This window comes from Quercus lobata, chromosome 5 (assembly GCF_001633185.2).
Source record: "Quercus lobata isolate SW786 chromosome 5, ValleyOak3.0 Primary Assembly, whole genome shotgun sequence".
NCBI lineage: Eukaryota > Viridiplantae > Streptophyta > Magnoliopsida > Fagales > Fagaceae > Quercus > Quercus lobata.
The window spans coordinates 24,246,284-24,390,462 of record NC_044908.1 but is presented as its reverse complement, the minus strand read 5'-3'; the positions used below and the strand labels follow the sequence as shown (position 1 = coordinate 24,390,462).

Sequence of the window (144,179 nt, the reverse complement as noted above, 5' to 3'; positions counted from 1 at the left end):
ATATCAAATAGTGCTTTTTTAAATATTTTTCATAAAAAGTTCAAATATAAGAAAATAAGAAATATTCGAATTTATTTCCACCGTTCATATTTCCTTAAACTCTCTTTATATTGAATAAGGCAAGACTTAGGCTTCGTTTGGGAGTTCATAAGGGAATGAAATGGAATGGAATGAAACAGAATGGAATGAAATGATCATAAAAGAATGGTAAGGAATGGAATGGAATGTATTTAAGTAAAGGAAAGTGAAAGTTTTTAGACCCCTTAAAACCACAATCAGATTAACCTAGATAATTAGCCAAGTGATTACTTAGTCAAATTAACAAATTTAGGTTAACACAAATATATCATATCAATGTATAGCAGTGGAATATAAAAAATACAATGATATGATAACCCAGGAAAATCAAACCAGTAAAAAACCTGGGGAAAATTTAACCTAACTATCCTTAAGGTAAAAAGCAAATCCACTAGAAAGAATCGAAATTTTACAATAGCGACTTAGACCACTAACATCCTATTGCTACCCACCAGTAGAAACTTACTAACACGATCGCGTGCAAGCTCTGAGACCATGGGCTCCTTCTTTCTTTGGCCTTTGCAAAACACAAACACCCACGTTTGTGACTTTGAGATCCCACTCAAAGGTTTAGCAACACAAACTCTCCTGTTTGTGACTCCAAGACTACCCTTGAAAGTTTAGATCATCAGCACCTTTGATGACTAGAGAAGGCAGCAACTTCTACAATATCGGATCTTGAGATTCTTCAAGTAATAACACCGGTAAAAAATATGAGAGAACTTTTTAGAAACAAAACCCTAAATACAAAAGAGGCACACTCTTTTCTCTCTAAAAAGCCTTATAAAAACGTACTTAGGGTTTTCTTTATATATTGAGAGAAGTAGATTAGAAACCCTAATCCTTAATGGGCTTGAACTGCTATTTGGGTTTAATTAAAATTCTGAAGATATGACTTTCAATTGATTGAGCCTGTCTTTCGATTGATTGAACCAAACAAATTATGAAATCTTCTTCCTGCAGCTTGTATGTTCTTGAATCTTGACTTGAATCACCTTGAGCATTATCTAATAACACCTATAAACTCTAAAATCTATATCTAGACAAGTTTGTGTTCACGATTTGCCAATTGTTTTAAACTTCTAGAACCTAACAGAAATGAATGGAATAGAATGGAATTAAGTAACCTTAATTGTATGTTCTTGAATCTTGACTTGAATCACCTTGAGCATTATCTAATAACACCTATAGACTCTAAAATCTATATCTAGACAAGTTTGTATTCACGATTTGCCAATTGTTCTAAACTTTTAGAACCAAACAGAAATGAATGTAATAGAATGGAATTAAGTAACCTTAATTAGATGTTTTTAAATAAATGAATGGAAATTAATGAAAATAAATGGAATGTAAGTAATCTTGTTTAAGAGTAATAGAAAGGGAATGGAATGGAATCATTTTATGAAAATATTACTATTAGACCACTATTTTAAAATAAAGGGTTGAATATATAGGGATATTTTGGGAGTTTTAGTAAAAAAATTCATTAAATCTAATTTCATTCTCTCTCATTCCTCCCAATTTCGGTGGGAATGAAAATTTGAGATTTTAAGGGAATGGAGAGGAATGAGTGTTCCCTCCTACTCATTCTATTCTCTCCCACTTAAACTCTCAAATAAGGGAATGGACTTTCCATTCCCTCTATTAAAACTCCCAAATAAGGGAAAAGAAGAATATTTTAAAATTATTCTTTTATTTCCTTTCCATTCCATTCTATTCTCTACTTCCAAACTAGGGCTTAGATACAGTACTTAGGTGTATTTCCTTAGGTTTTCCTCTTAAGATTCTGCCATGTGGATTTTTCATCATAGGATGAAAGTGTATTTTTTAGTTAAGTAGTCACATGGCTCAATCTTAAGTAAAGAATCTAAGGAACAGTACCTAAAGTGTTGTACTTAAATTTTATCCTATTGAATATTATTAGTTTAGAAAAGAACATGCTATTTGATATATCTTGTACATCAAGAAAGAGAATTTGACTCAATGTAATAGGTTGACAATAAGAATTTATACATGCATGCATGCATACATAAATACATACATATATATATATGGGGGGGGGGGGGGGGTGGGACGAGGATTCAAATGGCCGACAAAGTTCATGTAGAGGTGAACCTTGGGAAACTTAGGTGGGTTGTCCTCAAAAAGTGTACACTTAACTCAGGCTTAGGCTGAACAATTATAATTGGCAAGGGTGCCAAGGATATCTCTCTAACCTCAGAAAGACGAGGGATAAAGTCAAAAGGAGCATGGCGCAATCCGAGGGGAGACAAAGGCAACTTGGTTTTGAACAAGAAAGAAAAGAAAAAGGAAGGACAAAGTGGTCATCCCCTCTGCATTAAATGCACTGCAACCACTTAGCTGGCTGCATTAATGGGGAAATGACACTAAATAGTGTTTCCACAGCTAATACCCTAGTGTAAAAAACCTTTTAGCAAGATCTTGATGGGATAAGTATCAAGAAAGTCTGAGCATGACCCTCCAAATATAAGATCCAGATGCATCTTTGTTAAGTTATAAAAAGCCAAGAAGCATCTGGATCAGTAGAAGGTCCAGATTGGAAGAGAAAAAAAAAAGAGAGAAAAATCATCCAATTGTACCATCATCCTTGAATTGAACCTGAGGACAAACACTTAACCACTTTTTAAGCTATTTCCAATTGAATGTTAATTAACCACTTTTTAAGCTATTTCCAATTGAATGTTAATCACTTCGTATATAGTTTTGATCTAACTTTCATCTCCTATTTTATAATGGGTATTTAAAAGTTGACCTTGCATCCCATTTCTAGAAATTAATTGTGTGAGCGAATAGTAACTAGATTAAAATCAACCATATTTATCTAAGCCACTTTTCGCCCGCCACAATATATATATATATATATATAGTTTATATTTTTATCCCTAAAATTTTAGGTTATTTCCATTGTGGTCTCCTAAATTTGAGATTTTTTTTTTTTTTTTTTAATTTTGGTCCATCAAATTTGATTCTATTTTCAAAATTATCATTTTGTCCATATTTGGGACTAACATGGCCATTAAGAGAATTTACAGTGAGCTCTACAAAGTTCTAGCAAATTTTTTGCTAGAAACCCCATTTAATATTTTAGCCACCTATATTTCTTTTCCTTTTTTTTATATATATTTATCGATAGTTTTGGAAGAAGGAAATTTGAACTTTAAATATTTCTGTTAGAAATACCAGGAGGTGTCAATTAAGTCATAAAGTTTTTGGTAGCTACCTACGTATCTAAATACTCTCTCTGACAAACTTGCCTTTTTTCACCCACCTTTTTTTTTTCTTTTTTCTTTTTTTGAGGGGACCTTTTGGTTTTTTCCTATTCCATTTAAATATTCAAGCTTTATTCTTCATTATTGTAACCCAACACCAATTTCTTCTTCATTGGACTTTGGCACTAGTTTCACCCAAACCCATACAGTCAGCCCCTCAATCAAATTTAATTACCAAATCTACCACAAATAATCAAGTCTTCTTCAACACTCGATATCAAACTTTAAAAGGTAGAGCATGAGGTCTTAATCCAATGCAGCAACGGTAAGTCCAGTGCATCAATCTATCAGAGTCGGAGCATGATCCTGCAGGGGTGAACTCAGGTGGGGGGCCAAGGGGGTCCGGGCCCCCCTGGATCCAAATTTTTTTTTTTTTTTTTTTTTTTTTTTAGTTGACCCTCCTTCCAAAATTTTAAGTCTCTCTTCTTTTCACAATCTAATATAATATGCGACCTTCAATCAGTCGACTTAAGTGCTCGATCAATTGAATAGGTGTTGAAAATTGTTAAAATTACAGTAACTTGACGGTAAAAAGGAGATGGTGATAGCTAAAAATAAAGTACTAAAACAACTTACAAGACATGTTTTTTTCATGGATTTCCAATACAAATAAAACCTAATTTATATATATTTAGAAAAAGTTTAGCTACAAAATTAGTTGTAGCCTTAAACTATAACCTTACTCAAGATCTTTTTATTGGAAGTGAATTTTAACAAATCTACCATTCGTCTACATTTTCATCTTATATTCTCCATACTTGCAAAATTTCTAGAAAATTAAAAATCAATAACTATGTCATCAATAAATTGTTTAAATTACAAGTTTTATAATTTAAAATTACGCATAAAATATAAGCTTATAAATCATATAGTGAATAATATGCAATTGAACACAAAATTTAAAATATGTATTAAGAATGTAAAGAACATACAATTTAACAGTTAGATTTTCAGAATATGTAATAATATTTATTTTATTGAGTAAAGATGTAACCTCAGGCTACAACCAATTTTGTAGCTAAATTTGTCTATATATATATATATATATATATATATATATAAGAGAATTCTCTTCTTTCAACTAGACTTTTATATGGTTCAAAAATACCATCATTAATGAATAATATCTTCATTTAGAAATATGGTCATAAATGTCAAATAACAAATTTCATTTTGAATTCAAAGAGAAAATTCTTAAAAATTATGATTTTTTTCCATTCAAAAAAGAAATTACAGTTATTGCTTATCTCTAAACTTTATCCTTTTTAGTTGTTTGAAAAATAAAATATATATATATATATATATATATATATTTCTAAATTATAATAGATGCAAATTATTAATGTAAGGACTCAATTTGTATCGACCCCAAAATGATATTGGGTTCGCACGTAAAAAAGCCTAAACAATGTAATTTGTAAAGCGTGGGTTTGAAAGGCTAGGCCTTGATCACCGAACGGTAGTTAGTCGTGGTGTTTATACGGAAATAAACTATGTTTGATCAAGAAGTCTATCTCTTTGATACGGTCTGGGAGGCTCTGGTTCTAGGCCTTTTTCCCAGCCCCTTTTTTCCGGATTGCTTGCTTGTCCTTTTATATTAGCCTGTATCCCTTATCCTACGTCCACGTGTAGGTTCGACTTTCCGGGACTGACACTTGTCCCATCAACCCATACCCAAAGTGGTTGGGGGTGGTTGTAAAAATTGAAAAGCATGGTTCTGTCAGGTGCTTGTAGAGCGTGGGTTTGAAAGACTAGGCCTTGATCACCGAACGGTAGTTAGTCGTGGTGTTTATACGGAAATAAACTATGTTTGCTCAAGAAGTCTATCTCCTTGATACGGTCTGGGAGGCTCTGGTTCTAGGCCTTTTTTCCCAGCCCCTTTTTTTCCGGATTGCTTGCTTCTCCTTTTATATTAGCCTGTATCCCTTATCCTACGTCCACGTGTAGGTTCGACTTTCCAGGACTGATACTTGTCCCATCAACCCATACCCAAAGTGGTTGGGGGTGGTTGTAAAAACTGAAAAGTATGGTTCTGTCAGGTGCAGAGTATTCAATGGCAGTAATGGCAGCTTTCCCTTCGTCCGTTGTCGTCATACTGTCCAGGGGTCTTTTTTCTATCAACGCAGATAATTTAGGTTTTTCCCAAAACTGTTCCCATACTGTTCTTGCCCTTTCTTTCAGGAGGGCCTCGGGGACACCGAGGACAGAGTCATCCTCGGCTATGTCTCAAGGTTCCTTGGACTTTTATTTTATGTCCTCGGCTATATCCCACCTCGGCTCGGGCCTTGGGCCCTAAGGTAAATTGGGCCAAGGGTCACAATTTCTATGGTCCCACAATAGCTCCTTAAAATCCTACTGCCCGACATCTTGGTCGGGAAGGAAGGTTTTGATGATGTCGGGCCTGTATCATGGCTTGCCCAGCTTTGTCCCGCATTAATATCGGTGTCTCTTCATCTGCCTAGAAAATGCGTCGGGTTACGAGACATTCTTTTAGATTTACTCACGATGCGCTCCTGCCGTTTCCGTGTACGAGACGCGTCTTTAATAACTTTCCTTTACGAGGTCAATCAAATCCGACGGTTATAGATGACGTTAGGGAGTTGAATGGACACTATCTTGTTTGTAGCTCTTCTTGAAAATCTGTACGGATCAAATGCCACTGAACTTACCTTCCATATAAGAAGCAAGACAAGAGGGTACTTCCTTTGCATAGAGACCCTTTAACCTTTCTAAAGCCTTAAACCTCAAGCTGCGCTCAAAGTTTTCCTTATCAGCACAATCAAACCTTAGAGTGTGATATGTCTGAGGTAAAAGCGGGGGTGAAGGAACCACACCCTCTCCAGAAGCACCATGTCCCTCCGAAACTTAAGATGGCTCGGTCAGGGCAGGGTAAGCAGAGACTCAAGATATTTCTCATCTTCCTTCAGCCAAAATCCGAAGCAGGTGTTAATCGCATCAAGCTTTTGGTGCAACTGAACTGGGGTTGCTCGTCATCAGTACCATCCGCTCTCCTTCGAGCATAGCTAATATGACACCAACGTGTTAGGAGTCAGGGATGACGCAAGGACTAAGTATTCCCGCTTCTTCCTCTCTTCCTTCACTGATGCCTACTTTCGCCTCCTCTTCTTCTTCTTTCCCATCACCGGATCCATCCTGGTGCTTTTACTTCTTCCTCTTCTTCTCCTCATCCATCAAAGGGGGTCACCCTCTCATACACGATCGCTTCTGGAGCAAAGTTTAGAAAGATTTGTCGTTTTATTGTATTTACATTTTTTTTTTTTTTTTTTTTTTTGCTTTTGTAATTAGCTTCCTGTATAGGCTTGTTTAAGCCCTTCAGTGTACGCTGTACTACTTCTTTATATTAATAAAAGTTGACATTATTTCATTCTATATATTCTTTCTTTTCTGTAATAGTTATGCTGTGAATAGATGTGCTACCATATGACCCATTTTTTCTTTTATATTCTGAACGATACTTAGGGCCGAACCCCTGTTAAGAAAAAGATATCTTTACAAGCTTACTGAAACTATTCGGTATAATAATGCTAACCTGAAAAAACGATACTTAGGGCCGAAGCCCTTGTTAAGAAAAATATATTATTCCAAGCTTATTGAAACTACTCGGCACAATAATGCCGACCTAAAAAAGATTACGTACCTAAGACTAACCAAGATAGCAGCTGAATGCTCGACACTGTGTAGGGGGTAATCATCCGAGGAGGGGTAACCCAAAATGAGCTGCCCATGCGGGTCGCCAAGTATTAGGGTGATTTGTCACCTTCTTACTATCCTTCATAGCCTTAGCCATTTTGGGCATCCGGTCCGAGGATTGAAGCACGATCGTCCCGAACTTAAACGCTCGTTTGCATCAGTTCCCTTAGAATTGAGGATCCGAGAACAAGTCGGGACCTTCATTCCGTCTAGGACGTAATCCAACTTTTAGTATATAATCATCCTGTAGGACTGAGCAATTTAGAATTCTCCTTAAGTGGTTGGTTTTTCCATAGGTTTGAGTCCGAGGACCATGCGATACCTTGGTTCTGTCCAAAACTTAATTTTTTAAGTAGTTGGTTTCCCCATAGGCTTGAGTCCAAGAACCATGCAATACCTTGGTTCTGTTCAAAACTTAATTTTTTAAGTAGTTGGTTTCCCAATAGGTTTGAGTCCGAGGACCATGCAATACCTTGGTTCTATCCAAAACTTAGCTTTCTTAAGTAGTTGGTTTCCCCATAGGTTTGAGTCCGAGGACCATGCAATACCTTGGTTCTATCCAAAACTTAATTTTTTAAGTAGTTGGTTTCCCCATAGGTTTGAGTCCGAGGACCATGCAATACCTTGGTTCTGTCCAAAACTTAATTTTTTAAGTAGTTGGTTTCCCCATAGGTTTGAGTCTGAGGACCATGCAATACCTTGGTTCTGTCCAAAACTTAGATTTTTTAAGTAGTTGGTTTCCCCATAGGTTTGGGTCCGAGGACCATGCAATACCTTGGTTTTGTCCAAAACTTAGCATTTTTAAGTAGTTGGTTTCCCCATAGGTTTGAGTCCGAGGACCATGCAATACCTTGGTTCTGTCCAAAACTTAGTTTTTTTAAGTAGTTGGTTTCCCCATAGGTTTAAGTCTGAGGACCATGCAATACCTTGGTTCTGTCCAAAACTTAATTTTTTAAGTAGTTGCTTTCCCCATAGGTTTGGGTCCGAAGACCATGCAATACCTTGGTTTTGTCCAAAACTTAGCTTTTTTAAGTAGTTGGTTTCCCCATAGGTTTGAGTCCGAGGACCATGCAATACCTTAATTCTGTCCAAAACTTAGCTTTTTTAAGTAGTTGGTTTCCCCATAGGTTTGAGTCTGAGGACCATGCAATACCTTGATTCTGTCCAAAACTTAATTTTTTAAGTAGTTGGTTTCCCCATAGGCTTGAGTCCGAGGACCATGCAATACCTTGGTTCTGTCCAAAACTTAATTTTTTAAATAGTTGGTTTCCCCATAGGTTTGAGTCCGAGGACCATGCATTACCTTGGTTCTGTCCAAAACTTAGTTTTTTTAAGTAGTTGGTTTCCCCATAGGTTTAAGTTCAAGGACCATACAATACCTTGGTTCTGCCCAAAATTTAGATTTTAAAGTAGTTGGTTTCCTCATAGGTTTGAGTCCGAGGACCATGCAATACCTTGGTTCTGTCCAAAACTTAATTTTCTAAGTAATTGGGGGGATTAGCCCCTCGGCTAAGGCGTGGGACATTGGTTTGGGGCGATTAGCCCCTCGGCCAAGCCCCTAGAACCATCCGCGTTACTGACGCTTCGAAGCATAGCCCCTAATGGAAAAACGTAGCCCATAATGGAATTTTATGTTAGGACACTACAACGGGCTGTTGGAAGTGATGGGGGGACTTTCTCGACCCACCACCTGTGCCAACACACAAGCCTCCTCACAGACGGCGCCAATTGTAAGGACTCAATTTGTAGCGACCCCAAAATGATATTGGGTTCGCACGTAAAAAGGCCCAAACAATATAATTTGTAGAGCGTGGGTTTGAAAGGTTAAGCCTTGATCACTGAATGGTGGTTAGTCGTGGTGTTCATATGGAAATAAACTATGTTTGCTCGAGAAGTCTATCTCCTTGATACGGTCTGGGAGGCTCTGGTTCTAGGCCTTTTTTCCCAGCCCCTTTTTTCCGGATTGCTTGCTTCTCCTTTTATATTAGCCTGTATCCCTTATCCTACGTCCACGTGTAGGTTTGACTTTCTAGGACTGATACTTGTCCCATCAGCCCATACCCAAAGTGGTTGGGGGTAGTAGTAAAAACTGAAAAGCATGGTTCTGCCAGGTGCAGAGTATTCGATGGCAGTAATGGCAGCTTTCCCTTCGTCCGTTGTTGCCATACTGTCCAGGGGTCCTTTTTCTATCAACGCAGATATTTTAGGTTTTTCCCAAAACTGTTCCTATACCGTTCTTGCCCTTTCTTTCAGGAGGGTCTCGGGGACGCCGAGGACAGAGTCATCCTCAGTTATGTCTCAAGGTTACTTGGACTTTTATTTTATGTCCTCGGCTATATCCCACCTCGGCTCGGGCCTTGGGCCCTAAGGTAAATTGGGCCAGGGTCACAATTTCTATGGTCCCACAATTAACATTTACCCAAATAAATAGAAAAGCCTCTAAGCATGCGCGTGAGCGTGTGCTCAGAGGCTAGTATATATATAAGAGGATTCCCCTCTTTGGACTGAATTTTTTTATGATTCAAAAATACCCCTAAACTTTACGTATAAAAATAAATAAATAAATAAATAAAACTTGAAGATAAATAGATAAAAATATATCTCTAACTCCACTTAAAATACCTACAAAATAAGACACTCTCCTACTAATCCATGTCTTCAAAATAAATTTATCCAAAATTTTAAAAATAAAAAGAAAATTATGACACTAAAACAAAAACAAAAGCCTCGTCACATGCGCTTTGCACGTGTGATAAGGCTGGTATATATATATATATATATATATACCAAATAATAATAATAAATAAAGCAAATAACAACCTTGTATGATTAAACGAGGAAAAAAAATGATAAACTAAATTAAACATGATCTCTTCTCTTCCACCAAACACAACCCCTAGCAGCACTCTTCTACAAAATAAAAAACAAAATCCGTCATACACACAAGAGAGAGAGCTGTCCAATGGCCAACCTATCATCAAACTCAAATCAACAACACATCACAATTACCACTCATGATGATGACTAACCCATCATCAAGCTCAAATCACCCATACAGTAGAAATCCCCAAATCTCTACCATCACTCGGATCACATCATTCAAAGCAATGATCTTCAAATCGAAGCTGAAACAACAAAGTCAAGTTTTGTACGTGGTTCAAAGTGCAACGAACTAAAGGATGTGAGAGAGTTTGAGAAAGACTAAGTTAAGATCAGCCGACTTGCTGAGAATATGAAGAAAAAATTAGCCTAGGAACAAAGTTCTGTGGAGGACAAGAGATGAAAGATCATGGTCTCGATGCGACGTGAGTCAAGGCTGAGTATAACAACGAATTGCGCTTACTGAAACTAAGTCAACTCAAGTTTATTTGTGCATGTTATGGTTTAGTTTCCACACCCCTATTTGCTTCCTTTTTTTTCTTTTTCTTTTTTTATTTTTTTTATGGGAGTGAGAACTTTTGAAATATATAAAGAGTAATACTACAAACACAAACTATTTTACAATATTTTTATAAACTGTTGATGTGACTTAGCATTTAGCCATTTACCAAATAATTATTGGTAAATAAAAATGTAATATTAATGATGACCCAGATTAAAACTAGCAAGAATTTGCCACATCAATAGTTTATAAAAATATTGTAAAATAGTTTGTGTCTATAACATTACTCATATATAAAATATCCCCCTAATATCCCAAAATGACTAAAATATAATTTAATAATTCTAAAATAACAATAATACTCTTGAAACTTCTTAAATAATTAAAACACCCTCCCAAATGTCAAAAATTACTAAAATGCCCTCGAAAGATCCCAAAAAAAAAAAAAACCATTGAAATTCCCAAAATATGACTGAAGATTCCAAAATAACCAAAATGCCCTTGGAACCTCCAAAATGACCTAATTACCCCTAAAAATCTAAAATGACCAATATGTCTCTAAAATCTTTGAAATTACCCAATGCCCTTAAAATCTCCCAAATGATCAAAATATCCTCAAACCATCAAACTGGCAAAAATACCCTTAAAACGTTCAAATTGACCAAATGCCATTGAAAAAAAAAAAAAAAAAAACCACTAGAATAACCAAAATTTCTTTAAAATATCCAAATAACAAAAATACCCTTAGAACCCCCAAAATAATCAAAATACTCTTGAAATCATTTTGTCCATTTTGGAGGTCCAATGGTAGTTTGGTCAATTTGAAAGTTTTGGGAGTATTTTTGACAATTCAAGGCTATTTTAATTAAGTTGGTGGATCCAAGGGTATATTAACATTTATTAACCTTTCGAGATTATTTTGGTCAGGTTTTTTGGGGGTTTTCATATAAAAGAATAAAAAAATTTCTCTTATATCATGCCAAACACTGGAATAATTTTTCGGAATATTTTTAGGAATACAACCGAACACTGAAAAGAAGAAAATGTTTCTGTCCTAAAACATTCTATACCGAAACAAACCCAGCCAATGTGGGGGATAGAAGCCGAGGAAAAAGATCAAAAGAGGGGATCCAAATGCCAACTGATTTGCTGTCCTTTGCTACTTGCTGGCCATTTGAATTCAGTCAAAGTAAGAGTCTCTTTGGAATACCCTTGCATTTCAAACACTTTTTTCTCTAGCTAGTTCGAAAGTCCTATTAAAGTTAAAGGCGAACTAGAGAGCTCAAAATATCTTTATATAAAAAAATATATATATTTTTCTTCTTTCTTCTTCTTTTCTATCATATCATCAAGAAGAATAAATTCCCTGTCACCACATAGACGTAGATAGTTGATGAGTTGAAACCAATTAAGTACCCCAAAAGTGCCCAATATGATTCTATAATTCAAATTTCAATTAAATTCTCAGTCAGTGATGGCACTCCATGTGTACGTGTCAAATCTTGTTGACACAAACAACAAGCATATTGTCCTTTAATCAGAGGGAGGAGGGATGGTTCAAAAGAGAGAATTTCTGATTCAAACATGTCCATCAATCGTGCATATGGGCACCACCTATCACATATGTTTCTATTTACAAATGATGGTTGCCCTTCCAGACCAATTATGGGCAGAAATCGAATGCTTATACAGGCCGCCGCGTATGGGACTCACTGTTTTGCCCTAGCCCTAGGTTATAGCCTTTTTCGTTTTTTTGGTTAAAAAGAAAAGAATCTACAACAATCAAGCATAAGTTCAAATGGGAAGTCAAAATTATTCTCTTTCCCCCCATGAAAATTCAGTGGCTATTGATGTTAACGTAGCAAAAACGCGAATTACAGCCATGTTTCAATTGGATGGAACTAGTAGTGGTTGATGACATTGTTTTTACTGTAGAAGACGCATCCTAGAACAATCAACAGGCTGAAACTTTTGACCTTATTAGATTTTGCACTAGAGGAGGATCCCAAGTTTGGATTAGCCAAATACTATGCTATGGTAGTTTTTAGGTTAATGTTTTCTAGTGGATAAGTCATTACCTTTACTTGGTAGCTTATGTTTGAACTGTTACTCATCACTAGCTACATGTCATGCCAAGCTAAAACTCATAAAGCAAACAGCAAGTAGTGCAATTAAAAACTACAAACGAGCTACACATGTGAGAAAACCATAATAGACTCAATTAGTGATAGAGGACAGCCACTCCAAATCTTGTAGTTCAATAATGCAAGTGGGTTTTTTCAGTCATTCTATACAATAATAACAAAAGGAAATAAGAATAAGAATAATTATATAAGATAATGTGTTTAAGAAAACGAAAGAAAATACTCGAAGAAAGATTGTGTGTTGTAAATTATTGACCAAACCAACACGCTTTTTAGTTCCTTATTGTGCTACTATATCAAATTGAGCCTACAAAAATGGGGAAAAAAACACGGTGTGAGCCTATCTTTCTTGTTTTATGCCAATGAATTTCTTCGATATACACTTTGTAGTAACTTTCTCTAAAGACATTAGAGTATTATAATGATGCAATTTGGCAAGTTCTTAATAAAAGGGATACCTAAGCTATCGAAATCAGTGATTGAATTATTTGGCAGGATTGTGATATCAATGTTTAGATTTCCTTTTTGGACCAAGTTGTTTACATGGGGCCTATCCATTGGTGTGCCTACATTTCCGGCATGATCGTATATCCTTCTAAATTAATATCAACTGTGATCGTATCAAAAAAAAATATCAGCTGTGATATGCTCCTAAACAAACCTAACTCCAACACAGTGCCATTAACTTCGAGGATTACTTTAAAAACTAATTTTATAGGTACAGCTTATCGTACAATTGAACAAAGAAACTGATATATCCAAGTTGATAGTAGGTCTAAATTTAAATCAATGTGGGTCAAAAAGTGAGGAACTCTTTATTGATGAGTCCAATCTGACGAAGCAACCACTACTCTAGGGTTCATTAGTTATTTTCTACCTGTCTAATTTAGTTGTAGATGGATGGAAAATTTTTTACTCGAGTCTACAGCTTGACTCAAGCTTGACGGAGAATGTGTTTTTGATGTTGCATTCGAGGATGACGGGTAGGATATTGTCTTTACTAGGAGGACTTGAGCTAAATTGTCCTACTGTAATCATAGTTACACATCTTTCAAAAATGATTACATTAACCATTTGGTTCCTCTCCATTTTACTTTGAGGTGAACTGTGTTCATTTAAAGGTCATACATAATTCAAAGTGAAATAAATTTAGGATCAAAATTATGTCAACTTATTCAAAAACTTATTATCCTAGTTTAGTTTAACCATAATTAATTTTTTACTAATAGGTCAAGTTATCAGTTTTTAAATAATTAAGTTAGCATAATTAAGACTTCGCTTTGAATCGTTGCCTCTAAATAGATACTCTTCGTTTCACTTTTAAATGAAGATGATTCAAATCCTGAAGATAGTAAAGCACAATATTAAATCGAACATAAAATTAAAGTGCTGGACATGAACTTACTTTAATTAACGTGTTGAAAAAGTACAATCAAGGATAAACATAAACTAAAATGTAGATTATAAGAATAAACAATTGGAACTTTAGTGTGTGCTGTTTGTTGGAGGTCCCTTTCTATCAAGTGAAAGCCCTATACATGTGGCCTGGCATTTGTTGTAAGTTACCATAAAACAAGTATCACATTTCCACCCATCTAGAGGGATAGACATCATGTTTCGTTGTTGATTTTTTCTTGTTTTTGGAAACAAGATCCTCTTCATTTCACTTGAATTAGAAAGAGTTCTGTAAGAACCAAGTATGGGACCTATGGGCCTTGGATTACTTTGGACTCACAATCTATTTGTAGTGGGCTTGAAGATTTCCTACTATGGGTCGTTCTCGGCAGAGAGACTCAAAGCAACGCCCCAGTTGATACTCACTCCTTTTCTCTCTTCCCTCTAATTTTCTGACCCCTTTCTTCTCCCAACTTTCCTCTATTTATAGCCAAGGTTAGTGGGGAGATTGTGATTACAGCCACCGTTAGTGCTACTGAAGGTCCAATACTTTCTGATTAAAGTGGATGTTCAGGTGGGAGGACGGTGCGGCATTTATGATCTTGGAACTTGGTTCCATCGTGCCTGATCATGCTCGGCAATACAGCTTCCTGTGCAAGTCGCACCTTCCCGGTAAAGGTTTATATACATGACCGGGAACTTTTGACCGACCACCACTTGGACCTCAATACCTTACACTTGTTTGTTTATCAAGGAAGCTTCAGGAAGGGCACAGGAGAATTGGACCTTTCTAATGGGCCTGTGTCTAAGGCCAGCATAGGACTGGGCCTGGGGCCTGCATGGGCCTGTGCCCAAGGACGGCATGAGGCTGGGCTCCGGGCCTGTATGGGCCCGGGATCCAGGTGCCGTACAATAGCCCCCCCTTGATTCATACTCAGTAGCCGAGAAGAATCAAGGAGCTGTCTGGGCCCTTTGACCTCGGGAATCTTCTAGCCTGGGACTTCCGACTGTCACTTCTCATTAATATCCATCTCAAAAGACACGCCGTTTCGCGGCGCCAGGCGCAGTCGTCATCATTGCTTGACGGTTCGTGAACCGAAGCGGCGTGCGAATCTATTACGCTTGGCATTCGCTGGGTTGCTCGTACACTGTGCCCATTTATTGCTTGATTAGGCGTTTCTTCTTCCCTCATCTCTTTCTGGCTCTATAAATAGTTCCCCACTGAATACTATTCCATTTTTCCCTTGCCTCTGATCTTTTAGTGCTTACTCTCTGTCGACCACATTTCTGTGCGCTTGCTTGCTCAGTGTTCTTTTCCTCCTTAGGACCCAAAGTAAGTTTCTCTTCCCTTTCCTGTTCCTTCAGCTTTGTTTCTTTGAGTTCACTTTCGTAGTTTTTAGGCATTAGGTATGGGTTACTCTTACCTCTTAGAATCCCCTTCTGCTTTGGCCACTTTTAGGAGTAAATTTAATATTCCTAATGACGTGGATATGGCTTACTGTCACGAGAGTGATATTGAATTCCACCGAGGACAGGGTACAGCCTTCTTTCCTTTGATGTCCATTTTAGAAGGTGGGGTCAGGTTTCCCGTAGATCCCCTCCTGATAAACGCGCTTACTTACTATGGGCTATGCCCCGACCAACTTCCCCCCAATTTTTACCGGGTAGTTAGTTGTGTCAGTAAACTGAACCACACCTTTAATTTACAGTTAGACCACCACGATATTAACCAAATGTATAGGCTCTGTGGGAGCAAGGCAACCAATTATTACTTAAAGACAAGAGATGCTCGGGTACGGCTGATATCATGCCTACCTGATTCGAACAGGAACTCCGCCGGGGAGTTCGTTAGGGTGCGCGGCAATTGGTTTGCCGGGGAGATCCCCTGCCCCCTTACAAAGCGTGAAGTGGGTTCGTACCATCCCCTTCGTACAATTGCTTTCCTTCCCCCGTACAATCTTTATTATAAGAGACTAATGTCATGTGTTCTTTTGCAGACGGCAAAGTGTTTGTGCAGGACCTCAGACCCGTCCACGCCAAGGATTTAAACTTCGTCCTCCATTCCGAGATCTACGTGCACTGGGACGGGCAACTACGGGCCTCTCACTTAATCCTTGGAGTGAAGCCGGTCTATTCCACCTGGCAGCCTTTCAAGCAGGCACTGTTAGTTGACAGCCGCCTTCTATCGTACATAGACGTCCGGTACGTGAACTTTTTGCCGCCGAAGCTCACGACCGGGGAAGCGAGAGAATTTGGCCCGCGGTATACTTGCGCGGACGAGCAAGCCCCCTTGCGAGACGAATCTGCAGAGCAAGCATCCCGGCGCCTCAGGGAGTTAGCCCACGTACCCATACAGCAGGAAGAACAAGCGCAAGAGCAGCCCGTTCCCGAGAACCCAGCCGCCGTGCCTCAACAGCAAGCGATTGAAGCGGCTGCCCTGCTAACTGAAGCTGTTCGGTCTAGCGGAGAGATGGTATCGAGAAAGGTGATGTCAATAGACCGGTTCGTGCCCGGTGCTCGGCAAACCAATCAGCCCCCGCCTTCTCAGGGCCGGGGTCAATTGCCTCAGCCCCCATCCCCCTCGCAGGCTAGTCGTGCCAAAAAGAAACAGAAAGTTACCGACCAACCTTCCAATTTCCCGGGGGACGCCGTTGCTCACACTCCTCCCCGGCCAGCAGGTTCAATTGTTATCCGCGAGCCCCAAACCGACGCGGGCACGGGGGGCGCGTCCTCCTCCCGAGTGGCTCCAGCGTGGGAGCCAAAGATCCTTCTGGACGGCAAGCCCTTGCCCTCAACCGCCTGTATTCGGATGTGGGATAAGGGCGAGGGTGGCCGTATTGCCCAAGCTTTGGCTGAAGCTCTCCAACTTCCCGAGGACGTGCATGCTTTTGAGGACGGGTCCGAGGAGTCTGTGGGGCGCCGGTTAGAGTGGCATGCCGTTGCGGTAATTCTTTCGTCTATCTACTCCTTCGTATATATTTCCTTCTGCTTCTTTTCTAACCTTTGTGCTTGCTAGGCTGCTCAAATGGCTCACATTGTGGCTGCCCGCGCACGGGAGCTTGCCGAGGAAAATGAGCGCGAAAGGGGGGCGCGGGAGTCAGCTGTGAAATCGGCTAAGGAAAAACTGAAGGCTACTGAATCTGCCGAGAAGAAGGCTGCTGCTGCAGAGAAGAACCGGGCGTCAGCTGAGAAGAGGTACGCGGAGCTCTTAACTAAGCAGAATGAGACGGAGCTCAAGCTAGCCGAAGCCATCAGCCTTAACACCTCCAACGCCGAGGAGATTGCCGACCTCAGGGCAGGCTTGGCGGCAGCGGAGCAAAAATGGTATGATGTCGGTTTTGCTGATGCCGAAAATTCCGCAGAGCCGGTGGTGGCTTGTGCTCGGAATATGGGTTTTGAGGCTGGGTGGTTTGCTGCTCTCCAAGCATTGGGAGTTCCCGAAGATTCCCATTTGAGAGACCCCGGCCAGATTCCATTCCCGAGCCCTGCACCTGCCGCCAAGGAAGCCCCGGTTACTATTGATGAGGAGGAGACGGCTAGTATGAGGGAGTTGGTTGAACAAATCGATGCTCACGCCGAGCCCGAAGAGATGGAAGTCACCAGTATCCCGACTGTGCAAGAGCTTCTCGGTGAGGCCCCGCCCTTTTCTCTGACCGTCCAGCAGGACGTGACTCCGCCAACTCAACCTCCCAGCTGATTTTACTTTCATTTGCTTGCTTATTTTTATTTTATTAGTTTTATTTGCTTATGTCACCGAGATGTGGTGACCGAACAATTGCTTTGTTGGTTTTATTTGCCCATTTCACCGGGATGTGGTGATTGCACAATTGCTTTCTTTAATTAGCGGTCCGTTTTCTTTTTCCGCCTCAATTTGTCGAATGAGTTTACATTTATTTATGTGTTTTGCTTGGATCACGTCAATGCTATGGCTGCTCAATTGAATGTACCCCCGAGAACCTATTGTGCGGCGCTTTGTGTAATTTGAGAGCGCTATTTGACTTAGTATTTGTAAAAAGGGTTAGGTTTTCATCAGGCTTCGGTGAACCGGGAATCGAGCTTTCGTATTAAGATTATTTGCTTGTTAGGTTGAGTTTAACCGAGAGCCAGGTTTCTGTCCTTAGAGATTTGTGTAAGGTTTCCACCTGCTCGGCGATATTGACCGAACCGAGGGTCAGGTTTCTGTCCTTAGAGATTTATGTGTAAGGTTTCCACCTGCTCGGCGATATTGATCGAACCGAGGGTCAGGTTTCTTTAAGGTTTCCACCTGCTCGGCGATATTGATCGAGCCGAGGGTCAGTTTTCTGTCCTTAGAGATTTGTGTAAGGTTTCCACCTGCTCGGCGATATTGATCGAACCGTGGGTCAGGTTTCTGTCCTTAGAGATTTGTGTAAGGTTTCCACCTGCTCGGCGATATTGATCGAACCGAGGGTCAGGTTTCTGTCCTTAGAGATTCATTTGTAGGTTTCCACCTGCTCGGCGATATTGATCGAGCCGAGGGTCAGGTTTCTGTCCTTAGAGATTTATGTATAAGGTTTCCACCTGCTCGGCGATATTGATCGAGCCGAGGGTCAGGTTTCTGTCCTTAGAGATTTTTGTAATTTTCTTAGTGCGCGGTTAAGGTGTCAAAAACAGCATATACAAAAAGTTCATCATGCTCTTAATTTTAATGGAGTACAAGTTCTGGCATACACCGATGATTATGCGTAGAATTTCTTCAAGTTGTTGGCGTTCCATGGTCGGGGGAGCGGCCTCTCGTCAAGGTCTTCCAAGTAGTAGGCCCCTGCACCCGCAATGGCCGTGACTCTATATGGTCCTTCCCAACTCTGAGCGAGCTTCCCTGCAGCCAAGTCCCGTATGTTCCCTACTACCCGTCTTAAAACTAGTTCCCCGGCACTAAATTCCCTGCTTTTCACGTTTCGGTTGTACCTTTGGGCTAGCTTCTGCTGATACTCGGCAAGGCGTACGGTCGCAGCGTCCCTGCATTCTTCTAGCCAGTCCAAGTGTTCCATCATCAGGTTGGCGTTCTGTATAGGGTCAAACCCGGCCACTCGTGCACTACATAAGCTCACCTCGGTCGGTATCACTGCTTCTGAGCCGTACGTCAGGGAAAACGGGGTTTCACCCGTGGATCTCCTGGGGGTCGTACGGTAGGCCCACAATACACTGGGTAGCTCTTCCGCCCATCTTCCCTTTGCTCCGTCCAACCTTTTCTTGAGCCCATTCAAAATAGTCTTGTTTACCGCTTCAGCTTGGCCGTTGCTTTGTGGGTACGCCGGGGTTGAATACTTGTTCTTGATGCCAAGCTTGCTACAAAAGCTCCGGAAGGCATTGCTGTCGAACTACAGCCCATTGTCCGACACTAGCGAATTCGGCACCCCAAACCGTGTAACTATGTTTTTCCATACAAACTTTTTCACGTCGGAATCCCGGATATTAGCCAAGGCCTCAGCTTCAGCCCACTTTGTGAAGTAATCTACAGCCACCAATACAAAACGGCGGTTCCCCGTTGCCCGGGGGAAAGGCCCAAGGATGTCCAGCCCCCATTGTGCAAATGGCCACGGGCTGCTGACAGGATTTAGCTGTCCTGCAGGCTGATGGATTATTGGGGCGTGCTTTTGACACTGTTCGCAACTTCGTACGTATTCGGCGGCATCCTTCTGCATCTGTGGCCACCAAAACCCCTGTGTCATTGCTCGATGTGCCAAAGATCGTCCCCCGGCATGCCCGCCGCACACTCCCTCATGCAGCTCGGTCAGAAGCTCTTTGACTCTGTCTAGATGTAGGCATAAGAGGTAAGGGCCTGCGAAGGATCTTCGGTACAATTTTCGGTCTGAAGACAGCCAGTATCTGGGAGCCATTCGCCGAATCTTGTTGGCCTCGGCCTCATTCTCCGGAACTTTATCCTCGGCAAGGAAGTCTATGATCGGGCTCATCCAACTTGGACCAGCCACTGCCACCTGCGCAATCTCTACTCCGGTTTGGTCGGGAACATCCTTCACATGGATGCTTGGCTCCTTTACAAGTTCTACCGTGATGAGCCTCGGCGTATCCTCGGTAGCCGATGAGGCTAACGTGGCAAGAGAGTCAGCGTGCTTGTTTTGTGACCGGGCTACCTGGGATATCTTTACCGTTCCAAACTGACCGATAATCTGCTTTGCCGCGCCGAGATAAGCTTTCATTCTGGGGTCCCGAGCTTCGAAGTCCCCAGTGATCTGATAAACCACCAGTCGAGAATCAGAGTAGATCTCTATGTCCTTTGCGCCCAGATGTAATACTGCCCTTAACCCGGCCAGCATGGCTTCGTATTCGGCTTCGTTGTTCGAGGCTTTAAACCCCAGTCTGAGGGAGTGTTCTAGTCGTATACCCTCAGGGGTGACAATGACAATACCAGCCCCGGCCCCCATAGCATTCGATGCACCGTCCACAAATAACCTCCATGGGCGAATCTCCGTACTACAGATTATCTTGCCTTCATCCTTGGGTGTAAACTCTGCGATGAAGTCAGCCAGAACCTGTCCCTTCACCGAGCTTCTAGGCCGGTATCTTATGTCAAACGATCCCAACCGAGTCCCCCATTTGGCAATCCGCCCTGTGAAGTCTGATCTCTTCAATAGGGACTGCAACGGATGCTCGGTGAGGACAAACACTGTGTGTGCCTGGAAGTAATGTGGCAACTTTCTCGTGGCGTGCACCAGGGCCAAAACTAACTTCTCGAGAGGCAGGTACCTTGTCTCGGCATCGACCAAGGTTTTACTCACGTAATACACCGGCATCTGCACTCCCCGGTCTCTTAGCAACACAGCGCTTACTGCATGGTCTGTGACAGCGAGATACATAAACAGATCCTCCCCTGGCTCCGGGGCCGTCAACCTCGGCGCCTTTGCCAAATACTCTTTTAGCTCCCGAAAGGCTTCGTCGCAGCTCTCGTCCCATCGAAACCCCTTCCACTTTTTCAGAAGCTGATAAAAAGGCCGGCAACGGTCGGCAGACTTGGAGATGAACCTGTTCAGGGCCGCTAGCATTCCAGTGAGCACTTGCACCTCTTTGGGATTGCTTGGTGGTTTGAGGCGGTTCACGGCTTCTATCTGGTCGGGGTTAGCTTCTATTCCCCGAGTAGAGATCAGATATCCCAGGAACTTACCAGCCCGCACTCCGAAAGTGCACTTCTCGGCATTCAAGCGCAATTTGTGCCGACGTAGAATTTCAAACACTCCCCGGAGGTCTTCGGTGTGCTGCGACTCAATTCTGCTTTTCACCACCATATCATCGATATAAACTTCAACCGTGCATCCAATTTTTTCTCGGAACATTCTCGTCATCATTCGCTGATACGTGGCCCCGGCGTTCTTTAATCCGAACGGCATGACTTCGTAGTGATAATTTGCATTCGGGGAGATGAATGCTGTCTTTTCTCGGTCTTCGGGCGCCAAGGCAATCTGATGGTAGCCCTGGAAGGCATCTAGGAAGCTCATCCTCGGGTGCCCGTACGTCACATCTACTAGCTGGTCGATCTTGGGCATCGGGAATGGGTCCTTGGGACATGCCTTGTTCAAGTCTGTGAAATCCACACAAACTCTCCATTTTCCGTTCTTCTTCTTCACCACGACAGTGTTCGCCAACCACTTCGGAAAGAATAACTCCTTTATGGCTCTGGCATCCTTCAGCCGCTGTACCTCCTGGTTTACTGCATCGATGTGTTCCCTCGATGCTCTTCTCGGTTTCTGCTTCTTTGGGGGGAATAAAGGATCCACGTTGAGTCTGTGGACAATGAACTCGGGATCTACGCCGGGCACTTCATACGGGCTCCATGCAAAAACATCCACGTTCTGCAATAGGAACAGCAACATATCTACCCTTTCCCGGTCGTTCATGCTTGTACCCACCTGGAAATACTTGTTAGTATCTGGGAGAATTCTTACCTTCAGCACCTCCTCGGCAACGTCCGCCCCAGCTTCCCCCTGGGGTTTCTGTAATTACTATGAACTTTCTTTCTCGTTCTCCTCAGTTCGACCGAGTTATTCCTTCTCCCACCGGACCGCGGCGACAAGGCACTGCCTCGCCACCTGTTGATTCCCCCTTACCACGGCAACTCCATTCTCAGTAGGAAATTTCACTTTCACGTGAAGGGTGGACGGGACAGCCCCCATGGCATGAATCCACGGCCTTCCCAGGATTGCGGTGTACGGTGCGAATGATCGGACTACTATAAACGTAACTATAACTGCCTTGCCTTCCATGTCCACTGGGAGAGAGATCTGTCCCTCGGGAATTACAACCCTCCCATCAAACGAGACCAACGGCGTGTCATACTTTGCCAAATCCTGGGTCTTTAACCCTAGCCCTTCAAAGAGATCCGGGTACATGACGTCGGCTCCGCTTCCTTGATCAATCATTACCCTCTTCACCAGGAACCCGCCTATCCGGGCTGTCACCACCAAAGCATCGTCGTGGGGTTGGACCGTCCCCTCGAAATCGTCTTCTCCGAACGAGATGGTCAGCCGTCCGCCTTTCTTTTTCTTCTTGGATGATTCCCCTTCCATGCAGGCCACTGTCAGTATCCTTTTTGCCGATGCTGCCCTTCTTGGTGCGGCATGGATGACTTCGATTACTCCCAGGGGTGGTGGAAGGGGATTCCTTTTCTCTTTGGCTCCCTGTCCGGTTTCTCGGTCAACGGAATCTGCTACAAACTCTTTCAAGTACCCGGCCCTTGCTAGCTGTCCGAGGTGATCTTTTAATACCCGGCACTGTTCGGTCGTGTGCCCCTTGTCTCTGTGATAGGTGCAGTATAGGGTTTGGTTCCTCCGAGATGGGTCGCCCCCCATTTTGTTTGGCCACCTAAAGAATGGCTCGTTTTTGATCCGTTCCAGTATCTTGTGCACTGGTTCTTTGAACACCACATTGACCCCGTCGATCTGCACCTCTGGCCCCTGCATTCTGAAGTCCCGTTTCGGTTTTGCCGGAAAAACGCTTTGTCGGGGTCTCCCCACTAAAGGAGCTTTCCCCCTGCTTTGCAGCCGGTCATCTTCCAGGCGTTTGTACTCCTCAATGCGTCTCATCAGTTGCCTCATATCCTCGGGGGGTCTTCTCGTCAGTGACTCCCGTAATTCGGAATCCTCAGGGAGCCCCATTCTGAAGGTGCTTGCCGCAATCTTCTCGTTTCCTCCACCAATCTCGTTGTAGAGTTCCCAGTATCGGCTGGCATAACTCCGAAGGGTTTCTCCGACCCTCATCTTCATGGAAAGCAATGCGTCGACCGGCTGTTGCACCCGGCTACATGTCACGAACCTGCTGCCGAATTCTTGAATAAGCTCGGCAAAGCTGTGTATGGAACCCTTCCTCAACCCATTGAACCATCTTAGTGCCGTGGAACCGAGACTAGAGGGGAAAACTTTACACATCAATGCGTCGTTGTGTGCATGCAGAGACATCATGTGGATGTAATGGCTAACATGCTCCACGGGGTCTGTCCTGCCCTCATACGAATTGAATGGTGGTCGTGTGAATCTGCTCGGCATCGGGGCCCGTTCAATATCATCGAAGAATGGTGACCGGGCCGCCATCCGCAAAGCCCGGCTCATTGCGTCCATGGAGGCATTGTGGTGCAGTCGTTCCTCTGGTGATTCTGATCCTGGGTGATCATAACCATGCGACCGTGAACGATTCCGCTGATGGCGTGGTTCCCGTGATTGCCGGTGCGACTCTCGGGAGCGTGACCGGTCTCGGGATCGATGCGTATTAGATCGGCTGGAGGCCTCACCCTGGTTTCTCCTTTGCTGGTAGTTGCGATTCCTTCTATCTCGCCGACCCCTTGCTTCCAGCTCTAAGTCCATTACCAGTCTGCATAACCGTTCCAGCTCTCGGTCCCTTTCGTCGTGCTGCCGGTGCGCCGAGATGTCCGAAACCGTCCGGTGTGTCTGAGCCGACCCTTCTCCTTGTCCGGACCCTTCCTCCCTTTTTGAGTGCTCCCTATCTTCCCGCCGTTTTTGCCTTCTCTCCCTCCATGTTGACCCCCGAGAAGATCCCATGGAACCGCTTGGTGCATGCTCTCCTGAACGCTCCTCAGCCATCCTCGTCGTTTGAGTCTCAGTTGAACCACAGCTTTGTAGGAGTGCCCCACGGTGGGCGCCAATTGTAAGAACCAAGTATGGGACCTATGGGCCTTGGATTAGTTTGGACTCACAATCTATTTGTAGTGGGCTTGAAGATTTCCTACTATGGGTCGTTCTCGGCAGAGAAACTCAAAGCAACGCCCCAGTTGATACTCACTCCTTTTCTCTCTTCCCTCTAATTTTCTGACCCCTTTCTTCTCCCAACTTTCCTCTATTTATAGCCAAGGTTAGTGGGGAGATTGTGATTACAGCCACCGTTAGTGCTACTGAAGGTCCAATACTTTCTGATTAAAGTGGATGTTCAGGTGGGAGGACGGTGCGGCATTTATGATCTTGGAACTTGGTTCCATCGTGCCTGATCATGCTCGGCAATACAGCTTCCTGTGCAAGTCGCACCTTCCCGGTAAAGGTTTATATACATGACCGGGAACTTTTGACCGACCACCACTTGGACCTCAATACCTTACACTTGTTTGTTTATCAAGGAAGCTTCAGGAAGGGCGTAGGAGAATTGGACCTTTCTAATGGGCCTGTGTCTAAGGCCAGCATAGGATTGGGCCTGGGGCCTGCATGGGCCTGTGCCCAAGGACGGCATGAGGCTGGGCTCCGGGCCTGTATGGGCCCGGGATCTAGGTGCCGTACAAGTTCATTTTATGGTTAAGATTTTATATTTTAAATCTAACAATTTCTAGATTATCGTGTCATTTAAAATTTAAAAAACATGACAATTTGTACACCTTTAAATTTTTGTAATATTTAATTTGAACTAAGAAAGGAATCCATTTTCAAATTGAGAAAATCTTTGATTATTGGGGGTGATTTCCTAATCAAGTTCTAACCTTTTTTCTTTTAATTTCCATATTTATTTGTAACTACTCCTTCAGCCAATGTCGAGCTGCCACATGCTACACATATGTTTTAACTTTTAGGCTGGTTTAAACTATTGGACGAGAGTTTACACCACCCACCCCCCTTCCCCCAAAGAAAAAAATAAAAATAAACTATTGGTCATATGAAGATACCTCATGCATCAGATATATAAATCATCAATAAAGATATGGTAATTACAAAAACTCAACAATTTCTCAACATCCCCCAATTTGCTATCACTTCACATTTAAGCCCACCATACTATGCAATTAAAATTATTTTTTTTAATGACTTGTGTGTAAACTACTAAAGTGATAGACAAATTTGATAGTGTTGTGAATTTTTTTTATGACCATAGCTTTACTCATCATCATCCTCTCTCAGTGTGGATCCCACACAACTATGGAACCTACATGAGATGAAGAATGTATATATCTGATTTTTTTTTTTAGGTAAGTATTGGTTGGACACATGGCTTATGTGTATGATTAGTCCCTCTCACCTCCTTGTGTTACTTAGCAATTAACAAGAAATAAACTTTATTTAAACCCATAATTTATGGGACATCAACCTGTAATGCGGGGCACAAGATTCTTTCCATTTCAAATCCTATCACTTTTGTCCAATTTATTGTTCAGGTTGTTTTTTTTTTTTTTTTTTTTAACTAACAGCGTATAGATTATCACATAATTTAAAAATTTTAAATAATAATAATCCATACACCTTTATATTTGTAAAATAAAATATGAAACAGGAAATAGACAAATCTTGAAATGAAAATGATCCTTTTTTGTAATGCGGAAAAAGCAAGCACTTGCAGCAATCAAACAGCTTCACAATTTTCGTTTTTATATAAAATTTCCTACCATTTTTACCAAAGTGAAAAGATAGATCATGGATATAACATATCATTAAAATGTACTCACTCATTCTTCAAATTCATTAAATTAGAAAGGCACATTTTTCTTGGGTCCGAATTTGCTACATAATATTCTTACACTTACACGTGCTTTTTTCATAAAAAGATCCAACAAAAAAATTATGCTGATATGTTTAGTGTGTGTGTGTGTATATATATATATATATATATATATTTTTTTTTTTTCAAATGAAAAAGTGCCACCCTCTCTTTGTGCTACAATCAATATTTGCACTTTACATTGCAGCCACGTAACTTGGAGAACTTATTGATGGCATATTGATATATTGCACCCCTTCTACAAAAGACAGTAACATAAAAAATAAATTAATAATGATATTCTCTTTTATGAGATAGTATATTGTGTTTCAGCTCCATGCAACGAGCCTTTCGCAATGCGTGGGCCTCTACTCATGTAAGAATATACTTTCGCGAAAGTATATTCCTTTCACGCCTCTTTTATAGTTATCGAAATATTCCTTTCACGCCTTGAAAAAGATTTGAAATACTACCTTACTTGACTGTGAGGCCTCATTGACTAATTAAATTATGTTAATCCACAAAGTATACGTTGTAAGAAAGAAAATGCAATCTTAATTATTTTATATAATCTTTTTAACTCTCTAACAACTATGAGACATCGTTGTCTGAAAAATATATGAGATCACATTAAGATTTGAAAACCAATAGATCTTATTTACTTCTTCTAAGGTTTTTGTCTTTTTACAGTGGGTTGAGCTTTAGACCTCCTCTTTAATAGGAGGAGAAAATGTACTACTATAGTATGGTGTACTATGTCAATTAGCTCAATGCTGATTGGCCAATCAAGTTATGTAAGATTTTCCCATAAAAAAAGTGTTCGGTAAGATTTAGTGGGAGGGTGTGGAAATTAAAATGTATAAAATACAGATACCACTTTATCTAAAAAATTAAATTTATCAATTTGAACATAATTATATATTATAATAATCTTACTATTGGTACAAATATGCTAGGTAAAACTTCAGCACTTAACTAACTACGTTACGCTTTCTCCAAAAAAAAAAAAAACTAACTACGTCACTCATACGTAAATATTCTAATACAAAATAAACAAAGGATTCTGCATGTAAGTGGTCAGTTTCAAAAGGGACGGTTTCGTTTTTTTTCACTTTTTGACCTTGTCTTACAAGGTCATGATACTCTCTGCATTATAATCTTTTCACAGATTAAAAAATAAGAAAAGCCAGACTCGATCATTCAGCAACCAAGAAAAATAAAAAATAAAAATAAATAAAAAATATAAAAAGTTGGAATCTTTCAGTGAGTAAAGGGTGTCAAAATTTTGGCGGTACTAATAGAATTCCGTTCCGTTCAAGAAGAGTCAGGATTCAAGGATGGAACATTTACGAGTCACAACAGCCCTCTAAGCAAAACGGAAATCATTAAGCCATGATAAAATGTATTTAGGTTCACCAAAGTTTATTACAGTCGAAAGTCCATTGGATAAAACATAAATAAATCGATTTGCTTTAGTAGTATAATTATAACATATGAATCGTTAGGTCAGTTTCTGATGGCTGAATAAAAGATGTAGATTTCAATTCCTATCTATACCAAAAATTAATTGGTATCTTGGTTTGATGATAAAAAACATCATCAGAAGCAGATGTCATAGATTGAAACTCTCTCCAAAAAAAAATTTTAATTTTATGTTAATTTTAGCATATTATATTATATAGGCTAAAAGTTATCATGGCAGTGTTAGAACCTTATATATGTGTGTGTAAGAGATTTATTATTATTATTTTTTGAGTAATATATGGGAGATTTTATACAATTTTTAATTAATATAAGAGAGAGAGAGAGAGAGAGAGAGATTTTATGATTTTGTTTTTTTGGGTAATATATGGGAGATTTTATACTCTCTCTTCTTCTTCTTCTTCTTCTTTTTTCTTTTTTCTTTTTTTAAGTCTGGTTACACTCAGTGTCATATCATAATAAAGAGGGTTTTTTTTTTTTTTTTTTTGAGAAGCCTAATAAAGAGGGTTTAACTGTATGTGGAAGATTTTTTATTTTATAATATATATTTTCGGGTAAAATGTTAGGACACTCATCATTTTTTTTAAAGTCTAGTGACACTCCTATAGCTAGGATATTCCTTAAACCCGAATAGTGCAGTTAACAATTATTAATTAACATGAACGGAATGATTATAATTAATCCAATCAAAAAGTATAGGGATATGATTAAAATGATTGTATATTGAGTGTGTGATTACTGATTAGCAAAGAATTATAATTGTTGGAGAGTTTATTTGCTTATTTGTTTAAACTTTTAATATATGTGTATATATAGGTATACCTAAAAAATGTAAGATCTTAAAATATTTTTTTTTAAAAAAAAAAAACTATACTAAAACAAATAAGTTAAATAAATTTACGTTTAACAAACAACCAACAATGACCAAAGCCAAACCAGAATTAATGTAATTGGATAGGTATTCGTGCAATTTACACTTTTAGATTTGAACTCTTTTATGTCATTTGCCATTTGTTGATCACAATCAATAATTACCTTTAAAAAAATGTATTTCTAATTGATAAAAAAATAATAAATAAATAAAAAGGAGAAATAAATGAATGAAAATCTTATCACTTTGATTATTACTGTCCTGCCGCCAATGTTAGGCAATGCCTGCCAGACGTACCTGTAATATAAGATGGAATGGAGTTCAGCTTTTGCACTGCATGAAATAACATAGATTATTAATTATTATTATTATTATTATTTTGCTTAAATTCTTTTTAGATGCCTTCCTCTCATAAGTCATAGCATCTCCTTCACAGACAAAAACATGGGGGCAGTTTTAGGCAAGCATGTCTACTTTGTAAATTTTTTTTTTCTTTTTTTTTAAATGTAACATATTATTTGTACATTTTTCTAAATTATTGAGAAATTCAACCAGAACATTTGGTTTGAAAGTGAAACCACAAAAAGTATGATTTAGTGGCTTCAACTTACTTAATTTTAATAATTATGGAGTAAATAGATAACACAGGTGTATAACAAGAAATTCTTAGAGAAAGAGGAAGCTACGATTAAAGGAATATCAAAATATGACCCTCTTTATCTTCAACCAAAATATGACCCTCTTTACTTTTAGGAGTCAATTTTAAATAGAGATGATTCTTTTCTAAGATTGGAGGTACTCAAATTACCCCTGGTTTTCACTCAAAAAAGTTACCAAATTATTTTGTCTTAGAATGCAAAATTTAGGTAGAGTACTCTTAGGTTTCCGAATCAAATCCAATCACTTAGTTGCATTGACTAATGCAACACAAATAGTATAATCTTCTTATGTCAACATGTAAATTCGGAAAAATATATATATATGTAAATTTGGAAATATAACTTATTACTTATTAGTCAATACAATCACACAATTAAATTTAATTTGAAAATCTAAAGTACAGTAGCATCTAAAGAAGTGCATCTATATCTTGTCCTATCTCAAATGCATCTTCTAGAGTAGTCTTGAAACGTGGGTTCACAGCAGATTTTGCTGGCTCTCTGTTAAAGACGAATCTGAAACAACTCACCCTTTGCCCCCCTTTATTCCAATCACAATCTTGAAATCAGTTTTTACAGTGTACATAAAAATGAAATAGTAAATTAATACCAAAAGTCCCTATCTTTTCAATTTCTTTTTGGATACACATACAATGCATGTGATCTTTTTTTTTTTTTTTTTTTCTTTTTTTTTCTTTTTTTTTTGAGAAACCAATGCATGTGATCTTAAGTTGAGTGTTTTCAAAATTCCTTTCATTGCATATATATATATATATATATAAATTATATCTTCTATGAGACTTGGATCTATCAGAGATAATGAACGTGGAGGAGATCCTGATTGGAAGAGACAAGGGGTTTTTTCTTCTTTCGTTTTTTATTGACAATACTCAACAACCTGTTTGGCAATAGGGCAGGATATAAAAGAAAGCAGTGTAAACAGGAAGTCCGTGTAGGATTTTTACAATTGATTATTCTCCATAAAACGTGATGGCCCCACAGATATTCCAAGTTCCACCTTGCAAACATTGCCCACACAACTACTATAGCTCGAGTAACCAGAATCCACAAGGAGTGTTGTCATTTTGGACCTACCACGTACAGTGTTGTGCACTTTGTTTTGTTTTGTTTTGTTTTTTTGAGGGGAATGTTGTGCACTTTGTTGTGCTGACACTTTACCCCCAGATACTCCTTTTTCTCCATTATTTCTTACCTTTTATTTCCTTTTAGTAAAACCCATCTTTTTTTAAAAATAAATAAATAAATAATCTTGTAAAAAACAAAGACGAAGAAGAAAGATATTTCCTCTCATGACTATCTTAAAATATAGGGGAAATTTTACATTAAAAAAATAGCCTAGATTTATACCGATTTTAATTAGCTTACATATTAGGTTTTTAATTTTTTCAATTGAAGTCCCAAACTTATGAAACTACTCCAATTTGTCTGGTGTTCATTTATGTTAGGGGCAGAGAAATAAGAAAATTTGTTGATAAAATTTTGTGTTTCTCCTAGGTAATGACAATCAACTTCACACTCTAAGAGAAACTTTTTTCTTTTTACCTTTCTCTTTAATAGTTACCAAACTGATTTATGAACAAGTCATAGGTGAAACGTAAAATTTAATTAATGATTTCCTGCTTCTTCTTTTTTTCTTTTTTGCTTCATTGCTGCCAAAATAATGAAAATGAATTGATATGTTAATTTTCTTTTTTAATTAAATGGGTAATTAATGAGAGACAATCAGTCATAACAATCTTACTTGAGTATGACCATAATAACTCTCTACCCACTAAAGAAATGATTCCTTGAAGGACTAGATGGGTCCACAAGGCATAAGATCCAAATGAGGGATCCATAGCCTTTTCCTCAAGTGGATTAAACTATAACCTATCCTCAATTCTAGTCTAGAAACTAGTGATTTCTAGATATACAAAGCTTTTTTAAAGTAAAAGTTTACCTACTTTAATGTAGAAAGTTGTTGGTTAAAATACAAATAAGATCTTTAAAATAAAGAGTATTCTAAAAATATTTTAATATTTTACATTTTAATTAATAAATTTTATTTTTTGATTTTTTATATATTGCAGAAAAATTGAAATAGAGTATCTCATTAGGGGGGGAAATTCTCTGAACCATTTAAAAGGCATCTTTGAAAATAATATAGGTTAGAAGAAGGCTTTGTTCCCTTTTTTTTTATTAATTCAAATGTTACAAGGGTAAAAACAAAAACAAAACAAACAAACCAAAACAAAAGAGAAATACCGATGACATGCATGTATAGGATTTTTGACCAAGTCCACATTCTTGTGTTTGCCCGAATTGAATGGAAAGATATTTTTATCTCTTATGAGATACTCGGGTGTTGGGCTTATTGGTTTGGCGCATGCGAATCCAAAAATCCCAAATTCAATTCACCACACTATTTGTCTATTGGAATAGCATAGCTAAAGACAAGGATACCATTTTCTTATATCCAAAAAAAAAAAAAGTTATGAGTTATATTATGAGTAAAATTACTTTAATGCTCTTTACATATCTCATTTATTACTTTTTTTTGTCAAATATTGAGTACTCAAAATTATTCATCCTTATAATTTATATCTTATCTAAATGTGTAAATTGCATTCAACCAACTTGAAGTTAAAAAAAAAAAAAACTCACATCCCAAAATGCAAACTATTTACACTTTCCTCCCCATTTTTTTGAGAAAGAGTTTCAACCTATGGCATCCGCTTCTGATAATAGTTTTTTATCATCAAACCAAGACGTATCAATTAGTTTCTAGTATATGCAAGAATTGAACCCCAAATCTCTTATTCCTCCCTTGAATGACTTAAAATACGCTTTAAAAAATCCCTAATTTCCTATTGGAAGAGGTATGGTTAACAGTTTAAGTGGAGGATGAAATAGAAATTTCAAGATTTTTTAAAGCCATGTTTGTTAGGTTTTAAGACTTTAAGAACTAAATGTATTAGAACTTCACTTTGTATATGTTGGCAAACCATGATCAAAATAATGAGTCTAGGTTTAGGCTTACTCAAAGTTTATTTCTTATAGTTTGAATCGAGTTGAACGCAGCTGTGCAAAATTACAAAGCTCGATCGATTGAAGTAAGGCTCAATCGATCGAGAATCCTATCTGCAGAATTTGAATTAAGCCCAAACAACAGTTCAAGCCCATTAAAGATTAGGGTTTCAGATCTACTTCTCCTAGTATATAAAAAAAAACCATAAGTACGTTTTTATAAGGGCTTTGGAGAGAGAGATTAGAGTGCATCTTGTGCCGCTTTTGTAGATCTAGGGTTTTGTTCTCTAAAGTCTTTTGATGGTTGTGTGTTGAATCCTTTGTGAGATCTAGAGGTGTTTACCTTCATACACACACTTAGGGTTATCAAGATCAAGATTCATGTCAAGAGCTTGATGATATTTTCAATTGTTGTTTAAAGAACATAAAGAAGATCTGAAACCTTTAAGTGGAGTCTCAAAGTCGCAAGTAGGAGAACTTGTGGTTGCAGTGGATCAAAGAAAAAAGTAATTCGTGGACTTGGAGCTGTCACATGGTCATGGTAGTAAGTTTTCTACACGAGATAGTAATAGGATGTTAGTGGTTTAAGTCTTATTGTACAAACTTCAATTATTTCATAGTAGATCTGTTTTACCTTGAGGAGAGCTAGATTAAATTCTCCCCGGGTTTTTTACCGGTTAGGTTTTCCTAGATTATCATATCGTTGTGTTCTTTATATTTCTACATTATTTATATGATATGATTCTATTGTGTTAGCCTAGATCTGAATAATTTATCTAAGTAATCACTTGACTAAATACTAGGTTAAACAATTTGTGTTAAGGGGTCTAACAACGTACAATGTTTTTAAGTCATCCAATGAAGGTTAATTTAAATCGTTTCTATTTTAAAGGAAGTTGGTGTCTTATTCCAAACTAGAGAGGTGATAATTGTAATAAATAAAAAACTTAGGGGAGATCAATGGGATTTTTCATATCTAAACAAAATTAGCTATTTTTTCACTTGGTCCCACTCTGTTTGTTTCAGCGATAATATTTTCTAGAAAAATGAGTCATTTTCTAAAATGTATTTTCTATAAAACTATCTTATTTTTCTATATTTGGTAACAAGCTTAAATGAGTTGAAAAATAATCACATAACTTCCCTTATTTAACTTGATGTGAGATAGTGTTATTTTCCAAAAACATTTAATGGAAAAAAAATTCTAAAAATAAGTCATACTTTTTCTATTGACCAAACTTTTCTTGGACTCATTTTTTCTAATACTACTAAATACTAGAAAATACGGAAAACTATCTTTACATAAGATTTTTCATCAAAACAAATAGAGTAAGATTGGAGACATTTAAGTCTAAGAACAAATATTTCCAACCTTGGAAGATATGATATTTATTATTAAAAAAAAAAAAAAAAAGGAAATCACATGAAAAGAATACAGTCATATGGAAACCTTCAAAATGAGTCAAAACAATACTCTCTCTCCCAAAAATATATATATATTAGATGAAAAAGGATGATTACAAAAGTGACGTGTACAATATATGTCTATAATCATCTTCTTTCTCATGTCATAACCAATATCTGATTCTCAAAAAAAAAAAAAAAAAAAAAAAAAAATCTAACACATCCATCTTATCAGTATTGTAAGATGTTATTCTAGATTGTCGTTAGAACCTAGACTGTCTATATGCTTCATGGTGACAAAAATGGAGCTCCCTAATGTCAAAAATTTGCCTAACTTCAACTTCAACGGGATAACAAGAGATATGGGTTTTGAAGCAGAAACAGGTATATGGGTATCATAAACAAATGAAATCAAAATATATATATATATAAATATATATATATATATATATATATGTTTATTTATTTATTTATTTATTATATGACATATAGTTCAATCAATATAGAAGTGCATCATTTCACTTCCCTTCTCTCATTTTCTCTTTCCTTGCTCTTTTCCTTTCTCTTCCTTCCTATTAGGTTCAACCAAACATAGCATAATTATATAGGGATAGCATCATGGAAATGAGTTAGCATAATTATATTCGCTGTAAAATACTTTACAGAAAATATTTTCAGCATTTCACCATATTTGTTTCATTGTAAAATTTGATCAAACTTGAAAATATTTTTCATTGACCGTAAAATCCTTTTTAAAATGTTATAAAACACTTTGCTTAAAAAACTTGGTAAAACATTGTGCAAAAATATACAATAGTTCTCCTCCCCTCCCCCGCCGTCTAGTGGCTAGATCACCAATCTAATGGTCCAGGCTATCAGCCAAGTCACCAAAGCCGCTGGTCCGGTTGTCAAAGCCGGTGGTCTAACAACTGGAACCAACGGTCTGGTAGCCAGTGCCCAACGCTGGCAATTCGATTGCCAAACCACCAACTCTGGCCGCTATACTAGCGGCTTCAATGGCTATGTTACCAATTTTAGTGGTTTGTACTTAAAAATAAAAATAAAAATAAAAATAAAAAAACTTGCTACACTAATCACCTGAAAAGTATTTTACTAAAAATATTTTCAAATGTAAAATGTTTTCATTGAAAATATTTTATAACAAAACAAATAGAGCATAAAAATTAACTTTGAGCCAAAAAAAAGTTAACTAAAATGTAAGGAGTGTGAGTATTTTTAAGACGTTAAGTAAAAAGTCACCTACGTTTTTTTTTTTAACCAAGTTCTCCTAAGTTTTATTATTATTATCATTATCATTATTATTATTATTATTATTATTACAGGTCTCCTTTTTTTTTTTCTATCTTTTTGAAAGGAAAGTCTCCTAAGTTTACTTCTTTCTTTTTTTTAAAATGGAAGGTCTCCTAATTTTTTCTTTTCTTTTTTTCTATAAGAAACACACACAAAAACAAAAGGTCTCCTAAGTTAAAGTAATAAAAGTGATCATTTCTAATAGGTTTGATAAAGACACGCTGAAGATTATGTCATAGATTGACACCTGTAGTTGTAAATTTTTTTTTGGGTAAACTATATATTTGATCCCTATCATTTACACCATATTTCAATTTGGTCCATAACCTTTCAATTGTGTTAATTTGAACTCTAACTTTTCAATCTCGTATCAATTTAGTCCCTACTGTTATATCTTGTATGAAAATTGATGACATGGAAAATGACCAAAATAAAATTTTAGTTTATTCTCACATCAACGGAAGCTATTTTTTATTTTGGTCATTAGACATGTCATCAATTTTCATCCAAAAGATAACAACATGGATTAAATTGACACGGTATTAAAAAGGTAAGGACCAAATTAACACAATTGAAATGTTAAGGATCAAATTGAAATGTGATGTATAAGATAAGGACTAAAAATGAAGTTTACCCCTTTTTTTTTTTTTTTAATTAAGAGGTTTGATTATATATTTCAAATCCAACTAAATGACCAAGGTACCCCGATCAAGCAAAAGGCAAACTGCTGAATAACTACCATCTTTCGTCGCACTTGCTCTCTCTCTCTCTCTCTCTCCCCTCCTTGCTTCTGCTATAAAACCATCATACCATCTTCCTTTTTTTTTTACCAAAACATTCTGGGTATTTCTTTTTCAGTGTTTCATAGTGTAATACTCAATAGTGTTTTCTTAAACTTTTTCTTCAACATCTTGGTGGTACACTGGTACTTCTTGTACTTCTTCTTTTTTTGGCATAGAAATGGGTGTTAACTCTAACAGAGTGGAACACGTTTCATGTTTAGAAACCACTGTGACAATCTCATCAGCAGAAGCAGGAGTAATGCCTCCACCAATGCAAATTCACAAGGTTTGCTTGCCACCAAAGCTGACCACTTTGCAGAAACTCAAGCACAGGCTCACTGAGATCTTCTTCCCCGATGACCCACTTTATAGATGCAAGAATCAAACATGGTTCAAGAAGTTGATCATCTGTCTACAGTTTTTCTTTCCTATATTCCAATGGGGCTCTGAGTACAATGTTTCTCTTCTGAAGTCTGATGTCATCGCTGGTCTTACCATTGCTAGCCTGGCTATCCCACAGGTGAGACTAGTTACCATAATGCATTGAAGATTGAAAAGCTTTTGTGTGTGAGTTTGTTTTTGTTTGTGTTTGTCATTTCATGAAAAAAGATTGGTGGACAAAAAGCACTCAGGAAATTATTAGATAGTTCAAAAGCAGTGCTCCGGGCTCTCACATGAGGTGTCCCATGTGTGGGGCCCACCCTTCCCTGTGAGAGCCCGGAGCAGTATCTAATAAATTACCCAAAGTAATCTTGTGCTCTGCAGTCTGCACATACTCCATCTCTGTCGGGAATGATGGTCGTTTTTACTTTAGTCGAGGAGTGGACTGCATGAATTGGGTTCTTTTAAGTGGATTTGTTTTTATTGATATAATCAATATTGTATAAAATTATAACATGGCTTTGAACATGAACTTCTTCTTTAACCATCATCAAATATATTTTTAATGTCCTTCCATATATTACAAATTTTACTACTTATGTCTTACAAATTAACATCTCACCAATCACAAAAAATAATTTCAAACATATATTCATTATATTGTTTAAGTAACACTAATCACATTTTTACCACATCAGTTTGTAAAATTTGTAGTAATTATGACTATGAATTGGTTATTTTTGTTTATTTATTTTAATACTATGAAATATATTCATATTTTCTTGCAATTGTTTATTTATTTTGTTATTATTATTTATTAATTTTTTTAGATTAATTTTACTTTTAATATTGTTTTTTAATTTTGCCCCTTCTAGACTAAAATTCTAGCTCCGCCACTACTTGAGACCTCTCATTTTGTGTTGAAAACCCGACGTGTAAGACCCAAGTGGTTACAATCATAAGGAGTATGTTACTAGCACATTTTATTTGTACCATAATAGAAATATACTTCTATCAAAAAAACAATAATAGAAATATTCTTTGAAACTAATTAATTGCACTTTGATAATTCGGAACTTCTTCTGTAAGCAACCAAAAAGAATTTTTTTTTTTTTTTTTTAAAGCAAGAATTTCTTGTTGTTTTTCTGGTAATCTAAATTAGTTTGTAATGTTGCAGGGAATCAGCTATGCAAAGCTTGCCAATTTGCCACCAATAGTCGGACTATGTTAGTATCAATACCACTCCTTTTACTTCATATTTTAACTTATTGATTAATAAACAAGGAAATCAATTATTTTTTTTAAATGATAAGTTAATTCAAGTTTAACTGTGTTTCATGCAGACTCGAGCTTTGTGCCCCCATTGATATACTCAATCCTTGGAAGTTCTAGACATCTTGCTGTTGGCCCTGTCTCAATAGCATCTTTGGTCATGGGGTCCATGTTAAGTGAGGCAGTTTCTCCTACTGAAGATCAAATTCTCTATCTTAGATTGGCCTTCACTGCCACCTTCTTTGCTGGCTTATTTCAGGCTTCTCTAGGTCTTCTAAGGTATCAAATTGTGCCCATCCTAGACTGTCTTTGTTGTTTGATTACAAAGGAAAATTTTATCGTATAGTATATCTACCTAATCTTGACCGTTGACATAGAATTAAAAAATAGAAAAAAAATAAAAAAGTCGTGCGTAAATCTCCCACTTTTGTAGGGTTAGGAGAAGTGATTGATATGCGTCATACCCTTTTTATGAGAAATTTGATTTCCAAAATTATTAACATATGATAGTAGATAAACAGTTAAGATTAAGTAAACATGGCACATTAAAAAAAGAAAAGTTCTTATAAGTAACACATTCATTAACAACCTTAAAAGAATGTTTCACCTTCGTATATTTTTTTCTGTTGCAAAATAAAAGAATTTGTGCACGGATATTAATAAAGAGAACATAATCAATTTTCTCTATTCCTGACTTTATGAAATTGATTTTGTCTTGTGACTCACAGGCTAGGCTTTATAATTGATTTCCTCTCAAAGGCAACTCTAGTTGGGTTTATGGCTGGCGCAGCAGTTATCGTGTCATTGCAACAGCTTAAAGGATTGCTCGGGATTGCTCACTTCACCAGCAAAATGCAAATTATTCCTGTTGTTTCCTCTGTTATAAGCACCAGAGATGAGGTATGAGGCATCTCTAAAGAGAAAGCACCTTAATTAAAACTATTGTAGGACTAGCGGTAGGAAATTGAAGAATGTGAACTCATGAACTATTGGGTTTTTTTTCTTAACAAAGAAAAAGTGATGTCCTTTTTTTTATGTCAAAAAAAATAATAATAAAAGTAAGGTATTGACTATTGAGTAGGTACAATTTGATCTTCAAAAATAAAAAAAGAGTAGGTATCATTTGGGAATTAGTTCTGATTTTTTTTAAGCAAAGATATCTTTGTATTTTTTACACAAAAGTAGCTTTTAGAAATGTCTTTGTAAAGGCAACTAAACTATAGGAGAAAGTTATGCTTTCTTTAAATAAATCCAAATAACCCAACCTTAGTTAATTATTAGAAAGACACAGTGGCCGGTGCCTATGTTCTCCACGGAGAATGATTATGTCTTTTTTAAGACAAATTGTAGCTGTCCACGCTAAGTTACATGGTCATTTTCTTTTCTAAGGAGGAAGGGGAGATTCAATTATAGGGGGATAATTTTCAATGTTCAATTATTCAACCTAAATTTTAAATCATTGCAATCAACATCCCAAATCAATATTAGTTTGCGATGTACACCCTAATATTAGTAGGAGGATGATAGTGTACATTAATATGTCCAGATTAACATAATAGTGCTCATTAACTTAAAATTTCAAACTTAAGTAGCCCACTAATTTGTTAATTTTAACAATAATTTTGGATAATATGAAATACATTGCAAATTAATCTCAAATTAGGGCTTTGATTGGAATTTTGTAGTTTATGGTGGACATTGCAAATAAGTTCATAGTTTAGATTGGATTTATTTTAAATATATTCAACAATTCCCACCCCAAAAAAATATATATAAATATATATATTGTTTCTTTGTGACAAATTTTTACTGTCTACAATTTTTGTAGATATTATAAGGGTTATTTTTTTCAAAATTGAAAGAGATGGAACCCTATGATGTCAGACAAATTGCTAAAAAAAATGATGTAATATACTGGTATTACACAATTGCAATCATCAATAATATTTTCACTAATTTTGTTACAATTGATGTTTGCAGTGGTCTTGGCAAACCATTGTTATGGGTTTTGGTTTCCTCTTCTTTCTGTTGACTGCAAGGCATATTGTAAGTGTTTCTTTGTTGCTGAAAATCATATTTCACTTATTACTCAATCATCAAAATATTATGTTCTTTTGATTGTAACTTTGTTATCAAACAACACAGAGCAATAGGAATCCAAAGCTTTTTTGGGTCTCAGCAGCTGCCCCATTAACATCAGTTATCCTCTCAACCCTTATAGTTTTCCTCCTCAAGTCCAAGGTTCATGGAATTCCAATTGTAAGTGCTAGAATTCTCTTTGGTACTTTTACATAAAAAATTATTAACAGGTTTTATGATTTTTTTTCCTACTACTTACTACTATATTGTTCTCTCTTTTTTTATGTGGAACAGATTGGTCACTTACCAAAGGGCCTTAATCCCCCTTCACTAAACATGCTATACCTCAGTGGCCCTCATCTAGCTGTAGCTATCAAAACTGGCATTGTAACTGGAATCTTATCTCTCACTGTAAGTTGTCCAACACAAGCCTGTTATTTCTTCTGAGTAGATTATCCATCTGTGGTTTTTTGAAGTAGTACTTAATAGACAATGGCTTTCCTACCATGTTACCACTGACTTTCCTCATTATGGACACCATAGAACCACTTAACCATATGTACTTAGTGGACACTTTAGCCCAAGCTTCCCCACGCATCGCGTGGGTCTGCAACTAATTAATTATAATTAAGATTTATATGCTATATTAATGTTACCTCTTTCTAAATTTTGGCCTTTTTGTATGGTTATAGGAAGGAATTGCTGTGGGTAGGACATTTGCTGCTCTTAAAAATTACCAAGTGGATGGAAACAAAGAAATGATGGCAATTGGTGTTATGAACATAGCTGGTACATGCTCTTCATGCTATGTTACTACAGGTAATTATGATACCTTCTCATTTGGCCCTTTTTACAACTTATGCTGCAATGTAATAATCACGACAGTTTCTAACAACACAAATATTTGTAATTAATCTTTCAGGATCATTTTCTCGATCTGCTGTAAGCTACAACGCTGGAGCACAAACAGCAGTGTCAAATATAGTCATGGCTTCAGCTGTGCTTGTGACACTGCTGTTTCTCATGCCACTGTTTTATTACACTCCCAATGTCATCTTAGCAGCCATAATCATAACAGCAGTGATTGGCCTAATAGATTATCAGGCAGCGCTCAAATTGTGGAAAGTTGACAAACTTGATTTCATGGCTTGTTTCTGCTCCTTCTTCGGTGTTCTTTTCATTTCAGTGCCACTAGGTCTCGCGATTGCGGTAAGCTGAAGTCTTCTTTATTATTCGTTATTTTTCAAAGTATTAGAAACACAGAGAGCAAAAAAGAATGAAGGAAAGAAAAGACTAGAGCTTTTCTTGTTCTCTTTTATGCATAAATAATTTCATCACATGGTGGATATATTTAACACCTTAATTGCAATTTTCAGGTTGCAGTTTCAGTTTTCAAGATTCTCTTACATGTCACCAGGCCAAACACTCTAATCTTAGGAAATATCCGGGGCACTCAAATTTACCAAAACCTCAGCCGGTATAGAGAAGCTTCAAGGATCCCCTCATTTCTCATTCTTGCTGTTGAGTCTCCCATCTACTTTGCAAACTCAACTTACTTGCAAGAAAGGTCAGTTCCATTATGTTATCTAAATTACAGCATAGCATTAGGCAACTGTAATGATACTTTTAAGCATCTCCTAGACTTATAGATCTCTTACTGGGTAAAAATTCTTGGTGCAGGATATTAAGATGGGTTCGAGAGGAGGAAGAGTGGGTAAAAGAAAATAATGAGAGTGCACTGAAATGTGTAATTTTAGACATGACAGGTACTTTCAGTTATCCAACTTGAGCACAAACTTGAAGTTATGAAGTATCATTAAACTTGCAAGTTGCTAGTGTTCTGGTACATTTTGGCTTACAATTTTATTATTTTCTCAGCTGTGACAGCAATAGACACAAGTGGCATTGACACACTATATGAAATCAAAAAGATGTTGGAGAAAAGATCAATTAAGGTAAAAATAGTGATAATAGCAAGTTAAAAAATCTGTGATTGAGGAAAGCATATTGCTAAATTGTTCATTATCTGCTTGTTATGTAGCTTGTGTTGGCAAATCCTGTCGGAAGTGTGACGGAAAAGCTAGATCAATCAGAAATCACAGAGTCCTTTGGGCCACACGGTATCTATCTCTCTGTTGGAGAAGCTGTGGCTCACACTTCATCTTTGTGGAGAGCTCAACCATGATTTACAAAATGAGCTTCTGCAGAACAATGGAAAGACATGAAGAGATGACTTAACGCTTGAAGACCGTGGCAGTCTAGGAAGAGTTCTAAAGTCAGGACTCGAGAGGAATTTCTATTGTTTTTCCTTATAGAAGAGTTTTTAAGGCTATGAGATTTTTCTCCTTTTTGTTTTTTTTTTTTTCCATTTTTCAGTGGACAAGATGAAATTTATGCTCTTCTAAGAAGAGATTTTGAAGTTTAAATTAGTGCAGCTCACCAGGTTGAGGATCCTGGTAGTTAAATTTCATCCTAACCGCTGATTTTCATATATGTATTTTATTGTTTATTTTTAGAGAATGACATTTCTCATTAATGAAATTACAATCTTCCGGACAAAAAAAATTCTTATATATATTGATAATTTGATACTTGGGGTGGGGGATTTAACCATTGAATGTCTAGTGGGAGGTCCAAATGGTTGAGTTACAAAGCTCTTGACCCAACAAAAATTAATGTTACTACAATTTGGAAGATCAATCCTATTGGCATATCAAATTGTTATTGTATCCTGTAGTCCAAGATCTACTGGATTTCAATTAGCTCAACCAATAAAGTATTTTATTTTCGAATAAAGAATCTCAATTCAAATCTCGTCTACAAAAAAGAAATCCATTGATGTTTTGGCATGAAGGCAAGGAAGAATCCTCATATAATTGACATCATAGGTTTCAAATTCTCTCATACCTAAAAGATAAAAGTAAGTGACTAATGCAAGTTCAATGAACAAATTTATTATATTGGCATGCTTAAGGATAGGCTTGAATTACATGTAGTGGCAATGATCATGTTCATATTGGATGGAAATTTTTCTATGAAGAGTCTAAGATCCATCCTTTCACAAAATTTGCACTGTGGTTTTATCTTCTTCGATTGTTCCTTCACCAAGCTAAATATTCTGGTCCAATGGATGATACATTTTGCATATTCATGAGTCTTAACAATAGCCAGAAGAAATTACTCAAAATAGTGATATATAATAATATTGTGGTCTAATGGATGAGGCATTAGACCTGATTAAGTAATCAGCATATTTTTCATATATTATATGCAATATATAACCTCTAAAGATACATAATATGTACTCAAAATAGTAATATATTTGTCTATTAGCTAAAATGGACAGTACAATTACACAAAATTTATTAATTCAAATTTTACACAAGTTATTTCATTTTTCTCAAATTATATAGTAAATTTGAAAACAGTTATTAGTGAACAATATGATAAAAATCTAGTCTTAAAAAATTCAAACATATCATTTTATATGATACTCTTGTCCTTTATAAAAATAATAATAACCACGATAGCTAAAATTAAATTCAATAAATGGTTCAATCAAAATATATCCAAAAAATAGAGACGAAAAGGCACATGAATAGTAAATTATCTTTGTTCATATCTTTTTAACATGTAAACAAAATACAGTATAATTTATGTAATATACAACACCTTACGAAAGTGTTTGTAATATAATAAATCACTGTTCCTATCATTTCCTTCAAGATCAAGCTCTTAATTTTAATGATTCATATTTTTTTAGCAAACAGTTATTAGGCATGCTTTTTGCTTCTTGCAAAAGTAACAAGAAAGCGTGCTTAAGAGTTAAGACATGCTTCATTAAGCAAGCTTTGCTTTGGCCAAGGACTTAGAACTTTAAGGCTTTGAGCTTTGAGCTTTGAGCTTTAAAAACACCTAAATGTACTTTTAACAACACTGATTCAAGAAGTTTGCAATGCACAACCTCACCCTTCGTATCATTCTCAATAATCTAACTTTTTTTATTAGTAGAGTATCCCAGAGATAAAAACCCATAGATATTAATTTGAAGACGTCCTACCTTAAAATATGACTTGGAATTGACAATATTCACTGCTATGCATTAAAATGAAGAAATCATATAATATTTTACATATCATAATACCTGTCAAGTAGAATAAGACCAACAACGATGCATCAATAAACCTAAAACTTGGTCAGTTTTTCCTTGTTTTTCTTTTTTCTTTCTATTTCCTTCTTTAGCTCAGTCATCTTAAACATCTTATCCACACACTTCTGTTTCTTAGCTTGACAGTAGATTAAAAGGAGACAAGATAGATCCAAGCTGATACGATAAGAAACAAATGCATGGATGACAAACATGGCCACAACACAATTAGGTGAAGCCTTCTAATCTGCTTTGCTCATAAGCAACAAATATCAAAGTATGCACCATTGAAAAGTTTTTTTAGTTTGGGTTAAAGACATAATGAAAACAAGAGGGAAGCCATGTTGAAAATGCATCAACATAGATAAGAAGACGCAAGTTCAAGCAGATGATCCTTTAGACAGCTGAACAAAAGGAAAGGAATTATATATGCAACCAAAAAAATTCAAAATAAGGACTAAATTGAGTTCACTTAGGAAAGTAAAGTGGATTTCCAAGATGAGGTGATAGCAATATGGTGTTTACTTTTGCATGCATTCAGATCTTGAGTTTGCAAGTATGTACGCATTTGGTGGGTGTGTGTGTGCATGTGAGAGAGAGAGAGCACTAATGATAAGTTTATTAGATAAACCCTCTACTAAGCTTAAGCAAGAACCAAGAAACAAGCTACTCACTCAAGGTAAAACACCTAGGACAGGTAACTAGCCTCCTAGACCAAGCCCAATGTTGCCTAAGATGGATGTGTTCAAAACCAATAATTGGTCCAGCTTTAGATGTAATTTGTGAAGTAGGTGAGAAACATGCATCTTATAAGAAATAAAGATCCACCAATCTAGTGAACTAACCCTAGAAAAACATTTAGGCACAATTTTTTTTTTTTTTTTTTTTTTTTGATAAGTAGTTCAGGCACATTTATCAAAAACTTAACCAATTTCATAGCTGTGATCTGGAAACTCATCCAACTGATCATCTTAAAGAATAAGAACGAAATAACCTAAGCATATTACATTAAACCAGGAATGATATCAGACACACAATAATCATCACATTTTTCCAAAACTACCTAAAAATTATACATTAAACATTTCGTGATGCTATGCATACCTAGTCTCATATTTCTCATTCTTCCCATCATTTCAACGTCATCTCAAATTTCTTTGGTCATCTTCTGTCACAGCCATCAGCAAAAGAAAGAATCCAAAGGTAAAGGTTTTTTTTTTTTTTTTTTTTCTCAGCACAGATTAAATTTGGTACTTCATGAGCTTCATCCAGGAGATCCTCCAAAGTACTGAAGATACAGCCATTACTGAAAATTTGTGCTTGCCTGTCCAGTTTCCCGTATCAGTCAAACATCTGCATGTAAATAGTCTCAAATTAATTCTGCTGATCCTACAGCAAGGGGAAAAAGGACATTCATCCAATTCTTGTAGAAAAATGTAACTTAATCCAGTGAAGAATTCTATTTCAAGCCATGAGTTTTGCAAACACAAGAAAAATTATAAAATAAAATGTAAACCAACCAAACTGACAATGCAGTCAAAATGTAACTTCTATTGCAGTTTGCAAAAACATGATAATGAAAAATAATGATGCCTCAACAGCCAATCCAACAATCATCATTCGGAGGAAAAACAAAAACCAAAAAAAAAAAAAGGTTTCATGATTTGACATTAAAGACTAAAGAGCAACAGAAAACAAAGATTCACATTACAGAACCCAAATATGTCCATCCAAATTGAATCTTATCTAAGGTGTTAAGTTTTTCAAATAGAATCGACTTCCCAAGGTCTTAAGTTTTCAAAGGGAAGTAAAAAAAACTCACCTAGTGAAATGGGCTACGGTTTGTGCTCCTCTTCATTCTGGAGGTTTAGCTATTAGAAGTTTGAGAAGTTTTAATAAAGACTTGTTTGGAAAATGGTCATGGAGATTTGGGAATGAGCAACAAGCCTTGTGGAGGAGAGTGATAGGGGCAAAGTATGGCTGTGAAGGGGGAGGTTGGTGCTCTCTTCCCGTTACTGGCTCTCATGGAGTGAGTATGTGGAAGTCTATTAGCCGTGGTTGGCCATTTTTGTTCGTCACATCCAATTTGAGGTTGGGGCCAGTTTTACTGTTAGATTTTGGTAGGACATTTGGTGTGGGGGACACTTCTTTGTGTGTGTGCTATCCGAGACTTTTTCTTTAAGTTGAAATAAGGAGGCCTATGAGCTAATTTGATGAAGTTCCCAAATGGTGTTCTTTTCTGGGATCTAAATTTTAGAAGATAGAGTGAAGATTGGGAATTGGAATCCTTTTACAATTTAATGTCTAGAATTTATGGAGCTTCTTTGAGAGGAGTTGGGGACAATGATGTGTTGGAAACCTGCTATGGGAAGAGGTTTTGTTGTTCATTCTTATTACCAAGTTCTAACAAAAAGTTTCGATCAGTCTTTCCCTTGGAAGACTGTTTGGAAGCCTAAGGTCCCTTCTAAAGTTGCTTTTTCTATTTGGACTGCAGCTTTAGGGAATATTTTGACTATCAATAAAATCTTAGGAAACGAAAGATTTTGATTTTGGATTGGTATTGCATGTGTAAAAGAAATGGGGAATCAGTAGACCACCACCTTATCCATTGCCCTATTGCTTTTGATTTGTGGTCCATGGACAGTAGTGGAGCTAATGGCTTGTTGGCAAGGAAAGTTTGGGAGGCATCGAAATGCTACTATTTAGATGGCTATGCCCCATTGTTTGATGTGGTGCATTTGGCAGGAGAGGAATAACCAGCATTTTGAGGATTTAGAGAGATCAGTTTCAGATCTTAAACTCTTCTTCCTTAAGACTCTTCTAGATTGGGTTGCAGTGTTAGGCTTTCGTTCTTTTTCTTCGGTCCACAATTTCATGGACTTTTGTACTTAATGCACTTGATCTGTTTTCATCCTTGATGTATACTTCCTGTATGCTCAAGTGACACCCTACTTTTTAATATATTTTTATTACTTATCAAAAAAAAAGTTTTCAAATTAACAATGAAATCTATCTATAAAGCAACAAACCTGTTTTATTTCAATGCGAGTGGATTTGAAATAAATTAACCTGTTTATTTAAGTGTGTAAGGGACCATCTAGAATAATTAGGTACATAAACCACATGAGTGGATTCATTTTTTTTTCCCCCTTTCAAAAGTGAACCATCAGCATCCCCATTAAAACCCACAAAACAACTTCATTTTCAAGGAATCTTATTCATTCATGAGAACTAATTGAAAACTGCTACTTACAAGTTACAACTAATTTGGTTAAATGAAAGTCTGTCTCAAGTTAATTACAGGGGCTTACTCCCAAAATGGTTGATTAATCTGTTTAAGGAATATATATGAGTTTCCGATTTTATTTTTTTTAAAGTGTATTTGAGAATACAAAATATTAATTTTTAGAGGCTTCCAAGGTACAATGGGTTGATAGAAGTCCTATGCATAACACAGGGATGGACTAATGTCTAATGGGAGGTAAATAACCAAAGATTAACTTGCACACAACTCACTCATGGATTCAATCAGATAGAAAAGGTCAAAATTTCTTCATGTCATTAAGTAGATAAATAAACAAATATCAAACAGCAACTTCTTCTGTGCACATGAAGGGATTTAAAAGAATATCACACTATCAAACCATATTATACCATATCAAAATCAGTAATGAAAATGAAAAGCAAGTGAACCATTACATATTCAACAAGTGCTGGAAAGAAATATAACAATGCACCTCAACAATAAATAAAAAATAATAATTTGAAGGCTGCTTGAGATCATGAATACAAGCTATGCTCAACCCACAAGGGGTCAACAATTGAAAATCTCCATAAAAGAGAAGGTTGACCGAAAGGGTTAAGCATCAAGAGAACAGGGGGAGATGTGGAAGATGTTCCATTCCGTCTAACAAGCAATAGTGCCAGTGCTCCTGGATTATGGATTTTTTTTCCCTTTAATTGGTAATTACACACACACCTAGTGGGTCTTGAACAAACGACCTTACCCTTCACCTTGCTCTTATAAGGAGAGGAGGTGTCATTTGAGCTAAAGCTCACTGCAAATGTCTTGGATTATGTCATGATAAATAAAATCAATATAAAGCATTGCTTTCATCATTTTCCAACCCAAAAAAAAAAAAAAAAAAATTCAAAGTGCAAATGCAAACATTTAAGCATAACTGCTATCATAATACACACTGTAATGTGCAATCCCTAACAGAGTTATAAAACAGAATGAGGCATAACATTGCAAAATATGAAGTTGAATACCAGACCAGAGATTCCTCACCAAAAATTAGACAAGCAGCACTGTTTGAAAGGGAACTTTTTCTTTTGGGGGGATAACTACTGTTTGATAGTGAACTATGAAACAGGTACAGATTTAACATAAAATTCTTTCAGCAATATAACATACAGGGGTGAAGAAAATTTATCTTGATAAGAACATGAGGAAAAAAATTTCTTACTTGAACGGAATCGTGTAATGGGAATCTCTCGCAGTTCACGTCTAATGCACAGATATTCACCTAGCAAAGCCATCACTGCAACTCCAGTGCCATTCAGAACCCACCATGTTATTGAAGAAGGCCAACCTCCATATATGATGCATATAAAGAGATGGATGATGTACACTGTGGCAGAAAAGTCTAAGCACTTTTTGGCCCTCTCAATCAAATGAAGCATAATGCCAGCTCTGCATAAACAAGAAACATTTGCTCATTAACAAGAGAAGCCACTTTGATTGACCACCGCCCCCACCCCCCCCCCACCCCACAAAAAAAAAAAAAAAAAAAAGGTAATACATATCTAGAAACCATTATTAGGAATAGCCTCTAGACTTACCATTCATATGAACAGTTACATTTTACAATGGTTCCATTATCTAATTCAAGTTAAAATGATCTCAAGTAATAAACTGCATAAAAGACATGTTGTGGAAACACCAGCATAAATAGAGTTTAAAAGTATGGGGCATCTTCACAAAGCAGAAAAACAAGTCTAACAATCACATAAATACCACCTGTAAAAGCATGCAACAACAGTCAACAGATAGAAAGTGACCTAGACCATACATTCTCTATGTTGGCAATACAAATATAGTCTTCATTTATCCTCATGAATAACCCACTTTTATTAACAACAAGCAACTAGAAACCAGCTAATAGTATGCCCACCAAATTTTGGAGACATTATGAGATCAAAGTGAAAACCAGTACAGCTTCTACCACTGATACAAAAGAAGGGGGGGGGGGTTCAAATAGACTAAAATTGGCCAACATCTTTTGGCCAAGAACAGAAGTAGCCACCATCTTTTCTGAGAAGGGTAGCACAAGTCACATCAACCAAAAGGGAAAATCATTAGGATGTCTTGAACTACACATATAAAGACAAGGAAAAATTACCCATGCTCAAATGTTAGAGTGACTCCATTAAGGAGAGCCCTAGATTATTTTGGAGAAGATGGAAAGGAGATTAGCAGGGTGGAAGAGGTTGTATCTATCTAAGGGGGGTAAGGTAACTCTTATTAAAAGTACTCTTTCCTCCTTACCTACATACTTCCTTTCCCTTCTGCCTTTACCTGGGAAGGTGGCAAATCGTATCGAGAAGTTACAATGAGATTTTTTGTGGAGTGGTATTAATGGTGATTCTAAATTACATTTAGTCAGTTGGGCTCAGGTTTGTAAGCCGCTGCAGGTTGGAGGGTTGGGTATTAGACGATTGAGGAGTTTTAATTCTGCCTTGTTAGGAAAATGGTTATGGAGGTATGGCATGGAGACTAATGCTGTTTGGAGGTGGGTTATCGAGGTGAAATATGGGAATGATTGGGGTGGTTGGTGCACGAAAAAAGTGACCAGTGCTTATGGTGTTAGTTTGTGGAGACATATTAGGAGTGGTTGGATGAGTTTTTCTAAATTACTTCTGTATGATGTGGGGGATGGTACTAGAGTGAAGTTTTGGAAGCATGTGTGGTGTGAAGATCGTACTCTGCAAGAGGCTTTTCCGGAACTTTATTGTATCAGTAGAACAAAGGATTCTTCAGTAGCGAAGGTTATGTGTTGGTCAGGTGGGAGGATTCATTGGGATGCCAAATTTCGTTGTCCTCCACAAGATTGGGAACAAGAATCCTTTGATCTGTTTATGGATATGGTGTACTCTTTGACAGTACGGGGTTTGGGTCCAGATCAGGTGTGTTGGAAGCCAGCAAGAAGTAAAGGTTTTGAGGTTAAGAGGATTCTATCTTTCCTTCTACCCTCCTACCATCTTATCCTTCCCTTGGAAGATGATTTGGAAATCGAAGGTTCCTCTAAGGGTAGCTTTCTTTTCATGGTCTGCTTCCTTAGGTAAGATTTTAACAATAGATAACCTTCGCAAACGACATGTGCTCGTTCTTGATTGGTGCTATATGTGTAAGAATTGTGGGGAGTCAGTGGATCATCTTCTTCTTCATTGCCCCATTGCTTGTGAGTTGTGGTCATTGGTGTTTTGTTTGTTTGGAATTCATTGGGTTATGCCTCAGAAGGTTATTGAGTTGTTTGACTCTTGGCAGGGTAAGTTTGGACGACATAGAAACATAGAGTTGTGGAGAATTGTGCCTCATTGCTTGTTATGGTGTCTTTGGCGCGAAAGGAATGCTAGAAGTTTTGAGGGTTGTGAACGCTCTATGTTAGAGATTAAGTCTTTTTTTTTACACACTCTACTCGATTGGAGTGTGGTTTTTTGTCATTTTTCTTGTTCTTCCCTTCCTGCTTTACTTGATCGTTGTAATCTTGGTTATTGATTTATGCCCCCATAGTACATTCCCAATGTACTCGGGTTGGCTGTTTTTCTTTTTTTAATAAAATTTTCATTACTTAGCAAAAAAAATGGTTTAAGGATGTCCAATATTAAACAAGAGAAGCCCAAATTGGGAACAAGATTACAATGATCACATTGCCATCTTGTCTTAATAATACACAAAAGGAACGTTAATGGCCCAACTTAAAAAGTATGTAATCAATAGTTAAACAGTTGAACTCAAAAGAATGAAGCACAAACGTTAAAGGTCAAAATCAAAGGTTTGAGGGCAAGAAAAACTGATTGTTAAAATGAGATATGAAAAGGAGGAATGGTAAAAACAGCTGACCATGAAAACCCATAGTCACCATACTTGGCATCTCATATGTATCTTGTAAAAATTAAGAGGATATTGCCCAAAGACTTCACAAGTGCAATGTATAAAATTATATATTTGTCATTGGTATACGTGCAGTAGATGAATGCTTAACAATAGACTTTAAATGACAACCACAAACAACCCTATAACCAACCTTTTGCACACTAAAGTAATTGAAAGAAAACAACAAGCCTTAATCCCAAATTTCTGAGTCAGTTATGTATCCTCAACAAATTAATTAGGGTCAGCCACATGTATTCTTTCTTTGATTCTATCCTATTTGAAGTCTTTTTGTTTTGTTTTTTTTTTTTTTTTTTTGATAAGTTATTCTATCTAAAGTCATATTCTATGTTAAAGTAATTGAAAGACATGTTTCATGTTTCTAAAATAAATACACCTACGTGAGGATGTATAACTGGGAGGTTACTGGATACAAGACAAATCAGAAACCAAAAACAAAAAATAAATACTTGGGAAAATACGAGGACAGCTTGGTGCTTAATTAAGAGGAATAACCGAAGTGGAATCATATACTTCATCACAATTAATAAAGGTTTAGTAACAACATCATCGTATCTGTATCATACCATGAATTAAAACTCACACAAACTTGAGTTGGACAGTAAAAGGCAGGAGATAGACCACAGAACCCTACAAATGTTTCTAATTTCTCATAATTCAGAAATGTAGTGCTGAATACAAATATGAACTTAGATTCACATTTAGGCCACATACATCAAAACCAAACAATATAAGAAATGAAATTATAAATAAAAAGTGAAATGGAATTCTCACCCTGCAAGAGAACTCAACAAAAACGAAGCAATGACACACCAACCGGTCACGGTAGAGGTAGTGACAGCAGCATAATCAAAGAAATACACAAGGCTCATCCGAGACACTCGAGTCCCGACTAGAAATGTCAAGAATACTCCTAGAGAGAGATAGTATAAGCATTGAAGGCAAAGAATTTGGGCAACAATAAGCCAAGGATCCCATGCCGCTGTACCATAGAACATGACTACAATAACCTCTTCCCAGACACCCAAAACCACCCTCCAAATCTCCAAAGTCACAAAATTTTGCTCCTTTTAACCCAATTCCTTGAAACCCAATTCTCAAAAACTCAAAATAATCAAAGACATACACTTTAAACTCATAATTCTGAACTCCAAACTACTTTCCAAAGAAAACCCAGTTCTTCAATAACAAAATTCGACACCCAAATCAATCTAATTCCAATAAGGTTCTCAATCTTCCTCCTATACTCAAACCCATGTGTCTTATGGATTCGGATCTGAAACTAGCCTATATAAATCTGAAAACTTTTTCCCAGAAAAAAATATATAATACCAGTTGCTGAAGCATATCCTAGTTTTTCTTACAGATTGTAATGAAAATCAGATTTGAATTACAATCCAATTCCTTAAGACTAAACAAAGAAGAAGAAGTAAAAAGCTGACCGTTTGAGATGCGTTGAGTGAGAGAGAACAAAGAATAGAGCTTTTTGGAGTTTGGAGAGAGAGAGAGAAAGAGTTGTTTCTTTCTCGTTGATGAGTTTCGCTTGTTGTTGGAAAACCATGCGTTGAGCTACAAATTACAGAAGCCCCGTACGCAAACGCACGAGCCCAATAAAAAAAGAAAGGAAAAAATTAAAATAAATTAAAATTTCCTATAATATTTTGGAGGTCTCTTTTTATTATTTTAGATATAGTACAGTTTAAAATTTTAAATCACATTTAAATCTTATCTTATCTTTTAAATTTGATTTCAGATTAAAACTTATTTACTAATTGAGATTGTTTTCTTAGTCTCAAATCAAATCCTGAATCTTTTAGATTATACTATTTTAAATTCTGAAATTTTTAAATTTAACTTGGAGATTGATCTTAAAAAAAAAAAAAAAAATTAACCCCCCTAAAAAAATTAACAATTTAAAAAATGCTAGGGACACACACATTCCCACATCCAAATCCATACAATGCTTATATGTCAACTTTTGATTGGATTTCAACACTTTCACATAGTCCACTACATGTACTTGAAAATGATAAAATTCAATCAAAAGTTGACATACAAGCAAAGTGTGAGAATGAGTGTGTCCTTAATTCCAAACTAAACCAAATTAAAGTTCAATTTCAAACTAAACCAAATTATAGGTTTAATTTGTAACAGTTCCACTTTTAATATATATATAACAATACGAAACTTTAGAATCTAATTGAAAACTTTTGAAATACAAAATATTATATTTAAAATGTAATTTATCTTTTCCCTTTTTTATACCAACCTTTTGACATGCCAAAAGTGTCTTATGTAACTAGTATTTGAGATATTCCTTGGGTGTTTTGCCTTCTAGAGGAGATTTTTAGGTCCCCTTTCCACATGTAATCTCTCATTTTTTATTGAATATACTTACTCAATTAGCATAACAATATGAAACTTTAGAATCTAATTGAAAACTTTTGAAATACAAAATGTTAAATTTAAAATGTAATTTACCTTTTCACTTGTTTACACCAACCTTTTCACATGCCAAAGTTGTCTTATGTAACTAGTATTTGAGATATTCCTTGGGTGTTTTGCCTTCTAGAGGAGATTTTTAGGTCTCCTTTCCACATGTAATCTCTCATTTTTTATTGAATATACTTACTCAATTAGCATTTAGCCATATACATGTGTGTGAGAGAGAAAGGTCCATTTTTGTTCATATATTGAGAGGAATATTACATGCACCTATATATAGGAAAACACTTTTTTTTTATAAGCACATCTTTTCGAGAAAAAACAATCATGTTTTAAAGTTTTAATATAGATCATAGTATGTGAATATGTTCAGAAGATACTAAAAGAAATTATTTAAAAAAATAATGAAAAAAAATAGAACATGTCACTAACCACTTCGTGCACCCAAAAAGAGAAAATAAAAAATTTAAAAGCAATTTGCTATTTCGGTACTAATAGCTAGAAAAAAAAAATTAAGATCTTACAAAAAAAAAAGAAATATTATGTCTATACCATTTTCATTACACTTTCATAATAAATTTTAAATGGCAAATTGTCACTTACTGTTATTGGATATAATACTTCTCTTTAGAAAAAAATAGCATAATTTTGATTTGTAAAGATTTTTATAGGAAGTCTATTAAAATTTTTGCTTGCTATTCAAAAGGTTGTAATTCTCCTACATGTATAGTTACAACTTACAAATGGAAAAAATGTATTTTTAAAGTTAAAAATTAAAAACAAAGTGAATCCTATGAGTGATTTGGTGCATCTATCCTAATCAATGTTGTTAGGACTAAAGTCTAACACAATGAACCTGCCACATGATTGAAAATCTATACTCACGTTTGTTATACTAGATTAATCAGTCAATTTTTGTTATAATTTCCGAAAGCAACATGCCAACATCAAAGAATACATTCTAGTTATCTTCAAATTCAACCGCGTCTATGTCCTTAACACTTTGTTAAACTATCACTTATTTCCGCAATTAAATTTGGTGTACAACCCAGATTATTCATTTCTAGATTGAGAACTTGTAAGTTGCAATGATTTCCTAGTCTCTCTCTCTCTCTCTCTCTCTCTCTCTATATATATATATATATATATAGAGAGAGAGAGAGAGAGGTCGATATACTTTTTCTTTTCTTTTTTTCTTTTTTCTTCTTGTTTTTTTTACTTTTTATCCTTTAATAATAAACCGAAAGTGACATTGTGTATGTATATAATTTTATAGGACAACTAACCAAAGCGACCGCATAGCGCAGTGGATTAGCGCGTTTGACTTCGGATCAAAAGGTCGTGGGTTCGACTCCCACTGTGGTCGAGAGCTGCTTTGTTACCTTTTTCTTTCTTTTTTTGGTCTATATAATTCTTTTCCTGTTTTTTCGTCTACTAAAATATAGTAGTAATTTTGAATTTCAAGTAGCACTATAGCAGTAGATATGAAACTTAGTCCGGAGACAACTTTGAGAGCCAATTGCACTTCAAAGTTCATGCCTCCAACAACGCTATGTTTAATTTGCTAGTTTCCATCACACAATACTCAGTTTTATTATAACTCATTTTTTCAAATTTTGTGTACTCTATCCAAAGTCGCTTTATTTGGGTTAGTTTTTATGACTCAATATCTAAAAAAATGAGTTTGAGTTATGGAAATTGAGAATAAATTGTTCTTGTTTTTGGATGATGAGTTATAAATTACCATATGCAAGAGACCCAGCTCAATGCCATATCTCATCAAAATATACACACTTTCTCACTAACGGCTCTTTCAATTGGAATTCAATTTACCTATTGCTTATCACATTATTTTGACATGACTTTGAGTGAAGGACTGATTCGGTACAAAACTATTTCAAAAGGGAGATGTGTGTGGAACGATTAAAAATAATTAAAAATAAAAAATTTTAAGGAATAAGACAATCACACCAAGCAATGTAAGGATAAAAGCCTAGGAATGAGCATAGCATCAAGCCATTAGAAAGTTGTTTGAAGTCAGAAGCAAGTACTGGAATGAGATTCCCAACCACATTTTATTAATCAATGATCAATCTATTTACAATAGTTAATTTTGTGCCTTTATAATAGTGTTCCTAAATCATATTAACGAACCAGTAAAGATTAAAAATACTCAAACTCGTAACCAATTACATTAAATAAATAAATCCTAAAAAAGTCTCAAGATCAACCACTGTTAGTTACAATCGATTAGGTCCAATGAAATCGATTAGATCAAAAAATATATGGTGTAGGCACCAAGGATCCATTCCCTTTGATTGAACTAAAATCAACATATTGACACAATGTGACAATTGTAATCTAATGCTCACTTAAATTGTCCTTATAGACTTTCTAAAAGGACTCGGGTATGACGATACAAAATATTTCAAAATAATTATAGTATGAAACGGTTGGTATGACACGACTATGACACGAATACGATATTCTAAATGAAATGTTCATGCTTCCTAGCAAGTAGTCATAAAATTTTAACATTACTAGACATTCTCTCATATTTCTTTTTTACTTTTGATTAGTTGGAGGATGTGAACTTAATGATATGGTTCTATGAATAGATTAGGAGTTTCATTTTTGAAGGGCGCGTAGCATTTTTTGGAAACTTTGGTTGGAATGAAGATTTTACAAGTCAGTCATATGGCCATTTTTATTATCTTTGGAGTTAAAAGTTTCATTATAAACAATGCTCACAAAACTTTGGGGTCAAAAAATAACTATGCTTTCTGAGAGTCATGCATTTGACAAAGTACTTAGGAACTAGTAAAATAGCTCAATCAACTAGTTAAGGAGAGAGCACTATTAAATATCAAAGTAACCCAGGTACTACAGAACAAGGAAGTCATTTTTGTTATCAAAAAAGTAAGTCATTTTGTTTCGTACTTCAGTGACAGTTTAGTTAGTTCTTTAGACATTTTAATATCATCCAAGAAAACGTTTGCACCTGGGGTTTCTCAAACCAATTGCAGACTATTCTATACCCTAGTGCACAGTGCAAATTTTTTAAACACCCATATACCAAGTATATATGTTCATGTTATATAGATTAATAAATAAATAAAATAAACCAAGCAGACAAACAAAAGCTAGACTCGATTAGAAGACTGACAAATTGCCAGAAAATGCAATTTTATGAAAGTTGAGCTTTCAAAATGCAATTTGGAAAGATTTTAAAAATAAAATAATTTGGAAAAGTTTTGGGGTTGAAATTGTATTTTAGAAAATCTTTGAGTCAAAATGTAATTTTACAACAGTGTAAGGGTTAAAATGTGATTTGAAAAGTGAAAAGAGTCAAAGTTTAATTTTTGTGAATCAGATGGCATCTTCGTAATTTTATAAAATTGTTGGGTTAAAAAATGTAATTCTTTGAAAATTGGAGGGTTAGGATTTTCAAATTTTCTAAAACTAAATTCAATAAATGGTTCAACCAAAATATATCCAAAAAGATAGAGACCAAAAGGCACATGAATAGTAAATTATCTTTGTTCATATCTTTTTTATATGTAAACAAAATACAGTATAATTTATGTAATATACAACACCTCAAGAAAGTGTTTGTATAATAATAAATCAATGTTCATATCATTTCCTTCAAGATCAAGCTCTTAATTCTTAATGATTCCTTTTTTCTTTTTCTTTTCTTTTTTTTTTTTTTTTCGCAAAAAGAGTTGAAAAAAAAAAATAGCTATTAGGCATGCTCTTTGCTTCTTGAAAAAGCAACAAGAAAGCTAATTTTTAATTAGTCTGCAACACTGATTCAAGAAGTTTGCAATGCACAACCTCACCCTTCGTATCATTCTTAACAATCTAATTTTTTTAGGAGTAGAGTATCCCTTGAGATAAAACATATAGATATTAATTTGAAGACTAGCTTCCAACCTTAAAATATGACCCTGAACTGAAAATATCCACTGCTATGCATTACAATGAAGAAATCATATAATATTTAGACATATCATAATATCTGTCAAGTGGAATAAGATCCACACATGGGGGTAACAAGATCAACAACGGTGCATCAATAAGCCTAAAACTTGGTTAGTTTTTCCTTGTTTTTCTTTTTTCTCTCTATTTTCTTCTTTAGCTGGGTCATCTTAAACATCTTATCCACACACTTCTGTTCCTTAGCTTGACAGTAGATTAAAAGGAGACAAGATGGATCCAAGCTGATAGGATAAGAAACAAAAGCATGGATGACAAACATGGCCACAACTGTTAACACGATTAGGTGAAGCCTTCTAATCTGGTTTGCTCATGAGCAACAAATATCAAAGTATGTACCATTGAAAAGTTTTTTAGTTTGGGTTAAAGACATCATGAAAACAAGAGGGAAGTCATGTTGAAAATGCATCAAGATAGCGAGGAAGACGCAAGTTCAAGCAGATGATCCATTAGACAGCTGAACAGAAGGAAAGGAATTATATATGCAACCAAAAAAATTCAAAATAAGGACTTAATTGAGTTCACTTAGGAAAGTAAAGTGGATTTCCAAGATGAAGTGAGAGCAATATGGTGTTTACTTTTGCATGCATTCAGATCTTGAGTTTGCAAGTATGTCACATGTGGTGGGTGTCACGACCCAAATCCATGAAACATAAATTTTGTATGACCAACTTGCTATTCTTACATAACTCAATAAACATAATTAATTTCCAAGGTTCAATGAACCCCAAATAAATAATGCTCTTCATAAACCTCTTACAATACTAAGATCCACAATTTAGAATTCACCTCCAAATACTGCAAAATCTTAAGTAAAATTAAAATAACTAAAAATCTTTTAGGGCTTCAAGCATTATTGACGTCACCTAAAAAATTCTCAGGCTCTACCTTGCACCTTACAAAGAGATCCAAAGTTTCTATCTCACAATTAAACTTTAATCTGAAAATTGTAATTGATGGGGTGAGCCACACATCTAGTAAGTAATTATACACAATACACAACAGAATAGAGTCAAGCAAATCACGAGTATTTTGATTTCACAAATTCACTCAATGGTATCAAATATAGTTTTCCAAAACATATAATGAGTCATTTAATACATATGTAATCAAATCTTAAAATCATTTGAAAACACATACAAATAATTGATCAGAGCACAGTGTCACATATACACATATCACATATTCTCACATACAATTCTGTGAGTGGATACCAACATCTAACCCCTACTGGTGAGGAATCAACACTTATTCTTATATACAACCCTGTGAGAAGGCTTACACATATATCTAATTAATTCTAAAAACACTTATTTTGAGTCACATTTCACAAAATCAAAATTTATACAAAATAGAATAATTTACTTAATATGAACAAATATTCCAAATATAGAGATATATCGAATATCACATTATTGAATTGAAACATAAATCAAAGGATGCTTGACTCTCTTAAAGAATGAATAGGAACTAAGGAGTTTATGTAAATATTTTAAAATTCTTGAATAACTTTGAAAACTCAATTTGCTAAAAGAAGTGTTTTAAATACTATTTGGAAAATAGAAATATGAATTTGAAATCACTTGGTTTTAAACAAATTTAAAGATCAAGAACCTTTTTAAAAAACTTACTTTGAAACTCAATTATTTTCTAAAAATAGTTTAGTTTAGAAATCATCTTTTAAATGAGATTCAGACGTTCAAAACATTATTTACAATTTGAAGATTTTCTTTAAAAAATTATTTAAAAGTCGAAGTTTCTTTTTCAATGATGTAAAAATGCTTTTGAAAATGTATGCTTAAAAAAATAACTTTTGAAAACCTTTGACTTCTAGGAACCTAATAAACAAAATTGTGCATATTATGCATAATTACTTACAACACTTGAATCATTCTGAAAGTCCAGTCGAAACACCCTCTAAAAAGTCTCAAAACACTCTTATAGGACCTATAATTGACCACAGATATTACTTAATATCCCCCACAAAATATAAAACTTATCGAATTATACAAACCGACTCACTAGGAAAATACTTTGCTGAACTAAATGATAACACTAATGCAAAGCATCTCTACTCAAAAATATGTTTCCTTGAATTTATCAAAACTTAGAGGCAACAGCCAATCCTTTAAGATTTAATATATGTCCTAAACAAAAAGTAAAACCTTAAACATGAATTAGGCTTTATGACATGACTTTGTTCTAAAATACACATGGTACCCGAGCCTACAAGTGTGGCTTTCCTGGACAAGCGACTTGGGTTCCCAATTTATTTGTTAGTGGGTTTCCTAACAATCCTACGGATAATGGCTTCAAACACGACCTAGACAATCCAATTTCTATTATCTCTATGAGTTTTGAACCAACACCCTCTTCCTCTTTGATTGTTCTTCCCCCTCTCTCAATCTCACTCTCACTCTTTATTTTTTCTTTCTCACCCTCTTTCCCCAGTTTTTCCAACCAACCCAATTGTTTGCCCTCACTCTCCTTATATAGTCTCTCCACAGTGGGGTTCAAATCATTACTTTTTCACTAGTTTTCATACAATCCCACTTCTACCCAAAATCCTAAGAAACAATCATGTCTTCTGAACCTAGAAAGCACCGACGCGACTACAAGATGCCACACCGGCATTTGACATGGCCTGTTGCGAGGTGCGCCAGGCGACGCCACTGCCCACACATCAGTGTCGCGTAGATTTTTTTTTTTTTTTTTTTTTTGTTTCGCAATACGCAGTGACTCAGGCCTATTCATGCCGAATCAGGTCGATTTGCACCAAATCGGGTCGTGTATATATATATATATATATATAATTTAAATTTAAAAAAAAAAGTGCAAAATGCACTATTTGAACTTAAGCTTTAAACCAAAAAACCCTAAACTCTCTCATTCATTCTTTTTCTCAATCTTTGCTCTCCATCTCCCTCTCGGCTCTCTGCTCTCCGTCTCCCCTCTCTGTCACAGACTCAGATTCACTCCCTAAGACACAATCTCAAAGTCTCATAGCCTCTCCCTAAGACACAATCACTCTATTCTTTGCATCTCTTGGTCTCAAATCACCACCATCACTCGATTTCAACTCTCAAGCTCACTGACCCAACTCTCCACTTAGGTATCAAAGCTTTCATTCTCAATTTCCCACCCTCCATTATACTCTCACATGCTCTATTACTCATTGTGATTTGATTTTTTTTTTTTAATTTTTTATATAAGCTGCCTATAATGTTGTGACTTGGGTTTGATTTTTTATTAGTTATTATATATTTGTCAAATTATTTGTAGGTTAAATTGAAATTATTGAATTTGCAATGGATGAAGTTACTAGCATGGAAACTTCACCTTCATTAGATGAAGAAGTGCCAAATGCTAAAGCTCCACTTTGGCAATATGTGACTAAATTGTAAAAACCACCTGGTTCTACTTCTAAATCAGGTGGAAACACACAATTTAAGTGCAACTATTGTGGTGGAATTTTTTTGGGATCCTATTCTGGGGTTAAGGCTCATTTGTTAAAAATTAGTAATAAAGGTATTATAGCATGCATTAAAGTGACAGCGAGCCATAGATTGGAAATACAAAGAATGCATGATCAGGTTGAGAGTGAATTAAGGGTGGTGAAAGTTGAGTTTGGTACATTTTCAGGAGGGAGTTTTCCTTCACTAGATGCCTTGACATATAGGTGGACCTTACAACCTTTGGTTTGGTGGCAATATCATGGCTCCTCATTTCCAACTCTTCAAACCCTTTCTCTTAAACTTCTTGGACAACCTTCTTTATCCTCATGTGCTAAGAGGAATTCGAGCACATACAAATTCATTTATTCCTTAAAAAGAAACAAAATGGCTCCTGCACATGCTAAGGATTTGGTATATGTGTATTCTAATCTTCGACTCTTGTCAAGGCGCAATGAGGAGTACATAAATGCAGCAACAAAGATGTGGGATATTGTAGGAGACTCTTGGAATGACAGTGACATACATGGAAGAGCTAGAATTCTTGAGAATGCTACCCTTACACTTGATGAGCCAGAGTTGGAGGCCATGGTTATTGGGAATGGGAATGCTAGCACTAGTATTACTACTTGTGAAAGTGAAGTTCGAAGTGAAGCTATTGATCTTGATGATGATGATGAGGGTTGTATTTGATTGTCTTGTTCATTATCTTTTATTTTGTTTTAGTTTCAAACTTGTGGGTTGTATTCTAATTTTTGAACATCATGGAATGTTTTAGTTTCAAACTTGTGGGTTGTATTTAATTTATGAACATCATGTTTTAGTTATTATCTACTATTGTTCTTAAATTTGGTATATATTTATATAATGTGAAAAAGTATGCTTAGCAATATATAGAAAATATAAATAAAAATATTTTTAATAATTTTTTAATCGCTGCACCCACACCCTATTTTTTCAAAAATTGCCAAGTCCCACACCCACACTCACACCCGCACTCGAATCCTGAAAAACACCCGTGCTTTATAGTTTTGAAGATTCTCTTGAAACTTGTTCTAGATGCCAAATGATGTTCAGCAGCGAACTCCCCAAAGGCACTACCAATACTCAGGAGCCAACCTGAATTTAATAATTTCATCGTCGATTTCCCATTGTCTCATCGGTCGGTAGTAGGCCAAACACTATGGGATTCCCCCGAACAATAATTTCTATGCCCTAACATACGTATAGTTGGGCTTGACTCATTCCAACAGGGTTTGGGCCCACTTCCATCTTCTAGGCTGGCCTTGACTACTTAGGTTAATCTTAGGCCTATGTTAAGTGGGTCGGTACTGACTACCTGGGCCCAAGCCCCCTACAAAACACTATAGGCAAACCTAGGATTTAAGTTAATATATATAACCCCAAAGAAAACATTAAAACCGCCTAATATATACTAGCCTCATCACACGCACTTCACAAGTGCATTGAGGCTTTTCTTTTTAGCCAAAAAAAAAAAAAAAAACTCTATGTTTTTATTTTATATATATAATTTTTATCTTGAAAATCTAATTTATAAGTGGATAAAAAAATTTAGAAATTAACAATAGAGCAATCCTATTTTTTAGTCAATATTTTAGTAGAAGTTAGAGTTGCATTTTTACCGAATTGTCCATTAGTTTTGTCTCTACTTAAACATAGGGGTGTAAGGGTATTTTTGAACTAAAAAATGAGGAATCCAAATAAGGGAAGCCCTTTTTTTTTTTCTGAGAGATAATTATAACATGCTGCTGACGCCGCTGCTCAAACCCTTTCCCCCCTAAACCCTAAGCACTTTGTGCATGCGGAGGTGTCAATTTAACTACAAGGCCTTTGGGAAAATCCCTTAAATAATAGTATAGATAACCACAATTGAAAACCTTATCTCTCTCTCTCTCTCTCTCTCTCTCTCTCTCTCTCTCTCTCTCTCTCTCTCTCTCTCTCTCTCTCTCTCTCTATATATATATATATATATATATATATATATAGGGCAAAATTTAGGTCTAGTACCTTAAGTACAATACCTAAGGTTTCCTATTTAAAATTTTGACACTTGTCCAATTTAACAAACCATGTAAACGGCGTTAAAACTAAAATATCTTCTTCTTCTTTTTCTTCCTTCTTCCTTCTTTTTCCCATACCTGCAAATGTTTTCTCTTCCAAACCCAAAACCTTTCTCTTCCAAACCACCCATGACCTTTCTCTTCCAAACCCAAAAGCCATATTTCCTTCTTCCTTCATTTTCCTATACCTGCAAATGGCTTCTCTTCCAAACCCAAAACATTTCTCTTCCAAACCACCTATGACCCTTCTCTTCCAAACCCAAAACCTAAAAAAGAAAAAAAATATATCATATCTCTCTCTCTCTCTCTCTCTCTCGGTGTGTGTATGTATGTGTATCTGTTTAGGTTCCCTATTTAAAATTTTGACACCTATCCAATTTAACAAACTAAGTAAACGGCGTTAAAACTATTTTTTTTTTCTTCCTTCTTCCTTCTTTTTCCTGTACCTGCAAATGTCTTCTCTTCCAAACTCAAAACCTTTCTCTTCCAAACCACCCTGACCCTTCTCTTCCTCCAAACCCAAAAGCCATATTTCCTTCTTCCTTCATTTTCCATACCTGCAAATGAACTCTCTTCACAGAACTCCCAAATAATAACATTCTCTTTCACACAATAGTCGACAGCTAACTAGACACATACGTATCCTATCAACTGCTGTCCTTCAACAGATAACCCAATATCTACATATACCTACAAAACGATAAAATTAACTCTCCTTCCACAATCCTAAATAATAGAATATATACTCAAGTTTCATCACAACTATACAATCTATACTAACACCATTCCTCTATCATGGCTTCACGATTCTCTCCGAACCACACCGGGAGCAACAGAACTACATATACAAGTCAGAATGGCATGTATGTGATAACTAACTACTCCAAATAATATAACTATATCGAATTTTACCACTTGATAATTACAAAATCATCTACTGTCCATTCTTAACAGCGTCAAGCATAAGTGACCCCCTACCGTTCAACACATACTATTGCCCTAGCTCATGGTCGACGGGCTCCACGACAATATTTCCAACCTAGAAAATGTTCTAATCACGTCTTTTTTCTCATAACTACAGATACCAACCTCATAAGAATACAAAGCACATACGACAAAACTCTATTACTTGTGTGTGTATGTATGTGTATCTGTTTTCATTCTTCTCTTCTGATCATTCTTCTCTTCTGATCTATGACTCTTTCTTCTCTTCTGATCTATGATTCTCTCTCTCTCTCTCTCTCTCTCTCTCTCTCTCTCTCTCTCTCTCTCTCTTTTGGTGTGTGTGTATGTATGTGTATCTGTTTCCTTCCTTCTTTTCTTATCTATGATTCTTTCTTTTCTAATCTATGATTTGTTTTCTTTTTTTTTATCTATGATTCTTTGGAAGCTGAACGGATCAAATCCAATCGAATCTGATTGTAGGTTCAAGTTCAGGTGCCATTTTTTGGTTTGAAAACCAGTAGATTTGGCTTTTAGTTTTTAATCTTTCCTGTTTGGTTACTGAGAAAATGAGGAAGAAGGGTCCCTTTTTTTGGTTTGAAACCCAGTAGAAAATAAGGCAACTAGAGATTTGAAGCCATAGGTTCTCGCAGTACAAGAAAAAAAAAAAGGAAGAAGGGAAAAAGAAAAATTTTAAACCGTGGGTTAACACCGTTTGTTTGGGATGTCAAATTGGACAGATTTCAAAATTTTAAATAGGGAACCTAAGGTACTGTACCTGAAGTAAGCCAATGGTAAAAAAAAAAGTACCATATCAGTTAGTGGGGTAATGGGCTATCTAGCCCAATATCTGAGACAATTCATGTTAATCCATTAATCACCACAATTAAAAAGAATAAAATAGTCTCTCTCCTTTTCAATGTGGGATTAAACATTTTCACAACTCTTCATCTTCCATATTCACTCCCACATCTTTACATTTATGTTATAACATTTACTCATTTTAATTATTTAATATTAAAATGTTCCAACATGTTGATTACCATATCATTTATTATCCCTTAGTTTTTGAATTTCCATATCTGTCTCTATTCCCAAAATGTGCTTACATTCATCTCAACCAAAATACCTGAAACTTTTTATTTTCATAAATTTGTCTCTATTTCTTTTTTTTCTTTTTTTTTTTTGAATTTCCATATCGTGACCCTAGGAATAGTTTAAAAAAGAATTCAGAATCTTAGATAAAGACTTTACTACCAGTTCACTACAAATCTACATTAAGAAGTTCAGCGTCATTGCATCCTCAGAGAGGAAAACACCACCTCTACCCCAAGTTATACAAAGACTTGAAACCAATTCAAAGGCTTCTTTTGTGATCGATCTCAAAGTCCTTGACTCTAAATTTATTTTGCGACTTATACAAACAAAACAAATTGTTGGTGCAATTGTTGAAACAAATCTTTATAATGCTCCAACATAATGATTTTTTGTATAATGGTATCATTCGTACAAACTACAGATCTTTATAATGGTAGAAAGAGTGTAATTTGAACCCATCTCTCTCTCTCTCTCTCTCTCTCTATATATATATATATATATATAAAGAGATGAGTTCAAGTTACACCTGTTTTAAACAATTGGATTTAAGTAAAGCCAATGGTAAAAAAAAGACCATCATTAATACTAATATTCTAATTGATTTAATTTATTATCCCTTATTTAATACATTCCATACTTATTTTTAAACCTAAAAAGATTTATATGGCTAACACATCTCTCTCTATCTCCTTCATGGCTCTTCCACCTCAACAACTAGGTAATCGAAAAAAAAAAAAAAAAAAAAACCACAACATGTATTGCTCCCCACTGCATTTCCATCCTTGGTCCTTTGACATGTAGATGATAATTATAGTTGGAAAGCATTACCATCCTTGATTCTCTTTGATTCTAAGGAGATTGAATTTAACCATACTTTTAAAATTATAATAGGTTGTGTGCTTTATTTTTCGATGAACGGGGGTGTGTGCTGTTTTTGAACTCAATTGTCCTAAATCTTATATATGAGAAATGTAACAAAATTTTCATTTGGAGACTATATATTAAAATTCAAATTTGGAGACTGTAATAACTTTGATGTGATTATATAGTTTTTTTTATAAGCTACAGTTAAGTTCTTTGAATTCGAACAATGAAAAGAAAAATAAAATCTCAGTAATAATCATTACTTCAGCTCTTTCTACCTTCACAATAACACAAGATTTTGAGGATAATACCTCAGAATATGCTAAAAAAGAGAGTAACAAAAGCAAATAACTGAAGCTAAGAAACATTTTATACTATATGCCCGATGACAAAATTCAATGCGCTACCATGCCAATGACAAAACATTAACAAGTATTGCACCATCTGTTGAATCCGCATCCACTCTTCCTTCGTGATGTTGACGCTATTTCCATCCATGACCAATTGCTTTTAGGCAGATGAGGTTCCTTTATTATTCATACCCCACTCTTGTTCAGCCTCATTACCATTAACGAGTATTGCACCATCTGTGGCTTTTTTTTTTTTTTTTGGCTGCCTGCGATCTAACCATGGAGGTGGAAGAGTTGTGGAGGAGATGGAGAGACAAAAAAATGCGAAGAGAAAGAAAGAGAAACGTGTAGTCAGGAGAGAAAGAGTCAGCCATATAAATTTTTGGGTAAATTACAAAGTTAGTCTCCATCCTTAAAATCATATCTCAATTTGGTCCCTAACCTTTCAATTGTATCAATTTGCTCTCTAACCTTTCAATTGTACTATTAAGTATTGGATGGAAATTGCTAATATGTCTAATAAATCGAATAAACTATTATTTCCATGCCATGTAGATGGACACCTGGAATGCCATATCATCTTACATTTCTTTTTTAAATGTGAGGGCTGATTTAGTTCTTGCACGTGAGTGTCTATTTCGGATCAAATTCCAGATTTTCAAATAAATCATGGTTTTAATTTCATGGGTTTTGCTTGTTTTGGTGTATTAACTTATACAAATTTATTTTTGTGGCTTTTGATGATGTAAATTTGCTATTTTAATAAAAATAAACTGAAGTTTGATTTTGTATTGACAGGTTCTTTTGGGAGATTTGGTGCTTGTACATTGTCCTAGGATGAAGAAAGTTGGTAGGACTAGAATAATAGATTTAAAAAAATTGAATCTTTGAGAACTTTGTTACTTTCCAGTTTCCACCGCAAATGTATTTTCTATGTTTTCTCTGTCAGTCCCATTCCTAAAATATGCAAAACACAAAATAAGCACATGAACGAGTAATCCCACAACAAATCCCAACATCCAAAACAAGCAAAACCCAAGAAATTAAACCATGAAATTAAAGTCTCTAATCCATTTTAGTTCAGCTGAGACAGAGAGAGATCACAAGATAGAGAGAGCAAAAACTGACTGGAACAGAGCTAGACCTCACCGTCGGGACCTTGCCATTGCTCCTCACTGCCGAAATCTCATAGCCTCACCCTTTCTTTCTGGACCAAGTGCTAGCTGCTCCTCAGATTATAGAGATTTTAATCCCAAATAGACACACTCACGTGCAAACGTGAGTCAGTGAATCAGCCTTTTTTTTTTTTTTTTAATGTAATATTATGTGGCATTCCAGGTGTCTACCTACATGGCATGTAAATAATAATTTAATTAGTCTGTTAGACATATCAGCAATTTTCATCTGACACTTAATAGCAGGGACCAAATTGGCATAGCATTAAAAGATTAGAGACTAAATTGACACAATTGAAATGTTAGAGACCAAATTGAAATATGATGTAAAAAATAGAGACTAAATTTGTAATTTACCCTAAATTTTTTTGGGCTTAGAAATAAGTATAGAATGTATTAAATAAGTGATAATAAATGAAATCAATTAAAATATTAACATCAATGAGGGTCTTTTTTTGACTGTTGGATCTACTTATATCCAATGATTTAAAAAAGTTATAACTCTTTAGAGTTACACTAGATGTAACTTGAACCCATCTCATATAGAATATATGATAACCTCAAATAAAGATATGCAAGGTATTACAGAGAGAGAGAGAGAGCACTAGTGTGCGTGTGTGTGTAAGAACCAAGAAACAAGCTACTCACTCAAGGTAACACACCTAGGACAGTTTACTAGCCTCCTAGACCAAGCCCAATGTTTTCTAAGATGTGTTCAAAACCAATACTTGGTCCAGCTTTAGATGTAATTTGCGAAGTAGGTGAGAAACATGCATCTTATAAGAAATAAAGATCCAATGGTCGTTTGACAAAAATAAACAAAGACCCAGCAATCTAGTGAACTAACCCTATAAAAACATTTAGGCACAACTATCAAAAACTTAACCAATTTCATAGCTGTGATCTGGAAACTCATCCAACTGATCATCTTAAAGAATAAGAACGAAATAAACTAAGCATATTACTTTAAACCAGGAATCATATCAGACGCACAACAATCATCACATTTTCCAAAACTACCTAAAAATTATACATTAAACATTTCGTGATGCTATGCATACCTAGTCTCATATTTCTCATTCTTCCCATCATTTCAACGTCATCTCAAATTTCTTTGGTCATCTTCTGTCATAGCCATCAGCAAAGGAAAAAATCCAAAGGTAAAGGTTTTTTTTTTTCCTCAGCACAGATTAAATTTGGTACTTCATGAGCTTCATCCAGGAGATCCTCCAAAGTACTGAAGAGACAGCCATTACTGAAAATTTGAGCTTGCCTGTCCAGTTTCTTTATCAGTCAAACATCTGCATGGAAATAGTCTCAAATCAATTCTGCTGATCCTACAGCAAGGGGAAAAAAGGACACTCATCCAACTCTTGTAGAAAACTGAAACTTAATCCAGTAAAGAATTCTATTTCAAGCCATGAGTTTTGCAACCCCAAGAAAAATTATTGGATAAAATGTAAACCAACCAAACTGATAATGCAGTCAAAATACAGCTTATATTGCAATTTGCAAAAATATGATAATGAAAACTAATGATGCCTCAACAGCCTATCCAACAATCATCCATTCAGAGGAAAAACAAAAAGGTTTCATGATTTGACACTAAAGACTAAAGAGCAACAGAAAACAAAGAATCACATTACAGGACCCAAATATGTCAATCCAAATCAAGCTTATCTAAGGTGTTAAGTTTTTCAAACAGAATCAACTTCCCAAGGAGTTTAAGTTTTTCAAAATAAAAATGAAATCCATTTATAAAGCAACAAACCTGTTTTATTTCAAAGAAAGTGGATTTGAAATAATGAACCTGTTTATTTAAGTGTGTAAGGGACCATCTAGAATCATTAGGTACATAAACCACATGAGTGAATCAATTTATTTTTTTTTCCCTTTCAAAAGTGAACCATCAGCATCACCATTAAAAACCATAAAACAACTTAATTTCCCAGGAATCTTATTCATTCATGAGAACTAATTGAAAACTGCTACTTACAACTAATTTGGTTAAATAAAAGTCTGTCTTAAGTTAATTACAGGGGATTACTCCCAAAATGGTTGATTAACCTGTTTAAGTAATATACATGAGTTTCCAATAAACTAAAAAGAGTGTATTTGAGAATAACAAAATAGACATTTTTAGAGGCTTCCAAGGTACAATGGGTTGATAGAAGTCGTATGCATAACACAAGGATGGACTAACATCTAATGGGAGGTAAATAACCAAAGATTAACTTGCATACAACTCACTTATGGATTCAATCAGATAGAAAAGGCCAAAACTTCACAGTTCATATCAATAAGTGTCCGTTTGGAATAGCTTATTTAGCTAAAACTGAAATTTTTTTGCTAAAAGTGTAGAAAAAAGGTTAAAAAATAAGTTGAATAGTATAATGGAAATAGTATCAAAAAGTGCAGTGGAACCTATGAATAATAACAAAAATAAGTTGAAAGTGGAGATAAGCTGAAAAATTCAGCTCATCCCAAACGCACACTAAGTAGATAAGTAAACAAATATCAACCAGCAACTTCTTTAGTGCACATGAAGGGATTTAAAAGTATATCACACTATCAAACCATATTATACCATATCAAAATCAATAATGAAAATATAAAGCAAGTGAACCATTACACATTCAACAAGTGCCGGAAAGAAATATAACAATGCACCTTAACAATAAAAAATTGATGGCTGCTTGAGATCATGAGTACAAGCTATGATCAACCCACAAGTGGTCAACAATTGAAAATCTCCATAAAAGAGAAGGTTGACCCAAGGGGTAGAGCATCAAGAGAATGGGGGGAGATGTGGAAGTTTAATGTTTCATTCCGTCTAACAAGCATTAGTGCTGGTGCTCCTGGATTATGGACTTTTTTTTTTTTTTTTTTTTTTTCCATTTGATTGGTAATTACACACACACCTAGTGGGTTTTGAAAAAAGGACCTTACCGTTCACCTTGCTCTTATAAGGACACTGTGAATGTCTTGGATTATATCATGATAAATAAAATCTATATAAAGCATTGCTTTCATCATTTTCCAACCAAAAATAATTAAAAAAAACCATTCAAAGTGTAAATGCAAACATTTAAGCATAAATGCTATCATAATCCACACTGTAACGTGCAATCCCCAACAGAGTTATAAAATAGCACGACGCATAACATTGCAAAATATGAAGTTGAATACCAGACCAGAGAGTCATCCTCACTAAAAATTAGACAGGCGGCACTGTTTGAAAGGGAACTTTTTCTTTTGGGGTGATAACTACCATTTGATAGTGAACTATGAAACAGGTACAGATTTAACATAAAACTCTTTCAGCAATAAAACATATAGGGGTGAAGAAAATTTATCTTGATAAGAACATGCAGAAGAAAATTTCTTACTTGAACGGAATCGTGTAATGGGAATCTCTCGCAGTTCATGTTTAATGCACAGATATTCACCTAGCAAAGCCATCACTGCAACTCCAGTGCCATTCAGAACCCACCATGTTATTGAAGAAGGCCAACCTCCATATATGATGCATATAAAGATATGGATGATGTACGGTGTGGCTGAAAAGTCTAAGCACTTTTTGGCCCTCTCAATCAAATGAAGCATAATGCCAGCTCTGCATAAACAAGAAACATTTGCTCATTAACAAGAGAAGCCACTTCGTTTGAAACACCACCCCCCCCCCCCCACAAAAAAAAAAAAAAAAGAGGTTATACATAGCTAGAAACCATTATTAGGAATAGCCTCTAGACTTACCATTCATATGAAAGGTTACATTTTAATATGGTTCCTTTATCTAATTCAAGTTAAAATGATCTCTAAATGATAAACTGCATAAAAGACATGTTGGAAACACCAGCATAAATAGAGTTTAAAGGTATGGGGCATCTTTACAAAGCAGAAAAACAAGTCTAACAATCACATGAATACCACCTGTAAAAGCATGCAACAATAGTAAACAGATAGAGAGTGACCTAGACGGCTAGACCGTAAATTCTCTATGTTGGCAATATAAGTATAGTCTTCATTTATCCTCATGAATAACCCATTTTTATTAACAACAACATGCAACTAGAAACCAGCAATAACAGGGTATGCCCACCAAATTTTGGAGACATTATGAGATCAAAGTGAAAATCAGTACAGCTTCTAGCACTGATAAGAAAGAAAGCGGGAAAAAAGGACTCTTTGTTCAAATAGACTTAAAATTACCAACATCTTTTGGCCAAGAACAGAAGTAGCCACCATCTTTTCTGATAAGGGTAGCACAAGTCACATCAACCAAAATGGAAAATCATTAGGATGTCTTGAACTACACATATATGGAGGAAGAAAAATAACCCATGCTCAAATCTTAGAGTGACTACATTAAGGAGATCCCTCAATTAGCTTCAAGTTTGAGGATGTAAATATTAAACAAGACAAGCCCAAATTGGCAACAAGATTACAATTGATCACATTGCCATCTTGCGTTAATAATACACAAAAGGAATGTTAACGGACCAATTTAAAAAGTATGTAATCAATAGTTAAACAGTTGAACTCAAAAGAATGAAGCTCATACGTTAAAGGCCAAAATTAAATGTTTGAGGGCAAGAAAAACTAATTGTAAAAATGAGAAATGAAAAGGAGGAATGGTAAAAACAGTTGACCATGAAAACCCATAGTCACCATACTTGGCATATCATATGTATAATCATCTAAAAGGAGGGGGGGAAATTAAGAGGATATTGCCCAGACTCCAAAAGTGCAATGTACAAAATTATATATTTGTCATTGGTTTACATGCAATAGATGAATGCTTAACAATATACTTTAAATGATAAGAAGAAACAACCCTATAACCAACCTTTTGCACACTAAAGTAATTGAAAGACAACAACAGCAAGCCTTAATCCCTAATTTTTGGCCCTTTTGGGGTTGGCAATATATCCTCAATAGATTAATTAGGGCTGGCCACATGTATTCTTTCTTTCATTCTATTCTATCAGAAGTCATATTCTTTGTTAAAGTAATTGAAAGACATGTTTCTAAAATAATTTCACCTACGTGTGGATGTTTAACTGGGAGGTTACAAGACAAATCAGAAACAATAAAAAATTACTTAAGGAAAATACGAGGACAACTTGGTGATTGGTTGAGAGGAATAACCAGAGCGGAATCATATACTTCATCACAAAAACTTGAGTAGGACAGTAAAAGACAGGAGATAGACTATAGAACTCTACAAATATTTATAATTTCTCATAATTCAGAAATGTAGTGTTGAATACAAAGGATGCATTTGTATAAGCTGTTACAAAACTGTGTTTTGAGTATAAAATGAGCATTTGTAAAAAAGTTACGAGGAGTTGCTGTTGTAAAATGGAGTTTTGGATTTTAAAAACACTCTTTTAGGCTCCCAAAACGCCTAACCAGACAGACCAAATAAGAACTTAGATTCACATTTAAGCAACATACATTAAAACCAAACAATCTAAGAAATTAAATTACAAACGTAAAAAGTGGAATGGAATTCTCACCCTGCAAAAGAGCTCAGCAAAAACGAAGCAATGACACACCAACCGGTCACGGTAGAGGTAGTGACGGCAGCATAATCAAAGAAATACACAAGGCTCATCCGAGACACTCGAGTCCCGACTAGAAATGTCAAGAATACTCCTAGAGAGAGATAGTATAAGCATTGAAGGCAAAGAATTTGGGCAACAATAAGGCAAGGGCCCCATGCCACTGCACGATAGAACATGACTACAGCAAGCTCATTTAGGCTCCCAAAAAGCCTAACCAGACGGACCAAATAAGAACTTAGATTGACATTTAAGCCACATACATTAAAACCAAACAAACTAAGAAATTAAATTACAAATATAAAAAGTAGAATGGAATTCTCACCCTGCAAGAGAGCTCAGCAAAAACGAAGCAATGACACACACCAACCGGTCACGGTAGAGGTAATGACGGCAGCACAATCAAAGAAATACACAGGGCTCATCCGAGACACTCGAGTCCCGACAAGAAATGTCAAGAATACTCCTAGTCCTAGGGAGAGATAGTACAAGCATCGAAAGCAAAGAATTTGGGCAACAATATGCCAAGGGTCCCATGCCGCTGTACCATAGAACATGACTACAACAGCCTCTTCTCAGACACCCAAAACCACCCTCCAAATCTCCAAAGTCACAAAATTTTGCTTCTTTTAACCCAATTCCTTGAAACCCAATTCTCAAAAACTCAAAATAATCAAAGCCATACCCTTGAAACCCACAATTCTGAACTCCAAACTACTTTCCCCAGAAAACCCAGTTCTTCAATAACAAAATTCAACACCCAAATCAATCTTATTCCAATAAGGTTCTCAATCTTCCTCCTATACCCAAACCCATGTGTCTTATGGATTCGTATCTGAAACTAGCCTATATAAATCTGAAAACTTTTTCCCAGAGCAAGTATAAAAAGTCAGTTGCTGAAGCAAATCCTAGTTTTTGTTATAGATTGTAATGAAAATCAGATTTGAATTACAATCCATCCAATTCCTTAAGACTAAAAAAGAAGAAGAAGTAAAAAGCTGATAGTTTAAGATGCGTTGAGAGAGTGAGAGAGAACAGAGCAAGAGAAAAGAGCTTTTTGGAGTGAGAGAGAGAGAGTTGTTTTCTTTTCCTTTTTTTCCCCCACTAATATAAAGTAGTATTTTTGAATTTCAAGTAGCATTATAGCAGTAGATATTAGTATTTTTCTCTCAAGGAAACCCCGCTCTTCTCTTCAAATTAGCTTCTCGAACGATGAAGCCTGGTCTGAAGACAACTTTGAGAGCCAATTGCACTTCAAAGTTCATGCATACACTTAGGCTATGTTTGATTTTGCTAGTTTCCATCCTAGAATACTCAAAAATAACTCACTTCCCAAATTTTGTGTACTCCATTTGAAGTTGCTTTGTTTGGGTTAGTTTACATAACTCATAATATTCAAAAAAAAACTAGAGGGTGTTTGATTTGTGTTTTCAAATAATAATTTTTAGTTTTTATACACAATATTACAAGTATTTTTATACATTTTTTCATTCACATAGATTTTCACATATATTTTTAAATACATCTACCAAACGAGCCCTAAGTTTAAGTCGTGGAAACTGAGAATAAGTTTTTCTTGTTTTTAAGTGATGAGTTCTAAGTTACCATATCATTTTTGTAAACTTTAAACCATGCAATCAACCTATCTTAAGCTGCGATTGTTTCAAGTGAAAACTAATTTAGAAAAATGTTTTACACCCTTGTGTACGTTTACCTCCAACGGTAAATACGGTCAAATGTAAAATGTTTTAAACGTTGACTATAAAAAGAACCCCTTTGCTTTTAAATCGTTCACACAGTTATCTTACCTTCAAATGTTTTACACTTCTCACACAATCCTCACATGCACTCACAGACATCACACACTTGAAGATCTCAGCCCACCCCTCCTCCCTCATCACCGATCCACAAACACCCAAAACACACCTCTCCGATCGCCAGCCATGCACCGACGAGTACAGGTTGAGCTCCAATCTAGACAACCGACTGCAGGCCGTGCTCCACCAGGCTCTCTGCCGCTTTCTTCTCAACCCACGGTGAGTTTCTCCCTCATCTTTTCACTCCACCTCACCGTCGACCAGTCAAACACCTCTTCCACCTCTGCATGAACCCGATCCATCACCGCCATAGCTCAATCTAGAACGGTCTCACCATCCCTTTCTTCGATCAGTCTCACCCTCCCTCTCTTCTCCATGGTGGTCTTCATCTTCTCATCTCGCTTTTTCTCTCTAACCCGAACCAAACCCCCCACATATTTATGTGTTTGATATTCTTTTTCTTTGATTTCAAATTTTGTTGTTGTGGTGGTGGTGTGAGTGGTGGTGTTTTGGTGGCAAGTGGCAACGGAGCAATGGTGGTGGTGGTTTTTTTCCCCTTCTTGATCTGGATTTTGGGTTTTTGGTGGTGGATTGTGCTTTTCCTTGGTGGGGGTGGTGGCTGGACCAAGTAGTGGCTGGGGGCTGACAGCTGACTTGTGTTTCCCTTTACTGAAAATAGGTTTTTTACATGTTAGATCGAACACAAGAAATAATTTTTCGACATAATTTTCATAACACAGTTAAACAACAGAAAAATATTTTCCTTTTACATAAAATATTTTCCCCTGAATCTATTTTCCTTTTAGTCTTATGGCCCATCAAAGTTAGAGTACACTGTTTCACCAACGAATCTTTCAATTGCTTTAACTCACAAAATCCATTATCTTTTCTACAATTTTAAACCCCAAAAAAAATAATAATGATCTAACTCAAGAATTCAATTTACCTTTTGCTTATCACATTATTTTGATATGACTTGACTGAAGGACTGATTCAGTACAAAACAATTTCAAACGGAGGATGTGTGTGGAACGATAAAAAATAAAAAAATTATAAAGAATAAGACAATCACACCAAGCAACGTAAGGATAAAAGCCTGGGAATTAGCATAGCATCAAGCCTTTATTAGGAAATAATAGTAACGGATACGTCATGAAGGAGAGTTTGTTTTAGAAATCAATGACTCTTTTCAATCCAAACTAAAAAATCATCAATACTTATAACATGTTTAGTTAAAAGATGAGCAGGGACATTGCCCTTCTTACAAACATGAGAAAATCTAACTCTTCGAAACTCGTAGGACATAACTTGAACTTCATAAATCAGATTAGTAACAGAGGCAGGAGCAGGAGAGTTATCATGCAGAGCCCGAACCAAATTAAGAGTCTCCTTCCAAGATAAAAGTCCTGAATACCCATATCAACTGCAAAAAACATTCCAGTTTCAAGAGCCTTTGCTTCAATCTCAACAGCCACCAACGGAACTTAAAACTTTTTGCAAATCCCAGCAATAAAATTACCCTCATGATCTCTTATTACCACTCCCACACCAACTTATTTTTTACCAGCAAAAACAGCCCCATCCACATTAATCTTATAAGAAGGCTCATCCGGAGGTAACCATTTCGACTCCAACTACTGCTGCATCTTTACCGAAGCTCCCAGCACAGCCCAGTAGTCATCTAAGTATTGTTTACACCAGAATAACAACTGATCTCCACTTTTCCTTAATCCCCCATGTCGCTCCTCATTTCTATTAGTCCACATAGCCCAAACAATAGCAACAACCAATGCCAAATCCTCTTCAGACCAGTTAGCTTCCATTAATAAATACCAAAGAAAAAATGAACCATAGATTTAAGACATTAAACCACATTCTTCACAGGTATCATCTAGAAGAACGTGTCGGTGAACTAAGTTTGCTTTTGTTAGGAGAATATCCTTTGCAACTCTCCAAGCAAAGTGTCTTATCTAATATGAGGGACATTGATATTCCACAATTTCCTCCAAAATAATCGCATACCACTCCCATTAGAGGTGGAACCGGCAGGTTCTTTTCTATTAAGATCCATAGCAATCTGATATGCACTTCTTATTGTGAACAATCCATTAGATGTTGCACCCCAATCTGTTTATCTTCAGGAAGCCGGTCACTCAATGGAATTCCCCCAATAATCTCAGCTTCAAGAGGAAGGAAAGAACTGTTAATCAAATTCAAATTCCAACTCTTATTTTCTAGATCAATAAGGTCATCAACCGTAGAAATGTGAGGATTTAGACTCCTAGGAGAAATCACCCTATATGAGTAAGAGTTTGGGAGCCACTAATCCTCCCATATCCTAATACACCTTCCATTCCCCACACGCCATCTTACCCCTTTCCTAACAATCCCTTGAGCTGATAAAATGCTTCTCCAAATATACGATGAATTATTCCCCAAAGAAGCATGAATGAAATCAGAGTCTTTAAAATATCTTGCCTTAAAACACTTTGTACACCAAAGAATTTTGAGCCAACTGCAACCTCCAACCTTGTTTAGCTAATAAAGCCAAATTAAAAGGTTTCAACAATTTAAACCTCATCACTCCACAAGATTTAGGCACACACAATTTCTCCCAACTCAACCACAATTTATTACTCAATGATCAATCTTTTTACACTAATTAATTTTGGGCCTTTAAAATAGTGCTCCTAAATTATATTAACGAACAAGTAAAGAATATAAATAACTCATAACCAATTACACTAAATAAATAAATCCTAAAAAAGTCTCAGATCAATCACTATTAGTTACAATCGATTAGGTCCAATGAAATCAATTAGGTCAAAAAAATTTGGTGTAGACACCAATTACACCAATGAAATCACTATTGGTCAACCGACTAGGAGTTTCAATGTAAAGGGTGCAAAACAGTTTTTGGAAACTTTGGTTGGAATGGAGATATTACCAGTCATATGGTCATTTTTATTATCTTTGGAGTTAAAGTTTCATTATAAACAAGGATTTTGCTAATGTGTGCCAAGGGCACATCATAATTTTCATTTTTGGAAAAAAATTTCTCGAGAATTGAAAAAATATTGACAGCTTTTTCAATTCCCAAAAAAATGATTCTAAAAATGGATAGGTTAGGGCACACATTAACCGGACCCTATAAACAAATGCTCACAAAACTTTGGGGTCTAGAAATAACTATGTTATCTGAGAGTCATGCATGTGACAAAGTACTTTAGAAACTAGTAAAATAGCTCAGTCAACTAGTTAAGGAGAGAACAGTATTAAATGTCAGAGTAACCGGAGTACTACAGAACAATGAAGTCATTTTGTTTCATACTTCAGTGACAGTTTAGTTAGTTCTTAAACATTTTAATATCATCTAAGAAAAAGTTTGCACATGGGGTTTCTCAAACCAATTGCAGATTATTCTATACCCTAGTGCAAGTGCAAATTTGTTAAACACCCACATATGACATACCAAGTATATATGTTCCAACCTTATGTTATATAGATTAATAATTTAAATAAAAACATTTATTAAAAAAATAAAATAAAAAACCAAGCAGACAAACAAAAGCTAGACTCGTTTAGAAGACTAACAATTTGTCAGAAGAATGCTAGCGGCTAACAAAAATGAACATATTATATAAAAGGCGTAAATACACTTTTAGTCCCTATATTTTGACGTTTTTTCATTTTAGTCCCTACATTTTAATTTTTCCACTTTTAGTCCCTAATTCAAATTAACGCGTTCTGTTTTGGTCCTTTTCGTTAAGCTACCAACGGAAATTGCTTAGGTGGCAAACTGATACTAACGTGGTCAATTAAAAAATAATAAAAAAATTTAATTAGCATTTAAAAAATGCCATGTCAGCTTTTTAATATAACAAAATTTATTAATGAATTTTAACAAAATTAAAAAACAAAAAACAAAATTAAAAACAATAAAATACATTTTAAACAAGAACACAATCACAAATTTAAACATCAACACAAGAACATGAAGAACAAACCCAGAACAAAACACAAACATTAACGCAAGATCACAAACACAAAGAACACAATTAAAAAAAAAAAAAAACATAAACTCCTAAGACCCATAAAACAAGATCACCACCTAAAACTCACCATCAACACCATCACAACGCCATCCACAACCCACAATCCAAAATCAACCAAAGAACCACACCATAAACCCATGAAATCAACCCAGAAACTCAGATCGGTGAGGAGCGAGACCAGTTGCGAGTTGGCGGCATGTAAGGTCGACGGCGGTGAGATCGGCAACTTGTAAGGCAGCAGTGGTGAATGTATTCAACCTCTGATTCAATTCCAAAACTCAACCCAAAATTAAAGTTGAGCAACACCCAAAACTCCTCGAACAAAATCATCCACCACCACCGTGAACAAAACCCCAGCAACCGAAACTCAAACAAACCCCCAATAATAACCACTGAAACTTAAAGAAACCAACCCAGCAACCACTGAAACTTAAAGCAGCTGGCCGATTTAAACCCAAAACCACCGATTCAAACCCACCCAGCAATCACAAGCAAAACCCAGCCAATCCATTATCGTCGCTAACTCGCCTCCACCACTGCCTATTACCCACCACCACCACCACCACCAAACAGCCACAAACACAGCAAATCCAGATTAATAAACATGTCCCACATACAAATCGACGGACAATCTTGGTCTTCATTGCTCTTCGGGCTTTGGTTTCAGAGAGAGAGAGAGAGAAGGGGGGCGAAGGATGATAGAGGAGATAGAGGTGAGATTTACTGATCGATTGATTGAATCTAGTGACTAGTGGGTTCGGCTCTAACGTGGTTTGCACAACTTTGAAGCCCAGGTATCGATGTATTGATGAGAAAGTTGTCGCTGGGTGGTTTTGTTCAGATCTGTTGGTGGTGTGGGTGGTCAGTGGAGTGGTGGTGGGTTGGGTTTTGCCAATTTGTTGGTGGTTGCTTGGGTTTGCTGGGATGTGAGATTTGGAGGCTCAGATTTCATTTTACTGGGTTTGAATTTAATTTTTTTGATTTTAAATTTGCTGGGTTTGTGTTCTTGTTCAAATATATAATGTGTTCATGTTTAATTTATCAATTTTATCTGGGTTTGTTTTTTTCATGTGGATTTTATTATTTTTCTGGGTTTGTGGGTTTGATTTGTTGGAGGATTCGGTGGAGGAAAGGGATTTTGATTATTTTAATTTTCTGGGCAACCCCGAAGAACATGAAGAACATGTTACTTTGTTCTTCCAAAAATAATGAAAAGAAAAAATTTTAATTACTCTTTTTAATTGGTTTATGTTTGTTATTGTGTTCTTTGTGTTTGTGTTTATGATCTTGTGTTAATGTTTAAATTTGTGTTTGTGTTTTTTGTGTTTGGTTCTGGGTTTGTGTTGTTTAAATTTGTGATTGTGTTCTTGTGTGTTCTTATTCAAAATGAATTAGATATGAATTGATGGGTTTTATTATTTTTAATTTTGTTTTTTGTTTTTTAATTTTGTTAAAATTCATTAATAAATTTTGTTATATTAAAAAGCTGACATGGCATTTTCTAAATGCTAATTAAATTTTTTTATCATTTTTTAATTGACCACGTTAGTATCAGTTTGCCACCTAAGCAATTTCCGTTGGTGGCTTAACGGAAAGGACCAAAATAGAACGCGTTAATTTGAATCAGGGACTAAAAGTGGAAAAATTAAAATGTAGAGACTAAAATGGAAAAACGTCAAAACGTAGGGACTAAAAGTGCATTTACGCCTATATAAAAACAAATGAAAAATTAGTAGAATACTTCATCCAGTCAAAAAAATTACAGGAATTGATACTCTACATTTAAAAACATACAACGGAAACAAAACTCATCAATGAGAATCCTAACATACATGCTTTAATCAGTTTTCACCCCTCATTGTTATATATATAATTGTTTCGCACCAAAAAAAATGTCAAAGAAGAAGAGAGCCCAAAAAAACTCATTTCTGAGGATACAAGAACATTTGAACATGGGGGAAGGTTACAGAAATCACGATAGTTCACTAACTCATTGGGAACTAGCCTTTCTCCTCCTAACATTTTTCTTTGCAGTAACTGTGACATTGCCTTCAGCTTCTTCTTGCTGTGGTTGCTGATTATTTACATGAGCTTTTGACGAATTTATTTGACTCCTTGCCCGCAATATTTCACCCTTGGCAGATGCCAATTCATCCTCAAGCATCTTTGCTCGCTTCTCCAAACTCTCCCTTTCCTTCCCTAGTCTCATGACAAGGTTATGAGCATCTTCCATGTTATCCTGGGCCTCTTTAGATACATTCTTTTGCTCTGTAAGAGACTTGTAAAGCACCTCCTTTTCATCTTCAAGGTCAGAAATTTGAGAATTAGCCTTCTCTAGATCTCTAGAAAGCACAAAAACATTTCGGTTCATCTCATCAAGTGATTTGGTAGCCTCTTCCAGGTCTGTTTCAAGAGATCTTCGAGCCTCTTTGTCTTTCAAGATTTGCTTCTCCAAAGTCTGTAGTTCTTTGCTTAAAGAAGAAACTACATTTTTTTCTTCTTTTAAATCATTGGCTGCATTTTCTGCTTTTTTATAGACACCAACCAATTCCTGTTGTAGTCTATCACGATCTTCCACTGTAGTTGTCAGTTCATGGGACACAAATTGTAGCTCCTCGTTTGTTTTCTTCAGAACTTCCTTCACTGCTGTCATCTCACCAGCCAGATCTTCACTAGTTAGTTTTGCCTCATCAAGACTCCTCTGCAGTGATTCCCTCACTTCACTAAACTCTGCCTGGACCCTAGAGATCTCACTCTCAAGCTCTGAGCACAGATTTATAGACTGTTTTAGTTGACTTGTGAGATCAGAAACTTCATTTCTACATTTTCCAAGTGTTTCTTGTGTGTTCTGGAGTTCAAGTTTCAGCTGCTTTACATTGTTCAATTCTGTGTCCAGCGTTCCCCTCAAACTGTCTCTTTCTTGGGTCAAATCAGCAATTATTGATTGGTTTTCACTCAATTCATTTAGAGAAAGCTCAAGCTTCTGCTTTAGCCGCTTAAGTTCCTCTTCTTTTTCTCCCAAAAGCTTAGCATCCGAAGCTGCCTTCTTCTCAGAAGATGACTTTAGATCATTGTATTCCTCCTTAATTACATCCAATTTCCTCTTATAATCATCTCTCTCAAAAGTCAAAGAACTTACTCTTGTATTTAATTCATCCAACATAGAATTTTTTGATTCTAGTTCTTTTTGAATTTTTAGGTATTCACCTTCCATTCTTTGTATTTCTGAATGAGCTTTAGCAAGTTCGTCCTTTGTCTGCTTGTAGGTAAAATTCAAGTTGTTCAACTCTAATTCCTTTTCAGCAAGAGAAGAGCTAAGATTTTGAATATTATCTTCTTTATCCTTGAGCTCTAGGCTGAGCAAATTGATCCTTTCCTGTAAGACTTGAATTGAATCGAGCTTTTCCTTCAAATTGTCTTCAAGTTCCTTTTTATCATCCCCAGCCTTTGAAAGGTTGATCTCAAGACTGTCAATTTGATCTTTAAGCTCCTCAATCAATCTTTTCTCACTTTTCAGCTCCTGTCCCAAACCTGTGATCGTCCTGTTTGCCGCATTTAGTTGGCTCAATAAGGTCTGCTGCTCCTCCTTTGTCTTTCTGAGTTGCTTGGTTCGTTCTTCCTGTTCCTTCAGTAACTTTGATTCAAAGTTTCTCTCTAATGAAACAATAGCAGCTTCCTTTTCTTTCAGTCGGGACTTCATCTGTGAAACTCAACCAATGCATGCATGGGTTAAAATCCAACAACTAGCCAAAGTAATAAAAAGCTCTGGCAATAAAGTTAGGGTTGTTTAATCTTTTTTAAGCTCAAAACAAGTAAAAATTTTCTTGCGAATTTTTTCTTCAAAACTACCTCATGTTCCTTTTGCAAGGGGAAAAAACAAAAAAACAAAAAAGGCCCTTTAGAAGGGTATCTCTTGAATGCTCAAAGGTGCCAAGTCATATTAGCTTATGAGAAACCTTGACCGTAAAAGGCATTGGATGCTTTTTTTTTTTCATAAGTAAATAGGCTTACAGATTCTATTATTGCATTAGAAGCTGTCTTTTCTCTCTGAGCCAAAGCGTAGAGCGCACCAAAAACACCAGAACCAAATACTGCAAGTCCGTTCAGCAGAGCTAGGAAGGGATTTGGTGGAGCATCTCTTTGAATTGCTTGCTGTCCATAAAAGCTACTTACTTGAGAACACATCAAGTTTCAAAGACTCAAACATAAAAACAACAGAATATACTAATCTGGACTCATTTGTGAATCTAGCAGAGATCCAGACCTCTCCGTTTTGGTTCTCCTCTGGTTTCATTAGCTCACTTTCCTCTGAAAGAAAATGAATAAATTTATAAACAATCATACTGAGGAGATTGCAATCGGGTACACACAATAATTATAGTTATGATAACAAAAGAATAGACCATGACAGAGAAAGCACCAAAAGATTAAGCACATAATCAGAATCTTTTCGAGAGAGATTATACAACATATTAAAACTGAAGAAGTCCATGAAAATCAGAAAGCTCCTAATAAAAATTGTATCAATTCACCATTAGTGTATATATCAAATTGTCAATATAAGCTGGCAAGTTGCAGTATCCATATACTTTAGATCCTTAAGTGGAGAAATATCCTCCAAGCCTTATTAAGTTTGAACAACTATATGACCAAAAAAACAAATAAGCATTAAGTCCCTTATTTTCACCTTCTTTTATAGACATATTTGTCTAGGAAATATGTTTTTGACATTCACTTTCTTTAATCTATAAAAAAAAGCATTTCCTAACTCTCTTATCAAAATTATCAAAATTGGAGTTTCTTGTTAGAAAAACATCATCATATGCCAAGTCACTAATGTGCACTGCTACATCTAAGCTTAGATCTTGCCATTTGTTCCTGGACATGGTTACATCCTAGATGATCCATCTCAGGCTAGTATGATGGTTGGAAAGTAATTCAGAATCCCCTCAAATCATAAGTCTAGTCCTATAAATGTAACTATCATACAAGTTGAAAAGACTAGAAGAAGAATGTGATTATAATTCCAGGGCTTAAAAAGAAATTTCGATACATAGAGTGAGGGGCAGTGAAATTCACAGCCAATCCCAATCCTCAAAAAAGGAGGAGGGTATTGGAAGGTTGACACCAGCATAACATTTGGTCACTTCATTATGAATGAAGAGTGAGGGGCAATCAACTTTATGCCAGGAATTACTAATGCAACTTTCATAACATGAATACTAAGGAGAAGCAATGAAATATGAAAGGTTTCATGCCACAATATTGTTCCCAAACAACACTAACTTCTCCATCCAATCTACATTTTAAACCTCAGCATCTCTATCTTAGTCAATAACTAATTTAAAATTCATCCATTCCCATTACATTATTTTGTGTATTTGTATTTAGGAATAGGAAAAAGCCTTTCCTAAAACTATATCATATGAGATACCTTGAGTCATTTGTGGAATTCTTGAAAGTTTTATATCTAAGTCACAACCACCAATAAATATAAGGGTGCACACATAATGGGCTATAATAAACATATGCTGAAATGCAAAGTTGACATTAGAACTTGATCTCTGAAATTAAAGTTACACCTTTCATGAAATCATTCTTTAAAAGAGAAAAAAAAGGGGGGTGTCATATTAATCCCATCATTTCAATCATGAAGGTGAAACATTGATAATAGTATATACTTACCCTTCTTTAATTCAATGACAAAAGAAGGGTATTTATAATGGTACAGTAAAAACACATCTGGCAATAGCCATGGCATAATTAGCTTTGAGCTTACTTCTCTCTTTATGATTCCAAAGCTAGGCACAAACTACTGGTCTACACTACTAAGAACCATCAAATTTTACCATTCAAATAGACTGTTGTTGAATTTACCTAAAGCAAATAGTATAATAAGACAAGTTCCTTTATTAATAATCATAATTATTAGACTATATACTTATGGTTTTGAAAGTAATAGATATGTTTAAGTACCGATTGGATTCATATCCATACTTCTGTTTCAAACTGACTTTTTTAACAGGTACTCATGCTAAACTATTAAAACCAAACTTAACCTTTGCCACTAATTTCTTGTCATCCTCCCCCTATTACAGAAACCTAACTTAGATTGCTATACTAATCTATTTTACACAACACTTAGTGACTCAAATCAAGATAACATTACTATTGATTATCTTTAAATTTATATTTGGTTTTGGTTCCCCTACCATTATTCATGTATGTAACTCCTTAAGCTAACTCAGCAAAAAACCAATTCAATAAACAGGTGTTAGAGGTAACCAGCCATTATTATCACACATAAATGGAATAGCTGAATATTAATTAAAAATAATAATTCAGTTGCACAAAGAGGTGGCAATTAACAAAAAATTTAGCCACCCCAGAAAAAATTTTCTTGAAAAAGAATCTAAACCAATACAAGAAACAGACAAAACTCAAAATTTACCACACCAATAATATAGAGTTGCTTAAAGAAAGTGTATAAACTAAAAAGAAACAATAATTGTAACTAACCCTATTAAAAAGAAATAATAAGAAGAAGAAGAAGATTAAGTTCCAATCAACTTTTCTTATAAAGAACACATTAGAAAAGCAAAAATCTTGAATTAGAAAAGCAAAAATCTTGAAGACCCATATCACCAAAGTCATAAACTTGTTACAAAAATAGAACTTATTACATAGAGCCATAAAAAAAAAAAATAAAAAAAAAAATAAATAAATAAAAAAAAAAGAATGAAGTGGCAGTATATGTAAATCTTTGAAAGCCAAAAAGTTTTGATATTTTAGTCTTACTTGTTGCTAAACCTTCAAGAGCTCTAGCCTTGAGTTGCAATAAGGGAAGAACCGTAATACCCACAAACAGAATCGCCCTCCTCTTTAAGTGAACGCTTTGGTTTGGGTCCTCATGGTGCATAGAAGCCATTGGAGCAATGTTCTTCCTCTTTGTCTCTGCATTTCTTGTGCAAGAATACAAGAACATGGGTTGAGAAGAAGAAGAAGAAGAAGAAGAAGAAGAAAGAAAGCGAGATTGGCAGAGGGGAGAGTGTAAAAAGCAAGAGCTTCCCACAAAAAAGCCCATTGCTTGAGAGAGAGAGAGAGAGAGAAAGAGAGGTTGTGACACCGTAAATGTAAAGAGGAGATTGTTCTTCCTTTCTTTCTTTCTATCTTTCAGTACGGGTTTGTGTTACTATCACCAGTCGTGAAGTAACTTAAAAAATCTCCCAAGTTTTTGTTGTAATTACCAGCAAGACCAGTTCATAATTTGGTCAACTTCATCTTCTTTTTTTTTTTTTTTTGCTGAATAACTTTATCTTCAACTTTAGCACATATTGTCCTGATATTGAAAGTCCAGGGATGAAATTGACATGAATGACCTTAATTTTTTTTTTTTTTTATATACAATATAGAAATTCAACTCTAACCTAATCTATGTGTATATGTATGTGAAACTCCTTCCTGGAGACTTGAATCCCGGTTCTTACCCCCCACTCCCCACAAGCACTCATAATTTTGGAGTGACCATCGTACCAAGAGTATGCGGTAGTACCTTGATTTTGAAAATTAAAATGACATAATTGACACAAATAAATGTAGACAATTTGTGTCCATTTGGAGACCGCTTATCTAGTTTTTTGCACACAAAAAAAAAATGCTAAAATTGTGCTAAAGTATATTTGTACTTTAAAAAAAGTGGAGAAATTTAAGGTTTTAAAAAATTGTGCATAAAAGCTGAGCTTATAAGCTAATACCAAACATACACGAAAGTTCTGCTACAAAACTATTTTGCTCCAACCTATTATGTGGAGACTAAAGAAATCATTTATGTGTAATTTTAGTCACATAACTTTTTTAATAAGTCATATAACTTGTTTAAATAATAAAAATTATTATTCTTATAAATTGTCACATAATGGGTTGGAAAAGATAGAACAAAACATGTTTAGGCCAGACCTTGTCCGTAAATATATAAGGTGAAATTGCAACTAAAACTATCCACGGGTCAAGGTGAAATTGCAACTAAAACTATCCACGGGTCAGGCAAGTTTAGGTTTTCCTTAACCCACCACTAGATCTGACAACATCAGATTAGGAGTAAAGGTTAACCGATGAACTGGTGTCAACCATTAATCAACTGGTTATCGAGTCAACAAGCCAACAAGTTTGATAATTGGCTCTGTCAAAATCTCAAGTGGAGAGTTGATGGCAACATAAGGTGACAAAAGCCGAGGGAGATCTCAATCTCCATCTTCTTCAAACTTACCGATACCATTGGTAGCCTACCATAGCTTGACCTCCACATTTAAATATAATCATTAACAACCAAATCCAGACCATGCCAACGTCCAGAGGGCGGAAGTTTTTTGCAAAATAATACTATGCTACTAATAATTTCATTAGTTAGCAACGTTTCCAAACTATTTAAGAAATTACCATCTTGAGTCTAAGAGACTCTCGAGTTCAATGTAAGAACTCGAGCCCAAGAGACTTGATTTCGGTGTTTTTGATGTAGCTGACATGGTGTTTAATCCATGTGGAATACACCTAATATCAAGGTTATCAAAATTGAGATCCTACGTAGGATTGTTGAAAGTGGGTGGGATCGTAGATCGTAAAATCGAATCATGAATCGTAAGATCCTACATATTTTCATATTTAAAGCAAAAAACACATTGATAATGACTTTGTATATTGAATAATCATGTAAATTATAAATTCATCCATAAAAAACCTAAGATTTGCATCATATGATGTAATTTGCATGTCATACATCGCTAAGTCTATACTAACGAAACAAATATATTTAAGTTTTGACCCAATGTATCTAAAAAGTTCAATAAATGTTTAATTAGCAATCAAATACCAAAATATTTATCAAAACATATAGAAAATATTTTCCAAATTCTAAGTTCTAAGTTTGAAATCCAAAATAAGTTAGCAAATGAAAACTAGCTAACTGCAATATGAAATCCAAAAGCAAGATGAATATTAAGGTGAAATGAACATTTAATTATTCCCATTCTAAGGTTCTTATAACCACCATCCTAAATTCCTAATCATCATCATCCATTTCATCATCTATGTAGATATTATATATTTGTATACTAGAGCTGCAAAAGACATCAAGATACAATTTTACACTCAACTATTCAAGTTATACCACTCATCAACAATTAAAGAGCATGCTCAAAAAAATCAATCAATCAATATACAAATACAAGCATAACTAAAAAAATTATATATAAAAAAAAATATTTTAGTAACATTATAACACAAATTAGTATATCAATCAAACAAATTTAACAACATTATAGTTTAAAAGGTAGCAAAGCCAACATCAAATTCTTCATTTAGAAATGACGAAGCATTCTTTCATTTTGATTACAAGTGAACTAGAAACTAAAAAAAATTTGTTTAGGTTAACATAATTTTATAAAAATAAAATAAAAAGTCACACCATCACAAAAAAAGTTAGCAAATGGAAACTAGCTAACTACAAAATGAAATCCAAAAGTAAGATGAATATTAAGGTGAAATGAACATTTAATTATTCCCATTCTAAGGCTCTTATAACCACCGTTTTAAATTCCTAATCATCATCATCTATTTCATCATCTATGTAGACATTATATATTTGTATACTAGAGATACAAAAGACATCAAGATACAATTTTACACTGAACTATTCAAGTTATACCACTCATCAACAATTAAAGAGCATGCTCAAAAAAAACCAATCAATCAATATACAAATACAAGCATAATTGAAAAAATTATATATAAAAAAATATTTAAGTAATATTATAACACAAATTAGTATATTGATCAAACAAATTTAACAACATTATAGCTTAAAAGGCAACAAAGCCAACATCAAATTCTTCATTTAGAAATGACGAAGCATTCCTTCATTTTGATTACAAGTGAACTAGAAACTAAAAAACATTTGTTTAGGTTAACATATTTTTATAAAAATAAAATAAAAAGTCATACCATCACAACATGAAAAAATAAAAATCCTTAAAACTTCATCAAAACAAAAACTTTATCCTATAAAAAAAACAAAAAAAAAATTAAAAATAAAAAATAAAAAATAAAAACCAAAAATTTATGTTTTTGGTAAGATCGGTAGGATCCCATATGATCCTACGATCCTACACAATCATATATACGATCCTACCATTTTTACAATCCTAGTGCGATCCTAAATGTTTTGGTGAGGTGGGATCATAAAATCATGCAATCCTATGATCCAAATCACGATTTTGACAATCATGCCTGATATACCCTTGTATACTCTAACCACACACTTTCGTATACTCTAACCACACCTAAGGCTCGAGCTCCATAAAGAAAATTTCTTGCCACACACTCTCACTCTTTCCCCACTCTCATTCTTCCTCAACTACACACTCCGATACTCTTTCCTCACATCTTCCTCTTCCTCAACCAAATTCCTCATCCAAACACAATTGTGAGGGACTGCAAACTCGGGTGCTCTCAAAAAAAAAAAAAAAAGAGAATTGCGTGCTTTTAAGGGCAACTCTCTTTGTGGGTAATTGGTGGAGTCGCCACTTATTTTTTTATGCCAAAAAAAAAATACTAAATACAAAATACATATTTAGAATACTTTGAATGTTATTGATTGAATAAAGAACTGAACAATTTTGGTAAATTAAACCTTACAAGGCTTTGGGTGCTAGTTACAATCTATGCAAAAGAATACAAAGTTTTTGGTCCTAGTTACAATCTACCAAAATTAAAGAAAGACAAAACACTAATCTACCTATCCAAAAATCCTAAGCTCGGGGGCTAGGTTACTGAATGGGAAGGTGTTAGGCACCTATTCTGTCCAGACAAAGTCTGGTTTTCTAGACTCTAATGACCAATATACCCTCTTTTGCATGATGTGAATGATATGTCGAACATACATGATAGACACTTGACTAAAATTAATTAAAATAAATTTACCTTATGGATGTGTCCTCTTTTTTTAAGAAATTTTAGGTTTGTTTTGCGTATAAAAGAAAATTTGATTTGTAAAGAAAAATCAGATTTTTTTTACGTAAAAGAAAGAATAAGATTTTTATTAAAAAGAATCAGACCTTTTTTTGTGTAAAGTTAAAAAATAAATAAAAAATTTAAAAAAATAAAAAAAGTGATTTTATCAAGAAAAATCATATCTGTTTTTATGAATAAAAGGAATAAGATTTTGTAAAAAAATATCAAATCCGTTTTGGTGTAAAGTTAAAAAATGGTGATTTTATCAAGAAAAATCAAATCTGTTTTTATGAATAAAAAAATAAAATAAATAAAATAAAAAACTTTTTGAAAGAGGATCCACATTCATACGATGAATTTATTACGCATGCATCACATTCATAAAAAACTCACTTTCAGTCCTTTTATTAAATTTCAAAATATGCAATTTTGTGCAAAGAAAACTTTTTCTAAAAAAATCAGATCTGTATTTAATGAAAATATAGATCAATTTTGAATTTAGAAAAATAAGATTCAGATCTGAAAAATACAAATTAGTTTTTGGTTTTAAAGAAAATCATATCTGAAAGATCAAATCAGTTTTTGGTTTAGAAAAATTAGATCTGAAAGATCATATCAGTTTTTTTTAGTTTTTTAAAGAGATTTTTGATAAACATTAGCAGACTTTGAAATTTAAGAAAGAGAACCACATTAAACAATCATCTAAGAACATGTTAAAGAAAAATTCAAGCAGAACATGGTAATTATACATTAAGAGCAAGAAATAATAAAACATGTTAAACTTATTCATGCATCATAAACAAAACTAATGGAGAAGAAAAGAAAGAAAAGAAAAAAAAATAGAATACCTCTTGCATGAGCATACTCTTCTAGTTGCAAGAATATTTTAGGATTCAAAGAAATTTATTCAACTTTTTGAAGCCTAAAATACTTTACTTACAAAAAAGAAATTCCTAAGGCAAGGGCCTCCAAAACATCTTTAACGTAAGGGGATTTGAAAAATCAAAAGAGAGGAGCTAGAAAGAGAAGGGTCAAAAAGTGTGCTAAATTTTGAGAGGCATCCTCTATTTATAGAGGTTGGAATGCTTCGAAAAATTACTTGAATGATCAGATACGAATTGGGTGCTGAACTCGCGTTTAAATTTTGGTCCAATTTGGACTCCTTTTTTGAGGGTTTTTGAGCCGGGAATTGCACTTAAACGCATTTTTAATCTGCATTCTAAAAATTAATCCCCTTTTCTGGATATTTAGGTCTTTAAAGTGATAATTATCTTGTACATAAGTATTCCAAAAAGGCTTGATTATCCACACTTTCGTTGTTATTTGATTGTCCACTTTATTCCCATGCAAGCAAGTCTATTTTTAACACTAATTAACAACCAATCACAAAATTATTTAATTAATCTTAATTGTTTAGCCAATCAGAATTAATTTAAATTAATCATGCGTGATTAGTTCCACCCAAACAAAATGCATGCAAGCTATGCAAACTTGATCATGCGATATCTTTCAATTCGACAGCCCAATTTGGAAATCGGGCATACCGTCACGACTATTAGAATCTCAAGATCATTTTTATGATATGCAATGAATGAATTAATGCATGTAATGCAACTCTAAATTTTGGGTATATGAATGGTCACTCTAGTCATCTTCCTAGATTAAACTATGGGTGCAAAATCAAGTATCTAGAACAGGCTTCTTCTTCCTCAATTCTTCCTCACTGAAACCCTTAAGCCAAACACTCCTCAGTTCTTCCTCACTGAAACCCACACAATCTAAGCTTTTTCCTCACCGAAACCCACACACTCACCCAAACACTCCGACCACCCTGTCTCACTGAAATCCCCTACCCATTAGTCCTAGTTTCTTCCTCACCAACCCCACATAGTCAAATAGAAACACCAAAACAGTCAAATAACTAAACCTAGAAACTCATGAAACAGTCACACACTCACTAGAAAAAGGTAATCCATTTCTCCATACACTCAATTGGGTTGTGCTCTATTTGTGTTTAGCTGAAAACCAATTTGTGCTTAATTTGGGTCCTAAATTATGCATTCAATTTCTTTGTTAAATGCCTTTTTTCTAAGAGGAAACGATAGTAGACTTTATTAATTTAATAACACATTATACAATGGGAAAGAGAAAAAGAGCATTCTCCTCAATCTCTTTTGCAGCACTAGCTAAAGCTAGAGCAACATGAATACATCATAAAAAAACAATAACAAAGGATATACTAACAAAATATTCCTATATCAGCTTAATATCCTCATGAATCCAAGCCACTTCCAATGACACAGATCATATTTTGAGTTCAAAAGATCCACAAATTCAGCAATAATCACATTCCACAAATGTAAGTAGCAGCTTGTAATCATTAGCATCAGAACAATTCCATATCATTCTTTGCGCAGTGCCATAATATCTTCCTAGGAGTACAATTCTTGAGGGGTAGAATTTATGACTTCCTTAAACCAAATATGTATAATCAACCTGAATGTGTTCCAAAATGAAGCCTTAAGCCAAACGGCTTGTGCTAAGAACATTCTCATAATAAGTGATTACATGATTTGTTTTAAGAGACCAGACTCAGTTCAAGGAAGAGTGAAGATACACGGGACTTCAATGCTCCATGTCAAACCCTATTTCTTCTTCAAGTTTACAAAAACCATGAAAATCAAGTTGAGCTTCACAAAGAAACAAAAATTAAGGGACCTTTTTCTCTAACCGAACAGTAGAGTTCATGAACTGCCTATAGGATCCCAAGCCCACTGCAGTTTAGGTTGAGAATTTTTATGGAGGACAGGGAGGTTGAGTACCAACCCCAATGATATGAAAATCTGAAACTAGTTTCATCTGCTTGGTATGAGGTTCAAATTCAATATTTAGATCAGAAACTACGGCAGGCCGTTTAGAATGGAGGTGTGAAGATTTGGAAGAGCTTTTTGAATTTGAATCTCCTTTGTTTCACAAAACACGCTTCCGGCTACGAAGGGAATATTTTTTCTGCCCCGAATTCTCAGTGTTCACATCCGCAATAAATTCCATATCAATATCCTCATGATTATCAATAGGCTCTTCGGTAGGATTTTCAAAATTCCTAGTATTTTCTTTAGAATCAAGGTAGTTAGAATGTAATATCTTAGAGTTTAAAAAGGATTCCAGGATAAGCTCCCCAATATTAATACCCTTATCACTAAGTGTTTGAAAACTCAACGGATCCTCCTTATCTCTATCTTCAACATCCGGATTTAAAGAGGGAATTACCTTAGTGGGCGAGATCTTGGATTGATCCAAATCCAAAATTTGATCTTGAATAATCAAATTTGATTTTGGATTGAATCCAACACTAAATTCGGATCAGCTATGTCCTTTCGAACATTTGAATTTTCCTGAGTAATAGAAGAGCAAATATTTTCCTTCGCTGAAATAGCTGTATTGCTTCATGGAGTAACCACCGAATGAACCATGGGAAGCTCCTTCAGCAGCCTTCCAATATGTAAAGAATCCTCCGGTTCATCATCATCATCCTTGTCTCATGCCTCTGAATGAGGAATACCCAACTCTCTTTTACGTCCACCCCTTAGAGTAATAGAGCGAAGCCAAGGTCCAAACTGAAATTCATCTTCATCAGAGGAAAAACATCCCGTTTTCAACTGAGGACACTCATGATCTTGATGACCAAGAATACCACAACAATAACAAAAAATAGGAAGTCTTTCATATTTAAAAACAACTCATCCTGCATCGAGGTTCTCAATCTGAATCATTTTACCACGTATGAGAGGCTTAATGGTATCAATACTTTAATTCAAAGAAAAGGTCCCCAAGCTAAACCACTTTTTGGAGCATCTACCGTAATAAGTTCACCATCTCACTAGCAATACGAGCACCAACATCCTTATTCATACTTTTAATTGGAGTATTAAAAATATGAATCCAGAAAGGAGAATGAGTAAAACTAACATTAGCTGGGTTAATATCACCGTAGAAACGTTTCATCAAAATTAGTCTTTTATCAAATGACCATGGACTCTTATCAATGATCTCCCTCACATGTTCCTCTGAGCCAAAGATAGCCAAAAATAAATTCTGACCCACCTCTTTTATGGTTACTCCCCAAGAACATCGCCAAAGATTTAAACAAGTAGATTTGAAGGCTCCCTTATTGAAGTCTTTGGTAGTTTGCAACTTAAACAAGATGCTAAACTGAGCCTGTTGTTTAGAGACAACAACTTCATGAGATTTCATAGCCATTATTCCTTTTTCCTCATCAGACAACTTGAAGTGTTTCCAAAGTTCCTCCATGGCTACATCCATAGTACTAGTAACGAAACAAAAAAAGAAGAATAACAACTGTAGAAGAAACTGAGAGACAGAAAAAAATAGATGAGAAAAAGTAGAAGAGGGGGGGGGGGGGGGGGGGGCGGTGGGGACAAAGACCTCTACTACAACCTGATAAGAAACAGATTGGAGAGTTTAAATCTCACAAGGAAGGCTAAGAGTTCTTTTTTTTTGGGTTGAACTGTTGGTGGGTTATTGCATAAATGGGTTATGAATTGTTCATCAAAATGGGGTTTTATAGCAAACCCTTTGGTTGTTGGTGTATCATTAGAAATGAGTCATTTTCAATTTTTAAAAAAAAAAAAAAAAAAGTAATTCCCTATGAATATATGTTTGAATTTGTAAGTCATTTTTTTATATGTCCATTTCTTTTCTTTTAGTTATACAATATTGTAAGGACGCAATTTGAGTCCCTAACCCAGAAGATAAATAAACTTAGGCCCAAAAAGTTCAATATAATGAATTTGTAGAGAGTGGGTTGAAAAACTGAGTTTTAATAAATCAAACAACAGACAAAGTGGATTCAAATGACAAGAAAATGAAGATTGACTAGTTTAATCTAAAGAAAACTATCCTCGACACAGTCTGAGGAGATCAATTCTTATATATTGATTCTCAAGTTTAATTACAAGTTCAGTTCTTGATTGCTATAGTGTTTCTCTTTCTATTTTTCGATCCCTCTTTCCTCAGGGGTCTCTTACATTATATATCTCCCTTTGAATGATCTTGGCCTTCCACTTATCGATCATCCAAGCCACTACTTGAGTACTTGTCCCATTGGATACCCTTACAGACCCTCTATGAGTTGGAAAATTGGGCTTTAATGAACCAAACAACAGGCAAAGTGGATTCAAATGACAAGAAAACTGTCATCGGCACAATCCGAGGAGATCAGTTCTTATATATTGATTCTCAAGTTTAATTACAAGTTCAGTTCTTGATTGATATAGTGTTTCTCTTTCTATTTTTCGATTCCTCTTTCCTCAGGGGTCTCTTACATTATATATCTCCCTTTAAATGATCTTGGCCTTCCACTTGTCGATCGTCCAAGCCACTACTTGAGTGCTTGTCCCATCGGACACCCTTACAGGCCCTCTATGAGTTGGGGCGACCAAGGCAACATTTTTCAGGAGTCTTTTCCACATAAATGCGGCCAGAGAGTTAGCTGCAAAGCATTCAATGCGGTGGTAGCAGTTTTTTCTTAGATATTTCTTAGCTCCCATTTGTCTTGTACGTTCGCAGTGCATATCCTTATCAACAGAACTTCCTAGAACGTCATTCTGAATGACAAAACACACTTTCTGACCCCTTCTTCGTTTAGCTGAGGAGATACTCCTCCTCGACCTACCTCTCCCAGCCTTTATAGTCATAATTTGCTCGTAAAGTTCAAAGTCTTACTTCTTCCTCACTATTGATCTATTCTCGGACCATTGTACCTCCTCGGACAAGGCCCAAGGTCCAATATATATTTGGCCTTGCGTCCCCACAAATATTATTTACGATTACAGCTTATTTATTTAATGAATGTAATGTCTATTGGATAGTTTATATCAATAGTTTTCAAATGGTATCTCCATACTTGTATTATCAATGTCATCTCCTATCAATTGGTCGAGAACCAGCGGGTTGTTGGTGGCATTTCTTGGGTTGGTGTGTGTTTTATAAAAACTGAAATAACTCTACCCTATCTTAGGTTGGTTTCTCCATACTTGTGCGTTTTATAACTCTACCCTATCCTATCTTATCATATCTCAATCTAAAACTCTGTTACAATTCAAATCAAAAATTGAAATATCTATCTACAACTGTTACACAAATCTGATTTAAATTTGAATTTATGCAGCTACATCATAGCTACACGGAACCATTTTTTTGGGTTGGCAACCTTATCCTTAACACTCCCCCGCAAGCTCAACCGTTCTGGAAGAACGTTGAAATTGGTCTGAAGCACAGCAAACCAAGAAGAAGAAAGAGGCTTTGTAAAAATATCAGCTAACTGATATTTGTTGGACAGAAAGCGAACCACAAGAGAACCATCACCAACCATATCTCGAGCAAAATGGAAATCAATCTCAACATGCTTTGTACGTGCATGGAAAACCAAATTTGACGACAAATAAGTGGCACCAATGTTGTCACACCATAGCATTGGAGAGCAAGTAACAAGGGCACCAAGCTCAAAAAGAAGAGTGCACAGCCACTTAGTTTCTATAGTAGCATTAGCAATAGCTTTATATTCTACCTCTATACTAGACCGAGCAACGGTCTTTTGCTTTTTGCAACCCCAAGAAATGAGATTGTCACCAAGAAATACAGAAAAGCCCCCAGTTGAACGTCGATCATCGCGGCATCCAACCTAATCCGTGTCAGAGAAAACCTAAAGAGAGTGAGATTTTTATCGCTTCAACTATAAACCAAAGTGAATGGTTTGCTTGAGGTAATGTAGAAGTCGCTTGATAGCTTACCAGTGAATGGTAGTTGGACAATGCATAAACTGAGAAAGTTTGTTGACAATGAAATTAATGTCAAGGGAAGTGAGAGACAAGTATTGCAAGGCTCTGCTTTTGTATAAGGTAGCATCAGGGAGAGGATCCCCTTCAAAGGCAGAGAGGTTAGTGGAGGAAGCCATTGGAGAACTAAGGGGCTTTGCTTCTAGCATCTTTGTTTTGCCTAAAAGATCCATAATATATTGTTTCTGAGAAAACAACAATCTATTAGAAAGAGGCAAGACTTCAACACCAAGAAAGAAATTCAAATTGCCCAAATCTTTAATGGCAAAATCAAGTTGCAAGTGACAAAGCAGAGCATCAATGGCCGAAGGTTGAGATGCAGTAACAATTAAATCATCCACATATATTAGAAAATAAATAGTGACAACAGCACTATGATAAATAAACAGAGAGGAATCAGACTGTGAACCATGAAAACCCAATGCAAGTAACCGAGAACTGAGGCAAGAAAACCACGCCTGAGGAGATTGCTTTAACCCATAGAGCGCCTTTTTCAATTTGCAGACATGATTAGGGAATTGAGGATGAGAAAACCCCGGAGGTTGAGACATGTAAACATCCTCATACAGATTGCCATGTAAAAATGCAATTTGAACATCAAATTGACGTAAAACACTAAAACTCAACCTTTAGACACAGCAAGAGACAAGACTGTGCATACCGTAGTGGGTTTGATCATAGGGCTGAAAGTCTCACCATAATCAACACCAAGAACTTGATGGAAGCCCTTGGCAACGAGACAGGCTTTGTATCGTTCAATTGAGCCATCGGCAAGCCTCTTAATCCAAAACACCCACTTATAACCAACAATATTCCGAGCAAGATGAGAAGGAGCAAGATCCCAAGTCTGATTCTTGAGTAATTCATCAAATTCAAGATTCATTGCAACACACCATTTAGGATCCTTCACTGCCGAGGTGTAGCAAGTTGGTTCAGCCGAGACATTCACATTAACACCATCTACAAGGAGAGCATGAGGCAAAGGATATCTCACAGTCCCATCAGTGAAGGACTTAGGCTTGGAGATGTGATTATTGGAACGAGTAGTCATGGGATGAAAAGACAAATCCGGGTGTGAAGTGGCAGAGGGCTGACTAAGCGAAGGGAGATCCGAAATAGAAGACTCAGCATGAATTTGTGAGGAGGCGTGAATCTGTGATAAGGCATGTACCTAATCAAATGTAGTTATAGGGTAAGAGGCAGGCTGGGCTGCACCTATTGGGCCGAGAGTTACAGTAGAAGCAAGTGGAGAATGGACCGAAGCTTAAGAAAGGGGTGTATGAGAAAATTGAGGCCCAACACGGGTAGGAAATACTGTCCAGTGCTGGTAGGCTATACCTGAGATGAATTTGCACCTGATGTCATGGAATTTAATTGAGAGGCAACAGAACTGACTATAAAAGGGAAGTGTGTTTCATCAAAAATAACATCACGAGATATATAAACACGATTTGAAGAGAGATGCAAACATTTATAGCCCTTATGAAGCAAGCTATAACCAAGAAAAACACATGGAATAGAACGTGGTTGAAGTTTATGGGAGTTGTAAGGTCTCAAATTTGGCCAACAAGAACAACCAAACTCACGTAAAAAATTATAATCAGGGGCTTGGTGAAAAAGATTTTCAAAAGGAGATTAATTCTTTAGAATGGAGGTTGGAAGACAGTTAATTAAATAACACGCTGTTTGAAAAGCTTCATCCCAATATTGAAGTGGAACCTTGGCATGATACAGTAAAGCTAGACAACATGAAGATGCTTACGCTCAACAACACCATTTTGTTGATGGGTGTGAGGGCAAGAAACATAGTGAGTGATGCCACAATTTTGCAAAAATAGAGAGCGATATTCTCGACCCCAATCAGATTGAACCATTTTAATTGTGGTATTAAAATATCGTTCAACATATTTTTGCCATTTAATAAAAATAAAGAGAACATCACTTTTATTTGTCATGGGATAGAGCCAAGTATAGTGACTGTAAGCACCCATAAAAGAAACATAGTATTTAGAACCAGATTTAGAACAAATAGGAGAAGGACCCCAAACATCAGTAAAAATTAATTCCAAGGGAGAATTAACTTGAGTACGTGATAAAGCAAAATGAAGTTGTTTACTCTTAGAACTGAAACAAGCAGAACAAGAGTGAACAGTTTTATTTGAACTAAAAAGCAAGCTAAACCTAGAAAAAACATGACAAACAACTCTAAAAGCAGGATGTCCCAAACGTGAATGCCATTGATTTGGAGAAGTACGTTCACCAACAAAGGCAGAAGACGACGAAGGAATTTTATTTAAAGCAGGAGGAAATAGATACAGTCCACCTTTACTCAGCCCATGTAGCAAAACCTTCACCGTTGTGCGATCCTTCACAAAGAAATGAGTAGGGTGAAATTCAATTATTGTATTTGTGTCAGTAGTAAATTTGTGAACAGAAATCAAATTTTTGGTAATATGGGGAAAATGTAAAACATCATTTAAAAGAAAGGAAGAAGTTGGAGTAGATAAATGAGTAAAACCAATGTGTTTTATAGTCAAACTAAGACCATTACCAATGCAAATTTGATCAGGACCATGATACTCGTCAGCCTTCACATTCAGGTTTGCAAGATCAGCAGTGAGATGATGAGTGGCTCTAGAATCCGAGTACCAATTGAGATTAGGAGCCGTCTGAGGAGTAGTGAGCAAGGCATGCATGTTGCTGCTAGGATTGGCGGAATAAAAATTACCAAACCTGTGATAACACTTCAAAGCCATATAACCAAGTTTGTGGCAAACTTAACACATAGGACGGTTTGTTGGAGAACCATTTCCACGCCCACAACCTCAAGAATTTTTCTGAGTGCCAGAGGAAGACCCACGGCCAAATTGAAAAGGACTGCCACCGCCACTGCCACCGTGGGAGTTTCCACGTCCTACTACAACATTTGCTCCGGCAAGTTAAAGGTCAACAGTTGGAGTTGTTGATGTTCAAGCCACAATTCATGAGCTAACAGATGCCCATATAATTCATCAACAGTGAGAGGATCCACTCTTGTGGTCACAGATGTAACAAAGGAAACATATTCAGATCCTAGACTAGCTAGAAGAAAAGAGATGATTTCCAAATTGTTCAAGGCATGAACAGTAGCAGCAAGTGTATCAACCAATGTTGTAAACTGGTGAAAATAATCAGCAATTAAGGAATTGCCTTTCTTCAGAGTGTCGAGTTGATAGTGGATTTGCATTGTTCAAGCCCTTGACTGAGAGGTAAACATTTTCTCTAGGGCTTGCCACACGTCCCTTGATGTGTTGAATTTGACCATATGAGCCAGAATACACTCAGAGAGGGAGGATATTATGGCACTGAGGATCATATGGTCTTGTAAATACTAGTGACCGAAGTCCGGATTTTGGATGACTTGTACGTCTCCATCGGCTTCAATAGTGAGAGATTGAGGCGGAGCAGGAGTGCTTCCATCGATATAGCCATAGAGATGTTGCCCCTTGAGATATGGAACAATTTGAGCTTTCCATAATAGGTAGTTATCACGGGTTAAGTTGATGGTAATGAGGTGATGAATGGGAGTGAGTGTGGTGGGAGAAGGTGTAGTCATTGTGTTTAGGGTAGAGGTAGTGGACGTTGAGGAAGAGGCCATGAGGAAAAAAAAAAAATTAAACATGAGTTACAAACAGCTCTGACACCATGTAAGGACAACAGTTATTTGATATAATTTGCAAACCCAATCCAATCTGATTTGGGACTTATCATTTATAGAGTTGTACAACTATACAAATTCAAATACAAAGGAAGTTCAAAATATAAATAACTCTATCATATCCTATCTTATCATATCTCAATCTAAAACTCTGTTACAATTCAAATCAAAAACTGAAATATCTATCTACAACTGCTACACGGATCTGATTTAAATTTGAGTTATACAAATATACAAATTCAAATACAAAGGAAGTTCAAAATATAAATAACTCTACCATATCCTATCTTATCATATCTCAATCTAAAACTCTGTTACAATTCAAATCAAAAACTGAAATATCTATCTACAACTGCTACACGGATCTGATTTAAATTTGAATTTATGCAGCTACATCACAGCTACATGACACCATTATTTTGGGCTGGCAACCTTATCCTTAACGGCCCCTACACCTACTCTCATTAAGTGATCTTTTCAAGCTTGCTTTGCAAACTTGAAGTCATACTATCTACTCATTTTTTAATCTATTAACTTTGGGTGAGTTTGGTTCAGCTTTTTGATATTGTGTTTTTTTTTTAAGTGGGGGTTTTAAAAAATGCGGTATGAAACTGGGCTTTTTGTAAAAGCTGAGTGCTCGGTAAAAGCTGTTAAAAGGTATTTTTTGAAAAAGCTAAGGGTATGTTTGGTAACTGTTTTTTCCTTTTATTTTCTATTTCCAAAAACTATTTTCTATTTTTGAGACTAAAAACTTGTTTGGCAACCCAAAATGGATAGAAAATAAAAACTGTTCTCAAAACCTAATTTGTGAAGGAAACTGAAAACATGCAAAAAGTTGTTTTCAGTTTCTAATTTTTAAAAGTCAATGAAAGCACGCATTTAATTTAATGAGTCTGTTTCATTTAATGAGTTAGTATTAAAGTTCAAATCCTAATAACAACATATTTTAGTATTTTCTATATTTTTTTCAAAAAAACTATCTTTTTAATTTCAACTAACCAAACATGTTTTTGATTTCAAAAATACAAGAAAATTGTTTTTTTTTTTATTCTGAAAAACAAGTTTTTGAAAATAGAAAACAAAAACTGTTACCAAACATAACCTAAGTGTTTGACTAGCACTTACAAAAGTGGCAATTTGAGAGGTGAAATACCAAAAATGACAATATATATATATATATAAGGGAGTTTATTTCATACTTAAATCAACTACTTCATATACTTACTCAAAAATCAATTTTTGATTAAGTATATAAGGGATTTTAATTTTAACACACCACTTAAATTAATTTTTTTCTCACCAATATTAACTAGTAACAACTCATCATTTAAGATTTATTGTAAAAATATTGTGAAAATATTGCAATAGTATTTCTCAATTTTAATTTCTTATTCTTTATTTTATTTTTCCCTATCTCTTTAATTTTTTTCCATCCACACGTTTCTTTTATTTATTTATTTTTCCTCTTTTTTTCTACTCCACACACGTAACTCTCTATCTTCACTTTTACTTTTGCTTTTCTTTTCTACCATTGTCCACTCTAGAACATATGGATACCAAAAGCTCTCTCTCTCTCTCTCTCTCTCTCTCTCTCTCTCTCTCTCTCTCTCTCTCTCTCTCTCTCTCTCTCTCTCTCTCACAGTTACACACACAGAGATCGCCGGCGGTTGTTCACACATGCCTGTCCTCTTCCCCACCACTGCTTGTCCTCCTCCCCACCGCGGCTCAGATAAGTCAGATTTTTTTTTTCCCTAGTTTGATTAATTTTGAAATTGTGATTTGAGTTTGTATTTTGATTGAAATTGAGTTTAAAGATGTTTGAGAGAGAAAAGATCTGAAATGATTTTATTGTTAGCCATTGTAAATATTGAGTAAATATATATATATATATATATATAAGACATATTTGGGTGAGAGGAATCTAGCATGAGGTGAGCTCCAAAGAGGTGTTATCCTTTGATTCATGAAAGGGTAAAATTGGATTTTCAATAAAATATTTGGGCAATTTGGTAATTGAACACTACCTCCAACAGTAATATTTATGAAACACGCATTGGCTTTTGCAAAAGTTTCTAAGAGTTGTCCATTGTTAAAGTACTCTTCCTTCACATTTCAAAATGCGGCTTTTTAGAAAAATAAACTTTTAAAACCTTACCAAAAACAAATTTTATTTTTTTGGTTTCAAAAAGCGTGTTTCAACTTCTAAAAGCTGAAACAAACGCACGCTTAATTTTACCATAGCTTTTTACTATATATTGATACTCTCCCTTATGTCAATTATGTTAAGCCATTAGTTAAGCTTAGCTTTTCCATTCCCTTTCTCATTCCTATTTTTTAAGTGACCCTTGTCTATGACAATTTTCTTCTCCTTGAAAAAATAAAAAAGAAGAAAAGAAATTGTTAATATTTTCACTACCAAGAATTGTATTTTATGAAAAACCATCGTCAAGCATAACTTTCAATGAAAATGCTAATTCATTTTTGAATGTTTGGTATACATGCCTATAGAAAATTAGTGAGCTTTTGTATAATCAATAGAAGTTAGAAATATGTAAAACTCTCATATAAGATAATTTTGTAAACATGTAACTTTTGTAAACAACATATATATATATATATATATATGACTTAGTTTAGAGTAAAAGATTTAACTTTTTTTATAAACTAATGTATGAACGTGTGCACACACATATATTCTTTGATATTTTTAAATTTCAAATCGATTTGATGGCCTAATCTTGGCCCCCCAAACCAAAAATCCTAGTTCCGCCCCTCGGTCCAACTCAAAGGGTACAGCCTAAAAGTGTGAAGCTTAACCCAAATGCCTTCTATTGAGCTCAAGCTAACTGATCGATCACATCTCCAAGTATGACCCTTCGGTCAAAATATCCTAGTACAATTGAGTTGTGCTTAGAATGATTAAATCTCTCATTATGATAGTCTACCTCAGCCTCTACTAGGGAAAAGGACTTACATAGATAGAGGTCAGTTGCCAACCTCGTCTACCTAAAAGGAGCATCAGAAAAATGACTATTTGTTTCGTCCAGCATTAACTAATCCTCACAATCACAAACCCCCCATAAAGCGTTTGATGTAAAGTAACAAGGTTATCCCTCCTCAAAGTTGTAAGGAAGGCACCCTAAAATTATGTCACCTCAATTAACATTAGAGGGGTATAAGGAAGGTATGCATTCCATCATCTAGTTACTTTGCAATTTTTCTGAGTTTATTATGTGAATCATTTCATTGTCTTAATCTTTGTAGTGCCTCCAACCAATCTTACTAGTTGCTATTTGGTCTAGTGAATAGGTCATTTCGTTTGAGCATGTTTCCGGACCCATGAGTCATTGGAAATCTGAGCTCCATACTTCTATTTCTTGTTCCATCTGCCTACAATAAATGATGATCAGTGTAACATCACTTTCATATAAACTCATCATCAACAACATTTTTATTATGCATCAATCATAAGATATAATCTCAATAGTTGTGAACAATTAATTTTTACACAATAATGGTGTTATCAGTTTCTCATAAAAATGACCACTCTTTAGTTCAAGTGGTACCTCTTAGTAATTTGGGGTTAACTAAGAGAGAGAAGGATTCAGCCGTTCAGGTAGTAGTAGGAGTATTCCAACCAATTAAAAACAAAAAAGTTTCTCATAAATAGGGAAAAAAGTAATTTGATTTGGTACGTGATTCCTTGTTTATACTTTCAATGTGAAGAGTTTTTTTTTTTTTTTTTTAATTGCTGAGGTCAATGCAAAGAGTTAGGTATATAAATATTTTAAGTGAAGCATTAACAAAAGTTAATGGCAAGGAGATTGTTCTTTGGAATTGTAATAATCTTTTGTTATAAGCAATAACCCGATTCCAATGTTTAATATATATATAGTAAGTGCTTAAAACAAAGGTATCATGCAATTTTTTAAGGGCAAAGTAGATGCTGTCTGTTTTTCACATAACAATGCAAAGCACCATTACTAAGGCTTATCAATAAGTGCGTCGGTAAGAGTAGAACCCCAATGAGATAATTGCAAATTGCAATGACTTGCGAACAAAGTTAACAGTTCCAACAAATGTGTTTATTCTTTTACAAATTACAACTTTAAAAAAATATATATTTCTCTAAAAATTGGCATATCCTATGAAATGTAAATTATGATTGCTATGCACTTCTATATCTATTGGCATGTGCAATTGTAGCCTCGAAAGATGCATAAGCTTCCAACACAAGTGAACCATCACAATGTTCGATAACGCAATTAAACATTGAAGTGGCTAGTGGCTACTGGCTAGTGCAATCTAGGTATTTTCTTCGTCAAGTACTAATTCTTCATTGGTTTTTCTTTTAAGTACTTTTTTTTTTCTTTTTTCCCACAAAAAAAAAAAAATTGCAAATTGTCTATTCTCACTTTTTTGGCACCAATACATTATTTTCCTCAAGGGAAGAGCCAAAGAGGGTGTTCGTGTTCCTTTTATTTTTGTTATGACAAAAGTAAAACAAAACCAAAACATACCCAATTACCCAGGTTACAAAGAAGGAAAAAAAAAAATCAAAAAACCAACCTAAATACTACTAATCCAGAAGTAATTCAAACTAACATTGTATCAATAGCTTAGAACCCAGAAATTTTCATAAAATATTTTACAATTGTCAAGATGACAACATGACAAACTATTATTGATAAATAACAAAACGGTGTTAATCGCAGCTCATATGAAAATAAATGGTAAAAAACAACTAACACAATTATTGATGTAAAAACTGTTATGAAAAATACTGTCTATAGTAGTCTTACTCTTTGTAAAGAAAATTATAGTGTGACAACAGGTTTTGTTTGTTGAGGCATTTTATTAGGCATAGTATGGCAATTCCGAAATATTTTACTAATCTAGAGCTCTTTTCAGACTATGGTCCATATAAGCTGGATCAGACTCTTTTTCCTTTTGGCATTTCCACCAATACAAATATGCCAAGTAAGGAAAATGCTTTTCTATCCTAAATCCAAGTATGATAAATTGCCACGTCAGAACCTTTTTATAATCTTCTTAGCCTCTTCTTCTCTCAACAAATGTGAAAAGAGTGAAAGATCAGCCCACTCAAGCAGAATATATTCAAGATTAGTAAAACCTGACAGGAACATATTCAGATTAGCTAAAACCCATGTCCAAATCACTTGACTACTTGACTATCTACATTTTTTTGACTCAGAAGTCAAAACCCATCAAAGTGAGCTAAATGAAGAAGGGTTCCTCATTAAGAAAAAAGAATAAATGGGGTTAGGCATTTTTTCTTAAAATAAAATAAATTAACTATCTTAGTTCTGATTTTATTCTTCTTTTTTTTTTTTTTGACCAAACAAATAAATAGTCTTACTTTGTATATCTCTTTTAGGTGCCTCAAGTACCCCTATTCTTATTGATGATCTCATAAAAACACTAAAAAATAAAATATAAAGATCAATGGGGCAACTTTTATTTTTTTGGGGGGGTGATATTGGAGTAGGACACCTCATTTTTCAATTTATAAATTAAACTATATCATTGTTATTATTTTAAATTAAATAGGAAAAAGCCCACATTAAGAGTTCTGGCCTCGGTACTTCTGTTATCCTAACAACCGACTTGCAATCATGTGTGGGGTTCAATTGTTCAAAGCTTCATTTGATATACACCAGTCCATTAGTCCATGAGACCACCACAAAGGTTAGTGCTTTGAAAAGGATGCTAATTACTTAATTCGTTGGTGTTTCTTTACAATATTGGTTAGCTAAATATAATTTACACACCAAGGACAGAGCAAGGTGCTTAAGATCATGATTGCATAATATGAAAATATAGGACTAGAAATGACTTCTATAGCTGTTATTATAATTTATTGATCAAGGTTCTAGTCAAATTATGTACTAACTTTGAAAACCAATTAATAATCCCTTTTAAAGGGTACTGATTTTAGAAGTTGAATATAATATTTCAAAATTGAGATGTTTTTGGTACTAGATGGTGTTCTTGGTGCTTTGGGGTGCTGAGACTTAGAAATTCATGATTAGCTTATGCTATGTTGTAGAAGTGCAAAGGAAATATGTGTTAAGCTTGTTGTCTAGTTAGTAACGTGTCTTTTGCACACAAGATAGAGTGAGAGCTCTGCATGTTATAAGACTCCTGGAATGCAACAAACAATAACTCAAACTGATTCATTAAAAAAAAAATCAAAGAAAAAAATAAAGCTCCGGCTGCCAGATAGAGTAGTCCATAAAAAAGCACAAACTAGTCTGCAGACTCTGCACAAACTCTAATTGCAACAAGATGAAATGATGATTGAGCTTTTTTTGGGTTACAGTAATATGCCTCTTTCAAATGTTTCTAGCTATTGAAAAGGAATCAAGAAAGCACTAAAGTTTAATAAACATAGCAAGAATCCAACCATCGATTTTACAAACTATCAGCTATAGCAAAAGTCCTGCATTCAAGTTGTCAATATTCATAAGGCATTTTGTATTACTGGACCAAGTCTTAGTAAGCAAAAGACTGTCATTAGGTTAGCTATGTAGGAATTATATCAAGACAGAAATGAGAAAACATATTTTTAAATCTCTTGCAGGATCAAGAAACAAGAACCGTCATCATTTCCGAGCTTTTAATTGTCAAAGATCAAGTAAGAGATATCACAAATAAGTAAGTTCCATTTAATTTGTAAATGCCGCATGCATGCATTAACGAGTTCATTAGGTTCAAAAGCTGCTACATGAACTCTCACCAAGGGCAAAGGCAGGAATACAAAAGATAAGAAAACTGATGGGCGAGGGCTTCCAGCCACTTCCAACCCATCTAATCAAAATTATAGGACAAACAAGAAGCTTCGGACTATATCTATTGTCTCCAGAAAAAGCTCTACGCCGTGCCTACCATGACTTGCCCATACCGCAAAAAGTTGAAACACAACTAGCAAATGACAAAATGTACTAGAGATCATCCATGGCTGCAAACAGATTAACATACACAGCTCTTTATAAATAGATGATCTAGCTGCACCAGTTTGACAACTTCATCAATCACTGACATGGGAGCCTGGAGACAGCAATCACAGCCCATTATGAAGCAAAGGGCATACCCATTATGAAGAAATCTTCATGGTAGCTTGATTCAGGAGAGCTTTCAGAAGTGTTATTGTAAGCTATCTCTGATTCCTCGGCAAAAATCTCCTCAGCACGGCACTCAAAACTGCAAAATGCTTTATCACCTCTGCAAGAAATCAAAGGAAACCAAAGCCTCAAAATCTGGCATAGAGTAAACCAGAAAGGGCATAGAGAGCTTATAAGTTATAACAAAACAAACCTGTATATGTAAATGTCTTCCCCCTCTTCCAGTCTTTTCTTGCAAAAATAACAGAAGCTGAAAATCTCATCAGAGTGAGATGGGGTTATTCCATTTGGATTCTTAGGCACTTCAGGCGATTTAACCCCTGATTCTTCCTTCTTACCAAAATTGGCCAACTCATTTGTGGGACAATCCAAAACACAGTCACCAAAAATATGAGTTTTTTTAGGATTTGGACCATGAGAAATTATACAGGTATAATCCTCAGAGAGCTCTATCTCTTTTGCAGAAAGAGAATCTATAAGCCCATGGCTCAAGCCAATCGGAATTGGAAGCGAACTTGGTTTGTTACCCAAAGAATTTACTACTTGTGAACCTTCACTAATTACCAAAGGTGAACTCATTATGGAAGTTTTATTCTCAGGACAAAAATTCTTCAAACTCAAACTACAAGTCTGAGTTAAGTCAATATGTGAGGAGGAAGACCTGGTGGTATCCGACAAGCAAGATGTAATAGTTTTAATTGGTTCAACTTCTGAAGAAACTCCTTCAACCCCAAAGACAACATTTGCGCCACCTAATTGGGGACTAAGAGTCCTGGTTTTGCGAAGTGGGGAAAAGATGTAATTTTTAGGCAAAGAATTGGATTTTGCAGAAGAATTAAGTGATTCAAGGTAATGCTTTGGGGTATTATGAATGTTGGTCTTCACTTGTGGTCCAAAAATGACATTCTTCCTCCGAGGTGAATCAAGTACTTCCACAGAAGGTTTGGTTTCATTCAAGAGTGAATTTACAATTCCAAGGCCTACTTTATTGCAATCCCACTTCTTTCGTTGCCCACTTTGGAATTGTGATCTTGGGGACTTAAGACTAAACGGATTACTAAGATTTGAAAAAAGTTTCAAATCCAAAGGAGATGTAGGGCTCCTGACTGAGTCCGACTCCGATAAACATTTTGAACCAAACCCTACAATGAAACCAGGAATACTGAAAAGTGAGCTGCTTATATTTCTCAGGCCCAATACATCAGATTGCAAAGACTCTGAATCAGAATCAGCCATCAGACTACTGTCAATATGTCTTTCCTCAGCATTATCTAAAAACCTCAGTCCTCTTATTCCTCACTGCATCAAATGAAAGTAATAATAAAAATAGTATAAAATCAATCACAAAGCAATTAAAATAATGAGCAAAACTGTAAACAATGACCAAGCAGCTATGAACTAGTTAAAACAAGATGTGATAAACACTGCTTGTTGATGTAGCTACCCCAAATGGAGGTTTCCAGTTGTACATTGAGGTAGAAGTGGAAATGGAGATTCCAGATATTGATTAAACTAATAGAAGAAAAGATCACATATCATATTTCTTTAGTCCAAAGAATGTGCCACAATGTATAGAGCCATTAATGGGGCTTGAAGAAAATAACACTATGAATACTAAAATATATTTAAAACAAGGTACCCATTTATGGAAAGCTTCCTTGAAAACCGATTATAGGTTCTACTATCAGATAAGTCATTAGTGATGAAGAAAAGGAAAGCTTTTGAATTTCCAATTCAAATTCAATAGTTCAGAACCATTAATCCATTGAAAGCAAGATAAAATTATTTTTTATTTTTTTGGGGGAAAAAAAGGAACAAAGAGTTCCTTAGACCCAGAAGTCAAATCAAAATCAATATAAACAAAATAAATCTTCAATCCATGAGCATCTAACAAAGAAAGAAACTAATTAACCATTAATCTAGAAACCCAAATTTAAAATCTCTGTAGAACATTCAGAAATAAGAACAATTGAAGCTACCATAGATTGATCATCAAGATAAAAATTTTCCCAGATTATAATTACCCAAGAAACCCCCATAAAACCCATGAGAAACTCCAATAGAAACATTCAAGAAAGCTCTGAAACCACAGAAACAGTATTGCATTAAGCTTAAAACAAGGAACCCATTATGGGAATATCAAATATATCTTATCTATGTAGAAGAACACTAAGATCAGATATATATTATACACATAAAAGCACCCTTAACCCCCTGATTTTCCCAAAAAAAAAAAAAAAAAATCATCTAAACATGCCTGGGTTGATAAAGCAATCAAGAGGAACAAAACCTTTTTGTTCAGGCCCAAGAACAAAAATTGATTAATCAATCAACCAAATGCATCAAAAGGGTACCTAAAAATCACTGAAGCAGGATTGATTTCCAAAACCAAAAACCTCCATGCATGCATCAAAATGAAACCCCAAGAACACATACATGAACAGTAATAAGCTTTACAAAATGATCAATCTTTTCTGAGCTTTAAAATCAAGACCCATTTTTTAAGGTCCCCAAAAAAACCCAATAATGCATTCAAATGGATCAGTGGCAAAAGCTACAAAACCATAGAAAATGACAAATTTAAACAAAACCCACCTGGGTTTAACCTCAGGAAAACTTCATGGATGAGGTTCTGAGCCCAGACTCTGAAGAGAAAATCCAAATGCAGCAGAGCTAGATATTGACAAAGTGCTTAAAAACTTGCCTAGCACACCTATCAATATAAATTTTTGTTTTTCTTTATTAGTTGGAAAAAAAAAAAATTCTATTTTTTTTTCCTTCTCTTGTATGCATCAAAATCAGAGAAACAGTGAGGCACTGAGGCTTCTGATATACTCCTCACTTTCTCTCTCTCTCATGATTAACAAAGCTAGACGCATAGCACAACGTATAGTATAAAACTACGTATATTCCAACCATCGGTGTTTAAACAACACGCGGCTTCTCGTGTATTCATTTCACACGCAAAAGATTGGTACGCTACATATTTGACCACCCATTTTCAACTTTACTAAAAAATTAGAGAAATGCGGTATATTTACTACATTTTCACAATACTTTCACAACAAATTTATGTGGTAGATTGTTATTAGTTGATATGGACGGGTAAAAAATAATTTAAGTTGTGAATTAAAACTAATAACAACTTACCACTTATGATTTTTTTATAAAAGTATTATGAAAATGATATGAACATAACACTTCTTAAAAATTAGGTCAATAATATTGTAATTTAAATATTCAACTAATTTTATATATTTTTTAATAGAGATATTTTGAATTTAAATTCTCCCACCCTTAATTATCGGATTATAAAAAAAAATTGACATATCCTTTTTTTTCTTTTTTCTTTTTTCCTTTTTCCTTTTGCTGAATAGAACATGATATATCTTAAAATTAACCCATAAAGGGATATAGTATGGTATCTTTTTTCTTAATTTTTAAATTCTCTCCAATATCAATATACTTAATTTTTAATTCATTTATTTGTTTCAAATTATTTTTATTTGATTATATGCAACTTTTTAAAAACTCAATTATTTATTTATTTATTATAATTTATTTTTAAAATAAATCAATAAAATTAGGTTTATCGAACAATACTCTAAATGAATTTTATCAAAATTTGCATACTAGAAAAAAAAAAAAAAATGCAAGATACTCCCTATTTCAACATTAGTGTAGTATGCAATGCTACACACATGGATGAGGTTGGAGACTTGGAGTTATATTTGGACCAATGCGGGACATGACCCCCTAGCCTTATATAGATTCGACTCCTGAATTATATATATATATATATATATATATATATATATATATATATATATAGGGCTCTGCCTTATCATTCTCAAATTGAATAAGTATTAATATAAATATTTAAAATTTGGCCCAAAAAACATACTTGGTGTGTGTTTGGGTTAGGATTAAAAATTAAAATTATTTCACTATTCAGCTTATTTTTACTACTATTCATAGCTCCAACTACACTTTTGGCAATATTTATGAGTCTCAGTACTATTTCAACAAACTTACCTTATATCACCATATATTTTCGTAATAATTTTTCTGTTTCAGCAAAATAAGGTATCCAAAACATTACCCTTAATCCCTTAGAATTCATTGGCTCAAAAAAGGTTAAAAAAAATGAAAAAAGAAATAGCCGGTTGCTATATGATGCTGCGGCCCTCATTCAACCCCACCCCAAAAAATTCATAAAATTATAATAAAATTTTTCTATATTTTTGGTGTTTTATGCAACTAAAATCCTTTAGTATTTTTTTTTTTTTTTTTTAAATAGGATAAATTAAGGGCATACTAAAAAACAAGAGGCTAAGGACCTTAAATTAATGCTACTAATTTATTTACATTTTAAGGTAGTTTATTGTTTTCGCATATGGATATGTGTGTTTCCTCAATCTTTTTTTGTCAATATATTTCATATTAACTTTTTTATCATCAAATTTTAATAGGGATGGTAGTAGGTACTTTTGTTTTAATAAAATTGTGCCCCATGGTCGGTAAGAAGTAGAATATCAACATTCTACTAACTCATTTATAAAATAGTTGTACTTATGCTTGCTCTTCCAACTTTTCCACTGCAACTATGGAACAAGTATATTCAACCATGAATATTAACAAATATAGGTTTTCACAACAAAAGTGAAGAAGATATTATGAAAAATTCTTTGATTTTACACATTAATAGAGATATTGTTGAAAATTTTAGTAAATAATTTAATCATATACGATTTTCAAGATTTAAAATAATGTCAAGTTCCATTTTGATAGATGATATATAATAAATTTATGATGAATCAACAATCACATGGCTAACCTATCAATAGAGCACCCAACAATGGAGTACCTGTATGTGATGTAAGAAAGTCAACCTAGCTTGATGGCACTAACCTAGGGTATATTTAGATATCGCTTATTACTGAAAACTGAAAACTGAAAACTTATTGCTAAAAACACTGTAACAAAATAATTTTTAAACTATGAATAGTGCCTGCGGAACCTAATTTTAAAGTTATATTTATTGAATTTCGTACTTACGGGTCTCATGAATAGTGCACGGGACCCAGTTTGGAAAAGCAAACGCCAGCCGCGTTTGCTATCTAAAGTCACACTTAAGCTAGTGGATTTATTAAAGGAGAATATTTTTATTTTTCTTTTTAGATCTTATTTTGTTGGAAATTCCATGAATTTATAGACTTGATGGTGGCACATGTTGCTCTTTAATTGTAGCCATTGTCTTGATTGTGGCATAAATGGGCATAATGTGGTCATCATGGGTGAGATCAAGGGAATTATTCTAGTCATGGGCGAGATTATGGGTCCCATGAATAGTACACGAGACCCAGTTTGGAAAAGCAAACGCCAGCCGCGTTTGCTATCTAAAGTCACACTTAAGCTAGTGGATTTATTAAAGGAGAATATTTTTATTTTTCTTTTTAGATCTTATTTTGTTGGAAATTCCATGAATTTATAGACTTGATGGTGGCACATGTTGCTCTTTAATTGTAGCCATTGTCTTGATTGTGGCATAAATGGGCATAATGTGGTCATCATGGGTGAGATCAAGGGAATTATTCTAGTCATGGACGAGATTATGGGCTTATGGCTGTTGAACCCTGTGAATGTAGCTCATGGGTTCCGATCCCCAACCTTTCCTTCCGAGACATAGCTCATTGATTATGGTCATAATCGTCTATGAAGTTCCAAGCTAATACCATGAGCTTCATCCACAAAGTTCACTCGATTGTCAAATCATCACTTCGATGCTCCTTAGATTGCTTAGTGTGGTGAGTATTGTTGGGCAATGTTCCTGCGTTCCAAAGTAGGAAGGTCGTTCACACGTGGTAAAATCGTCCAAGCCAAGCCCTCTTGTTGAACAATTTGGTTAAGCAGTCTCTTCTACCTCAAAAATGCATTAAGAAATAATTATTTTGTATCTCTTATCTTGTTTATATTTTGTTAACATTGAATAAATGTTGGTTTTATTTTCAATAGTTAAGTTTTAAATCCTAGCACTTTTTTTTTTTTTAATTCTTAAATTTCAAGATATTTTTGGTTCATACTTTGGCCTCCGAATTGAAATTATGGCTTTATCTTTGAGTACACTTTTTTTTTATAATATAGATATGATAAGATTTAAACTTGTAACGTTTGTTTCACGATGATTGTTCTTTCCATCATGGCTTTTGAGTGAAGTTATGGTGTACCTTTGTGTTAGAACCTATTTCTCTCTCCCTTGTGTGTGTGTGTGTTTGTTTCTCAAAAAAAAAAAAAAAAAAATTATTCAACAAAGAGAAAACCTTAATAGTTAAGCTAATTGAAAATCTAAAACCATTAATATATATGATATTGATACATAATCTTAATATGGAAAGTGTATGATTTTATATCAAGTGTATTAATGGTTTCAAACTTTCAATTATTATTGTGGGGCCCAAATAATTTATGGGCCAGACCCATTTACCCGTGAGGAGACCAAAAGCCCAAGCCGAGGAGGGCTATGGCCCAAGCTCGACAAGATAGCCTCGGGATACAGCCGAGGATAGTTCAGTCCTCGGCAGGCCCAAAATCCCACCGAAAAGAGGGGTAAAAACGGTATAGGATTAAAACTTGGAAGAAAAATATAAAATATCCAGGGAAAGCTGCCCTTACTGCCATTCAATACTCTGAACCTGACAGAACTATATTCTTTGGCTTTTACAACCACCCCCAACGACTTTGGGTATGGGCTGATGGGACAAGTATCAGTCTTAGAAATGTTGACCCTATACGTGGACGAAGGACAATGAACGCAGGCAGATATAAAAGGGAAAATAAGTAACCTAGAGAAGGGACTGGGAAAAATGGCCAAAAACCAGAGCCTTCCAGCCCCCCTCCAGGAGAAAGACTCCAGGGGTGAAGAAAACTTAACCATGCATGAACACCATGAAAAACCCACCGCCTGGTGACCAAGGCTTAGCCTTTCAAATCCACGCTCTACAAATGATATTGTTTGGGTCTTTTTACGTGCGAGCCCAACACCGCTACGGTTCGTCACAAATCGAGTCCTTACAATTATAATTGCATTTTAATAAATTCACCGTTGGATTACATTTTCTTTTAATATCTTTTATGCTTACAAAAATTTCTAATGATCAAAGATCAATATTTAATGTTTAAATTTAACTTTTTGTGGTTTAAAATTATGTATAAAATATGAGTTTATAAATCAAATGGTAAACAATATCCTATTAGCACAAAACTTTACATGCATGTTAAAAACATAAAAAAATATGTAATCCAACAATAGAATTTTTAAAATACAAATTCAATTAAAAATTATTAAGTAGTATAACATTAGTTAGAGTAAGTGTAATTTGAATCTAACTCTTATACATATTTCAATTACTCAACGAGAATAGAGGCCTTAAAAAAATGGATGAATAATTTTGGTCTTATTAATGAAGGAGCAAGTTGGATGCTATGCATAGGTGAGAGGTGTCTACAAATGGTTCGTGCACTCGGAACTTTAGAACGGTCCATTGACATAGACCTTAGAAATTCCTATGATAAAAATAATAAAGCTTTTCAATTTTTCATAGAGTTTCTTTCTTTACCTTTTCTTAAGGGAGTCAGCACAAAAGGACAAAGATGACTGGTGCTTTCAAAAATAACTGACCAACGTCTACTGCACCCATTTACAGCGATGTTTTCCGTTTGGCTTAAACGAGACGAGATTCTTTTTTTCTTTTTCCTTATTTATTTTTTAATTACAAGGTATACACATTTAATGATATTACATTTTAACCATTCATTTTTATTTCACCAAGGTTAGAAACTTAAAATATTACATTTACAGCTATATTTTTTGGGATAATAATACTCCTCTCCCTTCAAGTCTGAAAAATTACAATTCACCCCAAATTTAAAGGGAAAAAAACACTTTCTCTATCTGACATTCGAATGACCAAATTCTTTAAAATTATTATTAAAAATATTATGTATTACCTGTCCTTTTGTTTAAAGGCAAGTTTTAAGAATTATCTTTCATTTCAAAATTTAAATTTATTGTATTAAATTTTTAATTGAAGTGTATTATAAAATATTAAGTATGAAATTTTTTTTCAACAGGTTATGAAAAGATTTGTCATTGCAAGTGTTTTGGTACTTGATAAATTTTGCATTTTTTATTCTAAATTTATCAGTTATTTTTTTATTAACTATAGTTAAACTTTTATAAAGAGATTATTTAGAAATTTAGAATATTTCGTTATTAATATAAACAAAAAGGGGAGAGTGTTAATTTTTTTAAACTTCAAGAGAGGGAAGTGTTTTTTCCATTCAAGCTTGGGGTTGGGTGTCATTCCCTTAAACCTCAAGGAATGGGAGTGTAATTACCCCTTATTTTTAATATTTTTAATATTAAAATAATAATCTGTTAGTATTTTTTATTAATATATATAAAATTGTTATTGGAATATCATCTATACTGCTATTTAAGGGACTTCCCCTATTTGAGATCCTCAATTTTGATGCCCAAAATACCCTCAATTTATTCTCTTACCAGTTTTTCAACTAACTGGATAAATACATAAAAAAAAAAATAATTTGTCAATTGAATTCCACTTTTCATGTTTTACTCCTAAAAAAATTGCTTTTAATATGCTAATAAAGTTTTTCACTTTTTCAGTTACCAAATTCTTTTTTTTTTTTTTCCTTTTACAACTGATTATATTTAAATTTCACTCTTCATGTTTTACTCTTAAAAAATTGTTTTTAATTTATTCAGTTTATTTTTCTTTTACAATTGATTAAAATAAGTGAAAAATTATGACACTAGATAATAATAAAAGAACCTCATCGCACGTGCGAAGCACGTGTGATGAGATTTCGCACGTGCGATGAGATTAATATCATATACACATAAGTTCGCACGATAAGATTAATATCATATACACATAAGCCAAATACTAAGACTTGCATGTGCGATGAGATTAATATCATATACACATAAGCCAAATACTAAGACCATTTCTATTATAGAGTTTAGCTTACCTTCAGTACTTTTTAAACTAAAATCTCATTTTGTTTTGATGAGAAATTACCGCATTATCCACTAACTAAATAAAATATGGAGATTGAAACCAACTACTGCTTGTTATTGTATATTTAAAATAAAAAAAATATCTAATTAAAAAAGTATTAAAGGTAAACCAAACCCTTTATTATGTATCAATCGCATGACATCATGTTAATAATTGTAAAAAATTTTGTTGAAAATTTAGTATTCTATACTTATTGTTTTTGTTTTATACATTGAAGACAGTAAATATAATTTCAACTAAAATATATATATAATACAGTCAACACTATTAAGAAATTCTATGATATCTTTGATTTTTTTTTTTTTTTTTGTGTGTGTTTAGTATTGACCTTTTTTTTTTTTTTTTTTTTCTTCTATGAGATGGGAATGTATAAACAATGCAACGTGTTGGTTGCTAATGAGTTGTAGCTCAAATGACATCTCATCTCTTTATAAATATTAAAAGAGACATCATAAGTTGAAACTTTTTTATAAAAGAAAAAATGTATTTGAGTGGAAGGTAAGGTTACGGGTTCAGGACTCATGAGTACATGTGTAATTTACTAATAATAAAAAAATCTGTTAGTTTGTGGGGGAAAAAATCGGAATTGATGATTAATTGCTCTGAAAAATCAGTTTGGCTTAATGTTTCACGCTTTTTCTATTTTTAAGGAAAGAAGTAGCAATGGGTTGGTAGCATTTCTTTGTCATAGGAAAGCAAACCGGACAATGATAGAACGTTAATTTGGCGTTTAGTTTGAAGAATCATATATACCATTCCATTTTCAAATTCTTGAAATATAATTCCCAATAATATAAATCATTCATAATGGTTTATAAGATTTACATAGGACTTATTCCTAATAATAATTTTGTAGGATATATATATATATATATATATTTGAGTAATAATTATAATTCTCCCTAAAATACCTAGTAATAGATAAACCTGAAATATTTTTTATGCTTTACTTTTTTCTTGAAAGTATCAAATAACGTTATCTCTAAAATTTTAAATAAAACATGGGCAAAACAATTAACAAAAGCATCACATGAATTCATAAAACAAAAAGAGTCAAAGAGAAAAGATAAGCACGTCTATTGATTAGTTTTGGGGAAAAAAAAGGTAAGGATGCAAATCATATATCCTTTAAGTTTTGGTGAATTGTCATTTTCATCTCTAAAAGTTTATATTTTGTCATTATAGCCATTAAACTTTAACAATTTTGTCAAGTTGGTCATTTTATTTATTATCATTTATAAAACCAACACCATATCAATATGTGATATAATGTTGTGTTATTGGACTTGAAGAAAATTTTATTGATGGCAATTGAGATATATAATGATTAATTTGATAAAAATGTTAAAGTTCAAGGACTAAAATTCAAAAATTAAATTTTAGGGATGAAAATAACAATTCACCCAAACTCAAAGGGTGTGATTCAATTTTTGGGGTAAAAAAAAGAAAAGAAAAGAAAAGAGCATAGCATGAACCATTCCACTATGACTCTAATGCATTAAAACCTTGCTTTAAATTAATATAAACTCATATAAATTTTGTACACTATTTTTTAAAAATATCTTTGATTAGTTAATTATGAGCAAAAAAATTAATCCTTGTAGACCCAAAAAAAAAAAAAAAACACAGTACCCTTTCAATCATTTCAAATTAAATTTTAAGTTTCAAGGTTAGTTTTTATTTATTTATTAGATTCCTTAGTTAAATGAGAATAATATTTTCATTAAAAAAAAACATTTTCATGCCTACAAATGTGGGGTCTTGTATATATGGTTTTAGACATCTATATTTTCTTAAGCTTTTTACAAACAAATAAGAGAATATCCACATTTTTTTTTTAATGTCAAATGTAATGTTCTAATGTTTCTAATGGAGACTTTTAAAGTTCAAATCCCTCTTTGCCATTTTTTTCCCCTTTAAAAAAAAGGAACATCCAAGTAAACATCCTGCAAAAACATGATAACTCATATGTTCATAATGAATTATTTTCACACTTAGTAGAATATACAAATTATATATTTTAAAATGCTATTTGATGTAAGCAGAAAATCCAATAGTATCCCAGTATGCAACATTTAGAGTTGTAGAGAAATTTTGTATTGAGAGAGAGCAATTGAGCAACAACTACATACATGTATTTAATCTTAGCAACGGTGTTGTCAAAATCAACATCCAAATGATTAATTGCCTTTGATCTTTGAATTTTTAAGATGTGCTTAGCACTTAGAGTTCTCATTATTTTAAGCACGATATATAGTACTAGTAATCACTGCACACTAAGTCAAACACTTCTTCTTTGCCAGGCCTAAATAATTGAAAAATAAAAAAAGTGATAACTTAATTATCTCACAAAATTAATCCCTTTTATTTTTTTTAATGTCTTTTCTTCTTTAACATTTGTTTAAAGAATCCCTTCTTCCCCACACATTCCATTATTCCACAGTTGATCGAAATTCAAGCTTCCTCATTGAGGAAAAATGAATAAATAAATAAGTCAAACTTCCTCAAATAACAAATACATCATTGATTTTTTTTTAAACGGTGACACAAGCCTTTTCTTTTATCTTTTTATTCATTTTTATATGTACAATTTATCTCAATTTTTTTATATATAAATACAACTATATTATAAGCAATTTTTAATATATAAGCAAATAAGGTTTAATAAAAAAATAAAAACAAAATCCACCGGCACTCCAATTTTTAATAAATTAAAATTTTGTATAGTGTATGTTAGTGATTCAATCAAAGGATACTGTCGTATATGTCTGTTTGGGCATCTTTATCATCAAATGTTAGCATGCCTAACTTGTTTAACCGATAAAATAAGTGTTTACAAAAAAATACAATGATAATTTATATTACATAATAATTTTTTAACATGAATTTTTATGAGATTAGATGATACTTTTAATAGGATAAAATAAATTATGATTTATATGGTTAAAATAGTTGGTACTTGGCAGCAAAGTTTCAAATAAAAATAATGTAAGAACTCAATTTGTAACGATCCCAAACTGGTATTGGGTTCGTACGTTAAAGGCCCAAACAATAAAATTTGTAGAGCTTGGACTGAAAGGCTAGGCCTTGGTCACCGGATAGTGGTTAATCATGGTGCTCATAGTAGTTTGCATGAGGGTGAATTTAGTGTATCTAATAAGACTTTTCCCCCCAGCACAACCTGAGCGGCTCCGGTCCTTAGACCTCGTCCGAGGAGTTTCATGTTCTTATTGTTCTCCCTTTTTTAGGATTCAATAGCTTGGGAGACGATATGTCCCCCCCTTCCCTGAATTGCTTCTCTTTCCTTTTTATACTAGCCTTTACCTTTCCTCCAACGTCCACGTGTAGGTTCAGCATTCTAGGGCTGATACTTGTCCTATCAGCCCATACCCAAAGTGGTTGGGGGTGGTTGTAAAAGCTGAAAAGCATTGCTCTGTCAGGCGCAGAGTATTTAATTGCAGTAATGGCAGCCTTTCCTTTGTCCTTTGTCGCCATATTGTCCAGGGGTCATTTCTCCATCAATGTGGAGGTGTTCGGTTTTTCCCTAAACTGTTCTTATACCGTACTTGCCCTTTCTTTCAGGAGCGCTTTGGGATGCAGAGGACAAAATCATCCCCGGCTATATCTCTAGGCTATTTGGACTTTCATTGTATGTTCTCGGCAATGCCTCTCCTCAACTCGAACCTTGGGCCCTAATGTAAAGTGGGCCGGGGTCACAAATTCTCTAGCCCCACAATAGCCCCTCAAAATCCTACTGTCCGACCCCTTGGTCGGGGAAGAGGGTTTTGGTAAGGTCAGGCCTATATCACGGCTTGTCCAGCCTTGTCCTTCATTAATGTCGGTGTCTTTTCATTTGCTTGGGAAATGCTCCTGGTTATGAGACATTCCTTTAGTTTTACTCACGTCGTGCTTCTACCGTTTCGGTGCATGAGGCGCGTCTTTAATAAGTTCCCTTTACGAGGCAACGCCAATCCAACAGTTGTAGATGGCGTTGGGAGTTGAGTGGGAATTATCTTGTTTGTAACTTTTCTTGGAAATCTGTACAGATTAAATGCCACCAGACTTGCCTTCCATATAAGAAGCAAGGTAGGAGGTTATTTCCTTTGCGTACAGATCCCTCAATCTTTTCAAATTCCTAAACCACCAGCTGTGCTCAAAGTCCTCACTACCAGTGGGATTAAGCCTTAGGGAGTGATATGGCTGAGGCGAAGATGGGGGTGAAGGGACCACACCCTCTCCAAAAACACTCGGTCTCTCCGAGATTCAAGATGGCCCGGTCAGGGCAAGGGAGACAGAGACTCAAGACATTTCTCCCCCTTGATAAGGCGAGAAAGAAGCCTCCTTGTCTTCAGCCAAAATCCGAAGCAGGTGTTGGTTGCATCAGATTTTTGATGCGACAGCACTGGGGTTTCTCATCGTCAGTACCATCCGCTCTCTCTCGAGCGCTACTAATATGGCACTTGCCTGATGGGAGTCAGAGCTGGTACGGGGACTAAGCATCCCTGCTTCCTCCTCTCTTCCTCCGCTGGTGCCTCCTTTTGCCTCCGCTGCTTCTTCTCTTCCATCACTGGGGACATCTTGGTGTTTCTGCTTCTTCTTCTGTTTCTTCTCTCCTTCCATCAAAGGGGTCATCCTAACACGCTTAGTCGCCACAAGAGCAGAATTTTAAAGGATCTATCATTCCCTTGTATCTTTTTCCTTTTTGCTTTTCTTTTTACTTTTGTAGTTAGCTTTTGATATAGGCTTGCTTAAGCCCCTCATTGTACGCTGTACTATTTCTTTATATTAATAAAAGATGGCTTTATTTTATTCTAAGTACTCTTTCTTTTCTGCAATAGTTATATTACGAATGGATGTGCATATGATTTATTTGGGATTACATCTCGGAATTCTAACTTACCCATGCCCATAGGACGTCGAACTTGTATCTGAACATACTTCTAGGGAGCCAAAGGTATCATCCGAGGTGCCGAGTGTGCTGTTAGGCCGAGCTTGGTACTTAGACTTCTTTTAAGTAGTTGGTTTCCCCATAGGTTTGAGTTCGAGGACCATGCAATACCTTGGTTCTGTCCAAAACTTAGAATTTCTTTAAGTAGTTGGTTTCTCCATAGGTTTGAGTCCGAGGACCATGTAATACCTTAGTTCTGTCCAAAACTTAGAATTTCTTTAAGTAGTTGGTTTCCCCATAGGTTTGAGTCCGAGGACCATGTAATACCTTAGTTCTGTCCAAAACTTAGAATTTCTTTAAGTAGTTGGTTTCCTCATAGGTTTGAGTCCGAGAACCATGCAATACCTTGGTTCTGTCCAAAACTTAGAATTTCTTTAAGTAGTTGGTTTCCCCATAGGTTTGAGTCCGAGGACCATGTAATACCTTGGTTCTATCCAAAATTTAGATTTTCTTTAAGTAGTTTGTTTCCCCATAGGTTTGAGTCCGAAGACCATGCAATACCTTGGTTCTGTCCAAAACTTAGAATTTCTTTAAGTTTTGAGGATTAGCCCTTCGGCCAAGGTGTGGGGCGTTGACCTGACGTTGGAAGCCCCTAGAACTGCCCGTGCCACTGGTGCTTCGAAGCGTAGCCCCTAGTGGAACTTTATATTAGGGCAACAACAGCGAGCTGCTGGAAGTGATGGAGGGGCTTTCGTAGGCCCTTGTTTGACAGGAGCTCGATCCACCGCCTGTGCCAACACCCTTTCCCACAGACGACGCCAATTGTAAAGACTCAATTTGTAACGATCCCAAACTGATATTGAGTTCATACGTTAAAGGCCCAAACAATAAAATTTGTAGAACGTGGGCTGAAAGGCTAAGCCTTGGTCACCGGATAGTGGTTAATCATGGTACTCATAGTAGTTTGCATGAGGGTGAATTTAGTGTATCTAATAAGACTTTTCCCCCGGCACAGCCTGAGTGGCTCCGGTCCTTAGACCTCGTCCGAGAAGTTTCATGTTCTTATTGTTCTCCCTTTTTTAGGATTCAATAACTTGGGAGATGATATGTCCCCCCCTTTCCCTGAATTGCTTCTCTTTCCTTTTTATACCAGCCTTTACCCTTCCTCCAACGTCCACGTGTAGATTCAGCGTTCTAGGGCTGATACTTGTCCCATCAACCCATACCCAAAGTGGTTGGGGGTGATTGTAAAAGCTGAAAAGCATTGCTCTATCAGGCGCAGAGTATTTAATTGCAGTAATGACAGTTTTTCCTTTGTCCTTTGTCGCCATATTGTCCAGGGGTCCTTTCTCCATCAATGTGGAGGTGTTCGGCTTTTCCCTAAACTATTCATATACCGTACTTGCCCTTTCTTTCAGAAGCGCTTTGGGATGCCGAGGATAGAATCATCATCAACTATATCTCTAGGCTATTTGGACTTTCATTCTATGTCCTCGGCAATGCCTCTCCTTGGCTCGGGCCTTGGGCCCTAATGTAAAGTGGGCCGGGGTCACAAATTCTCTAGCCCCACAAATAAATACTATTGTCATTTTCATTCAAAACATAAAGCAAAGTTTCAAATAAAAATAAATACTATTGTCATTTTCATTCAAAACATAAATATTTAAAATTATTTAATCAATAAAATCTTTAAAATAAATAGGGAAAAAAAAAACAACAAATGACATAGAGAACCTGTTTGGCATCCTATTTTGTAATTGTAATTTTTTAAAGTACAATTTTTAAACCTCACCTTTTATGGATTTTTTTTTATAAGTAAATCTTTTTTAAACATCACGTTTTCAAAAAGTTGACTAAACATTGTCATTTTCATTCAAAACATAAATATTTAAAATTATTTAATCAATAAAATCTTTAAAATAAATAGGAAAAAAAAAAACGACAAATGACATAGAGAACCTGTTTGGCATCCTATTTTGTAATCATAATTTTTTAAAGTACAATTTTTAAACCTCACCTTTTATGGATTTTTTTTTATAAGTAAATCTTTTTTAAACATCACGTTTTCAAAAAGTTGAAAAAAATAAGATGGACTAAACAAGCATAGAGTATGATTGGATTATTTCTTTAAAATGCTGAGTAACTTACATGCAACTCTATCGTTAATTTTTTTTTTTTTAATTATGCATAATCAAATATGTTGGGGAAAAAAAATCCAAACAGACAATATAATAAAGGACGTCATTTGTTAAATTGTATGATTTTACAATATATAGAATATTAAAATGAAAGTATTAAAACTTCTTATGACTTTTTTCTTGTGTTGTCAAGTTAGTTTTTTAGAGGGGTTAAAGTGATATATAAGTGTTAATATATAGTATCATTTGTGGTGCCCATGTTTGTGATTCAAGTTAAGTCCAAAGATCATCTCCCACTGCTTTCCACACATAATTTTATAAATAATATTAAAAGTGAATAAAAAATCCAATACCATATTTAACAAATTATGAATATCAAAGAATATATAACACAAACCAAAGCCTTTACCTTGGAATAATGTTTCAAGAAAGACAATATCCCAATGCAACTATTCTTTATCACCAATACAAATAACAAAATTCACACCAAATTGTTTAACAAAATAGTAGTACAAAGTCCCAATTCATCCATTATTCCATTAAAGCAAAGTAGTCAACTACATAAAATTAAGACTTTAACAACCATTCCCACCACTTTCATCCGCCATAATGACAAATGTGAAAAATTAAAGAAACAAAACCCTGACTAATGGAATTTTTTTTATAAAAAAAAAATAATAAAATAAAGAATGGTATTTTAGAAAATATAATCATGGCAAGGCAACCAAAATGCATTTACATTACATCCTGCTCCAAGTGGGATGGGGCATGGTGAAATTACCATCCCAATTCATGAAATCATTTAAATTTCTAAACGTTTAAAATGTGGTAAATTGATACATGTATGATGAAAACAAAACTCATTAACTACTTCACCAAAAAAGAAAACTCATTAAATACAAGTTTTATTAGACTAAAATAATTCAACAGAAAACAAATTCTCATTAAATTAAGGCGGTATCCTTAAAAAAATCTTGATTAAATTGTTTATAATATTTATACAAATTCTTTATTTTTATCTTAACTTATGAATTAAATGTTAACTTCACGTGTCTCAAAATTATATGAAAAGATAAAATAGTCTTTCTAAAATGTCTTTTACTTTTTTTTTTCTTTTTTTTAATGTCTTTTACTTTATTTGAGGTGGCACTACTATTCTTTTAAAACAAGATAAGGGTAGTATTTTTTTTTTTTTAAGGAAACAGTAATACTTATTATAATACACAAACAAGAAAGTAATATATAGAGTGTTTTAAACAAGCTTATAATACATTACATAATCAGAGTACCACTAAAAAATGGCCTAACATTTGTAGTAGTAGCCTGTGATTATAAGGACTAAAACTCTAACACACACAATCGATGTGGGATAAACATCAATAATACTTATTAGAATGCACAAACACAAAAGTAATATATAGAGTTTTTTAAACAGTTTTATAATAATACATTAATAACTAAAGTACCACTACAAAAGGATAATATCTGAAATTTAACTTTTACATTGAAATTTTTCATTTACTATGGGATCGACCAAAAATAAAAAGCTTATAAATATGTGCCATTTTCATTTTAGTCCTTATAAATTAAATTGTGTCAATTTATATAGCCCATGAGTTTTCACACTATTTCAATATTACTCTATTGTTGTCTCAATAACAAAAAATGTTAGGAGGTGTTTGGTATGCAATAATGTTTTAGAATTCTCAAAAATGTTGAAAGACTTCCTTGCATTCACAAGTTTGGTTGCAAATCACACAAGGGAATCAAATGTTTAGCGTTCACAAGTATTTGGGTTTCCATTCAAACATTTTTTTTTTATAGGAATGTAGGTTCCCTTCAAAACAGATGGGTATTCACATTCTTGTGTCTAGAAAAAAAAATTACATTTTTATGAAGTGAAAATTTTATGCCATTCCTCCCTACCTTTTAACCAATACAAATAAAACTAAAAACTAATAATTTTAAATAATTATTTTTGTAGTATACATTTTATTCAAAAATTTTATACTATAGTTTTTTTATTGAATTTTTCATATTTTATATTTATATTTTATATTTTTTTTCTCATTGTTTATTTAGAGGTAGATAAAAATAGAATTGAAATTGTCTTTATAAATCAAATGATATTTTTTTGGAAAAATAAATAATTACGATAAAATTCTTAGAAATAAATTAAATATAAGTATTTCAAATTTACAGGAATCTTGTAAGATTTCAAATCAAACCAAACATATTAATACTAGTACCTTCCTAGGTATTCAGATTACCAAACATCACATTTCAAAGAATTTGAATTTTGAAAGCAAGGTGGATTTCCCAAACCAAATGCCCCTTAATGTGTTTGATGAATTATATGTTATATTATTAAAATAAAAATATTTAACTAACATTAGATGGAAACCTCATCTATATATATATTAATAGCCAAAACTGAGAGAAAATCCAATTAAATTCTAAATTGGAGTCTAATTTTGTGCCATGTGTCTCATTTAATTTTTAAATTTGTGTGTCAAGTGAATTATTAGGTACAAAAATCAAAAAGTCTAAATTCAATTAGATTTTAAATTTAATTTTAATTGAAGTTCAATTTTGCGCCATGTGTCCTATCTAATTTTTTAATTTTTTTGACAAGTGAATTATTGAGTGCAAAAACTGAAGAATCCAAATCCAATTATATTCTAAATCATATGTAAGTGTACATGTGTGTGTGTAAGTGTGATTATTTTTAAATGTACCCGTGCATATATATGGGATTACACACTAATTGTAATAAGTGGCATAGCAGTGCCAAATTAGTTGCTATTATGTTGGCATTTCTCTCTATTTTTTTTATTTTTCTCTTCTTTTCCTGTAATAATTTTTTTTTTTAAGGTGGATTTCCCAAACCAAATGCTCTTTAATGTGTTTGATGAATTATATGTTATATTATTAAAATAAAAATATTTAACTAACATTAGATGGAAACCTCATTGTAATAAGCGGCATAAACAGTGCCAAATCAACTGCTATTATGTTGGCATTTCTCTCTATTTTTTTATTTTTCTTTTCTTTTCCTGTAATAATTTTTTTCTTTTTGGTATTTCTCTTATTCATTGAATTTTCTTTTTTATGCACATAACCAATTTACTATAATTTGTTAATTAAAAAAGCATGACCAGTTAAAAAAGCAAGATCACATGGTGTGCACATGACCAATTTACTATAACTTTTTATTTTTTTATTTACTTTTCTATAATCCAAATGAGTTTTCTAAATCATAAAAAGAACCCAATTGAAATTCTAGATTCTAATTAGAGCTGTAAAGTGAACCATGTTGTTTATAAACAACTTTGACTTGACTCAAGAAAAAATTGTTTATATTCATTTATTTTGCAAATAAGTTAGACTCAAACCTTACTTCAGGAAAAACAACTTGTTTATATTCATTTATTTAACAAATAAGTTATATTCAAACTTAACTTTAGGTTTAACAATTAAACAAAAGAAGCTAGAATATGACAACGTATTTGTAAACAAGCTCATGAAATTAACTTTTAAATTTGAGGCATTTCATTTATTTTGGAACAGTAAAAAAATAAATTATATCAGTTATCTGAAAGAGTTTATTTTATTAGTTTATACTTTATTAAAATAAAATAAACTGAAAATAAAAAATTATTGAAAAAAAGAGAAAGAGAAGAGGAGTATATATAAATAGTAAATTCTAATATTCTATCATTTCTATGTATAATTTTTTTTTTTTTTTTAAGTGGGGCCAAGAAATTAGAGTTAACGGCGTGAGATAACCATGAACTCCATGATTTGGTGGGTCCCACACTATATATTTACAAGCTCGCGTAATGATTCCTCAAACCCCTCCAGTAGTTAATTTTCTTGTTTTTTTTAAGTAACACTTTATTTATAATTAATTAATCAATTAATTATTATTTTATTTTAATAATTATTTTTTGTCACAGACTTACAGTTCTGTTTTGTCGTTTAGCTTGAGTCAGCTTTTTTCAGAATTTTTTTATTTTTAGTTACTGCAGAAAATGACCCACACGTGTTTGTTAGCGTGGTGCAATCTCGTGCAATCCGACGGTCACGATACGAAGATTCCCTGACACTTGTCAGCCGATCCAACGGCTATTAATGGAGTTCATGATGCTTTCACACGAGGGACCCTCGGCACGTGTCGGAAACGTGCCGGAGTGTCCGAGTGGGAGAATGTGAGGGATTGGGTGAGAGTAGAGTTAATTAAGTTGATAATGAGGCTAGTTGTAGCTCGACACGTGTCATGAATTTAATGACCCAAAAATAAATCAAAGGAAAAAAAAAACCTTTTTTTTTATTTTTTATTTTCTTCTTCTTCCAAAGGACTGCATCATTTATTTTTTGGACGCGACAGGACTGAATCATTGGTGATTGGTTAGGATTCATTGAATACTTGCTTGTATGATAGACCTTTTCTTTTTCATTTATCTTGGAATATTTTTTCTTTTTCTTTTTCAATTATTGCACACCTTTACATTTTTTATATTCTAAATATGTATTCTTATGATAATAATTATATTCACATTTCTAACCAATTGAACATAATACATGTGACATGTCTAAGTTTTTATAAATGAAATCCTATCATTTATGACAAATTGACAATAAACATATCTAGTGGCACTTCCATTCTTATCACAAAGAGTAGTATCTTATGTGAGTTCTAGTTAGTTCAACTAGTAACATTTCTAAGTTTTTATGATATTACTTAAATTCACATTTCTAACCAATTGAGCATCATACATGTTACATGTCTAAGTTTTTATAAATGAAACCCTATCATTTATGACAAATTGACAATGACCATATCTGGTGGCACTTCCATTTTTATCACCAAAAGTAGTATTTTTTTGTGAGTTCTATTTAGTTCAATTAGTAAAAAATTTTATGGTTAAATAAGAGATTTAGTGTTCAATCACTGCTTACACCAAAAAACGGTTGGTGTTTTGGTTTGATAATAAGGAGCTATCATCACGAACGAACGTCATATGTTGAAACTTTCTAAAAAAAAAAAAGGTAGTTCTTTCTCATCTTTTACTTTCTCATCTTTCTCATCTTTTAAGATCAACCTACATTGATGGTTCTTAACTTAGGCATATAAGCGATTTTATTTAGTGAAATTTGTAGTGATTACTTTTAATTCTTAAAAGACTTAAAGTGTTTGATTTTATTTATTTTTTTTTTTTGGGGGGAGAGAAGTGATTGCTTTTAGTCACCGTGGAGTGTCAACGAGTTTGCTAATTTTTAGTTTGATCATATAATATAATTAACGGACTAAAAGTCATTACTTCAAATTTCAAAGATTAAAATGGGTTCAAATTCAGAGAATAACAACATATGTAATCAATTTTTTGACTTCAATCTTTAAAAGAAAAGAAAAAAAAAGAAACTCATATTATTACCAAATTATGCGTTGATAATATCTAGTGAATTGTCACCAACTCAGAAACAAATCATGAAAGATGAAATTTGAGCAGCATCCTGCCCCCCTCTCTCAAGTCTAAGCCCACCCCACCACCCGAAGAAAAGAAAAGAAAAGAAAAGAAAAGATAAGGACAATCAACAGCCCATCGTACACAAATTTGAATGGTTTGCACTTTTTATTAATTACTGATGTCTGCATTTTTGGTGCTGCAGGACAAAAATGTTGGAGCATTACAATGCATGCCTCTACTAATATGAGTTGAAAAAGTTTCCCATATCATAACCCCACTTATATATAGTAATCCTTGCATTAACTTAACCCATAAGTCATAAAGAGCCGAAGCTGTAAACAGAGAAGAAGAGTTGTTTGCCCTTATCAGTGTGGCATGGTTAGCTTTCACATTATCTGTATATTGCTATCATATTGCTATTTCCTTTTGTATCTTTTCATCAAGATCACTGATTGTGCATAACATGGGGGTCCACTTTCAATGCATGATAATACAGGTGCTGATATATAGAGGAGCAAGAAAGCAAAAAAGCAATGGTTGAGAAGAGCTAAACCTATATTTGTACGGTTAACCAAATGCTCATGTTTTGCGCACTTAAGGAATGCATTGATGGTGGTCAGAGCCCATCAAGCCCCTTAATCCAAGTATAACAAAGTAATGTTTGTTGTTAACTCTCTGATATTGTCAAAATATTTTACTATGTAAACATATTGGTAACCAATAATCTTGTAGCTGTTTCTCAAAAAATAAAAAATAAAAATCTTGTAGCTTATTGTACTTTAAAAAAAAAAAAAAAAAATTCTAGAAGGAGATCTAGAATTCGACCGAAGACGTTTAGACTTTGGATTGAATTTGATTTGCTAATTATTCCAAGTTTAAAAGCTTGTGCTTTACTTGCTTGAGATCTAGTTGTATTTGTCAAGAGTCTTATACTTTAATTGACACATTTTGGTGTTTATAACGGAGATGTCTAAAGTTTAAATTGCTCGCCCCAACTATCAAGTCGAATAATAAAAAATAAAAATCTAGTTGTATTTACTTTTGGTTCATGAGTTTCATGTATTTGTCGAGGAGCGTTTTTGTGACAAGGGTCAAAAAAGCAAGATTAGCCTAAATCTCCCCTTGAGTTCTTTAGAAATGTTTATTTGTGGATAATCAAGCCCAAAATTCCATATGTATAATGAACAAAAGGTTAATGGGGTGCTTTAACAAGAGAGAAATGAAAATGCCCTAACTAAAATACAAGAAAATGTAGAAAAAGTACAAAGGTTCGAAACTTTGACCAACAGTCAGCGAGAAAAGGAAATTGAGAGAGGTTGTGAGAAAGAAATGGAAGGTTCCCCTATACCCATATTTCCATTTTTAAACTTTAGAATTATGAGAATGTCTCTTGGCTGAGTGAGCTTTTGCTCTCAAGTTTCAGCTCTATGGGGAAAATGTAGTTGGTTGATTTTTGAGTTGAAGAGAGAGTTTTATATAGAATTTATATAGAGTTCGGGGTGTTGTTAATGACTGGTTTTTGAGTATTGGAAGAGTCTTTTATCCCCCACAATACTAATTTGGTGTTTTGGCTTGGATTGCTTTTGTTTAGGAAAGATTTTGGCATGCTTTTAGCATGATTTTGGAAATAAAGTAGTTGACTCCATTAGCTATTGTTTCCTTGTTATTGTACGCTTTTGACAGCTGCATTTGGTGGCTTCAATAGGCTAGCTAATTAGTTTAGGGCTAGCTTTGTTTTTTGGGTGGAAAAGAAAATATGGTAGCAAAATTAGGTTAGGACAGAAACTTTGGACCACAGTCAGTCAGAGCATAAAAGCTCTTTTGGGATGGAAATTTTGGGTACAAGACCTCCTCAATGAGCCTGAGGTGTTACCAATATCCCTTACCTACTAGGTAACACACATGGGCTCATGCAAAAGGTCCAAAAGAAACCAACCCATACCCTCTAAACCATACTTCTTCAATTTCCCCCAGTATGTTGCATGGACTTGGGCCATGCTTAGAAGGATAAAATATAATACAATAAATAAATTGAGCCCACAAGGAAGTCGGCCTTGATTGAATCGAGCTTGTAAAATGTGTTGCGAAAATAGATATCAACAGTATTCAAACTGTTAGGAAATTTTTATTAAAACTATTAAATAAACTAAGTTGCTCGCAAGCATTTCAAATTCAACTCGTTGTAAGATACTTGCCTCAACTCATTTATTAAACCAATCAAATCTGAGCTCTAATTCGAAGCTCTATTACTAAACAAATGTAGTAATATGCATTAAGTAAAGATTATAAAAAGTTAATTTAATTAACGACCTAAATAAAACTTGTTATCTCGAGTTTTTTTTTTTTTTTACTTGGTAAGTGCAGGGGATAGAACCCCCGAGCAACAGGTTACAAAGGAACCCGAGTGCCACTTGGCTACGAGGCCATTGGCTATCTCGAGCTTGATAACAAAGTAAATAAGCCAAATTAGAGCACTTTAGTGCTCGATAGCCTTGATTAGACTACTCATTTAACAAAGTAAATGAGCTAAACCCAGATTAATTTGTATAGTTAACCAAATGTTCACTTTTTGCTCACTGAGAAATGCATAAAGGTGCAATGGTCATTAGAGCACTTTAGTGCTCGATAGCCTCGATTAGACTACTCATTTAACAAAGTAAATGAGCTAAACCCAGATTAATTTGTATGGTTAACCAAATGTTCACTTTTTGCCCACTAAGAAATGCATAAAGGTGCAATGGTCAGAGCCCATCAAAACCCTGGACCTCGATCCTAGAATTGTACATATATTCCTCTCTCTCTCTCTCTCTCTCTCTCTCTCTCATATATATATATATATATATATATATTTATCTATTTGATATTTCTGTTACATGGGGCCAGAGAACTTAAATCAATTTCAAGAAACAGTAAATAAGTAAATATTTTCTCAATGATAAGTTTTTTTTTTTAATTATTATTATTTTTTTTTATAAATGTAATCAAAGAACAAATATTTCTATTTCGGCCATTGCCATGTAACTGAAAACCACTTTCTAAAAACTGTAAATAAGTGAATGGTTTTCTTTATAATATGAGTATTTTATGTAATCAAAGAAGAATTCTTTCTATATCGGATATTGCCATATTATTTTACGACCAATTGAAAAATACAATTATGAACTGCAATTCTTTCTATTGTGTTGTTGCTTGTTGGTAGAATGTAAGTAGCTAATGAAAGCTAGCTTCCATTGGTTCAATTTTTAAAATTTGAAGTTCTCATGTCTTTAGGCACTGACTTATAATTTAAAACATTTCAGTTTTCATTACAGAACCACACAACCTTCTCTTTGTCACTTGTCACTCCAATTTCAACTATCAGCATTTGAATAATCTTTGGAAACAAATTTTCATTTCTGAAGATTGGGTTCTTTGTTAGTTAACAATGGATAATCATTCACCTTTTTTTTCTTTTTGTAGGTGTCTTTCAAACTTGACATCTTCATATTTATGAAATTGTTCCTTTTTATTTTATGCATGGCTCTCCTATTGGTTATTACAATTCGATCCTTCTAATTATGAAGAAAAGAAACAAAGACTTTTATTTTTAAAATAGGATAGAAACAAGTTTTTGTAAGAATTATATGAAGGATTAAACTGATTTACATGTGAATATTATTGACATGTCCTGTCCTGTTGCTCAACTCTTCCATTTTTAGTAGGTTTACCTTTTACATGTAAGAAAAATGTACAATTTTTTCGCTGCCCCCAAAAAATAGTGTACCATAAGATAGCTTTACTTGGTATATCCTTTAAATAGCTTGAGAAAATTGGAGCACACCCTTGTGCATTGTGATGAATTTTATATATGTTGGATGGGACAGAGAGAGTGGGGAGTGTGGTAGCACATAAAATAAATGTGCTTTTTTATTGCAGTACTATGATAAGACTCAATTATAGCACTAATTAGTGGCAGAAACCTCAACTATATGAACTTTATTTCTCTCATTGATGGAGCTGCTATGTTAAGTAGTAGATTTAACATATCACCTCATCCAATCCTTTTTTAAAATGGGGGCCCACTTACAATGCATGATAATATAGGCAGTGAAATATTATAGATAGAGGAGCAAGAGAGCAAAAAAGCAACGGTTAAGAGGAGCTAAACCCAAATTTGTAAGGTTAACCAAATGCTCACTTTTTGCTCACTTAAGGAATGCATTGATGGCCAAAGGCCTTTTAACCGAATTGGCACCTTCTCATGCACAAAGTGTTTGAGGATCTAGGGGAAAAGAGTTCGAGTTGCGAAGTTAGCAGTATGTTGTAATTATTTCTCAAAAAAAAAAAGGAATGCATTGATAGTGCATTGGTTAGAGCCCATCAAAACCCTCAATCCAAGTATAAAATAATGTTTGTTATTAACTCTCTGATATTGTCAAAATATTTTACTAAATAAACAAATTGGTAACCACTAATATTTTAACTTATCAAGATATAGTTGTATTTGTCAAGTGTCTTATAATGTTTCTAACGAAGAATTTTAGGATTTAATCTCTCACCCCAATTATCGAGTCAAATTATATACATAAAATCTAGTTAGTATTTACTTTTGGTTCACGAGTCTCAAGTATTCAAATTATTAAGAAATTTTTTATTAAAGTTGTTAAATAAACTTCTGCTCGCAAGCATTTCAAATTCACTCATTATAAGATACTTTTTTGAACTCATTCATAAACAAACCAAATCTGAGCTCCAATTTGAAGTGCTATTACTAAACAAATGTAGTAATATGCATTAAGTAAAGATTATATTAAGTTAATTAATAAATTAAAGAAAACTTGTGATCTTGTGCTTTATAACAGAGTAAATGAGCCAAATTAGAACACTTTGGTGCTCGATTAACAAAGTAAATGAGCTAAACCCAGATATGCGGTTAACCAAAAATGAGTTTGGAGTCAGAACAGAGAGAGAGAGAGAGAGAGAGAAACAGTCACAGATAAATATCTACTGCCGGAACCTGGTGGAGGTGTATAATTATGTGGTTTTTTTAAGGATAAAAAGAGGAGTTACATTGCTAAGAAGATTACTGTTTATAGCTTCCTTCCAATGTTTCGTCCAAAGTAAGCCTTAGAAGTGTTTTTCTAAGGATGAAGGAGGATTTTTTTTTTTTTCATTTTCCTTTTTTTGGGACAAATTATCTCTTAGGATCATTACAATATGGTGTGTTGCCTGTGGGCATTTTGTTTTACTTGTCTTTTTGGGTAGTGACCTTCTATCTATATGAACATCCATGTATAGCATTTGAGCTCAAAGATTAAGAAGTTGATAGGAATATTAAAATTAATATCAGTTCCTGTGTCCCTAGGTGCACGATAAGTTATCTGTTGCCTTTTTGATGTTATCTGTCTTTTGATCTTTTCCACTCCAGTAAAATCCTTTTTAAATTTTTTTTTTTTTCAAGAAATGAAGCGATATCTGATACACTAGGAATTAAAGTTAACCATAGATCAAAGTTAGGTGTGTGTCTTGCTCTTAAAGCTCAATCATCTTTCATTTCATGCCATCTATGTCCACTCTTTTTCCTATTTTTGTTTTGCTAGGCAATGGTGTTATTTTGGACGTATTTGATATCGAATTATTTACACAATAAAAGAGTGAAGACCAATACCCAAATAATCATAGGGTGAATCCAAACGTCAAAAGTACGTCGTTTTGAATAAAGTGATTTTTTTTTTTTTTTTGTTTGTGAGGGGGGAATAAAGTGAAAGTTAAATGAGGCAAGACAGGTTTTTTTTTTAAACATTATTTGTCTATTAACTCAAGGATGAGGACCCATTTAAAATTTTTTTAAAAAAAAAACCTCAAGGATGAGGAGGCATGCTAATTGCTAAGGTTGACGCCAGACCAGTAGGCTTATTTGGTACAGAAGCATTTCCCCTGGCCATGGAGAAGTAGGTGTCGAAAGTAATTTATACTCTTTAATAACACATGACAAAGGACATGCCAAATGGTGGACTCTTAACTTGAACTTCCGTAAACAGTAATAATATGTTATATTATATTAGATATATTAGAATTAGATTAGATGTTTTCAGTCAAAAAAAGAATTAGATTAGATGTAGTAATATGCATTTAGTAAATATTAGAGCATTCACATTGAGCAAAGTAAATGGTATATGATGAGAAATTTTAGCATCAAAGCAAAAAAACAAACCAACATCCGGTTTTGTATCTGTCTTGTATCTTAAAAAAATTTAGAATTGTGCTACTGTACCATCACAAATTTGTGATGGTACTGTAGCACTATTGTAAAAGGAAATAATATATTTTTATTCATTCCTCTCTCCTCCCATTCTTTGTCTCACGTCTCAGTCTCAATCTCTGTCTCTCTCTTCGTGTCTCATTTCTGGCTTTTATTTATGTTTTGAAATATGTTATTTTATTGTGTAAATATATTATTTTAATGTGTTGTATAGTAAAATAAAAATTAGGATGTTGGGTGTATAGTAGAATGGTATGGTATAATTGATAAAATAGCTTTTTGAAATAGTAAAATAGAATATGATAGAATTTCCGAATGGGAATGCTTAGAGCATTCTCATCAGGTGTGCCAAATGCTAAATATTTGCCATTTGGCATACCAAACACCAAAAACAACCCCTCATGAGGTGTGCTAAATGTCTCAAAATTATGAGACATGCTACAATATGCTCTCAAATATGAGAGCGTACAGACAAAAATGCTATAATTCTTTTGATTATTTTATTTACTTTTCTCTCTCCTCCCAACACATATCTCTCTGTCTGCAACACAGCTCTCTCTCTCTCTCTCCTCTCTGGTCTCCATCTCTCCGTTGCTCCCTATTTCTTTCTCACTTTCATTTTTTTTTTATCTCTCACTCTCTTCCTCTCTCTCTCTCTGCATTTCAATATTATTGCCGCAAATCCGACCCATCTCTACTCCTATTTTTTTTTTTTTTTTCTCCTGTCACTATCTCTCTCTTTTTCTTTTCCTATCATGAAGAAGAAGGCAATTCCGATTTGAAGCAGAGCTTGCTGATTGAAGCTCGCCAATTTGAACCTCTGCTCATCGATCTGAAGCCCTGCTCGCCCAGGGGTAGTCGCCAATCTTTGCTCGTCGTCCTCCACAGCTCTCGCCATCAATGGTTGGTTGAGTATGGTCATTGATTGATCTGTTGGGTTGGGGTTTTGTTGAAGATTTTGAGTTTTTTTTTTTTTAATAATTTTGTTGAGGTTTTTGGATTTAGAATTTGTTGGAGGATCCGGTGATTGTGGCTGTAGTTTGTGGTGGTGGTTATAGTGGTGGCTGTTGGTTCTTAGGTGGTGGCGACTGCCACTGGTTGTGCATTTGTACATTTGCTGGGTTTTTGATAAATATATTATTTTAATGTGTAGTAAATATTATTTTAATGTATAAAATTGAAGAATAAAACATATGATAAATGGGATATTGTAAAATGATGTGCTAAAATGATAAAGTAGGTTTTTGGTGTGTCAAAATGGCATTTTTTATGAGGATGCTCTTATAATAAGTCATTGTAAAAAAAATATTTTAATAAGTTAATTTAATTAAAAAACTAAACAGTTTTCCTCAACCAAAAAAAAAAAAAAAAAAAAAAAAACACTAAAGAATAAAGAAAACTTGTGATATAGAGCTAGATAACAAAATAAATGAGCCAAATTAGAACACTTTAGTTTTTGATTAGACTGGACTCGTCTAACAATTTGGGACTAAAAGTAATATTAAAGGAAATGGTGCTAAGACTCAAGAGTCTTTTGTTGCTCAATTGATATCTTCTCGTGTTTCTAAGAAAAATGTCAAGGTTTTAAATTTCTCTTCTCCCAATTATCAAATTATTAAAAAAAAAAATCATTTATTTTATTTTTTGATTAAAAAAAATCATGTATATTTTCTCAAAAATCAAATTTAAGACATTAAAGTAGCCCTTGCATATTTCCTAGGGAAAAATGCCCACACACCCCCTAAACTTTAGAGTAGCGGTCATTACATCCTTGAACTTTTATTTTGGCTAATTTACTCCTTCAACTTTACACATCTGCCAAATTACTACCTCTGTTAGTTTGCTGTCAAAATTTTAACAGAAAATACACGTGAGATGCACATGATGCTTAAAATACCATAATAAAAAAGATGAGAAGAAAAGAGAGATCAATGGTTAGAACACCACTGTGGCATCCCTACCGCCGGGGCTGGAAGTCTTTGTTCTGCCATTTATGGTCCCACTGCACCGTCCAGCTGCAAATATGGATCTCTTGTTCAACAGCCATCATTTTACTGATATTTTCATTCTAAATATTTCCCATGATGCCTTAGTTTCGAGACCCTGTTTTCCTACAATGAAGCATGGTTTACAAGGATGGAATGTTGGACTTCCAATTCTTTTACCCTTAAAGCATTCTCTGGACGAATTCTTTGGGAGCAGTAATCAACAACCCCAATAGCCAAGTCCACCATCTATATTAACAATCTTTACCAACCCAATAAAGAAAACTAGCCAAAACGGTAAAACCCACATCCAATTCTAAATCCCAACAACACCGAATTCTTCAAAACCCAGAATTTTTGTTTTCAATTAAAACCTTAAAAACAAAAAACCTCCGGATATTTGGGTTTCTAGAAAATCCCTAGGGAGCTTTAGCGGCGCAATCCCTCATATCTAGATCCATTAGAACCTTCTTAAAATTGAAAGAAACTTGTTTTAGAGATTTGAGACTTTTTTTTGGGTGTGTCTGGTGTGGATCCATATTGTGGTTGAACGACGAGATGGCCATTCTGATCAACCGTGTCTCCCTCACTCAAAAAACAGTTCTCTCCTTTGTTTCACGTGTGTCTCATGTGCATTTTCTGTTAGAATTTTGACAGCAAATTAACAGAGGTAGTGATTTGGCAGAAGTGTAAAGTTGAAGGAGTAAATTAGCCAAAATAAAAGTTTAGGGGGTCTAATGACCACTCCTCTAAAGTTCAGGGGGTCTATGGGTATTTTTCCCTATTTCCTATAAAAAAAAAAAATGTAGTTATTGCATAGATCAAACCCAACATCAAATTGAACAAGTTCAAACTAATCTGGACCCCAAGTCTAGGACTGGATCAACCAGCCCAAACCCACATAACAAACCTCAAGCTCTAATCATCCTCAAAATTCCTTATGGCCTCAAAGCCCATACTACAAACAACACCTTAGCAGGCACACCAGGCGTACATTAGCAGCAGCCCTCTTTTATCCCCAAAATGCTATTGTTTACTCTCTCTCCACTTTCTTATCTATGACTATGATCTATCCTATTTTTATCTTTCATTCTTTCCCATTCCCATTTTCTTTGAATTGCCTTCGAATTCTCACAAATTTTTGATGTTTGGGTTTTAACCCAAAAAAAAAAAAGTTAGTGTCTGATTTTGAAGAAAGTTTGGGACTTTGTGAGTTGTGTGTAGTCTGGGAAAGCTTGTTCTTTGAGGTAAGAATCATGGGTTTTAATTAAATCTTCTTAAGGAAGCTTGCTTTGGGCTTAAAAATTAGGCCTTTTTATTGTTTATTTATCTTTTGAGATAAATTTATCATGGATTGTCATTTTCAGTTGTTGAAATTTGAATGTATGGAACAGGTTGAGTTGGTAGTTGGAACTGGAAAAAGATTGGATTTTTATTGCGATTGATTTTTTTATTTTTGAGTTTTGATGTTCTAAAATGTAACATGGGTTTTTGCTTCTTCTAGAAGTTGATTCAACGACTGAGGTTCAGTTTCCATTTTTGTGTTGTAGACAGTCAAAGATACTGGGGTTTTGTCTATTTGGGAATCTAACTCTAGGAAAGGCAAATTAGTGACTGGAATTAGAAAATAGGGTGTTAGTGGGAACAACAAAATTATGGGAATTTTTTTGTTTTTTGGTGTTTGATCATGTAAATAAGTAAGACCCAGGAAAAAAAAAAGGAGGAATCAGTGGATTGGAGCTAGAAACTGAGATTTGTTAGTGTTGTTTTTCTGGGTATTGTTTGTGGTCGATCTATAATTGTTGCTAAAATGGATGACACTGAGGATGATGCAAGGTATCCTCCAAACCCCTATGCTGTGAATTACCGGCAGGGTTATGGTTCCTCGAGTCGACAGAAACTTTCTGCTCGGAATGCTCCATATTCTCGGCCAGTTGGTAGTCAATATGTTGATGAGGAGGATGATATGGATGAAGATGACGAAGAAGAATTGGGAGAGGAGGAAGAGACTGATGATCTGAATAATGGTTTTCGTAATGTGCACAAAGATTTGATGGATGATGATGAGGACGAAGAGGAGGATGAGGAGGAGGAGGACGACGACGAAGATGATGATAAGCAGAAAAGTTTTAGTCAAAGGATTGAAGATGTTGATTTGGAAAGGCACCCAAAAAAGCGGAAGTTGAAGAGTTTGGTTTCTAGTTACGAATTTGCTCCTCGTGTCCCTCCACCATCAGCTGCAACCCCACCTCCTGCAGCTCCGAAACCATCATTTGGTGGCCGTAATTCACTAACTGATTGGACTGAGCGTGAGACGTTTGTTTTACTAGATGCTTGGGGTGATCGGTTTCTTCATCGTGGGAGGAAGAGTCTTCGGTCTGAGGAGTGGCAAGAAGTTGCAGAGAAGGTATCAGAAATTTCAAAAATTGAGAGGACAGATACTCAGTGTAGGAATCGGTTGGATACATTGAAGAAGAAGTACAAAAAAGAGAAGATGAGGATGGCTGAGACGGGTGATGCCATGAGCAAATGGGTTTATTTTAAGAAGATGGATGTGTTGCTGTCATCACCCCCACAGCAAGCAGGCCTCTCCTGTGGTATGGATTCGGGGGAGTATGTATTTATGAATCCTAAAGTTTATTTGAATCGTGCAAATGGGTTGGATGAGATGAGAGATAGTCCTGGGAATTCAGAACCTACTGATCGTGAGGAGGATGATTCAGATGGACTTCCACCCAAGAAAAGGAAGTTTGGAAGGGTCAATGATGAGGGGTCTTCCTTTAGATTGCTTGCTGATTCTATTCACAAGTTCAGTGAGATATATGAGAAGATTGAGACTAACAAAAGGCAGCAGATGGTGGAGCTAGAGAAGATGAGAATGGATTTCCATAGGGAATTGGAGATGCAGAAGCGGCAGATCCTGGAGAGAGCGCAGACTGAAATAGCGAAAATTAGGCAAGTCGATGATGAGGAGAATGATATCTCTGCTGAAAATGCCAGTGGTTGATGTTTTGAGACCTAATTAGCATTCTGTGATGTTAATTAGCATGTCAACTACTACTTGTTGTATAGTCATTGAGGGCCTTTTTGCCCTTTTTAATATTTATCAATATTGCCGGATATGTTGTATTAGAAGAAATAACAAAAAATTAAGTGGATCACTACAATTTGGCGTGTTGCTTGTGGGAATTTTGTTTTACTTGTCTTTTTGGGTAGTAACCTTCTATCTATATGAATATCCATTTATAGCATTTGAGCTCAGAATTAAGAAGTTGATAGGAATATTAATATTAATATCAGTTCCTGTGTTGGGTAATGCCTCTGGGTGCATGATAAGTAATCTGCTTGCTTTTTGATGTTTTCCTTCACAAGTTCCATGATGTATATTAAAACTTGTTTGTTCTTTCCTTTTAATCTTTTGATCTTTTCCACTCCAGTAAAATCCTTTTCTATAGCTTTTTATCTTTTCATGAAGTGAAGCAATATCTGATACACTTGGAGTTAGAAGTTAATCTTAGATCAAAGTTAGGTGCGTGTCTTGCTCTTAAGAGGCAAAAGACAAGGTCATGCCTTGCTCTTTACCATTCAAAGGTATCAACTACTTATAAAGCGCAATCATATTTCATTTCATGCAATCTATTTCCACTATTTTCTCCTATTCTAGTTATGCCAGACAATAGTGTTAATTTTGGACGTATTTGATATGGAATTATTCACACAATAAAAGTGAAGATCAATGCCCAAAGAAAGTCCCACAAGAGATGCCGTAATAATAGTATGGTTGTAATAGCGAGCACGCATTTGGAACCAAGCGTGTGAATGATCTCTAAGTTTATTCCAAGAGCTATCTTTACAATAAATTGTGCACGTCTTCAAAGCACATGCTTATTGCTTAAAACACATTACTCGAGTTTTTCTTATAAAGGAAGTACCAAAGTGCATTTTGAGAAGTTTTAATTGACTCATGCAGTGTTTCTTATATATATTCTTTAATATTGGTGTAATCTAGACCTCCATCATATTGATCATCTAGAAAAATTAATTCCTAATAGAATAGAAGGTGGACATTCGGTTCAACGTGATAATAAGAGAAAAAGGAAATACTAGGAACTTCAGCAGGCAATGTTGGACACGGTAACGTTAAAACATTAAAATGATGAGCCTGGTCATGGTCAAATGGAAAAAAAATTGCGTAAATGAATAATGGAAGCGACTTTTTATGCTCTTTAAGGTTCTGTTTTGAAAATTTTAAGAAAACCTTCAAAATGGGAAAAAAAAGAAAAAGTGGTATGATTGAATTTTTTATTATGATCAATTCAGTTTTCATTGTTTTTTGTCCCACCACCCCTCTTTAGCTGTTAGATTTTCATTGTTCGAAATTATATAAAAGGCTGCATAAAGATATATTTTAGTGGCCATTTGCATCCCTTTTAATAATGCACTCAAGCAGATTCAAATCAAAATCTTCAGTTGTGTTATGTTCATGCTAGAGTTATAAAGCTCAACTTAGGTGAAACATTGTATAAATCTCTTTGTTGCATTACTGACTTCTCAGATTTTCCCTTCATAACAATAAGCAGTCTGATGACCCATAAGCTGAACAAAAATTTAAGTTTCCATTCGGCAGGACTGACAATAATCTTAGGAGAACAGATGTGCGAGCTGCTTGTATTCACTTTAAAAGCTCTATAAACATTTTCTTTTACATCAAATTTAGACAAGTTGTCAGGAGTTGCATATAACAAAATTCCAAACTGAGCCTATACCTAACTAATTTCATTGGTATTCATCCCTATGGTTTCTTCATAAGAACTACGAGGTGAATCAACATGGATTGGAAAACATCTTGCAACTTCTTATATGCAAACTTTTAACTGTTCCATTTCTGGGAAACAGCATGGCCATGAATTTTCTCTACAGAGGAAATGATGACCAAGCAGCAAGAATCTAAACTAATTTATAAGATCTTCTAATACTATTAGATTCCCAGCCATTCAATCTCCCAATTTGTCTCTTAAATCATCTGACAAGGTAATGGAGGTGTTGGAGCAGAGAGCAATTTTCATTTGGGATATTACACAGACAGAACCACTTATGAATAGGATCTTCCGCAATTTGTTTGTGTAGAAACAATCTTCTCCAATTCAACCAATATTTCTCAGTTCGATATTAAATTGCCACACCAGGTCTCCTGTAGGTTTCAATCACCCAATCTGATCAAGCCACAACCACTATCCGTAGCTCGACATTTGTGGCTCTCTTGCACACATTCTGAGTTGATATAAGCAAGGAGAGATGACCTTGCTTCCACTACCTAAGAGTGATAGTCTGACCTGCAGACAATTTGATATTTTCATAAGAGAGGTCAGCAAAATCAATTAAGCCTATTTAGGGGGAAAAAGGTCTAAATAAAGAAAAATGCATAGCTATAGAGAAAAAAAAAGTTCCATAGGCATGCAAACTTAATACTAGTGCCTACTTAAGTGGGAAAAAATGTAAACAACAAAATCATTCATGTTGCTATAAAGAAAAAACAAGTTACACAGGCATGCAAACTTATTACTAGTTCCTTAGAATAACACCATTCTCCTCACAGCCAAATTGTATCAGAAGGCCACACATATAATCTGATCAAAAGAGCTTTAAGAATACCTCATTTATACTTCCCCTTTTCCCCTATCAAGGCTATTAGACTAATAGCACCTATGGCTTCATTTAAAATGCTTTAAGGTCACCAGATTTTAGGATCATCAAAATGTGAATCTCCAGGTGAAATCCACTTTAGAGCAATAATGTCACATGCCCCCAAGGAGTGTTTATCAACATCTCAGATTTACTTTATAAAGAGACAACGTATGGCTACAATAAGCGTAACTATTAATTCGATCACACAGTTCAGCACTTCAGCACAAAGTTTTTCTGTAGGAAGAGGCACTAACAGCATGCTAAAATAACAACGACAAAGACTAACTCCCAACAGCATTCTAAAAGGCAATAAAGAAACTAGATGACAGTTTTTTTATGAGTATTTGCAACAAAGATATCAGACAAGAAACTAGAAGATAATGAAGGATTGAATCACTGCTCCCAATATAAAAAGAAACAGCACGCTCAGTGCTCACACTTAGGCACGTTCAATGATTTAAATACAAAATATGCACAAATGATGCATACCATTTGTGCAGAAAAACCTTTTCCTTTTCATATTAACAATTGTGAAACTGAAGAAAATGAAAAAGGAAGATGTATGGCATACCTAGCTTTTTCACGAAGTGATGGGATCACAAACATCATCCACCTTACCAACCGCCTCAAGTATTGATGAGTAAGTGATGAGATCATATTTAAAACCTTTTGAATTCATTTCTTTCATCAGCTTAGCAGCTTCCTCAAACATACCAGATCGGCTGAGACAGCCAAGAAGAGTGTTATAAGAAACTGCATCTGGCTTATTCTTTGAATGCATCATCTTTGTAAACATCTCCATAGCCCGCTTTGGGCCACCAGTTCTAGACAAACCATTTAGAATGATATTATGTGAGTTTAAGTCTGGATTGCAACCATTTTCTTCCATGGTTCTAAGCAAGGAATGAGCTTCATCTATCATGCCAGCCCTTACCATCCCTGACATGAGTGCATTATAAGCATAAACATCAGGAATGCATCCAAGTATCTTCATCTCATTAAAAAGATCTACAGCTTCACTTAGACGCCCACATTTTCCAAAGTGCTTGATCATTACAGCATACACCCGAGCACTTGAACGCCCACAGTTCTCTTTCAATTCTTGAAATAACTCATTTGCAGCTTCATACCGTCTTGCTTTTCCAAGACTATCTATCAGGCTGCAATAGGCAGCTGGACTTGGAGGAAAACCCTTTTCATCCATCTCTTCAAGAAGCAATAAAGCTTTCTCAACTCTATTAGTTTTGCAAAAACCATCAATAAGAATTGAATATGTAAACGAGCTGGGAGCAATGCCATTTGCCTTCATTTTCTCAAACCATAAAGAAGCCTCAGAAGCTGCAGCTTTGGATTCAAATAAAGCTTTTATTACAGTGTTATATGTCACAACATTTGGTTTGCACTGAAAATACTCCATTTCATCAAAAATCTTAAGAGCATCTTGCAAATGACCTGCTCTTCCCAAAATGTTTATCATATTGTTTATGAGCACAACATCTGGCTTACAACCGTCTTTGAGCATATTCAAATATATACCGTAAGCCTCTTCAATCCTCCGAGCTTTCCCAAGCCCCTTTATCAATTCTGTGT

General features: G+C 34.8%; 7 protein-coding genes and 1 non-coding gene across 11 annotated transcripts in view; 3 read left to right on the top strand and 5 right to left on the bottom strand.

Moving 5' to 3' along the window:
* Nucleotides 1–35,504: 35,504 nt before the first annotated feature.
* LOC115992082 (probable sulfate transporter 3.4) lies at nt 35,505–41,720 on the top strand. The gene is made up of 13 exons (XM_031116130.1): nt 35,505–35,993; nt 37,032–37,080; nt 37,198–37,405; nt 37,855–38,026; nt 39,107–39,172; nt 39,272–39,385; nt 39,500–39,616; nt 39,898–40,024; nt 40,128–40,414; nt 40,582–40,772; nt 40,886–40,971; nt 41,084–41,160; nt 41,247–41,720. The coding sequence occupies exons 1-13, from the start codon at nt 35,652–35,654 to the stop codon at nt 41,388–41,390; spliced, it is 1,980 nt and encodes a 659-aa protein (XP_030971990.1). The 5' UTR covers nt 35,505–35,651; the 3' UTR covers nt 41,391–41,720.
* A 2,622-nt stretch (nt 41,721–44,342) lies between these two features.
* On the bottom strand, nt 44,343–52,123 carry LOC115992556 (protein SYS1 homolog). Its single transcript, XM_031116766.1, has 3 exons — nt 51,304–52,123; nt 47,822–48,048; nt 44,343–44,705 (listed from the first exon to the last, which is right to left on the bottom strand). Exons 1-3 carry the CDS (start codon nt 51,525–51,527, stop codon nt 44,698–44,700), a joined length of 459 nt encoding a protein of 152 aa, XP_030972626.1. The 5' UTR covers nt 51,528–52,123; the 3' UTR covers nt 44,343–44,697.
* Nucleotides 52,124–54,266: 2,143 nt separating this feature from the next.
* Nucleotides 54,267–54,340, top strand: TRNAR-UCG. The gene has a single exon. It is a non-coding gene; the product is annotated as a tRNA-Arg (tRNA).
* A 13,615-nt stretch (nt 54,341–67,955) lies between these two features.
* LOC115993132 (protein SYS1 homolog) lies at nt 67,956–73,814 on the bottom strand. 2 transcript variants are annotated; one of them, XM_031117417.1, is made up of 4 exons: nt 72,828–73,814; nt 72,458–72,715; nt 70,325–70,551; nt 67,956–68,272 (listed from the first exon to the last, which is right to left on the bottom strand). In XM_031117417.1, exons 2-4 carry the CDS (start codon nt 72,679–72,681, stop codon nt 68,253–68,255), a joined length of 471 nt encoding a protein of 156 aa, XP_030973277.1. In that variant the 5' UTR covers nt 72,682–72,715; nt 72,828–73,814; the 3' UTR covers nt 67,956–68,252. The 2 variants fall into 2 exon arrangements, with proteins under 2 accessions (XP_030973277.1, XP_030973278.1); XM_031117418.1 differs by having other exon boundaries at nt 67,956–68,236; nt 72,828–73,811.
* A 6,308-nt stretch (nt 73,815–80,122) lies between these two features.
* Nucleotides 80,123–85,581, bottom strand: LOC115991536 (MAR-binding filament-like protein 1-1). Its single transcript, XM_031115295.1, has 4 exons — nt 85,173–85,581; nt 82,639–82,682; nt 82,386–82,526; nt 80,123–82,074 (listed from the first exon to the last, which is right to left on the bottom strand). The coding sequence occupies exons 1-4, from the start codon at nt 85,456–85,458 to the stop codon at nt 80,365–80,367; spliced, it is 2,181 nt and encodes a 726-aa protein (XP_030971155.1). The 5' UTR covers nt 85,459–85,581; the 3' UTR covers nt 80,123–80,364.
* A 21,017-nt stretch (nt 85,582–106,598) lies between these two features.
* LOC115992213 (FCS-Like Zinc finger 10-like) lies at nt 106,599–109,884 on the bottom strand. Its single transcript, XM_031116307.1, has 3 exons — nt 109,673–109,884; nt 107,271–108,376; nt 106,599–107,177 (listed from the first exon to the last, which is right to left on the bottom strand). Exons 2-3 carry the CDS (start codon nt 108,311–108,313, stop codon nt 107,027–107,029), a joined length of 1,194 nt encoding a protein of 397 aa, XP_030972167.1. The 5' UTR covers nt 108,314–108,376; nt 109,673–109,884; the 3' UTR covers nt 106,599–107,026.
* Nucleotides 109,885–137,897: 28,013 nt separating this feature from the next.
* On the top strand, nt 137,898–140,161 carry LOC115991991 (trihelix transcription factor ASIL2-like). Its single transcript, XM_031116014.1, has one exon. It carries the CDS (start codon nt 138,715–138,717, stop codon nt 139,909–139,911), a length of 1,197 nt encoding a protein of 398 aa, XP_030971874.1. The 5' UTR covers nt 137,898–138,714; the 3' UTR covers nt 139,912–140,161.
* A 1,384-nt stretch (nt 140,162–141,545) lies between these two features.
* The window catches only part of LOC115992374 (pentatricopeptide repeat-containing protein At3g16010), a 4,456-nt gene continuing 1,822 nt past the window's right edge, over nt 141,546–144,179 (bottom strand). For all 3 annotated transcript variants that reach the window (XM_031116555.1, XM_031116554.1, XM_031116553.1), the window contains exons 3-4: nt 143,161–144,179; nt 141,546–142,237 (exon numbers count right to left, since the gene is read on the bottom strand). The exon at nt 143,161–144,179 is cut by the window's right edge and continues 831 nt beyond it. In XM_031116555.1, the coding sequence (XP_030972415.1) occupies nt 143,170–144,179 (1,010 nt within the window). In that variant the 3' untranslated portion in view covers nt 141,546–142,237; nt 143,161–143,169. The remainder of the gene's footprint in view (nt 142,238–143,160) is intronic.

What these genes read in the sequence shown, in the direction of transcription:
- LOC115992082 (XM_031116130.1), top strand. Translation starts at nt 35,652, where the DNA reads ATGGGTGTTAACTCTAACAGAGTGGAACACGTTTCATGTTTAGAAACC. An exon ending in CTAGCCTGGCTATCCCACAG is followed by an intron (nt 35,994 to 37,031) that starts GTGAGACTAGTT and finishes GTAATGTTGCAG; the next exon opens with GGAATCAGCTATGCAAAGCT. An exon ending in TCAACTTACTTGCAAGAAAG is followed by an intron (nt 40,773 to 40,885) that starts GTCAGTTCCATT and finishes TTCTTGGTGCAG; the next exon opens with GATATTAAGATGGGTTCGAG.
- LOC115992556 (XM_031116766.1), bottom strand. Translation starts at nt 51,527, where the DNA reads ATGTTCTATGGTACAGCGGCATGGGATCCTTGGCTTATTGTTGCCCAA. An exon ending in TTGTTGAGTTCTCTTGCAGG is followed by an intron (nt 48,049 to 51,303) that starts GTGAGAATTCCA and finishes TTGTTTATGCAG; the next exon opens with AGCTGGCATTATGCTTCATT.
- LOC115993132 (XM_031117417.1), bottom strand. Translation starts at nt 72,681, where the DNA reads ATGTTCTATCGTGCAGTGGCATGGGGCCCTTGCCTTATTGTTGCCCAA. An exon ending in TTGCTGAGCTCTTTTGCAGG is followed by an intron (nt 70,552 to 72,457) that starts GTGAGAATTCCA and finishes TTGTTTATGCAG; the next exon opens with AGCTGGCATTATGCTTCATT. An exon ending in CATTACACGATTCCGTTCAA is followed by an intron (nt 68,273 to 70,324) that starts GTAAGAAATTTT and finishes CCCTTGCTGTAG; the next exon opens with GATCAGCAGAATTGATTTGA.
- LOC115991536 (XM_031115295.1), bottom strand. Translation starts at nt 85,458, where the DNA reads ATGGGCTTTTTTGTGGGAAGCTCTTGCTTTTTACACTCTCCCCTCTGC. An exon ending in AGGAGAACCAAAACGGAGAG is followed by an intron (nt 82,527 to 82,638) that starts GTCTGGATCTCT and finishes TTTTATGGACAG; the next exon opens with CAAGCAATTCAAAGAGATGC. An exon ending in CTAATGCAATAATAGAATCT is followed by an intron (nt 82,075 to 82,385) that starts GTAAGCCTATTT and finishes TGAGTTTCACAG; the next exon opens with ATGAAGTCCCGACTGAAAGA.
- LOC115992213 (XM_031116307.1), bottom strand. Translation starts at nt 108,313, where the DNA reads ATGGCTGATTCTGATTCAGAGTCTTTGCAATCTGATGTATTGGGCCTG. An exon ending in GAAGACATTTACATATACAG is followed by an intron (nt 107,178 to 107,270) that starts GTTTGTTTTGTT and finishes GATTTCTTGCAG; the next exon opens with AGGTGATAAAGCATTTTGCA.
- LOC115991991 (XM_031116014.1), top strand. Translation starts at nt 138,715, where the DNA reads ATGGATGACACTGAGGATGATGCAAGGTATCCTCCAAACCCCTATGCT.